Source organism: Hyla sarda, chromosome 2 (assembly GCF_029499605.1).
Source record: "Hyla sarda isolate aHylSar1 chromosome 2, aHylSar1.hap1, whole genome shotgun sequence".
Taxonomy (NCBI): Eukaryota; Metazoa; Chordata; class Amphibia; order Anura; family Hylidae; genus Hyla; species Hyla sarda.
In genome coordinates this window covers 38,783,530-38,909,543 of record NC_079190.1, presented here as the reverse complement: position 1 = coordinate 38,909,543, position 126,014 = coordinate 38,783,530, and the positions used below count along the sequence as shown (strand labels likewise).

Below are 126,014 nucleotides of genomic sequence, written 5' to 3'. Positions count from 1 at the left end.
CAGTGGGGTGTTATGGGGGTCATGAGAGATGCAGTGGGGTGTTATGGGGGTCATGAGAGATGCAGGAGGGGTGTTATGGGGGTCATGAGAGATGCAGGAGGGGTGTTATGGGGGTCATGAGAGATTCAGGGGGTGTTATGGGGGTCATGAGAGATGCAGGGGGTGTTATGGGGGTCATGAGAGATGCAGGGGGGTGTTATGGGGATCATGAGAGATGCAGGAGGAGTGTTATGGGGATCATGAGAGATGCAGGAGGAGTGTTATGGGGATCATGAGAGATGCAGGGGGGTGTTATGGGGGTCATGAGAGATGCAGGGGGTGTTATGGGGGTCATGAGAGATGCAGTGGGGTGTTATGGGGGTCATGAGAGATGCAGGGGGGTGTTATTGGGGTCATGAGAGATGCAGGGGGTGTTATGGGGATCATGAGAGATGCAGTGGGGTGTTATGGGGGTCGTGAGAGATGCAGGGGGTGTTATGGGGGTCGTGAGAGATGCAGGAGGGGTGTTATGGGGGTCGTGAGAGATGCAGGAGGGGTGTTATGGGGGTCGTGAGAGATGCAGGAGGGGTGTTATGGGGGTCATGAGAGATTCAGGGGGTGTTATGGGGGTCATGAGAGATGCAGGAGGGGTGTTATGGGGGTCATGAGAGATTCAGGGGGTGTTATGGGGGTCATGAAAATGCAGGGGGTGTTATGGGGGTCATGAGAGATGCAGGGGGGTGTTATGGGGGTCATGAGAGATGCAGGGGGGTGTTATGGGGGTCATGAGAGATGCAGGGGGGTGTTATGGGGGTCATGAGAGATGCAGGGGGGTGTTATGGGGGTCATGAGAGATGCAGGGGGGTGTTATGGGGGTCATGAGAGATGCAGGGGGGTGTTATGGGGGTCATGAGAGATGCAGGGGGGTGTTATGGGGGTCATGAGAGATGCAGGAGGGGTGTTATGGGGGTCATGAGAGATGCAGGAGGGGTGTTATGGGGGTCATGAGAGGTGCAGGGGGGTGTTATGGGGGTCATGAGAGGTGCAGGGGGGTGTTATGGGGGTCATGAGAGGTGCAGGGGGGTGTTATGGGGGTCATGAGAGGTGCAGGGGGGTGTTATGGGGGTCATGAGAGGTGCAGGGGGGTGTTATGGGGGTCATGAGAGGTGCAGGGGGGTGTTATGGGGGTCATGAGAGGTGCAGGGGGTGTTATGGGGGTCATGAGAGGTGCAGGGGGGTGTTATGGGGGTCATGAGAGGTGCAGGGGGGTGTTATGGGGGTCATGAGAGGTGCAGGGGGGTGTTATGGGGGTCATGAGAGGTGCAGGGGGGTGTTATGGGGGTCATGAGAGGTGCAGGGGGGTGTTATGGGGTCATGAGAGGTGCAGGGGGGTGTTATGGGGGTCATGAGAGGTGCAGGGGGGTGTTATGGGGGTCATGAGAGGTGCAGGGGGGTGTTATGGGGGTCATGAGAGGTGCAGGGGGGTGTTATGGGGGTCATGAGAGGTGCAGGGGGGTGTTATGGGGGTCATGAGAGGTGCAGGGGGGTGTTATGGGGGTCATGAGAGGTGCAGGGGGGTGTTATGGGGGTCATGAGAGGTGCAGGGGGGTGTTATGGGGGTCATGAGAGGTGCAGGGGGGTGTTATGGGGGTCATGAGAGGTGCAGGGGGGTGTATGGGGGTCATGAGAGATGCAGGGGGTGGTGTTAATGGGGGTCATGAGAGATGCAGGGGGTGGTGTTATGGGGGTCATGAGAGATGCAGGGGGTGGTGTTATGGGGGTCATGAGAGATGCAGGGGGTGGTGTTATGGGGGTCATGAGAGATGCAGGGGGTGGTGTTATGGGGGTCATGAGAGATGCAGGGGGTGGTGTTATGGGGGTCATGAGAGATGCAGGGGGTGGTGTTATGGGGGTCATGAGAGATGCAGGGGGTGGTGTTATGGGGGTCATGAGAGATGCAGGAGGGTGTTATGGGGGTCATGAGAGATGCGGGAGGGGTGTTATGGGGGTCATGAGAGATGCGGGAGGGGTGTTATGGGGGTCATGAGAGATGCGGGGGTGGTGTTATGGGGGTCATGAGAGATGCAGGGGGTGGTGTTATGGGGGTCATGAGAGATGCAGTGGGGTGTTATGGGGGTCATGAGAGATGCAGGAGGGGTGTTATGGGGGTCATGAGAGATGCAGGATGGGTGTTATGGGGGTCATGAGAGATGCAGGAGGGGTGTTATGGGGGTCATGAGAGATGCAGGAGGGGTGTTATGGGGGTCATGAGAGATGCAGGAGGGGTGTTATGGGGGTCATGAGAGATGCAGGGGGGGGTGTTATGGGGATCATGAGAGATGCAGGGGGGTGTTATGGGGGTCATGAGAGATGCAGGGGGGTGTTATGGGGGTCATGAGAGATGCAGGGGGGTGTTATGGGGGTCATGAGAGATGCAGTGGGGTGTTATGGGGGTCATGAGAGATGCAGTGGGGTGTTATGGGGGTCATGAGAGATGCAGGAGGGGTGTTATGGGGGTCATGAGAGATGCAGGAGGGGTGTTATGGGGGTCATGAGAGATTCAGGGGGTGTTATGGGGGTCATGAGAGATGCAGGGGGTGTTATGGGGGTCATGAGAGATGCAGGGGGGTGTTATGGGGATCATGAGAGATGCAGGAGGAGTGTTATGGGGATCATGAGAGATGCAGGAGGAGTGTTATGGGGATCATGAGAGATGCAGGGGGGTGTTATGGGGGTCATGAGAGATGCAGGGGGTGTTATGGGGGTCATGAGAGATGCAGTGGGGTGTTATGGGGGTCATGAGAGATGCAGGGGGGTGTTATTGGGGTCATGAGAGATGCAGGGGGTGTTATGGGGGTCGTGAGAGATGCAGGGGGTGTTATGGGGGTCGTGAGAGATGCAGGAGGGGTGTTATGGGGGTCGTGAGAGATGCAGGAGGGGTGTTATGGGGGTCGTGAGAGATGCAGGGGGTAGTGTTATGGAGGTCGTGAGAGATGCAGGAGGGGTGTTATGGGGGTCGTGAGAGATGCAGGAGGGGTGTTATGGGGGTCATGAGAGATGCAGGGGGGTGTTATGGGGGTCATGAAAGGTGCCCCCCCCTGCACCTCTCCTCATCACCCCCCCCCCCGGTTATAATAGTGATGAGGAGAGGTTTGGCGGGGGGTTATGGGGATGATGAGGACACAGAGGATAAGAGGGGGTGTATATGTATATATGATGTGTATGCATGTGTGGCAGTATTGTATTCAGTGGATACAGTGTGGAGCAGCATTATATTCAGGGTACAGTGTGTGGCAGCATTATATTCAGGGTACAGTGTGTGGCAGTATTATATTCAGGGGCACACTGTGTGGAAGCATTATATTCAGGGTACAGTGTGTGGCAGTATTATATTCAGGGTACAGTGTGTGGCAGTATTATATTCAGGGGTACAGTGTGTGGAAGCATTATATTCAGTGGATACAGTGTGTGGCAGCATTATAGTCAGGGTACAGTGTGTGGCAGCATTATAGTCAGGGTACAGTGTGTGGCAGCATTATATTCAGGGTACAGTGTGTGGCAGCATTATATTCAGGGTACAGTGTGTGGCAGCATTATATTCAGGGGTACAGTGTGTGGAAGCATTATATTCAGGGTACAGTGTGTGGCAGTATTATATTCAGGGTACAGTGTGTGGCAGCATTATAGTCAGGGTACAGTGTGTGGCAGGATTATATTCAGGGTACAGTGTGTGGCAGGATTATATTCAGGGTACAGTGTGGGGCAGTATTATATTCAGGGGTACAGTGTGTGGAAGCATTATATTCAGGGTACAGTGTGTGGCAGTATTATAGTCAGGGTACAGTGTGTGGCAGCATTATATTCAGGGTACAGTGTGTGGCAGTATTATATTCAAGGTACAGTGTGAGGCAGCATTATATTCAGGGTACAGTGTGTGGCAGCATTATATTCAGGGTACAGTGTGTGGCAGTATTATATTTAGGGGGTACAATGTGTGGCAGGATTATATTCAGGGTACAGTGTGGGGCAGTATTATATTCAGGGGTACAGTGTGTGGAAGCATTATATTCAGGGTACAGTGTGGCAGTATTATATTCAGTGGATACAGTGTGGAGTAGCATTATAGTCAGGGTACAGTGTGTGGAAGCATTATATTCAGGGTACAGTGTGTGGCAGCATTATAGTCAGGGTACAGTGTGTGGCAGCATTATAGTCAGGGTACAGTGTGTGGCAGTATTATATTCAAGGTACAGTGTGAGGCAGCATTATATTCAGGGTACAGTGTGTGGCAGTATTATATTCAGGGTACAGTGTGTGGCAGTATTATATTCAAGGTACAGTGTGAGGCAGCATTATATTCAGGGTACAGTGTGGGGCAGTATATTATTTAAAGTACACTTTCTGGCAAGGTTATAATGATTACTGTCTTCATGCAGAGGATGAGGATCTGCTGACAGTGAGGTGCCAATGATGCCTGGATGTCAGACTCTGCAGAGAAGATGGAGCTGGAGGAAGACCTGGTCTCTGGACCAGATGAAGAAGAAAAGATAACAGAGAAGATATCACTCAAGTCAGAAGACGTCACTCAGGTCACTGATATCATTGTGTTTTCTTCTGACTGTCCCATCAGAGCTGTAGTCACTTGTAAGTTCTGCAGTGATGAGGGGTAAAACTGTGTCCATTCTGTGTCTCTTCAGCTGTTACAAAACTACAACTCCCATTGCCAGAGGCTTTCCAGAATGATGGGAGTTTTAGCTTTCCAACAGCTGGAGAACCACTTTAACCGAGGTGATCGGTGGGGTTCTCAGCAGTCAAACCCCCACCAAAAAAAATGGCCCTGGGGGGGGGGGGGGGTCTGGACAGGGGGTATGGGTAGGGAACACTGCTGCACCTAATGTGGGGGGAACACTGCCTACCTAATGTGGGGGGAACACTGCCTACCTAATGTGGGGGAACTCTGCTGCACCTAATGTGGGGGGAACACTACGGCACCTAATGTGCGTCGTATTGATGTTCGCTCACGTTGCGCTTCCAGAAGCGCTTCCGTTACTATGTCCCAACGCCGGCCCTAGAGCGGGACGTGCGTCAACATCAAAGGGTGGGGGGGGGGGCTTCATGTCCATTTTGCTTGGGGCCCCCAAATTCCTTCAAATGGCCCTGATAGTCCCCCACATTAGGTGCAGTATAGTTCCCCCACATTAGGTGCAGTATAGTTCCCCCACATTAGGTGCAGTATAGTTCCCCACATTAGGTGCAGTATAGTCCCACACATTGGTGCATTATAGCTCTCCACATTAGGTGCAGTATAGTTCTCCACATTAGGTGCAGTATAGTTCTCCACATTAGGTTGGCAGTATATTTCCCCCACATTAGGTTGGCAGTATAGTTCCCCCACATTAGGTTGGCAGTATAGTTCCCCCACATTAGGTTGGCAGTATAGTTCACCATATTAGGTGCAGTATAATTCCCCACATTAGGTGCAGTATACAGTAGTTCCCCCCCACATTAGGTGCAGTATAATTCCCCACATTAGGTGCAGTATACAGTAGTTCCCCCACATTAGGTGCAGTATACAGTAGTTCCCCCACATTAGGTGCAGTATACAGTAGTTCCCCCTCATTAGGTGTAGTATAATTCCCCCCTTTAGGTGCAGTATACAGTAGTTCCCCACATTAGGTGCAGTATACAGTAGTTCCCCCACATTAGGTTCAGTATACAGTAGTTCCCCCACATTAGGTGCAGTGTAGTTCCCCCACATTAGGTGCAGTGTAGTTCCCCCACATTAGGTGCAGTGTAGTTCCCCCACATTAGGTGCAGTGTAGTTCCCCCACATTAGGTGCAGTGTAGTTCCCCCACATTAGGTGCAGTGTAGTTCCCCCACATTAGGTGCAGTGTAGTTCCCCCACATTAGGTGCAGTGTAGTTCCCCCACATTAGGTGCAGTGTAGTTCCCCCACATTAGGTGCAGTGTAGTTCCCCCACATTAGGTGCAGTGTAGTTCCCCCACATTAGGTGCAGTGTAGTTCCCCCACATTAGGTGCAGTATAGTTCCCCCACATTAGGTGCAGTATAGTTCCCCCACATTAGGTGCAGTGTAGTTCCCCACATTAGGTGCAGTGTAGTTCCCCCACATTAGGTGCAGTGTAGTTCCCCCACATTAGGTGCAGTATAGCTCTCCACATTAGGTGCAGTATAGCTCTCCACATTAGGTGCAGTATAGTTCTCCACATTAGGTGCAGTATAGTTCTCCACATTAGGTGCAGTATAGTTCCCCCACATTAGGTGCAGTATAGTTCCCCCACATTAGGTGCAGTATAGTTCCCCCACATTAGGTGCAGTATAGTTCCCCCACATTAGGTGCAGTATAGTTCCCCCACATTAGGTGCAGTATAGTTCCCCCACATTAGGTGCAGTGTAGTTCCCCCACATTAGGTGCAGTGTAGTTTCCCACATTAGGTGCAGTGTAGTTCCCCCACATTAGGTGCAGTGTAGTTCCCCCACATTAGGTGCAGTATAGCTCTCCACATTAGGTGCAGTATAGTTCTCCACATTAGGTGCAGTATAGTTCTCCACATTAGGTGCAGTATAGTTCCCCCACATAAGTTTGGCAGTATAGTTCCCCCACATTAGGTTGGCAGTATAGTTCCCCCACATTAGGTGCAGTATAGTTCACCACATTAGGTGCAGTATAGTCTCCCACATTAGGTGCAGTATACAGTAGTCCCTCCACATTAGGTGCAGTATACAGTAGTTTCCCACATTAGGTGCAGTATACAGTAGTTCCCCACATTAGGTGCAGTATACATTAGTTCCCCACATTAGGTGCAGTATACATTAGTTCCCCACATTAGGTGCAGTATACAGTAGTCCCCCCACATTAGGTGCAGTATACAGTAGTTCCCCACATTAGGTGCAGTATACAGTAGTTCCCCCACATTAGGTGCAGTATACAGTAGTTCCCCCACATTAGGTGCAGTATACAGTAGTTCCCCCACATTAGGTGCAGTATACAGTAGTTGCCCAACATTAGGTGCAGTATAATTCCCCACATTAGGTGCAGTATACAGTAGTTCCCCCACATTAGGTGCAGTATACAGTAGTTCCCCCACATTAGGTGCAGTATACAGTAGTTCCCCCACATTAGGTGGAGTATACAGTAGTTCCCCACATTAGGTGGAGTATACAGTAGTCCCCCCACATTAGGTGCAGTATACAGTAGTCCCCCCACATTAGGTGCAGTATACAGTAGTCCCCCCACATTAGGTGCAGTATACAGTAGTCCCCCCACATTAGGTGCAGTATACAGTAGTCTCCACACATTAGGTGCAGTATACAGTAGTCCCCCCCACATTAGGTGCAGTATACAGTAGTCCCCCCACATTAGGTGCAGTATACACTAGTCCCCCCACATTAGGTGCAGTATACAGTAGTCCCCCCACATTAGGTGCAGTATACAGTAGTTGCCCCACAGTAGGTGCAGTATAATTCCCCACATTAGGTGCAGTATACAGTAGTTCCCCCACATTAGGTGTGTAGTATACAGTAGTTCCCCCACATTAGGTGCAGTATAATTCCCCACATTAGGTGCAATATACAGTAGTTCCCCCACATTAGGTGCAGTATACAGTAGTTCCCCCACATTAGGTGCAGTATACAGTAGTTCCCCCGCATTAGGTGCAGTATAATTCCCCCCATTAGGTGCAGTATACAGTAGTTCCCCACATTAGGTGCAGTATACAGTAGTTCCCCCACATTAGGTGCAGTATACAGTAGTTCCCCCACATTAGGTGCAGTATAATTCCCCACATTAGGTGCAGTATACAGTAGTTCCCCCACATTAGGTGCAGTATACAGTAGTTCCCCCACATTAGGTGCAGTATACAGTAGTTCCCCCGCATTAGGTGCAGTATAATTCCCCCACATTAGGTGCAGTATAGTTCCCCCACATTAGGTGCAGTATAATTCCCCACATTAGGTGCAGTATACAGTAGTTCCCCCACATTAGGTGCAGTATACAGTAGTTCCCCCGCATTAGGTGCAGTATAATTCCCCCACATTAGGTGCAGTATAGTTCCCCCACATTAGGTGCAGTATAGTTCCCCCACATTAGGTGCAGTATAGTTCCCCCACATTAGGTGCAGTATAGTTCCCCCACATTAGGTGCAGTATAGTTCCCCCACATTAGGTGCAGTATAGTTCCCCCACATTAGGTGCAGTATAGTTCCCCCACATTAGGTGCAGTACAGTTCCCCCACATTAGGTGCACTATAATTCCACCACATTAGGTGCAGTATAATTCCCCACATTAGGTGCAGTATAGTTCCCCCACATTAGGTGCAGTATAGTTCCCCCACATTAGGTGCACTATAATTCCACCACATTAGGTGCAGTATAGTTCCACCACATTAGGTGCAGTATAGTTCCCCCACATTAAGTGCAGTATGTTCCCCTACAGACATACAGCCTTCAGCCATATACAGTGTATGGATGGAGGCTGTATGCCTGTTTACTGCCCCACTTGAGTATTCCGACCACCGCTCCTGGGTCACGATCTACTGCTATGGCCTATGGGCCATCCCGGTCACGATCTACTGCTATGGCCTATGGGCCATCCCGGGAGCAGCGGTCGGAACACTGAAGATGACCGCAGGTCACTTACCATACCCGCGCGTCCTCCTCACTGCTGCGCTCTGCTGTACTGTTGCTATGGGCGCACGCACGTGATGTCAGTGCCGTCACTGCGTGCGCTTCCTCCCAACGGCCCCAGCGTTTTTAAAGTTAACGCGGGGCCGCTATGAAGTAAACGGGGCATCCTTGTGTCCTGAAAAGATTTTTCGGGACACAGGGATGTCCCGAATGTGACGGGGCCCCCCTGCGGGCACGGGGGCCCGGAGCTGGTCACTGTTTTAAAGTGGCCACGGCCGGACTGCTAATCTTTAACAAGAAGCCAACGCTGCGGCCACTTTAAAAAAGTTGCCCCCCCCCCCTACTGAGCAGCCGGCAGTGGGCCCCCTGGGGGATGGGGGCCCTAGGCAATTGCCTGGTTTGCCCCGCCCTAACACCGGCCCTGCTTATAATGAAAAATGGCAGCAATGTTTTAAAAAGGTTATGTGTGAAAATCCGGTATATTGAGAGCAATATTACCAATAATGCCAGTATACAAGGAGGAAAATTATCACCATACATATTTCCATGATACTGTTACTGACCAAATCCTGTATTCTGAGAGTAATATTACCAATAATACCAGTATACAAGGAGGAATATTATCCCCATACATATTACCATCATACTGTTACTAGCCAAATCCTGTATACTGAGACCAATATTACCAGTATACAAGGAGGAATATTATGCCCATACATATTACCGTGATACTGTTACTGACCAAATCCTGTAAACTGAGATTGAAATGATCAATATCAGTATACAAGGGACAAGTAATACCGCCACATCATGACCAGTATCACCGCAGAATGACTAATATCCCCACACTGCTACTGAAAAAAATCCACTCGGCAAAGACCAAGGTTAACTCCATACAGTGATCATATACAGATAGATACCAACACTACAAAGGTGCCCCCCTTCCCTCTCCCCTTCTTAGCTAAGTAAATGTTCAGCCTTAATAAATTAGGTAGGTAGGCAGGCTTCTTCCCACTTCTACCTCCATTCCACATTAGGCTGTATTCACCCCACGATTGTTACATACGGGACCGGATCCGATAGGGATATTTGAAAACCAGGCACTCCCGTATCTCAGCCGGACCCGGCCCCCATCTCATCTCATTTGAATGAGCCGACCGGAGTCAAATAGTGACTCCGGTCGGCTTATTTTTGCCCCATATCCGGTTTTGTGACCAGACTTAAAACCTTGGTATACTACAGTTTTAAGTACGGTCACAAATCTGGATACGGGGCAAAACTGAGCCGACTGGAGTCATTATCTGACTCCGGTCGGCTCATTCAAACGAGATGTGGGCCGGGTCCGGCTGAGATACCGGAGCGCCTGGTTTTCACATCTCCCAGCCAGATCCGGTTTGTAACAATTGTGGTGTGAATGCAGCCTTAGCTAGATATATCTCTCTCCACCCAGGGCAGAACTGGGGCTAAAAACCAACCCTGAAAAAATGATCATACCAGCCCCACAGCATTGTGTCATTGTGGCAGCCGCCGGCAGCAGGGAAGGGACAGGGAAGCCTGACATTTGATTTGCCAGGCCTCCATAAGAAAGCTATGTTGTGGCAGAAATGTGGTATTAACGCTTGGGGAAGACAGTATAAAAAAACCCTCTCTTCCTTGCTCTTGCGCTACCGCCAGAATCACGAAATTCAGTTCCCAGTGTCCAGCGCTTCTGGGTTAGGTGACGTTACACAGCTGCTCATTCAGTTATGGGCCGAAGCAATGTCCAGCCTCAGCCTCTGATTGGATGGCTAGTTATATGACGTCACCTGACCCGGAAGTGCCAGATACCAGGAACACAATTCCAGTAGTAGTGCAGAAGCGAGGAATTTAACTGTATAGGGACTAGGGCTACAAACTGTGGACTGCTAGTTGTTCCAAAAATGGTCTGGGCATGCTGGGAGTTGTAGTTTTGCTGGGAGTTTAAGTTAAGCAACAGCTGGAGGTCCACAGTTTGGAGACCATTGGCATAGGGAGAGATGCGCCCACCCACCCCGCTGGAACCAGCCCCAGGGACTAATTTCCGGGGTTTCAGCAGGATTTTCAATCTAAGATGACTCTGAATGACCGAGTGTCTCAGTGTTTTTCCTGGTGTCCTGGGATCGTGATGCCTGCACCAGTTTTATGCTGCCCGATGTTTAGGCAGAATAACTGATAAAACATTCCCCTTAACTGTAGTTAAATATAAAAAAATATTTATTATTTTTCATTAACTAACAACTTAAATTGCAATAAAAGAAAACCAAAGTGCCCTCTCTTACAAAGTAGTAACAACAGGTCTTCTCTCTTTAGAGGCCACCCCCCACATGACAGGTCCCCCCCCCTCTCCAGCCCCCCCCCCCCCCCCACATCACAGGTCCCCCCACACATCACATGTCCCCCCTCTCAAGCTCCCCCCACTTCACAGGTCCCCCCCCTCCAGCCCCCCCCCCCCACATCACAGGTCCCCCCCACATCACATGTCCCCCCCCCCCCCCCCCACATCACAGGTCCCCCACACACACATCACACACTACATAACAGGACTCTCACCCCTTTCCCTTACATATTAATAGCATAAGGTCCCCTTTCCTCTCACCCTGCATAGTAGATCTTCCCCCGAGCAGCTGCAGTCACTGTGCCGACAGGAGGAGCAGGAGGAGGGGCCAGGAACAGTGAGGAGGCAGAGAGTAGAGGCCGAGGTGAGTGCCTGTCTGTACAGCTCCCAGTACAGACTCTGTAGCCCCCAGTCCTCCGGACCTCCGCTCACTGTATCAGCCTGTCAGGCGTCTCAGGATCTGTGTGTAATGCTGCAGATGCTGAGCACACAGGTCCTGACAGAATGATACAGTGATTTGTAGGGACTCAGGCAGCTTGTCCTCCAGACACTGCCGGCCCAGAGGACGCACGGCCGAGCGGGAATTTTCCCGGTATCCCGCTAGGCCAGTCCAGCCCTGCCTTGGGATAGGGGATGTTTTTCAACACTGGACTACCCCTTTAATGGCCTCCAAAATGAAGTTCCTCTGATGTATGGGCATCAAGGGATCTTCCACTAAAAAAGATCACACAGCTTCCACTCCTCTGTCATGTGGGATGTTACTATATAATGAAGCAACATCTAGTGTTGCCCACATATAGTCCTCTTCCCGTATGATATCTTTCAATAGGGTTGATAAACGCCCATTTATCTCTGAGGTATGCTGGTAAAGACACCACAGATTTCTGTAACTGATGGTCTATATATTCAGATAAACATCTAGCAACTATCGGACGACCAGGTGTTTTTTTTTTCGGTCTTTATGTACCTTAGGTAGAAAATAAAAATAAGGTACATTTGGGTTGGGGTTAAATATTTATCATGTTTTTCCCTCTTAAAGGGGTACTACGCACCAAGACATCTTATCCCCTCTCCAAAGGACCCCCGTGATCTCGGTTGCGGCACCCTGTTGTCATCACTGCACAGAGAAAACTTACTCTGTGCGTAATGATGGGTGATACAGGGGCCAGAACATCGGCATAGCCATTGACTGTCCTGGCACGCTGGGAGTTTTGCTACAGCTGGAGACACCCTATTTGGGAAGCACTGCCGTAGGGTCATTTGGTGTTGGATGCAAATCCCTAATTTAGGCCTCAAATGCACATGGTGCTGTTTCACTTTGGAGCCCTCTCATATTTCAAGGCAACAGTTTTGGGTTACAATTTTTTTTCCTCTTCTTTTACCCCTTAAGAAAAGGTAAATTTTGGGTCTACACCAGCATGTTAGTGTAAACAGAGTGTACCATATACATTTGAGGCCTAAATTGGTGATTTGCACAGGGGTGGCTGGTAGTTACAGCAGGTCTGACATAAACATAAAAAACACCCATATGTGACCCCCATTTAGAAAACTACACCCCTCATGTAAAGTAACAAGGGGTATAGTGAGCCTTAACATCCCACAGGTGTTTGACAAATTTTAGTTAAAGTTGGAGGTGAAAATAAAAAAATGCATATTTTTTTCCCCTAAAATGCTGTTGTTACCCCAATTTTATCATTTTCACAAGGGGAAATAGGAGAAAAAGCCCTGCAAAATTTGTAACCCCAATTCTTCTGAGTCAGAAAATACCCCTTATGTGGATGTAAAGTGCTCTGCGGGGGAACTACAGGGCTCAGAAGAGAAGGAGCACCATTGGGCTTTTGGAGAGAGAATCTGGCTGAAATTGAAGGCCATGTGCGTTTAGGCCTCCATGGTGCCAGAACAATGAACCCCCCCCCTACATGTGACCCCATTTTGGAAACTACACCCCTAGTAAGAGGTGCAGTGAGCATTTACATCTCACATGTTTTTGATAGATTTTTTTGAGCAGTGGTCTGTCAAAATGAAAAATGAAATTTTTTCATTTGCACAGCCCACTGTTCCAAAGATCTGTCAAATGCCAGTGGGGTTTAACCCCTTAAGGAATCAGCCCATTTTCACCTTAAGGACCCGGCCATTTTTTGCACATCTGACCACTGTCACTTTAAGTATTAATAACTCTGGGATGCTTTTACTTTTCATTCTGATTCTGAGATTGTTTTTTCGTGACATATTCTACTTCATGTTAGTGGTAAATTTTTGTCGAGGCTTGCATCATTTCTTGGTGAAAAATTCCAAAATTTGATGAAAAAATTTAAAATTTAGCATTTTTCTAACTTTGAAGCTCTCTGCTTGTAACAAAAACAGACATTCCAAATAAATTATATATTGATTCACAGATACAATATGTCTACTTTATATTTTCATCATAAAGTTGACAGGTTTTTACTTTTGCTTGATATGCAAAAAAATTGGAAACACAAAAGGGGAAGCACAACAATGTGCCGTAAATGTATTCAGATAAAAAGAAAAAAGAAGAGGTGAAAGAAACTTGCTCACCTTCTGGTGTTGTGCAGTGAGCACAACACCATATCGCGCTTGTATCCCGTTTCAAAGGGAATAGTGAGATCAGGGGTGCAGCTCACACCGTGGCGTCCTGGGATTCCTGGACGTCTGGAGGATGCAAGTGATGAAGATCCCCGGGGCTCCGGTTCACGTGGTAAAAAAGGTGTGTTAGAGCGCTCACTCCTGTGGATTAGCTTGACTGTATCGTAGCAGTATAGAGGTAGCCGGACACGGTTAAGTTTAAGAGATAATAACCGGATTTTATTAGGGTAGATCACAGATAACGCATTTCGAGGGATGGGACCCCCTCTTCGTCAGATCCAATGATGTGGCAGATGTGGGAGGCCACTGATTTATGCAAAAAAAAGCCCGCGAAATTTAACAGCAATTACCATGTACAGAATAAAATACATATATTCATCTGTGCAATACAGTTTGCACGGTGCTGAGGGTATCTCAAATCCAAAGCAAACATAAATTTAAAACAAATTACATTTAACCCCTTAACCCCTTAAGGACCGGGGTTTTTTCCATTTTTGCATTTTCGTTTTTTGCTCCTTACCTTAAAAAAATCATAACTCTTTCAATTTTGCACCTAAAAATCCATATGATGGCTTATTTTTTGCGCCACCAATTCTAATTTGTAATGACGTCAGTCATTTTGCCCAAAAATCTACGGTGAAACGGAAAAAAAAATCATTGTGCGACAAAATTGAAAAAAAAAACGCAGTTTTGTAACTTTTGGGGGCTTCCGTTTCTACGTAGTACATTTTTCGGTAAAAATGACACCTTATCATTATTCTGTAGGTCCATACGATTAAAATGATACCCTACTTATATAGATTTGATTTTTTCGGACTTCTGGAAAAAATCATAACTACATGCAGGAAAATTAATACGTTTAAAATTGTCATCTTCTGACCCCTATAACTTTTTTATTTTTCTGTGTATGGGGCGGTATGAGGGCTCATTTTTTGCGCCGTGATCTGAAGTTTTTAACGGTATAATTTTTGCATTGATAGGACTTATTGATCGCTTTTTATTCATTTTTAAATGATATAAAAAGTGACCAAAAATGCACTTTTTTGGACTTTGGAATTTTTTTGCGCGCACGCCATTGACCAAGCGGTTTAATTAATGATATATTTTTATAATTCGGACATTTCCGCACGCGGTGATACCATATATGTTCATTTTTCTTTTTATTTACACTGTGTTTTTTTTTTTATTGGAAAAGGGGGGTGATTCAAACTTTTAATAGGGGAGGAGTTAAATGATCTTTATTCACTTTTTTTTTTCACTTTTTTTTTGCAGTGTTATAGGTCCCATAGGGACCTATAACACTTCACACACTGATCTTCTATTCTGATCACTGGTTTCTCATAAGAAACCAGTGATCAACGATTCTGCCGCATGACTGCTCATGCCTGGATCTCAGGCACTGAGCAGTCATTCGGCGATCGGACAGCGAGGAGGCAGGTAGGGGCCCTCCCGCTGTCCTGTCAGCTGTTCGGGATGCCGCGATTAGCCGCGGCTATCCCGAACAGCCCGACTGAGCTAGCCGGCCACTTTCGGTTTCACTTTTAGCCGCGCGGCTCAGCTCTGAGCGCGCGGCTAAAGGGTTAATAGCGCGCGGTGCCGCGATCGGCGCTGCGCGTTATTAGAGGCGGGTCCCGGCTTCACTATGACGCCGGGCCCGCCGTGATATGACGCGGGGTTACTGTGTAACCCCGCGTTATATCAGGAGAGCAGGTCCAAGGGCGTACCTGTACGCCCTTGGTCCTTAAGGGGTTAAGGACCCGGCCATTTCACACCTTAGGACCAGAGCGTTTTTTGCACATCTGACCACTGTCACTTTAAACATTAATAACTCTGGAATGCTTTTAGTTATCATTCTGATTCCAAGATAGTTTTTTTCGTGACATATTCTACTTTAACATAGTGGTAAAATTTTATGGTAACTTGCATCCTTTCTTGGTGAAAAATCCCAAAATTTGATGAAAAATTTGAAAATTTTGCATTTTTCTAACTTTGAAGCTCTCTGCTTGTAAAGAAAATGGATATTCCAAATAAAAAAAATGTTGATTCACATATACAATATGTCTACTTTATGTTTGCATCATAACATTGAGGTGTTTTTACTTTTGGAAGACACCAGAGAGCTTCAAAGTTCAGCAGCAGTTTTCCAATTTTTCACAAAATTTTCAAACTCACTATTTTTCAGGGACCAGTTCAGGTTTGAAGTGGATTTGAAGGGTCTTCATATTAGAAATACCCCACAAATGACCCCATTATAAAAACTGCACCCCCCAAAGTATTCAAAATGACATTCAGTCAGTGTTTTAACCCTTTAGGTGTTTCACAGGAATAGCAGCAAAGTGAAGGAGAAAATTCACAATCTTCATTTTTTACACTCACATGTTCTTGTTAACCCAATTTTTGAATTTTTACAAGGGGTAAAAGGAGAAAATGTATACTTATATTTGTAGCCCAATTTCTCTCGAGTAAGCACATACCTCTTATGTCTATGTAAAGTGTTCGGTGGGCGCAGTAGAGGGCTCAGAAAGGAAGGAGCGACAAGGGGATTTTGGAGAGTACGTTTTTCTGAAATGGTTTTAGGGGGGCATGTAGCATTTAGGAAGCCCCTATGGTGCCAGAACAGCAAAAAAAAACACATGCCATACCATTTTGGAAACTAGACCCCTTGAGGAACATAACAAGGAATGAAGTGAGCCTTAATACCCCACAGGTTTTTCACGACTATTGCATATGTAAAAAATTTTTTTTTTCACTAAAATGTGTGTTTCCCCCCAAATTTCACATTTTTGCAAGGGTTAATAGCAGAAAAGACCCCCCAACATTTGTAACCCCATCTCTTCTGAGTATGGAGGTACACCATAAGTTGACCTGAAGTGCACTACGGGCGAACTACAATGCTCAGAAGAGAAGGCGTCATATTTGGCTTTTTGAGAGCAAATTTTGATCGGGGGGCATGTCGCATTTAGGATGCCCCTATGGTGCCAGAACAGCAGAAAAGAAACACATGCCATACCATTTTGGAAACTAGACCCCTTGAGGAACGTAACAAGGAATAAAGCGAGCCTTAATACCCCACAGTGGTTTCACGACTTTTGCATATGTAAAAAAAATAATAATTTTATCACTAAAATGTGTTTACCCCCAAATTTCACATTTTTGCAAGGGTTAATAGCAGAAAAGACCCCCCAAAATTTGTAACCCCATCTCTTCTGAGTGTGGAAATACCCCATGTGTGGACGTCAAGTGCTCTGCTGGCGCACTACAATGCTCAGAAGAGAAGGAGCGCAATTGAGCTTTTGGGGAAAAAATTGTTTGGAATGGAAGTTGTTACGCCGGTCCCTGCTCCTCCCTGGAGCACTCGTGGCGTTCGTCTCTGTGCAGCGCCCCGGACAGACCCGCTGACCGGGAGCGCTGCACTGGTGTCACCAGCGGGGATGCGATCCGCGTAGCGGGACGCGCCCGCCCGCGGGTTGCATCCCAATCTCCTCAACTGCCCCGTCCTCTGGCTGTTCAGTCCCGGCGCGCGCGGCCCCGCTCTCTAGGGCGCGCGCTCCGACTCTCTGAAATTTAAAGGGCCACTGCACCATTAATTGGTGGCTGGCCCAATCAGTACCTGCACCTGTGCTATGTATATATAAACCCACTTCCCCTACCTGTCCTTTCTGGATCTTGTTGCCTTGTGCCCTGTGAAAGCGTTTAGTGTGTTCCCAGGCCTGTGTAACCAGACCTTCTGCTGTTGCCCCTGACTACAACTCTTGCTGCCTGCCCTGACCTTCTGCTACGACCGACCTTGCTTTTGCCTTGTCCCTGTGTACCGCGCCTGTCTCAGCTGTCAGCTGGGGTTGAGTCGCTATCGGGTGGAACGACCTGGGGGTTACCTGCTGCTGCAAGTCCATCTCGCTTTGCGGCGGGCTCTGGTGAAAACCAGTAACCTCTGGTACGGCCCACGCCATCACCCCACTGACACAGAGGATCCACCACCAGTGTCCTCTCTGCATACCAGTCCGGATCCTGACAGTAGATCCGGCCATGGATCCCGCTGAGGTCCTGCTTAGTGTCGCTGACCTAACCACGGTGGTCGCCCAGCAATCCCAACAGATCGCGCAACAAGGACAGCAGCTGACTCAACTGACTGTCATGCTGCAACAGCTTCTGCCGCAACTTCAGCAATCATCTCCTCCGCCAGCTCCTGCATCTCCTCCGCAGCGAGTGGCTGCTCCCAGCTGCCGCCTGTCTCTCCCGGACAAGTTTGATTGGGACTCTAAACAGTGCCGTGTATTCCTGTCCCAGTGTTCCCTAAACTTGGAGATGATGTCGGATCAATTCCCCACTGAACGGTCTAAGGTGGCTTTTGTGGTCAGTCTCCTGTCTGGAAAGGCCTTGTCATGGGCCACACCGCTCTGGGACCGCAACGATCCTGCCACTGCTACAATCCAGTCCTTCTTCTCAGAAATACGTAGTGTCTTTGAGGAGCCAGCCCGGGCCTCCTCAGCCGAGACTGCTTTGCTGAACTTCGTCCAAGGGAGTTCTTCCGTAGGCGAATACGCCATCCAGTTTCGTACCCTCGCCTCAGAGCTATCCTGGAACAATGAGGCCCTCTGCGCGACCTTCAAGAAAGGCTTCTCCAGTAACATCAAAGATGTCCTGGCCGCACGAGAAATTCCTGCAAATTTGTCTGAACTTATCCATTTGGCCACCTGCATCGACATGCGTTTCTCTGAAAGACGCCAGGAACTTCGACAGGAAAAGGATCTTGTTCGCACCAGGCGATTTCTCTCCACGGCTCCTCTCTTCCAAAGTCCTTTGCAATCTGTTCCTGTGCCTTCCGCCGAGGAGGCTATGCAAGTGGATCGGTCCCGCCTGACCTTGCAAGAGAGGACTCGCCGCCATAACGAGAATCTGTGCCTGTACTGTGCTAGTACCGAACACTTCCTAAAAGACTGTCCTATCCGCCCTCCGCGTCAGGAGAAACGCACTCCATTACCTCACAAAGGTGAGACGACTCTTGGTGTGAGTTCTGCTTCTCCACGTCTGACTTTGCCTGTGCGGATTTCTCCTTCCGCCAATTCCTCCTTCTCAGCTGTGGCCTTCTTGGACTCTGGTTCTGGAGGAAATTTTATTTTGGCTTCTTTTGTTAATAGGTTCAGCATCCCAGTGACCTGTCTCGTCAAACCGCTCTATATTTATTCTGTCAACGGAGAAAAGTTGGACTGAACTGTGCGCTACCGCACAGAACCCCTGCCTATGAGCATTGGACTGCAGCATGAAAAAATTGAGTTTTTTGTTCTGCCCAACTGCACCTCTGAAGTTCTTCTCGGCCTGCCGTGGCTCCAACGTCATGCTCCTACCCTTGACTGGACCACCGGGGAGATCAAAAGTTGGGGTCCTTCTTTTCTCAAACGATGACTCACATCTGCTTCCACTTGTCAAACCCCTGTGGCTCCACCTATACCGGGCCTTCCCAAGGCCTACCAGGACTTTTCTGATGTTTTCTGCAAAAAGCAAGCAGAGATCTTACCACCTCATAGGCCTTATGATTGTCCCATTGACCTCCTTCCTGGTACCACTCCGCCCCGGGGCAGGATCTACCCTCTGTCTGCCCCAGAGACTCAAGCCATGTCTGAGTATATCCAAGAGAACCTAAAGAGAGGTTTTATTCGGAAGTCCTCATCCCCTGCTGGAGCGGGGTTCTTCTTTGTCTCTAAAAAGGATGGATCCTTACGACCATGCATTGATTACCGCGGTTTAAATAAAATTACCATCAAAAACCGCTATCCCCTGCCTCTCTCTCTCTGAACTCTTTGACCGTCTTCGCGGAGCTAATATATTCACTAAATTGGACTTAAAGGGCGCATATAATCTTATTTGCATCAGGAAAGGTGATGAGTGGAAAACCGCGTTCAATACTAGAGATGGACATTTAAAAAATCTAGTTATGCCCTTTGGGCACTGCAACGCCCCTGCAGTCTTCCAGGACTTCGTTAATTAGATATTTTGGGACTTATTATATACCTGTGTTGTGGTTTACCTGGACGACATCTTGATTTTTTTCCTCTAACTTGGAGGAACACCGTCGTCATGTCCATCTAGTGCTCCAAAGACTTAGTGAAAACCACTGTATGCTAAAATTGAAAAATGTATCTTTGAATGCAACAGTCTTCCTTTCCTAGGTTACCTAGTCTCCGGCCAAGGGCTTCAAATGGATCCAGAGAAACTGTCAGCGGTTTTGGATTGGCCACGCCCTTCTGGACTCCGCGCTATCCAACGCTTCCTAGGATTTGCCAACTATTACCGACAGTTTATTCCCTACTTCTATTGTGGCCCTGACCAGGAAGAATGCTAATCCTAAGTCATGGCCTCCTCAAACAGATGAGGCCTTCAATCGTCTCAAAACTGCCTTCGCTTCTGCACCAGTGCTGTCCAGACCTGATCCATTGAAACCTTTCTTCCTGGAAGTTGACGCTTCCTCAGACGGAGACGGAGCCATACTTCTTAAAAAAAAAACTCTACCGGACGTAACATTACTTGTGGTTTTTTCTCTAAAACGTTCTATCCGGCAGAAAAGAATTACTCTATTGGAGATCGTGAACTTCTGGCCATCAAGTTGGCACTCGAGGAGTGGAGGCATCTATTGGAGGGTTCCAAACACCCTATTGTCATTTACACTGACCACAAGAATCTCTCGTACCTCCAGTCTGCTCAGCGTCTGAATCCTTGCCAGGCTAGATGGTCGTTGTTTTTTGCCCGCTTTAACTTCGAGATACACTTCCGTCCCGCAGACAAAAATGTCAGAGCTGACGCCCTTTCTTGTTCTTCTGATGCCACCAAATCTGAAGCCCCTCTGCAGCATATCGTACTGCCTGAGTGCCTAGTCTCCTCTGCTCCAGCATCACTGGGACAAACCCCCCCTGGAAAGACTTTTGTTCCTCCACGCCTTCGCCTCAAGATCCTCAAATCGGGACATTCCTCTCACCTAGCTGGCCATGCTGGCATTAAAAAGTCCTTCCAGCTCATTTCCCATTTGCATTGGTGGCCTACTCTAGAGGGTGACGTTACTGATTTCCTTCCTTTCCCCGTCCCTGAGCAACCATGGTCCCAAATTGCCATGGATTTCATTACTGATCTGCCCGTATCCCATGGCAACGCGATCATCTGGGTGGTCGTTGATCGTTTTTCCAAAATGGCACACTTCATTCCGCTTCCAGGTCTCCCTTCTGTGCCACAGTTGTCGAAGCTATTTTTTCTGCATATTTTTCGGATAGAGGCGTTCAATTTCTGTCGAAATTTTGGAGAGCTCTCTGTAACCAATTAAAAATCAAATTAAATTTCTCGTCCTCCTATCACCCGCAATCCAATGGACAAGTAGAGAGAGTAAACCAGATTCTTGGTGACTACTTGCGACATTTTGTCTCCTCCCGCCAAGATGATTGGGTCGACCTTCTGCCTTGGGCTGAATTCTCGTACAATTTCAAAAATTCGGAACCCTCTGCCAAATCCCCATTCTTTGTGGTGTATGGCCGTCACCCTCTGCCCCCCCCCCCTCCCCATTCCCACTTCTTCTGGACTTCCTGCTGTAGATGAAGTAACCCGGGATTTCTCTGTTATCTGGAAGGAGACTCAAAAGTCGCTCCTACTGGCCTCGTCTCGTATGAAGAGACATGCAGATAAGAAGAGAACTCCTCCTGTCTTTGCTCCTGGGGACAAAGTGTGGCTCTCTGCCAAATATATCCAGTTTCGTGTTCCTAGCTACAAGCTGGGTCCATGTAACCTTGGACCATTTAAAGTCAAGAGTCAAATCAATTCTGTCTCCTACAAACTTCTTCTTCCTCCTTCTCTTCGTATTCCTAACTCCTTTCATGTTTCCCTTCTCAAACCTCTCGTTCTTAACCGCTTCTCCCCCAAGGTAACCGCTCCTGCTCCTGTCTCTGGCTCCTCTGATGTCTTCATGCTAAAAGAAATCCTCGCCTCCAAGGTAGTCAGAGGTAAAAAAAAAAATTCTCGTTGACTGGGGGAATTGTGGCCCCGAAGAGGGGTCTTGGGAGACCGAGGACAATATCCTCGACAAGGAACTCATCCATAGGTTCCTGGGCTCCAAAAAGAGGGGGAGACCAAAGGGGGGTACTGTTACGCCGAGCGCTCCGGGTCCGACCTTGCTCTTGCCTTGTCCCTGTGTACTGCGCCTGTCTCAGCTGTCAGTTGGGGTTGAGTCGCTATCGGGTGGAACGACCTGGGGGATACCTGCGGCTGCAAGTCCATCCCGCTTTGTGGCGGGCTCTGGTGAAAACCAGTAACCCCTTAGACTCCGTTCCCCTGGTACGGCCCATGCCATCACCCCACTGACACAGAGGATCCACCACCAGTGTCCTCGCTGCATACCAGTCCGGATCCTGACAGAAGTCAGGGGCCATGTGGGTTTACAAAGCCCCCCGTGGTGCCTGAACAGTGGACCCCCCACATGTGACCCTATTTTGGAAACTACACCCCTTGCAGAATTTAATAAGGGGTGCAGTGAGTATTTACACCCCACTGGCGTTTGACAGATCTTTGGAACAGTGGGCTGTGCAAATGAAAAATAAAATTTTTCATTTTCATGGACCACTGTTCCAAAAATCTGTCAGACACCTGTGGGGCGTAAATGCTCACTGTACCCCTTATTACATTACGTGAGTGGTGTTGTTTCCAAAATGGGATCACATGTGGGTATTTATTTTTTTGCGTTTACCGTATATACTCGAGTATAAGCCGAGTTTTTCAGCACGATTTTTCGTGCTGAAAACACCCCCCTCAGCTTATACTCGAGTGAACTCCCCCACCCGCAGTGGTCTTCAACCTGCGGACTTCCAGAGGTTTCAAAACTACAACTCCCAGCAAGCCAGGGCAGCCATCGGCTGTCCGGGCTTGTTGGGAGTTGTAGTTTTGAAACCTCCGGAGGTCCGCAGGTTGAAGACCACTGCGGCCTTCAACATCATCCAGCCCCCTCTCACCCCCTTTAGTTCTGAGTACTCACCTCCGCTCGGCGCTGGTCCGGTCCTGCAGGGTTGTCCGGTGAGGAGGTGGTCCGGTGGGATAGTGGTTCCGGGCTGCTATCTTCACTGGGGAGGCCTCTTCTAAGCGCTTCGGGCCCGGCCTCAGAATAGTCACGTTGCCTTGACAACGACGCAGAGGTGCGTTCATTGCCAACGTACTTCTGCGTCATTGTCAAGGCAACGCCTCTATTCCGGGCCGGAAGCGCGGAGAAGAGGCGCCCCCGGTGAAGATAGCAGCCCGGAACCACTATCCCACCGGACCACCTCCTCACCGGACAGCCCTGCAGGACCGGACCAGCGCCGAGCGGAGGTGAGTACTCAGAACTAAAGGGGGTGAGAGGGGGCTGGATGATGTTGAAGGCCGCAGTGGTCTTCAACCTGCGGACCTCCGGAGGTTTCAAAACTACAACTCCCAGCAAGCCCGGACAGCCGATGGCTGCCCGGGCTTGCTGGGAGTTGTAGTTTTGAAACCTCTGGAGGTCCGCAGGTTGAAGACCACTGAGGGCGAATGATGAGAAGAGGATGATGAAGGGGGGGGTGTGGGGATGATGAAGGGGGTGGGGATGATGACAAGGGGATGATGAAGGTGGGATGTGTGGGATGATAAGGGGATGATGAAGGGGGGATGTGCGGGATGATTACAAGGGGATGATGAAGGGGGGTGGGGATGATGACAAGGGGATGATGAAGGGGGGATGTGTGGGATGATAAGGGGATGATGAAGGGGGGATGTGTGGGATGATGACAAGGGGATGATGATGATGATGATGAGGATGTTAATGACGGGTCTGGATGATGACAGGGGGGGGATGAGGTATTTCCCACCCTAGGCTTATACTCGAGTCAATAACTTTTCCTGGGATTTTGGGTTGAAATTAGGGGTCTCGGCTTATACTCGGGTCGGCTTATACTCGAGTATATACGGTATGTCAGAACCGCTGTAAAATCAGCCACCCCTGTGCAAAGCACCAATTTAGGCCTCAAATGTACATAGTGCGCTCTCACTCCTGAGCCTTGTTGTGTGCCCGCAGAGCATTTTACGCCCACATATGGGGTATTTCTGTACTCAGGAGAAATTGCGTTACAAATTTTGGGGGGTCTTTTTTTCCTTTTAACGCTTGTGAAAATAAAAAGTAAAGGGCAACACCATCATGTTAGTGAAAAATGTTTTATTTTTTTACATTATCAAGCTGGTGTAGCCCCAACTTTTCCTTTTCATAAGGGGTAAAAGGAGAAAAAGCCCTCCAAAATTTGTTGTGAAATTTCTCCCGAGTACGGAGATACCCCATATGTGGCCCTAAACTGTTTCCTTGAAATACGACAGGGCTCCGAAGTGAGAGAGCTCCATGCGCATTTGAGGACTAAATTAGGGATTGCATAGGGGTGGACATAGGGGTATTCTACGCCAGTGATTCCCAAACAGGGTGCCTCCAGTTGTTGCTAAATTCCCAGCATGCCTGGATAGTCAGTGGCTGTCCGGAAATGCTGGGAGTTGTTGTTTTGCAACAGCTAGAGGCTCCGTTTTGAAAACACTGCCATACAATACATTTTTCATTTTTATTGGGGGGGGGGGGGGACAGTGTAAGTGGTGTATAAGTAGTGTTTTACTCTTTATTATGTGTTAGTGTAGTGTTTTTTAGGGTACATTCGCACTGACGTGTTACGGTGAGTTTCTCGCTAGGAGTTTGAGCTGCGGCGAAAAATTTGCCGCAGCCCAAACTTGAAGCAGGAAACTTACTGTAGACCTGCCTGTGTAAATGTACCCTGTACGTTCACATGGGGGGGCAAAACTACAACTCCCAGCATGTACTGACAGACCGTGCATGCTGGGAGTTGTACTTTTGCAACAGCTGGAGACACACTGGTTGGAAAACCTTCAGTTAGGTTCTGTTACCTAACTCAGTATTTTCTAACCAGTGTGCCTCCAGCTGTTGCAAAACTACAACTCCCAGCATGTACTGATCGCCGAAGGGCATGCTGGGAGATGTAGTTATGCAATAGCTAGAGGTACGCAACTACAACTCCCAGCATGCCGAGACAGCTGATTGCTGTTTGGACATGCTGGGATTTGCAGTTTTGCAACATCTGGAGGGCTACAGTTTTAGAGAACACTGCAAAGTGATCTCCAAACTGTGGTCCTCCAGCTATTGCAAAACTACAGTTCCCAGCATGCCCTGACAGCAAACAGTTGTTTGGGCATGCTAGGAGTTGTAGTTTTGCAAGATCTGGAGGGCTACAGTTAGAGACCACTGTATAATGGTCTCAAACTGTACCCTCCAGATGTTGCTAGGCAACTCACCGGCTTCCGTCGGATCCAGCCGCACGTCATCGCCGCCCGCCGATCTCCGTCGCCCGCAGCCTCCGTCGCCCGCCCGGATCGGTAAGTGGATTTTCGGCGCCGGTCCCCGTCGTTTCCCCGTCCTGCCCCACCTATTGTGGTAGGGCAGGACGGGGAAAACAAAAGTAAACCCCCCCCGCCCCCCAATCTGCTATTGGTGGTCGCGTCTAGACCACCAATAGCAGGGATAGGAGGTGTGGCAACCCTGCCACCTCACTCCTATAGCTTCAGGGGGATCCTGGGTGTCTTAGACACCCGCGATCCCCATTACATTCCGGTTCACCGGGTCACTATAGACCCGTAATGACCCGGAATCGCGCAAATCGCAAGTGTGAATTCACTTGCGATTTGCCGTGATCGCCGACATGGTAGGGTCTGATGACCCCCCCCTGGACATTTGCACGGGATGCTTGCTGAATGATTTCTGCAGGCATCTCGCTCCGATCCCCGCCCGGCGCACGGCGGGGACCAGAACTGCCCATGACGTAAATGTACGTCCCTGGTCCTTAACCTCTTCAGGACGCAGGGCGTATGGATACGCCCTGCATTCCGAGTCCTTAAGGACGCAGGGCGTATTCACTGCTAGCCGGTCCCCACCGCTAGCCGGTTGGGAACCGGAGCCGGATGCCTGCTGAAATCGTTCAGCAGGCATCTCGGCATATCGCCCAGGGGGGTCATCAGGACCCCCCATGTCAGCGATCGCAGCACATTGCTCATGAATTCAGATGAGCGATGTGCTGCGATTCTGTTCCCCGCCGCTCGCCGGGCGGGGATCGGAGCCGGATGTCTACTGATTTCAATCAGCAGACATCCCGGCAGTGTGTCGGAGGAGGTCCGGAGGACCTCCTATACCGGCGATCGCTGCAGGACGCCGGTAACTACTTACCGGCGTTCTGCAGCGGTTCCGGGTCATCAGGGTCATGTGTGACCCTGTGACCCGGATATAGATGGTGACTGGTGGTGTAGTATACACCACCAATCACCATCCATGCTATCTTATCTTTTTTATTTCTTCCCCCTAAAAAATGGGTCCTGGGACACAGAGTCAACAGTATTGGAGGTTTTCAGTTGCCTCAAATGTGCAACGCTCTCTCCCCACCTGAGCGGGTTGCGCATTTGAGGTAACAGAATAGGGACGGCCCCACACATCCCCTTCCCAGAATGATGATTCAGAGTATAGGGTTTGGGGCGGGCATCCTTTTTACTTTTTTCTGTACTCTGGGTCATCATTCTGGGAAAATAATTGGCATATCAGTTCTAAAATTGCAATTTTCTTCCCCCCATAGTACACTTCATCCATTCCTGGAAAATAAATGAAGGGAACACACGTCTGTTCCAAATCTCCACTTCACCCTATACACCTTCCCTAGGGGGTGAACTGTTTGTAGTATTCTCACATGTGGGTGTTCCTTTCTTGTATTTTCCTCTGAATGTATGTAACTGTTAGGTCCGTAACAAACATCCGCCTCAAATGTGAAGAGTTCTCGCTGAGCTCTGTCGTATTTCCAGGCGACAATTCGGAGTCACATGTTAGTTGTTTCCAGAAAAATGAAGCAGAGCATAGGTTGAAAATTGCAATTTTCAAAAGCTACCCTTCATTCATTCCTGGAAAATAAATTTAGGAAACACCTGTGCATTAAAAATGTCCTCTTTACCCCTATACCCATTCCTCAGGGTGGGTACTTTCTGTAATGGTGTCACATGTGGGTGTTTCATTTTAGTATTTTCCTCAGAATGTATGTAACCGTCAGCTACTGATATGCCCTGGGTCACAAATACAAAGTGACCTCTATGACTTCTGAGCCTTGTTGTTTCTAAAATGGTGTCACATGTGGTTTCTTTTTTTCTGTTGGGGGCTTTATAAATGCACATGACCCCCGACTTCAATTTCAACAAAATTTTCACTCCTTCTATTCTGAGCATTGTAGTGCGTCCACAGAGCAATTTACATCCACATATGGGGTATTTTTTTTCTCAGACAAAATTGTTCTTCAAATTTTGGGGGGCTCTTGCCCTATTACCCAATGTGAAAATGAAACATTTGGGGTAACACTATCAATATAGTTAAAAAAATCAAATGTTTCACTTTTATGGCCCACTGTTCAAAAAACCTGTGAGGTGTAAGTACTCACTGTAACACTGTTACATTACCCGAGGGGTCTAGTTTCCAAAATGGTATGCCATGTGGTTTTTTTTTTTTTTTTTTGCTGTCCTGGCACCATAGGGGCTTCCTATATGCGGCATGCACCCAGAGCAAAATTTCTAACTCCTTCTCTTCTGAGACCTGTAGTGCGCCAGCAGAGCACTTTTCAACCGCAACTGGGGTGTTTTCTGAATCAGGAGAAATTGGGCTTCAAATTTTGGGGGATATTTTCTGCTTTAACCCTTTGTAAAAATGTAAAATTTTTGAGAAACCAAGCATTTTAGGTAAAAAATATATATATTTTTTTACATATGCAAAAGTCGTGAAACCCCTGTGGGGTATTAAGGTTCACTTTACCCCTTGTTACGTTCCCCAAGGGGTCTAGTTTCCAAAATGGTATGCCATGTGTTTTTTTTTCTGTCCTGGCACCATAGGGGCTTCCTAAATGCGGCATGCCCCCAGAGCAAAATTTGCTTCCAAAAAGCCAAATGTGACTCCTTCTCTTCTGAGACCTGTAGTGCGCCAGCAGAGCACTTTTAAACATCCATATGGGTGTTTTCTGAATCGGGAGAAATTGGGCTTCAAATTTTGGGGGGTATTTTCTGCTTTAACCCTTTGTAAAAATGTAAAATTTTTGAGAAACCAAGCATTTTAGGTAAAAAATATATATATATATTTTTTTACATATGCAAAAGTCGTGAAACCCCTGTGGGGTATTAAGGTTCACTTTACCCCTTGTTACGTTCCCCAAGGAGTCTAGTGTCCAAAATGGTATGTCATGTGTTTTTTTTTTGCTGTTTTGACACCCCCCCTCAAAACCGTTTCAGAAAAATGTTCTCTCCAAAATCCCCTTGTCGCTCTTTCCCTTCTGAGCCCTCTACTGCGCCCGCCGAACAATTAACATAGACATATGAGGTATGTGCTTACTCGAGAGAAATTGGGCTACAAATATAAGTATACATTTTCTCCTTTTACCCCTTGAAAAAATTCAAAAATTGGGTCTACAAGAACATGCGAGTGTAAAAAATGAAGATTTTGAATTTTCTCCTTCACTTTGCTGCTATTCCTTTGAAACACCTAAAGGGTTAAAACGCTGAATGAATGTCATTTTGAATACTTTGGGGGTGCAGTTTTTATAATGGGGTCATTTATGGGGTATTTCTAATATGAAGACCCTTCAAATCCACTTCAAAACTGAACTGGTCCCTGAAAAAAATCGAGTTTGAAAATTTTGTGAAAAATTTGAAAATTGCTGCTGAACTTTGAAGCCCTCTGGTGTCTTCCAAAAGTAAAAACACATAAATTTTATGATGCAAACATAAAGTAGACATATTGCATATGTGATCCAAAAAAATATATATTTTGAATATCCATTTTCCTTACAAGCAGAGAGCTTCAAAGTTAGAAAAATGCAAAATTTTCATTTTTTTCATAACATTTTGGGATTTTTCACCAAGAAAGGATGCAAGTTACACCTAAATTAGAGCACTATGTTAAAGTAGAATTTGTCACGAAAAAACAATCTCTGAATCAGATCGATGACTAAAAGCATCCCAGAGTTATTCATGTTTAATGTGACAGTGGTCAGAATTGCAAAAAAGGGCTGTCCATAAGGTGAAAAAGGGCTCAGTCCTTAAGGGGTTAAGACCCAGGGTGTCGGGACGTACCGTTATGTCATGGGTCCTGTAGGGGTTAACACGAATAGTATTTAGGTTGCAGATCAAATGAGGTGTTACTACTATTAGCCTGGCCTTCCGTTCGGGGAGCAGAGCAATTAAAAAAATTCAAAGCGCCACTCTCCGTGTTACGGCGGCATTTCAAAGATAGAGGTACAGCAGGATCGCGGTCCTCTCATGTATGGGATACCCCTCTTCTGGGTGTCCGGGAGAAAACATCCTAAATTACAATGAAGTTGATAGTGGAAGCGCATCTCCTCTGTTTGGATGAAATTGATATAAACAGACATCGGCATTACAGTAGAGCATATTTAATGCAATAGTGTTGTGGTATATTGTGATGCCAATGATCCGGTTACAGGAGACAACAGGAACAAACAGGAACCATAGCTGGGATTTAATTGTACATGGGGTGATATAGTGTTATCATATGCCATCCATGTTTTACTTTTTCAGTGATAGATGCTGTTGTTAGGGAATTGGTGCAGGAACTAGAATCATATTTCTGGGATGTCATAATATTCAGCCATATTTTCGGTCTAGATTTAACATTGTGATGTTAACATCTGTTGTCTCCTGTAACCGGATCAATGGCATCACAATATACCACAACACTATTGCATAAAATATGCTCTACTGTAATGCCGATGTCTGTATATATCAATTTCATCCAAACAGAGGAGATGCGCTTCCACTATCAACTTCATTGTAATTTAGGACGTTTTCTCCCGGACACCCAGTAGAGGGGTATCCCATACATGAGGACCGCGATCCTGCTGTACCTCTATCTTTGAAATGCCGCCATAACACAGAGAGCGGCGCTTTGAATTCTTTTTAATTGCTCCGCTCCCCGAACGGAAGGCCAGGCTAATAGTAGTAACACCTCATTTGATCTGCAACCTAAATACTATTCGTGTTAAATGTAATTTGTTTTAAATTTGTTTGCTTTGGATTTGAGATACCCTCAGCACCGTGCAAACTGTATTGCACAGATGCATGTATGTATTTTATTCTGTACCCGGAAATTGCTGTTAAATTTTGCGGGCTTTTTTTTGCATAAATCAGTGGCATCCCACATCTGCCACATCATTGGATCTGACGAAGAGGGGGTCCCACCCCTCGAAACGCGTTATCTGTGATCTACCCTAATAAAATCCCGTTATTATCTCTTAAACTAAAAAAAATCAATGTGCGACAAAATTAATGAAAAAACACTATTTTGTAAGTTTTGGGGGCTTCCGTTTTTACGCAGTACATTTTTCGGCAAAAATGATACCTTATCTTTATTCTGTACGTCCATACGGTTAAAATGATACCCTACTTGCATAGGTTTGATCTTGTATCACTTCAGAAGAAAATCATGAATACATGCCGGAAAATGTATACATTTAAAATTGTCATATTCTGACCCCTATAACTTTTTTATTTTTCTGTGTTCAGGGTGCTATGAGGGCTCATTATTTGCGCCGTGATCTGAAGTTTTTGTCGGTACCATTTTTGTTCTGATCAGACTTTTTGATCACTTTTTATTCCCTTTTTTGTGGTATAAAAGTGATAAAAAATGCGCTATTTTGGAATTTTTTTGCGCGTACACCATTGAACATGCGGTTTAAAAAGCGGTATGTTTTTATAATTCGGACATTTCCGCACGCGGCGAAACCACATATGTTTATTTTTGTTTTTATTTACACTGTTTTTTTTTATTCTTGGAAATGCTGGGTGATTCAAACTTTTATTAGGGGAAGGGATCATTGAAAGGGTTAATGATTTTTTTACACTTTTCTTATGCAATATTATAGCTCCTATAGGGGGGGCTATAACATTGCATTAACTCATCTTTTACACTGATTGATCCATCTCCATAGGAATGGATCAATCAGTGTTTTCGGCGATTGAATGCTCAAGCCTGGATCTCAGGCTTGAAGCATTCAATCGGCGATCGGACTGCAGGAAGGAAGGTAAGAAGACCTCCTCCTGTAGTACAGCTGTTCGGGATGCTGCGATTATACCGCGGCGATCCCGAACAGCTCCCTGAGCTAACCGGCAACTTTCACTTTCGTTTTTAGCCGCGCGGCACAGCTTTGAGCGCACGGCTAAAGGGTTAATAGCTATTAGAGGCGGGTCCCGGCTTCATTATGACGCCGGGCCCGCCGCGATATAATGCGGGGTCACCGTGTGACCCAGCGTTATATCGCAGGACCGGGACCCAGGACGTACCCATACGTCCTGGGTCCTTAAGAGGTTAAGGACCAAGGCCATTTTGGCCTTAAGGACCAGAGTGTTTTTTGCACATCTGACCACTGTCACTTTAAACATTAATAACTCTGGAATGCTTTGTTATCACTCTGATTCCGAGATTGTTTTTTCGTGACATATTCTACTTTAACATAGTAGTAAATTTTTGTGGTAACTTGCATCCTTTCTTGGTGAAAAATCAGTAAATTTGATGAAAAATTTGAAAATTTTGCATTTTACTAACTAATATTACGAATACATTTTTTTTGATTCACATATACAATATGTCTACTTTATGTCTGCTGTTACGCCGTGCGCTCCGGGTCTCTGCTCCTCCCAGGAGCGCTCGCGGCGTTCTCCTCTCTGCAGCGCCCCGGTCAGACCCGTTGACCGGGAGCGCTGCACTGTCACTGCCGGCGGGGATGCGATCCGCGTAGCGGGACGCGCCCGCTCGCGGGTCGCATCCCAATCTACTCACCTGTCCCGTTCCCGCTGTCACATCCTGGTGCACGTGGCTCCGCTCTCTAGGGTGCGCGCGCGCCGGTTCTCTAAGATTTAAAGGGCCAGTGCACCGCTAATTGGTGCCTCGTCCAATCAGTGTTAATTAACTCCTACCTGCTCCTTGCTTACAAAAACCCACTTCCCCTTCCTGTCCTTGCCGGATCTTGTTGCCTCAGTGCCTAGTGAAAGCGTTTTTGTGTATGCCCTTACCAGTGTTACCAGACCTTCTGCCGTTACCCTTGACTACGAACCTTGCCGCCTGCCCTGACCTTCTGCTTCGCCTGACCTCGCCTCTGTCTAGTCCTCCTGTCCCACGCCACTCTCAGCAGTCAGTGAGGTAGAGCCGTTACCGGTGGACACGACCTGGTTGCTACCGCCGCAGCAAGACCATCCCGCTTTGCGGCGGGCTCTGGTGAAAATAGTGTTGAGCGGCATAGGCCATATTCGAATTCGCGAATATTCGCGAATATATGGAGGAATATTCGTCATATATTCGCGAATATTCGCATATTCGTTATATTCTAGTTTTATTTTCGCGTACGCGAAAATACGCGCATGCGAAATTAACATATGTGAAAATGCGCATATGCGAAAATTAGCATATACTAATTTTCGGCATATTCGAATTTTCGCACGCCAGTCTCACACAGTAGTATTAGAGCCTTCTTTACACCACACAAGCTGGAAGCAGAGAGGGGTGATCACTGTGATGTGTACTGTGAAGAAAAAAAAAAAGAAAAAACGAATATTCGTAATTACGAATATATAGCGCGAAATTCGCGAATTCGCGAATATGCGATATTCGCGAATAATATTCGAGTTGCGAATATTCGCGAGCAACACTAGGTGAAAACCAGTAGCAAATTAGAACCGGTCCACCGGTACGGTCCACGCAAATTCCTCTCTGACACAGAGGATCCACCTCCAGCCTGCCGAATCCTGACAGTAGATCCGGCCATGGATCCCGCTGAGGTGCCACTGCCAAGTCTCGCTGACCTCGCCACCGTGGTCGCCCAACAAGGACAACAGCTGTCGCAGTTGACAGCCATGCTACAGCAGCTTCTGCCTCTACAGCAGCAACCATCTCCGCCGCCTGCTCCTGCTTCTCCTCCGCAGCAAGTTGCCACTTCCAGACTCCGCTTGTCCCTACCTGACAAGTTCGATGGGAACTCTAAATTGTGCCGTGGGTTCCTGTCCCAGTGTTCTTTGCACTTGGAGATGATGTCGGACCAATTCCCCACTGAACGGTCTAAGGTGGCTTTCGTGGTCAGTCTCCTGTCTGGAAAGGCCTTGGCATGGGCCACACCGCTATGGGACCGCAACGATCCTGCCACTGCTACAATCCAGTCCTTCTTTGCTGAAGTTCGTAGTGTCTATGAGGAGCCAGCCCGGGCCTCCTCAGCCGAGACTGCTTTGCTGAACCTCTTCCAAGCAGTGGCGGATCCGGGGGGGGGGGGGGCTTTGAGGGGGGCAACGAGGCAATTGCCCCCCCGAGATTGCTGCCCCCTAGAATGGTGGAGCCAAAGCTGTAAGCTTCCGCTCCACCATTCACTAACCTTGGCTGTCACACGCTGTGAGCAGTGGCGTTGTTAGGGGGGTGACACCCTGTCCCAGCGTTCATCCCTGTCACAAGCTATTTTTGTATACTCAGTCTGCAGTGCAGAGGGAGCGTGCACACAACGAGTCTGTGGAGTTATCGAGCACTTACTCGGCTTCTCTTCCCCCTGATTGGCAGCTTTCTACTGCTCTGCTTGGGTCATGTGACACCAAAACATCACATGACCCCAGCAAGCAGGAAGTGCCTGGAGGATACAGGAGCCCAGCAGTGTTCTAAGGCAGGTAAGATAAACTACCCCCCACCATCCATGCCCACCCTTTTCCAGCATCATCCCTCCCCCCTTCCCAGCACAATCCCTGCTCACCCCCCCCCCCCCCCCCACCCCTTTCTCACCAGGGGTGCCCCCAGCTGTTGCAAAACTACAACTCCTAGCATGCTGGGAGTTGTAGTTTTGCAACAGCTGGAGGGTTGGGAAACACTGACATAAATAAGTGTTTCCCAACCAAGGTGTCTCCAAAGCAAAGCTACAATGCTGTCCATGCATGCTGGGAGTTGTAGTTTTGTAACAGCTGGAGGCACTCTGGTTTGGAAACACTGAGATAGGACATAGATCAGTGTTTCCTTAACAAGGTGTCTCCAGCTGTTCAAAACTACAATTCCCAGCATACTAAGTTTTGTAGTTTTGCAACAACTGGAGTCCCCCTGGTTAGGAAACATTGATCTATGTCCTATATCAGGGGTACTGAACTGGCAGACCACGGTCCAGATCCGGACTGCGTCCACCAGTCATTCGGACCATCCGCTGGATCTCCCCTTATTCATTTGTAGCTGTGTCTTTGAGACGCCAATACAAATGAATAGCCGCGGCCCGGAGCAAAGGAGCGATGTGTCCCTGCCCGGCGCTTCTCCTATGATGCAGGTAGCACGATTAGCTGCCTGCATCATCTGCTCTGGCCAGGCCTGACTAGAAGAGGCCAGAGCAGCGGAGCAGTGCAGGACCTGGGAGGGTGAGCCAAAGCTCTCAGGTAAAAGTTTGTGTTCCCCCATCTGTGACTCTCCAGTTATTGTAGAACTACAGCTAACATCATGACCTTTTGTCTGTGCATGATGGGAGTTGTAGTTTTACAACAGATGGAGAGTTACAGTGGCAAAGTTCATATGGGGGCACAGTGGCATTAATTCTGCGGCACAGTGGCATCATTAATTCTGTGGGTACAGTGGCATCATTAATTTTGTGGAACACAGTGGCATCCTTAATTTTGTGGAACACAGTGGCATCATTAATTCTGTGGGTACAGTGGCATCCTTAATTCTGTGGAACACAGTGGCATCATTAATTCTGTGGGTACAGTGGCATCCTTAATTTTGTGGAACACAGTGGCATCATTAATTCTGTGGGTACAGTGGCATCCTTAATTCTGTGGAACACAGTGGCATCATTAATTCTGTGGGTACAGTGGCATCCTTAATTTTGTGGAACACAGTGGCATCATTAATTCTGTGGGTACAGTGGCATCATTAATTTTGTTAAACACAGTGGCATCCTTAATTCTGTGGGTACAGTGGCATCATAAATTTTGTGGAACACAGTGGCAGCCTTAATTCTGTGGATATAGTGGCATCCTTAATTATGTGGGCACAGTGGCATCATAAATTCTGTGGTCACAGTGGCATCCTTAATTCTGTAGGCACAGTGGCATCATTACTTCTGGAGGCACAGTGGCATCATAATTTCTGTGGGTACTGTGGCATAATTAATTCTGTGGTCACAGGGGCATCATTACTTCTGGAGGAACAGTAGCATCAATACTTCTGTGGGCACAATGGCATCATAAATTCTGTAGGCACAGTGGCATCATTAATTCTGGGGATACAGTTGTGTCATTAATTCTGTGGGTACAGTGGCATCACTTATTCAGTGGTCACAGGGGCATCACTTATTCTGTGGTCCCAGTGGCATAATTAATTCTGTGGTCACAGAGGCATCATTAATTCTGTGGGCACAGTGGAATCCTTAATTATGTGGTCACAGTGGCATCATAAATTCTGTGGGGCACAGTGGCATCATTAATTCTGGGGATACAGTTGTGTCATTATGTCTGTGGTACACAGTGGCATCATTAATTCTGTGGGTACAGTGGCATCATTAATTCTGTGGTCACAGTGGCATCATTAATTCTGTGGGTACAGTGGCATCATTAATTCTGTGGGTACAGTGGCATCATTAATTCTGTGGTCACAGTGGAATCATCAATTCTGTGGTCACAGTGGCATCATTAATTCTGTGGGTACAGTGGCATCATTAATTCTGTGGTCACAGTGGCATCATCAATTCTGTGGTCACAGTGGCATCATCAATTCTGTGGTCACAGTGGCATCATTAATTCTGTGGGTACAGTGGCATCATTAATTCTGTGGGTACAGTGGCATCATCAATTCTGTGGTCACAGTGGCATTAATTCTGTGGTCACAGTGGCATCATTAATTCTGGGGTCACTGGCATCATTAATTCTGGGGTCACAGTGGCGTCATTCATTCTACAGGCACAGTGGCTTCATTTTATTGTTTTAAGAGACACAGAGGTACAATTAGTCAGCGTTGCAGGGGAATAGTGTGTGGCAGTAATATAACAGGGGCCCAGTGTGTGGCAGAATTATTTTCAGGGGCACAGTGAATGGCAGTATTATTTTAAGGGGCACAGTGGGTAGCAGTAATATACCAGGGGCCCAGTGTGTGGCAGTATTATATTCAGGGGTACAGTGTGTGGCAGTAATATACCAGAGGCACAGTGTGTGGCAGTATTATATTCAGGGGCCCAGAGTGTGGCAGTAATATATTCAGAGAGCACAGTGTGTGGCATCATTATATTCAGGGGCCCAGTGTGTGGCAGTATTATATTCAGGGGTACAGTGTGTGGCAGTATTATATTCAGGGGTACAGTGTGTGGCAGTATTATATTCAGGGGGTACAGTGTGTGGCAGTATTATATTCAGGGGCCCAGTGTGTGGCAATATTATATTCAGGGGTACAGTGTGTGGCAGTATTATATTCAGGGGTACAGTGTGTGGCAGTATTATATTCAGGGGTACAGTGTGTGGCAGTATTATATTCAGGGGCCCAGTTTGTGGCAGAAATATATTCAGGGGGTACAGTGTGTGGCAATATTATATTCAGGGGGTACAGTGTGTGGCAGTATTATATTCAGTGGGTACAGTGTGTGGCAGTAATATACCAGAGGCACAGTGTGTGGCTGTATTATATTCAGGGGCCCAGTGTGTGGCAGTAATATATTCAGGGGGTACAGTGTGTGGCAATATTATATTCAGGGGGTACAGTGTGTGGCAGTATTATATTCAGCGGGTACAGTGTGTGGCAGTATTATATTCAGTGGGTACAGTGTGTGGCAGTATTATATCCAGTGGTTACAGTGTACAGCAGTATTCAGGTTATACATCCTCCACACTTCAGTTGTTAGTTTGCTATTGCCTTCATGGCACTGAGGCCGCTAGGTGTGCACCAAGCATTAGCATACAGCTTGGACCTTTACCGCATGGCAGACCTGGATAAGCGGACCCTCACTAAAAATAGATGAGAACCCCTGGTCTATATATATTCCCTATCTATCTATGTCAGTGTTTCCCAACCAGGGTGCCTCCAGCTATTGCAAAACTACAACTCCCAGCATGTTGGGGTGACACCATTTTCTACCGCAACGGGTAACACAAACCCTAGCAACGCCACTGGCTGTGAGTACACAACGTGTGAGCTGCGGGGTCGCGATCCACTGCAGGTCGACGCAATGACGTCACATCATGGCGCCGGCGCCCGGAAATCTCGTCCCCACTGCCAGCACATACAGTAAGTACTAAGAGTATGCTCAGGGCCCAGGGGATTTGGGGGACAGAATATGTGCCACTGTTAAGGGCACTATATAGTACAGGAGGAGGGGGGGGGGGATTTAAAAACTTAGGGGAATTTTTAATGTGAGGGGCTGCAAGGCAAAGCACTGGGGGCACTATATGTGAAGAGCACATGACAGGGGGGCCCCCTGTGCTGTGCACCTCACATATAATGCCCCCTGTGCTGTTACCACACATATAAATTATATGTGGGGGGGGGGGCAAAGCACATGGGGTATTATATGTGAGGGGCACAGCACAGGGGGCATTATATGTATGGGGCACAGCACAGGGGGCATTATATGATATAATTCAACCTGTGCTGTGCCCCACACATATAATGCCCCCTGTGCTGTGCCCCTCACATATATTGCCCCCATCATGCGCCCCTCATATATAATGCCCCCATCCTGTGCCCCTCATATATAATGCGCCATCATGCGCCCCTCACATATAATGCCCCCTGTGCTGTGCCCCTCACATATAATGCTCCTGTCATGTGCCCCAAACATATAATGCCCCCTGTGCTGTGCCCCTCACATATAATGCTCCCTGAGGGGACAGGATAGGGGGCATTATATGTGAGGGGCGCATGATGGGGGCATTATATGTGAGGGGCAAAGAACAGGGCATTATATGTGAAGGGCACAGCACGGGGCATTATCTGTGAGGGGCGCATGATGGGGGCATTATATGTGAGGGGTGCATGATGGGGGCATTATATGTGAGGGGCAAAGAACGGGGGCATTATATGTGAAGGGCACAGCACGGGGCATTATATGTGAGGGGCGCATGATGGGGGCATTATATGTGAGGGGTGCATGATGGGGGCATTATATATGAGGGGCACATGATCGGGGCATTATATGTGAGGGGCAAAGAACGGGGCATTATATGTGAAGGGCACAGCACAGGGTGCAATATAAGTTAGGGGCACAGGGCATTATTATGTGGGGGAAACAGGACGGGTCATAATTATTATATGTAGGGGCACAAGATGGGGCATTATTACTATATGTGAGGGCACAGAATGTTCTGCATTTCAGAAGTATATTGTAGATTATGAGGAATTTCTGGGTTGGTACATTTATTTTATCGGCAACAATACATTTGGGTATTTTATTCAGAGGGTGCACTGCACAGCAAGTTATATTCAGAGAGTGCAGTGTGTGGTAGTATTATATTCAGAGAGTGCAGTGTGTGGTAGTATTATATTCAGAGAGTGCAGTGTGTGGTAGTATTATATTCAGAGAGTGCAGTGTGTGGTAGTATTATATTCAGAGAACGCAGTGTGTGGTAGTATTATATTCAGAGAGTGCAGTGTGTGGTAGTATTATATTCAGAGAGTGCAGTGTGTGGTAGTATTATATTCAGAGAGTGCAGTGTGTGGTAGTATTATATTCAGAGAGTGCAGTGTTTGGTAGTATTATATTCAGAGGGCACAGTGTGTGGTAGTATTATATTCAGAGATTAAATCCTAAAGTCCTGGGGTACCAATTTAAAATATAACTTTTAATAATACTTGATAAAATGTATAGACACAAGTAATAAATCATAAACACCTCTAAAGTTCATAGATCACCATAATAGATAAACTTTATCTATCATGGTGATCTATGCACTTTAGACGTGTTTATGATTTATTACTTGTGTCTATACATTTTATCAAGTATTATTAAAAGTTATATTTTAAATTGGTACCCCAGGACTTTAGGATTTGATTTATGAAACAGTGGGGCTCTTACACAGGCTTCTAATGCCATTATCTCATAGACTATGAGCCATTGTGTCTAGTTTTTTTTTATATTATATTCAGAGGGTGCAGTGTGTGGTAGTATTATATTCAGAGGGTGCAGTGTATGATAGTATTATATTCAGAGGGTACAGTGTGTGGTAGTATTATTATATTCAGAGAGTGCAGTGTTTGGTAGTATTCAATTTAGAGGGCACAGTGTGGTAGTATTATATTCAGAGGGCACAGTGTGGTAGTATTATATTCAGAGAGTGCAGTGTATGATAGTATTATATTCAGAGGGTGCAGTGTATGATAGTATTATATCCAGAGGGTGCAGTGTGTGGTAGTATTACATTCAGAGGGTGCAGTGTATGATAGTATTATATTCAGAGGGTGCAGTGTGTGATAGTATTATATTCAGAGGGTGCAGTGTGTGATAGTATTATATTCAGAGGTTGCAGTGTGTGGTAGTATTATATTCAGAGGGTGCAGTGTATGATAGTATCATATTCAGAGGGTGCAGTGTGTGGTAGTATTATATTCAGAGAGTGCAGTGTATGATAGTATTATATTCAGAGGGTGCAGTGTGTGATAGTATTATATTCAGGGGTACAGTGTGTGGCAGTATTATATTCAGGGGTACAGTGTGTGGCAGTATTATATTCAGGGGTACAGTGTGTGGCAGTATTATATTCAGGGGGTACAGTGTGTGGCAGTATTATATTCAGGGGCCCAGTGTGTGGCAATATTATATTCAGGGGTACAGTGTGTGGCAGTATTATATTCAGGGGTACAGTGTGTGGCAGTATTATATTCAGGGGTACAGTGTGTGGCAGTAATATATTCAGGGGGTACAGTGTGTGGCAATATTATATTCAGGGGGTACAGTGTGTGGCAGTATTATATCCAGTGGTTACAGTGTGCAGCAGTATTCAGGTTATACATCCTCCACACTTCAGTTGTTAGTTTGCTATTGCCTTCATGGCGCTGAGGCCGCTAGGTGTGCACCAAGCATTAGCATACAGCTTGGACCTTTACCGCATGGCAGACCTGGATAAGCGGACCCTCATTAAAAATAGGTGAGAACCCCTGGTCTATATATATTCCCTATCTATCTATGTCAGTGTTTCCCAACCAGGGTGCCTCCAGCTATTGCAAAACTACAACTCCCAGCATGTTGGGGTGACACCATTTTCTACCGCAACGGGTGACACAAACCCTAGCAACGCCACTGGCTGTGAGTACACAACGTGTGAGCTGCGGGGTCGCGATCCACTGCAGGTCGGCACGATGACGTCACATCATGGCGCCGGCGCCCGGAAATCCCGTCCCCACTGGCAGCACATACAGTAAGTACTAAAAGTATGCTCAGGGCCCAGGGGATTTGGGGGACAGAATATGTGCCACTGTTAAGGGCACTATATAGTACAGGAGGAGGGGGGGGGGGATTAAAAAACTTAGGGGAATTTTTAATGTGAGGGGCTGCAAGGCAAAGCACTGGGGGCACTATATGTGAAGAGCACATGACAGGGGGGCCCCCTGTGCTGTGCACCTCACATATAATGCCCCCTGTGCTGTTACCACACATATAAATTATATGTGGGGGGGGGGGGGCAAAGCACATGGGGTATTATATGTGAGGGGCACAGCACAGGGGGCATTATATATATGGGGCACAGCACAGGGGGCATTATATGATATAATTCAACCTGTGCTGTGCCCCACACATATAATGCCCCCTGTGCTGTGCCCCTCACATATAATGCCCCCATCATGTGCCCCTCATATATAATGCCCCCATCCTGTGCCCCTCATATATAATGCGCCATCATGCGCCCCTCACATATAATGCCCCCTGTGCTGTGCCCCTCACATATAATGCTCCTGTCATGTGCCCCAAACATATAATGCCCCCTGTGCTGTGCCCCTCACATATAATGCCCCCTGAGGGGACAGGACAGGGGGCATTATATGTGAGGGGCGCATGGTGGGGGCATTATATGTGAGGGGCAAAGAACGGGGGCATTATATGTGAAGGGCACAGCACGGGGCATTATATGTGAGGGGTGCATGATGGGGGCATTATATGTGAGGGGTGCATGATGGGGGCATTATATGTGAGGGGTGCATGATGGGGCATTATATGTCAGGGGTGCATGATGGGGGCATTATATATGAGGGGCACATGATCAGGGCATTATATGTGAGGGGCAAAGAACGGGGCATTATATGTGAAGGGCACAGCACAGGGGGCAATATATGTTAGGGGCACAGGGCATTATTATGTGGGGGAAACAGGACGGGTCATAATTATTATATGTAGCGGCACAAGATGGGGCATTTTTACTATATGTGAGGGCACAGAATGTTCTGCATTTCAGAAGTATATTGTAGATTATGAGGAATTTCTGGGTTGGTACATTTATTTTATCGGCAACAATACATTTGTGTATTTTATTCAGAGGGTGCACTGCACAGCAAGTTATATTCAGAGAGTGCAGTGTGTGGTACTATTATATTCAGAGAGTGCAGTGTGTGGTAGTATTATATTCAGAGAGTGCAGTGTGTGGTAGTATTATATTCAGAGAGTGCAGTGTATGATAGTATTATATTCAGAGAGTGCAGTGTATGATAGTATTATATTCAGACAGTGCAGTGTATGATAGTATCATATTCAGAGAGTGCAGTGTGTGGTAGTATTATATTCAGAGAACGCAGTGTGATAGTATTATATTCAGAGAGTGCAGTGTGTGGTAGTATTATATTCAGAGAGTGCAGTGTGTGGTAGTATTATATTCAGAGAGTGCAGTGTGTGGTAGTATTATATTCAGAGAGTGCAGTGTGTGTTGTAGTATTATATTCAGAGAGTCCAGTGTTTGGTAGTATTATATTCAGAGAGTCCAGTGTTTGGTAGTATTATATTCAGAGGGCACAGTGTGTGGTAGTATTATATTCAGAGGGTGCAGTGTGTGGTAGTATTATATTCAGAGGGTGCAGTGTGTGGTAGTATTATATTCAGAGGGTGCAGTGTATGATAGTATTATATTCAGAGGGTACAGTGTGTGGTAGTATTATATTCAGAGAGTGCAGTGTGTGGTAGTATTATATTCAGAGAGTGCAGTGTGTGGTAGTATTATATTCAGAATGCAATGTGTGGTAGTATTATATTCAGAGGGTGCAGTGTGTGGTAGTATTATATTCAGAGAGTGCAGTGTATGATAGTATTATATTCAGAGGGTGCAGTGTGTGATAGTATTATATTCAGAGGGTGCAGTGTGTGGTAGTATTATATTCAGAGAGTGCAGTGTGTGTTGTAGTATTATATTCAGAGAGTCCAGTGTTTGGTAGTATTATATTCAGAGGGCACAGTGTGTGGTAGTATTATATTCAGAGGGTGCAGTGTGTGGTAGTATTATATTCAGAGGGTGCAGTGTATGATAGTATTATATTCAGAGGGTACAGTGTGTGGTAGTATTATATTCAGAGAGTGCAGTGTGTGGTAGTATTATATTCAGAGAGTGCAGTGTGTGGTAGTATTATATTCAGAATGCAGTGTGTGGTAGTATTATATTCAGAGGGTGCAGTGTGTGGTAGTATTATATTCAGAGGGTGCAGTGTGTGGTAGTATTATATTCAGAGGGTGCAGTGTGTGGTAGTATTATATTCAGAGAGTGCAGTGTATGATAGTATTATATTCAGAGGGTGCAGTGTGTGATAGTATTATATTCAGAGGGTGCAGTGTGTGGTAGTATTATATTCAGAGAGTGCAGTGTGTGGTAGTATTATATTCAGAGAATGCAGTGTGTGGTAGTATTATATTCAGAGTGCAGTGTGTGGTAGTATTATATTCAGAGAGTGCAGTGTATGGTAGTATTATATTCAGAGGGTGCAGTGTATGATAGTATTATATCCAGAGGGTGCAGTGTGTGATAGTATTACATTCAGAGGGTGCAGTGTGTGGTAGTATTATATTCAGAGAGTGCAGTGTATGATAGTATTATATTCAGAGGGTGCAGTGTGTGATAGTATTATATTCAGAGGGTGCAGTGTGTGGTAGTATTATATTCAGAGGGTGCAGTGTATGATAGTATTATATTCAGACGGTACAGTGTGTTGTTTATTCAGGGGATACAGTGTGTCAGAATTATATTCAGAAGGTATGTGCCAGTATTATATTCGAAGAATACAGTGTCTGGCAGGTTTATAATAATTATTGTTTTCATATAGAGGATCAGAATCGTAGTGAGGAGCCATCTGGGCGTCAAGTTCTGCTGAGTGAACATTTAGCTGGAACAAGTCCCGTGGTAAGTACATCTGAATTAGATATGGAAAGACTATAGAGAAGACGTCACCTGTAATCACTAATATCATTCTGTATCCTCCTGTGTGTGTCCCATCAGAGCTGGAGTCACTTGTAAGTTCTGCAGTAATGATGGGTGAAACAACAACTCCCAGCATCCCCTCACCACTGCTTAGGTCATACTGGGAGCTGTAGTTTTAAATGGTAAAAACTTCTTTAGCACTTTCCCATTCTGTGGCAATTGGTATATTTGATAATTATTCTGACATGTGAACATGGCCAAAAAGTCTTAAACAAGGTTAGGACTGTATGATACATTTAATAATATTGTAAGTTCCGTAAGCAACATCTTATTTTCTGTCCGCCAACACAAAATACTCTAATAGTGCCCCTCCCGAGACTCGACTCTGGATCCGCCCCTGCGTCCAAGGGAGTTCTTCCGTCGGCAAATACCCCATCCAGTTTCGTACCCTCGCCTCTGAGCTATCCTGGAACAATGAGGCCCTCTGCGTGACCTTCAAGAAAGGCTTATCCAGTCACATCAAAAAAATTCCTGCTACCCTATCTGAACTAATCCAGTTGGCCACCCGCATTGATATGCGTTTTTCTGAAAGTCGCCAGGAGCTCCGCCAGGAAAAGGACCTTGATCTCTGGGTACCTCTCTCCCAGAATCCTCTGCAATCTACCCCTGTGCCTCCCGCCGAGGAGGCTATGCAAGTGGATCGGTCTCGCCTGACCCAAGAAGAGAGGTCTCGTCGCAGAGATGAAAATTTGTGCCTGTACTGCGCTAGTACCGAACTTTTCCTAGTGGACTGCCCTATTTGTCCTCCGCGTCTGGGAAACTCACGCACGCACCCTGTTCACGTGGGAGTGGCGTCTCTTGGCATAAATTCTGCCCCTCCACGTCTGACTGTACCTGTGCGGATTTCTCCTTATGCCAACTCCTCCTTCTCTGCTGTGGTCTTCTTGGACTCCGGTTCTGCAGGAAACTTTATTTTGGCCTCTTTCGTTAATAGGTTCAGTATCCCAGTAACCCGTCTCGTCAAGCCGCTCTACATTTCTTCTGTCAACGGAGAAAAATTGGACTGCACTGTGCGCTACTGCACAGAACCCCTGCTTATGAGCATTGGACTGCATCACGAGAAAATTGAATTTCTTGTCCTACTCAACTGCACCTCTGAAATCCTCCTCGGTCTGCCATGGCTCCAACGTCATTCTCCCACCCTTGACTGGACCACCGGGGAGATCAAGAGTTGGGGTTCATCTTGTCTCAAACAATGCCTCACCTCTGCTCCCACTTGTCTAACTCCTGAGGTTCCACCCTTACCGGTCCCTCCCAAGGCTTACCAGGACTTTTCTGATATTTTCTGCAAAAAGCAAGCAGAGATCTTACTTCCTCATAGCCTCCTTCCTTGTACCACTCTGCCCCGTGGCAAGCTTCACCCTCTGCCCCCCCTCCCCATTCCCACTTCTTCTGAAGTTCCTGCCGTAGATGAAATAACCCAGGACTTCTCCGTTATCTGGAAGGAGGCTCAAGAGTCGCTCCCACTGGCCTTGTCTCGTATGAAGGGACGAGCAGATAAAAAGAGGGGGAGACCTAAGGGGGGGGGTACTGTTACTGGGACCCGGAGCACTCGTGGCGTTCTCCTCTCTGCAGCACCCCGATCAGACCCGCTGACCGGGAGCGCTGCACTGTCACTGCCGGCGGGGATGTGATCCGCGTAGCGGGATGCGCCCGCTCACGGGTCGCATCCCAATCTACTCACCTGTCCCGTTCCCCGGCTGTCACGTCCTGGCGCGCGCGGCTCCGCTCTCTAGGGGGAGCGCACCGGCTCTCTAAGATTTAAAGGGCCAGTACACCACTAATTGGTGCCTGGTCCAATCAGTGTTAATTAACTCCTACCTGCTCCTTGCTTATAAAAACCCACTTCCCCTTCCTGTCCTTGCCGGATCTTGTTGCCTCAGTGCCTAGTGAAAGCGTTTTGTGTGTATGCCCTTACCAGTGTTACCAGACCTTCTGCTGTTACCCTTGACTACGAACCTTGCCGCCTGCCCTGACCTTCTGCTACGCCTGACCTCGCCTCTGTCTAGTCCTCCTGTCCCACGCCACTCTCATTAGTCAGTGAGGTAGAGCCGTTACCGGTGGACACGACCTGGTTGCTACCGCCGCAGCAAGACCATCCCGCTTTGCGGCGGGCTCTGGTGAAAACCAGTAGAAACTTAGAACCGGTCCACCGGTACGGTCCACGCCAATCCCTCTCTGACACAGAGGATCCACCTCCAGCCTGCCGAATCCTGACATCTGCATTATAAAATTGACGTGTTTTTACTTTTGGAAGACACCAGAGGGCTTCAAAGTTCAGCAGCAATTTTCCAATTTTTCACAAAATTTTCAAACTCAATATTTTTCAGGGACCAGTTCAGTTTTGAAGTGGATTTGAAGGGTCTTCATATTAGAAATACCCCATAAATGACTCCATTATAAAAACTACCCCCCCCCCCCCCCCAAAGTATTCAAAATGATATTCAGTCAGCATTTTAACCCTTTAGGTGTTTCACAGGAATAGCAGCAAAGTGAAGGAGAAAATTCAAAATCTTCATTTTTTACACTCACATGTTCTTGTAGACCCAATTTTTGAATTTTTGAAAGTAAGCACATACGTCATATGTCTATGTAAATTGTTCGGCGGGCGCAGTAGAGGGCTCAGCAGTGAAGGAGCGACAAGGGGATTTTGGAGAGTACGTTTTTCTGAAATGGTTTTTGGGGGGCATGTTGCATTTAGGAAGCCCCTATGGTGCCAGAACAGCAAAAAAAAAACACATGGCATACCATTTTGGAAACTAGACCACTCGGGGAATGTAACATGGGATAAAGTGAGCCTTAATACCCCACAGGTGTTTCATGATTTTTGCAAATGTAAAAAAAAAAATAATAATAATTTTTACCTAAAATGCTTGTTTTCCCAAAAATTTAAAATTTTTAAAAAGGGTAATGGCAGAAAATACCCCTCAAAATTTGAAGCCCAATATCTCCCGAATCAAAAAATGCCCCATATGTGGGTGAAAAGTGCTCTGCTGGCGCACTACAATTCTCAGAAGAGGAGTAGTCACATTTGGCTTTTTGGAAGCAAATTTTGCTCTGGGGGCATGCAACATTTAGGAAGCCCCTATGGTGCCAGGACAGCAAAAAAAAAAAAAAAAAAAAAACACATGGCATACTATTTTGGAAACTAGACCCCTCAGGGAACATAACAAGGGGTTAAGTGAACCTTTATACCCTACAGGTGTTTCACGACTTTTGCATAGGTTAAAAAAAAAAACATATGTTTTACCTAAAATGCTTGTTTTCCCAAAAATGTTACATTTTTAAAGGGTAAAAGCAGAAAATAGCCCCCAAAATTTGTAGCACAATTTTTCCCGAGAACAGCAATACCCCATATGTGACCCTAAACTGTTGAAATAATGCCTTGAAATACGACAGGGCTCCAAAGTGAGAGTGCCATTAGCATTTGAGGCCTAAATTAGGGACTTGCATAGGGGTGGACATAGGGGAATTCTACGCCAGTGATTCCCAAACAGGGTGCCTCCAGCTGTTGTAAAACTCCCAGCATGCCTGGACAGTCAGTGGCTGTCTGGTAATACTGGGAGTAGTTGTTTTGCAACAGCTGGAGGCTCCGTTTTGGAAACAGTGGCGTACCAGACGTTTTTCATTTTTATTGGGGAGGGGAGGGGGGCTGTGTAGGGGTATGTGTATATGTAGTGTTTTTTACTTTTTATTTTATTTTGTGTTAGTGTAGTGTTTTTAGGGTACAGTCACACGGGCGGGGGTTCACAGTAGTTTCTCGCTGGCAGTTTGAGCTGCGGCAGAAAATTTGCCGCAGCTCAAACTTGCAGCCGGATACTTACTGTAAACCTTCACCCATTTGAGTGTATCCTGTACGTTCACATTCGGGATGATCATCCAGCTGTTGCAAAACTACAACTCCCAGCATGCGCTGACAGACTGTACATGCTGAGAGTTTGTTTTGCAACAGCTGTAGGCACACTGGTTATGTATCACTGAGTTTGTGACCTAACTCAGTGTTTCACAACCAGTGTGCCTCCAGCTGTTGCAAAACTACAACTCCCAGCATGTACGGTGCATGGTGCACGGTGACTGCTGAGAGTTGTAGTTTGCAACAGCTGGAGGCACACTGGTCGTGAAACACTGAGTTAGGTAAAAAAAAAAACTCTGAGTTTCACAACCATTGTGCCTTCAGCTGTTGCAAAACTACAACTCTCAGCAGTCACCGACAGCCAACGGGCATGCTGGGAGTTGTAGTTATGCAACCAGCAGATGCACCACTACAACTCCCAGCATGCACTTTAGCTGTTTGTGCAAGCTGGGAGTTGTAGTTATACAACAGCTGAAGGTACACTTTTCCATAGAAAAAATGTGCCTCCAGCTGTTGCAAAACTATAAGTCCCAGCATGTCCATAAGGGAATGCAGGGAGTTGTGGTTGTCTGCCTCCTGCTGTTGCATAACTACAGCTCCCAGCATGCCCTTTTTGCATGCTGGGAGCTGTTGCTAAGCAACAGCAGGAGGCTGTCACTCACCTCCTACTGCTGCTCCGGTACACAGGTCAGTCCCTCGCCGCCGCCGCTCCTGGAGCCCCGATCCCAACATTGACGCGGGGATCGGGGTCCCCAGCTCCCGGGGCCGACGAATCAGTGCCACCTCACCCCTGCTGGCTATGGCTGTTCTAGGCCGTCAGAGACGGCCCCGATCAGCCAGTAATTCCGGGTTACCGGGTCACTGGAGACCCGATTGACCCGGAATCGCCGCAGATCGCTGGGCTGAATTGTCCAGCGATCTGCGGACATAATGACCTCCCTGGGCGATATGCCGCGATGCCTGCTGAATGATTTCGGCAGGCATCCGACTCCGGTCCCCAACCGGCTAGCGGTGGGGACCGGAATTCCCACGGGCGTATGGATACGCCCTCGGTCCTTAAGGACTCGGAATGCAGGGCGTATCCATACGCCCTATGTCCTGAAGAGGTTAATGGTATAGAGAACTGTGTCTAGTGCATTAACTCTGTGATTTTTTGCCCATTGAAACCAGTAGGCCCATTGTGGTCTATGGGGAAAAGCTGCTGAGTTGCCCATAGCAACCAATCAGATCACTTCTTTCATTTTTGAAAAAGCCTCTGAAAAATGAAGGAAGCAATTTGATTGGTTGCTATGGGCAACTCAACAGCTTTTCCAGGAAAGTAAAGTTTAACCACAACACTGTAACACTGTCCACCCTGGGACTCGAACCAGTGACGGTCTCCCATCCCACTGTACTGCCGAGACTGTCCTGCTTATCTTACATGCAGTGAGATCCCTATAGACCACAATTAGCCTATTGGTTTTAATGGACAAAAAAATCACAGAGTTGATGCACTAGTCACAGTTCTCTATACCATTAATGAAGGGAGGGCTCAATATTCGCAAATATGCGCATATGTGCATAAATTTGCGCATATGCGCGCAAATTTTCACATATGTGCAAACAAAATAAGCGAATATTCGTAATTACGAATATATAGTGCTATAGTCGCAATATTCGCAATTAAAATTCGAATTGCGAATATTCGTGAGCAACACTAGTCTCTGCAAATACAGTGAAGGAGTTTAAACATGCATGGGATAGGCATAAGGCTATCCTTCATATAAGATAGGGCCAGGGACTATTGATAGGATTCAGATTATTGGGCAGACTAGATGGGCCAATTGGTTCTTATCTGCCGACACATTCTATGCTTCTATACTGTATGGATATTAGAAAAATGGTTCCAAGCTCTTATTTCTTTATTAAATTCACTACTTTGGGGCAGGAAAGCACGTTAGCTGAGCACGATGGGGGTTGGGCACTTTTTTTTTTTTTAGGTACTTTTTAGCACTAAAATTGCAGACTATTATGAGAAGGAGGGAAAACGTAGTCCTATTTTTTCTCTCTAAGGGTATGTTCACACTACGGAATTCCCGCGGAATTCCACGGGCGTAATTCCGCGAGCCGAATTCCGCGGTGTGAACTTAACATTAGTGTGAATGGGTCTCCGCGAGACCCGTTCACACTGCGGAATTTCAGCGGCGGACAATTCCGCCGCTGAAATTGTTCCGCGCAAAGAAAGAACATGTTCATTCTTTGCACGGAAGTCCGCGAGCACTGCATAGCTGTCAATGGTGACAGCTCAGTGCCGCCCGGTCCTACCGCCGCCGCCGGCTGCCAGTCTGAATCTCCGCTCACTGAATTCAGCGAGCGGAGATTCCGTTCACACACTGTAGTGTGAACATACCCTAATGGGTCGTTATAAGGATATTTTTGAGATTTTGGAAGCTGGGATACTCACTACACCCATGCATATATATATAATAAAGTATGGGAGGAACTTCAAATTTTTTTTAAATCACATGGAGTTTTGACTTTACTTCATTATGGTCGAATAAAGCACTTAAAGAATTCCTTAAAATTAAAGATTCACTCTTTTGGATGAAAAGGAGCTTATTTATGTAAATCAATTATACGCTTTAGGTCAAATAAAGTCGTTTGAAGAGATAGCCCATAAGTGTGTGGGGGGAAGACAATCAGAAACATTGTTTTTTACAAATAAGTAACACAGATCATAAACCAATAAAAGGAGAGTTGAGGAGAGTACATTCACATCCCCTTGTTGAATTAATGAGAGGGCCCCCTGTCCCTAAACCCATGACAAAAATGTATGAAATGTTGATGCTATCAAGGGTAGATGGGAAAGGGACTTGGGGGGGGGGGGGGGGGTTAGGTTCAGATTCATGGGGCAGAGCCTTTGTAAACTTGAACTTTACATCATATAATAAGGCCCATGTAATGGTACAGTCTGAGATTTTGTATAGGATGTATTATACTCCATGGGGATTGAAGCGTATGGGCCTCAGACAAGATGCAAACTGTCCAAAATGTCAGATAGAGGATGCTAACTTTTTTTGTATCTTATATGGAATTATTCCTATATTCATACATTTTGCAATCATCGATGTTATTGAAAAAAGGTATAACATTAAGATCGAACAAGACCCTTAGAGGCTTATCCTTGGAGCAAGTTTAATTAGACTATTTCCTTATGCGAAGTTGCTGTCTGGGCATGCTGGGAGTTGTGGTTCTGCATCGGTTGGGGGTACACAGCTTGAAGACCACTGCTATAGAGGGTGCAAATGTATTTGAGCCCTGGAACTCAAATAATGTGAAATATGAGATGATCAAAATGGAGCCCCTGCACTAATTACTTGGGTTCTGAGGTCTGTAAGGTCCATAGTAAAAACATCAGGTTCTGTCTATAGAAGATACTAAATCATGGCAGCTCAAAGAAACAAGCAGTCATTCTGACATGTCACATGTGATGTCATAGACAGCTGGAGTCCTGATATTCCACTGACAGCCGCCCGAGCCTTCAGTCTGTAATTGTTCCAGTGAAATTAGTGAGAATAGTGAGATTAGCGTCTTCTTCTTCTACTTGTCTGAAATGGAGCTAAAAGGACTGGGGTTCGTCCCCCTCCTGTTGGCGTTTTGGTGTGCGGCCTGGCTTGCCACCAGCTACATCATGACGGTCGTCCTCGGCCATGCAGCCTCGCCACTGATGAGCATCAGGTAAGATAAACAAACACATGATTCTTATTTCTTGGGTTGGGAGTGAGGAAATATCCATAATAACATTGGTTTCTTTTCCTTCACAGTGACGTGGGAAATTTCTTTCCCGAAAGCATATTATTCAGAATTGGATTCATAGGGACGTCCATTGGCACTTTGGTACTAACCTTTCTTATTTATAAGTATATGGTTATGCATACTGAAGAGTTCAGGGGTCATCAGGTCCTGATCCAGAGGATCCTGCTGGCCATTGTGTGGGCCTCCTGTTTTGCCACAGCTGTTATGCATGTATTGTCCCCCGAAGAATACCCCAGGATACACTTTGTCAGCACGATAATTTCCATTACATGTGAAGCCTTATACTACCTTGGGCAGTCCATCCAAATGTATAAATTACCAGGAGCAAAAAAAGTCATCCACCATAGTAGATGCACCTGCTGTGGCCTGACTTTTGTCTGTGTAGTTTTCTATTTTGGATATGAAACATTAAAGGAATTATTCCATAATGATGAAGACTGGGACGAGATCCGTGAAATCCCCATCATAATCATCGAGTGGGTGATGCTTCTACTGATCCTGATAAACATCGTGACCTATTATTCCACCATGCAGAGGTTATTGTTGACCGTCTCCAGAAACAGCTGCACACTCTCTCTTAGAGTAAAAATTGATGACTTCGGGGTGTAGACCACCACGGGGGCCATCAAGTGGACTTCTGGGAGAGATACTGCACAGGACACGGAAAACATCTAAAGAAGAATAACTGGGGGACTATAAAAAATAAAAAAAAATTATAAAAAAATATTGGTGTGTGAAGTGTAATACCTAGTTAGAAAAACAGAATCAAATTCATCATTATAACCCCCTCTGCATTACCCTGTTTATTATTTTTCAAGCAAGCATTTTGTTTTAATTCGTCCACTCTCTGGCGTGCTCCTTGTATAAGGGGTTTGGGATACCCTTTCTGTTTAAAACGATCCTCCAGGTTATCTAGTTGTTGCTGGCATTTTTGTGTGGAAGAACAATTCCTTCGGATTCTTTTCATTTGACCGAATGGAATGTTCTTCTTCCATTATTTAAGATGGCAACTGTTAAAGTCGAGGTATCTGTTTGCATCCACCTCCTTAAAATAGGTGGCAGTATGCGAACAGCCATCCTAAATATAGTACAGGAGATCACGGGGCCCCCCAGCGGTCGGACCCCCCTGCAATCTGAAACTTATGCCCTATCCTTGGGACAGGGCCGGACTGGGGATGAAAACCAGCCCTGGAAATTACTGTATACCAGCCCCACAGCATTGTGTCATTGTGCCGGCAAACGGCCACCGAGCACAGGCGTATCACTTTGCGTGGCTATACATATATATATATATATATATATCACAGAAGGAATACACCAGTACTTTGCCAAATGTTTCAATAAAGTGGTGTCAGCGACCAAGACCTGATCATAGTCCACCACAAATTCAAAAACTAAAATGGCACAACACTCCCTTATAATCAGGACCGGTTTTAGGCTTAGCATGGCCTTAGGCAAAATCAAAAGTGGGGCCCCAAAAGTTGTAGTAGTGCACTAACTAGATTTGAACATTTTTGGTCACTTCAAATACTATGAAAAAAATATCTAAAAAGCTATTGAAAAGTCCCATCAAAACAAAAATGGTACCGATAAAAGCTACAAATCACAGCGCAAAAAATGACCCTCACATCCCTATATACAGAAAAATAAGAGTTATAGGGATCAAAATAGTACAATTTTATATTTTTGTATAGTTCCCCCCACATTAGGTAAAGAGTATAGCTCCCCCACATTAGGTGTGCAGTATAGTTCCCCCACATTAGGTGCAGTATAGTTCCCCCACATTAGGTGAAGTATAGTCCCCCACATTAGGGGCAGTATAGTTCCCCCCACATTAGGTAAAGAGTATAGCTCCCCCACATTAGGTGTGCAGTATAGTTCCCCCACATTAGGTGCAGTATAGTTCCCCCACATAAGGTGCAGTATAGTCCCCCACATTAGGTGCAGTATAGTTCCCCCACATAAGGTGCAGTATAGTCCCCCACATTAGGGGCAGTATAGTTCCCCCACATTAGGTGCAGTATAGTTCCCCACATTAGGTAAAGAGTATAGCTCCCCCACATTAGGTGCAGTATAGTTCCCCCACATTAGGTGCAGTATAGTTCCCCCACATTAGGTGTAGTATGTTCTCCTACAGACATACAGCCTTCAGCCATATACAATGTATGGCTGGAGGCTGTATGCCTGTTTACTGCCCCACTTGAGTATTCCGACCACCGCTCCTGGGTCACGATCTACTGCTATGGCCTATGGGCCATCCCGGTCACGATCTACTGCTATGGCCTATGGGCCATCCCGGGAGCAGCGGTCGGAACACTGAAGATGACCGCAGGTCACTTACCATACCCGCGCGTCCTCCTCACTGCTGCGCTCTGCTGTACTGTTGCTATGGGCGCACGCACGTGATGTCAGTGCCGTCACTGCGTGCACTTCCTCCCAACGGCCCCAGCGTTTTTAAAGTTAATGCGGGGCCACTATGAAGTAAACGGGGCATCCTTGTGTCCTGAAAAGATTTTTCGGGACACAGGGATGTCCCGAATGTGACGGGGCCCCCCTGCGGGCACGGGGCCCGGAGCTGGTCACTGTTTTAAAGTGGCAACGGCCGGACTGCTAATCTTTAACAAGAAGCCAATGCTGCGGCCACTTTAAAACAGTTGCGCCCCCCCCCCCCCCCTACTGAGCAGCCGGCAGTGGGCCCCCTAGCCAAACCCTTGATCTATCTTTACATTAGCCATAATGGAGAAGGGGGCTGGCTGTGTGGTTCAGACCAATAACTAAGCCAATCCCCTTGATCTATCTTTACATTAGCCATAATGGAGAAGGGGGCTGGCTGTGTGGTACGGACCAATAACTAAGCCAAACGCTTTATCTATCTTTACATTAGCCATAATGGAGAAGGGGGCTGGCTGTGTTGTTCGGACCAATAACTAAGCCAATCCCCTGATCTATCTTTACATTAGCCATAATGGAGAAGGGGGCTGGCTGTGTTGTTTGGACCAATAGCTTAGCCAAACCATTGATCTATCTTTACATTAGCCATAATGGAGAAGGGGGCTGGCTGTGTGGTTCGGACCAATAACTAAGCCAATCCCCTGATCTATCTTTGCATCAGTCATAATGGAGAAGGGGACCGGCTTCACTATTGAACTGAGCAAACAGCCTTTAAGCATATCACTTGTCACCTGCTGCTATAGAAAAGGGATTTTTGGATAAGCTTCTTTTCTGTATCTAAACAAACTTTGGAATGCAACAGGACTGGCAATGATAGTGGGATAACAGGGAGGCTTTAATATGGAAAGTATATTAGTGAGCGTAATTTTAATGAAAAAAATATTTGAATTATTTTTATCTGGCTCAGTACAATGCAAATATCTCATGGGATGTGTGGGGATGCAGCTTAAAGGGGTACTCCGCTGCTCAGCGTTTGGTACAAACTGTTCCGAACGCTGGAGCCGGTGTGAGGTGAGATTTCCGAACCAATGCAAAAGTCGGACCACTCCTCCCCTCAGCTCTCGGAAGTTTTCCCAAGCTAGAGCGAGGAGGAGCGAGGGCAGAGCTCAAGGTCGCACGTCTGCAGGAGATAATTAAGCCACGCCCCTTAGGTTCGGTAATCTCACCTCACACCCCTCCTGGAGGATGCAGCTCTGCAATACACACTTCCTGCTGTGGCTTATTTTGACCGTGCAAACTTGCGACCTCACCGTGCTTATGTCCTCCCAAGACAGAGCAGGGGGAGGTGAGGAGCTGTGCATGCACGTCCTCTCTCCGCTCCCCCTGCTCTGTGTTTTCCCCGTGCAAACTTGCAACCTCCCGTGATAGATTAGGTCCTCTGGAGACAGAGCAGGGGGAGGGCTACGTCCTCCATCCTCGGGGAGTGGTGTGAGGGGAGATTTCCAAACTAAGGGGCGTGGCTTAATTATCTCCTGCAGACGTGCGACCTTGGGCTCTGCCCTCGCTCCTCCACGCTCTAGCTTCGAAAAACTCCGGAGAGCTGAGGGGAGGAGCGGTCCGACTTTTGCATGGGTTCGGAAATCTCACCTCACTCCGGTGCCGGGAGCTTGTGATGTCATAGCCCCCTCATGACATCACGCCCCGACCCCTCAATGCAAGTCTATGGGAGGGGGCGTGACAGTCGTTACACCCCCTCCCACAGACTTGTATTGAGGGGGCGGGGTATGACATCATGGGGGGGGGGGGCTATGACATCATAGCTCCCGGCGCCGGCTCCAGCGTTCGGAACAGTTTGTTCCAAACACTGAGCAGCAGAGTACCCCTTTAACTCCAATTTTTTGAACAGGACTGATTTGACTATGGCAGTGTTTTCCAACAAGGGTGCCTCCAGCTGATGCAAAACTACAATTTCCAGCATGCCTGACCAGCCTGTGTATGCTGGGAGTAGCTTTGCAATAGCTGGAGGCACCCTGGTTGGGTAACACTGGCCAATTGACCATTTATGAGACCTTATACAACTTTCTAAAGGGTGCAGAATTGTACAGAACCATAAGAACCATAAAATGTCACTGACTGAAGTTTGCGGGACCGTACTCTACCTCTATATGCCTCCAGTTTCATATGGCAGAATATAGATACTGTATGAACCTGATAAAGAACATGATGTGTGGTGTCCCAGCACAGGATGCCTTCCTGTGGGCTAAAGTTTGCCTCGGGCATCCTTGCAGCTACTGTGCTGGACCCACTAGTCCATCTTGTATTTTGTTGTATTGCACTGTGTTGTGATAAATTATGTAACTGTCGTTTTATGGGATTGCTACAAAGTGAACCAGGGGACCCTGACCCCGTAATGGGAGCCCCCCCCCCCCCCAACATTGGCCTTTATGTAGTGTAGAGGGGGAGGAGCTGTTTAGTGTTTAGTCCAGTCAGAGAGGAGCTGTAGTTCAGTCCAGAGGAGTATATAAATCCTACTAAAAATACCACCACTATGGTATGCTGCCCATGCAAATGAACATAAATCCTACAAAATGATGGCAGACTAAACAATTGTAGGCAAAATCATAATCTTTATTAACCCCTTAAGGACCCTGACCATTTTCACCTTAAGGACCCGGGCATTTTTTGCAATTCTGACCACTGTCACTTTAAGCATTAATAACTCTGGAATGCTTTTACTTTTCCTTCTGATTCCAAGATAGTTTTTTTCGTGAAATATTCTACTTTATGTTAGTGGTAAATTTTTGTCGATACTTGCATCATTTCTTGGTGAAAAGTTCCAAAATTTGATGAAAAATTTGGAAATGTTGAATTTTTTAAAACTTTGAAACTCTGAAATAAATAAAATAAATTATACATTGATCCACATACACAATATGTCTACTTTATATTTGCATCATAAAGTTGACATGTTTGTACTTTTGGAAGACATCAGAGGGCTTCAAAGTTCAGCAGCAATTTTCCAATTTTTCACAACATTTTCATAATCTAAGTTTTTCAGGGACCAGTTCAGGTTTGAAGTGGATTTGAAGGGCCTTCATATTAGAAATACCCCATAAATGACCCCATTATAAAAACTGCACCCCTCAAAGTATTCAAAGTGACATTCAGTAAGTGTGTTAACCCTTTAGGTGTTTCACAGGAATAGCAGCAAAGGGAAGGAGAAAATTCAAAATCTTCATTTTTTTACACTCACATGTTCTTGTGTTTTTGAATTTTTACAAGGGGTAAAAGGAGAGAAATCACCCTAAAATTTGTAACCCAATTTCTCTTGACTAAGGAAATACCTAATATATGGATGTTAAGTGCTCTGTGGGTGCACTTGAGGGCTCAGAAGGGAAGGAACGACAATGGGATTTTAGAGAGTGAGTTTTTCTGAAATTGGATTTGGGGGGCATGTCACATTTAGGAAGCCCCACATGGCATACTATTTTGGAAACTACACCCCTCAAGGCACGTAACAGTGAGCCTTAACACCCAACAGGTGTTTGACGACTTTTTGTTAAAGTTTCAACTAAAATGCAGTCTTTTCCCCAAATTTTACAGCTGGAGGCATACTACTACATCGCCCAGCATGCCCTTTGGCTGTTTGTGCATGCTGGTTGTTGCAGTAATGCAACAACTGGAGGCACACTTTTTCATAGAAAAAAAGGGCCTCCAGCTGTTGCATAACTACAAGCCCCAGCATGCACAAACAGCCAAAGGGCATGCTGGAAGTTGTAGTTTTGCCACCAGCTGTTGCAAAACCACAACTCCCAGCATGCCCTTTGGCTGTGCATTCTGTATGCTGCCGCCACCACTGAGGACACTGCTGACACCGCCGCCCAGGGACCTCCGCCAACGCCACCGACTCCAGGGACCCTCCACGTCGATGCCAGGGAACCCTGCCTGCCCCGATGGACAGGTAAGGGACCCCCGACTTGCCCGATCGCCGCCGGATCACCTACCAGCAGGCTCGGTGATTGATCAGGCGTCCGGACCGATCAATCACACGATCGTGAGGTGGCACCCGTGCCACCTCACTCCTGCTGGTAAAGGGTGATAGGTGGCGTCTTGGAAGCCACCTATTACCCTTTTTTTTTCTAGGTCACCGGGTCACCAGAGACCTGCTTGACCCGGAATCGCCACTAATCGCCGGTCCAACATGGGGAGGGATTTGCATGGGGTGCCTGCTGAATGATTTCAGGTACAAGTACGCCCTGGGTCCTTAAAGGGTTAACATATAAACATACAATATAAAACGTTAAAACACACAAGTGGGGTACCACAGGGGTCCGTCTTGGGTCCTGTTCTATTTAATATATTTATTAATGACCTTGTAGAGGGGTTGAATAGTAAAGTAGTAATCTTTGCAGATGATACTAAACCCTGTAAAGCGGTAAACACTATAGAGGACAGTGCACTGTTACAAATGGATCTGGATAGGTTGGAGGTTTGGGCTGAGAAGTGGCAGATGAGATTCAACAATGATAAATGTAAGGTAATGCACATGGGGAAGAAAATTCCGGGCTGGGATTATGTATTAAATGGGTGAACACTTGGGATGACTGACTTGGAAAAGGACTTAGCAGCTTTAGTTAACAGTAAATTTAGCTGTAGTGACCAGTGTCGGGCAGCTGCTGCCAAGGCAAATAAAATCATGGTGGTGCATCAATAGGGGCATAGATGCCCATGACAAGGAAATAATTCTACCGCTGTACAGATCACTAGTCAGACCTCACATAGAATACTGTGTACAGTACTGGTCAGACCACACATAGAATACTGTGTACTGTACTGGTCAGACCACACATAGAATACTGTGTACAGTACTGTTCAGACCACACATAGAATACTGTGTACAGTACTGGTCAGACCACACATAGAATACTGTGCACAGTACTGGTCAGACCGCACATAGAATACTGTGTACAGTACTGGGCACCAATACACAAGAAAGATATAGTGGAGCTGGAGAGGGTTCAAAGACGGGCAACCAGAATAATATGGGGAATCGGAGGACTACAGTACCCAGAAAGATTATCAGAATTAGGGTTATTTAGTTTAGAAAAAAGAAAACTTAGGGGAGACCTAATAACTATGTATAAATATATCAGGGGGCAGTACAGAGATCTCTCCCATGATCTATTTATACCCAGGACTGTATCTATAACAAGGGGGCATCCTCTACGTTTAGAGGAAAGAAGGTTTCTACACCAGCACAGATGGGGGTTCTTTACTGTAAGAGCAGTGAGACTGTGGAATTCTCTGCCTGAGGAGGTGGTCATGGGGAACTCTGTAAAAGAATTTAAAAGGGGTCTGGATGCATTTTTGGAGAGTAATAACATTACAGCTTATGGATACTAGATTTATAGGGACAGAACGTTGATCCAGGAATTTATTCTGATGACATATTTGGAGTCGGGAAGGAATTTTTACCTCTAGTATGAGGGTTTTTTGCCTTCCTCTGGATCAACTCAATAGGGACTAATTAGGGTTATAGGTTGAACTTGATGGACTCTGGTCTTTTTTCAACCGTATGAACTATGTTACTAAATAGTGACTATACATATTATATGGAAAAGACATCTATGAAACATAAAATTCATAATGGTGAAAAAAAAAATATATTGTTATGTTTTTGCATTTTCTGATACAATATAAGAGTTCGATTCCATTGAAAGCAGTACAGAAATATCACTTGCGAATCATCCGATCAGCATATTCAGACAAACACTATCAATTATCCAGTGGACCTCCAGCTGGGCCAATTTCTTTCTCCAATCTCCACCTCTCTTATCGATGTAAACCTTGTGAATTCCCCTGATTTTTAACAAACTGGAATTACAATTATGTTTTTCCTTGAAGTGTCTTGGGATTGGTTTCAAACATGCTGGATCCGACTCTTCTTGTGCACGTCATGAATGTGTTCCCTGACACGTACTTTAAACTTTTGGGATGTAAGGCCCATATATATCTAACTACATGGACATGTCGCATAGTATATAACTCCTTCCGAATTGCAAGCAATGTGTTAGGTAATCTTAAATTCTTTTTCTCCATCACTAGACCGGAAGTAGGTTGCACTTTCAATCGAGGGGCATGTCAAGCACCCTCCACACAGATAGCAGACCCATTTCGGTCCCCTGGATCCCAAAATATTCCTCACATTTGAGGTGGCCCAGTACAGGAGTTATACCCCATACCCTTGCTGTCCTGTCAGGTAGCCTCCTTACAGTGTCCCCTGGGCCCCTGTATCTGTTCCCCTTGTATATTCATTTGTATATATGTTATCCAGTGTATTATACCTGTAAAGTGTTATAGCTTTAAGACCAGTTGTCATGTGATTGAACAGTTGTCATGTGATTGTAACCCAGTGAGGTATCAGTGACCATGTGACTTAAGGGTGACCTATGGGACCCCTCCTAGTCTCCCCCATATAAGCCCTGGGAGGAGCTAGCTCACTCTCTTGAGTTCCAGTTAAGTCTTTTCTGTGGTTCAGTGCAGTCAAGTCCTGAGAGTGTGTTTGGAGTCCATAGGAGGCCTCAAGTCAACCACTCAGCCACAAGTCTACAAGTCCAGGTCCCAGTCAGAGCCTGGTAAGCAACAAACAGGGTATAGTCAGTCTCAGTCAAGTCAGTCAAAGTCAACCTGTCTTCAGTCAGCTTGACCTACATCAAAATTGTCCCAGTCCACTGCAAGTCCCTGCAAGCCCTCAGGTCTCTGAAGTTACTGGTCACCTCAGTGGGCCTGGCTAAGCTGTACAGACTATTCCACCTGTCTAACTCAGTAAAGCTGCCGTTGTTCCGTAACTTGGCGTTGGAGTCATTATTGGCCCGTGCCTAGCCCAGGATCCAGCGGTATACCTCCGGGTGGTATTGAGGATAAACCACACCCTGGCGTCATGAATACAAGAGGTTAATGCCATCTGCCCCTAGGGTAATTCCATCTGCCCTGCATCACACCCTTTACCACACATTTGTCCCTTCATGATAACTGTGTGCCAAGATGATATTAAGATTCTTAGCTCTCTTATAAGTGATGGAGGGGGCCATAGATATACATTTCTTGATAGTGACAGCAGTCTGTAACATAGGCCAATATTTGGTCAGAATCTCCCTCACATCCTGCCAGTTGTCATTAAAAGGGGTTATGAATCTCACCTGTTCAGGGTCTTCAAATTCTTCATCTTGGGCTGCAGCTATTCCTAGTCTTGTCTGGTTTGTTCAATCCAGGCCCCTTTTTTTTATCCTCCTTTTACTGTATCCACGTTCCACAGATCATTTTGTTAAGTCCGTTGCCTGCTTGGAAAAAGAAGTGTCATCAGAATAAATTCTTCTGACCCTTAAAAATTGTCCAACTGGGATGCCTTTTAAGCAGGAAGAGGATGAAAAGAGATCGCCACCTTATTCCTATTTTTCAAGAAAATGAAGTATTTCTCACAGAAAAGGATTGCAGTAACACATGTTTTGCTATACACATGTTTATTCCCTTTGTGTTTATTGGAACTAAACCAAAAAAGGGAGGGAAAAAATAAAATTGGACGTAATGTCACCAAACTCCAAAAATGGGCAGGACAAAATTATTGGCACCCTTTCAAAATTGTGGAAAAATGAGATTGTTTCAAGCATGTGATGCTCCTTTAAACTCACCTGGGGCAAGTAACAGGTGTGGGCAATATAAAAATCACACCTGAAAGCAGATAAAAAGGAGAGAAGTTCACTTAGTCTTTGCATTGTGTGTCTGTGTGTGCCACACTAAGCATGAACAACAGAAAGAGGAGAAGAGAACTGTCTGAGGACTTGAGAACCAAAACTGTGGAAAAATATCAACAATTTCAAGGTCACAAGTCCATCTCCAGAGATCTAGATTTGCCTTTGTCCAAAGTACGCAACATCCTCAAGAAGTTTGTGACCCATGGCACTGTAGCTAATCTCCCTGGGCGGGGATGGAAGAAAAAATTGATGAAAGGTGTCAACGCAGAATAGTCCGGATGGTGGATAAGCAGCCCCAAACAAGTTCCAAAGATATTCAAGCTGTGTCAGCATTAGTGTCGGCGTGAACTATCCGTCGACATTTAAATGAAATGAAAAGCTATGGAAGGAGACCCAGGGGAACCCCACTGCTGACACAAAGACATAAAAAAGCAAGACTGCATTTTGCCATAATGAACTTGAGTAAGCCAAAATCCTTCTGGGAAAACGTCTTGTGGACAGATGAGACCAAGATAGAGCTTTTTGGTAAAGCCCATCATTCTACTGTTTACTGTTCCTAAAATGGACAGCAGAGGTCAGCAGAGAGCACTGTGGTCATGACAGAAGAAAAATGTGTCCTGAGACCCCCCATTTCGGCGATCCCCACAAATCGCCGATCAATTCAGATAGGCGATTTGTGGCGATTCCCGGTCAATTGGGTCCCTGGTGACCCGGAAAAAAAGGGTGAAAGGTGCCGTCCGAGACGGCACCTATCACCCTTTAGCAGCAGGAGTGAGGTGGCACTGGTGCCACCTCACAATCGTCCTGATTTGTTGGCCGTTACCGGCTGACGAATCTGGACGCCTGCTGTGTAGGCGTCCCTAACGGCACCCACTCCGCCCCTATTCCAGATGACAAGAGCGGGTGCCAGGAGTCCTCACCTGATGTGTGGACCCCGACCTCCAGCATCGGCGGTGGGATCAGGGCCCCCGGAGCGGAGATGGCGGCAGCAAGGAGGGACAGAGCGCAGCAGCAGGAGGTAAGGATGGCTTCCTCCTGTTACTTAGCAACAACTGCCAGCATGCACAAATGGACATACTGGGAGTTGTTGTTATGCAACAGCAGAAGACACAACTACAACTCCCAGCATGCCCTTTGGTAGTTTGTGCATGCTGGGGGTTGTAGTTATTTAACAGCTGGATGCACATTTTTTTCTATGAAAACGTGTGACTAAACGTGTGCCTAAAGCATAACTACAACCCCCAGCATGCACGGACAGCCAAAGGGCATGCAAGAATTTGTAGTAGTATGCCTCCAGCTGTTGCATACAACTACAAGCCACAGCATGCCTTTCGGCTGTCACTGCATGCTGACAGTTGTAGTTTTTGCAACAGCTGAAGGCACACTGGTTGCGAAACACTGAGAGTTTGTTACCTAACTCAGTGTTTCACAACCAGTGTGCCACCAGCTGTTGCAAACTACACTCCCAGCATGCACTGATAGACCGTACATGCTGGGAGTTGAAGTTTTGCACACTGGTTGCGAAACACTGAGTTAAGAAACAAACTCTCAGTGTTTTGCAACCAGTGTGCCTCCAGCTGTTGCATAACTATAACCCCCAGCATGCACGGACAGCCAAAGGGCATGCTGTGAGTTGTAGTTTTTCAGCAGCTGGAGGTTCCCCCCCATGTGAATATACAGGATACATTCACAAATTTTTCATTTTCACAAGGGGTAATAGGAAAAAAGCCCCCCATAATTTGTAACACCATTTCATCTGAGTATATAAATACCCCATGTGTGGACGTAAAGTGCTCTGCTGGTGAACTACAGGGCTCAGAAGAGAAGGAGCGCCAATGGGCTTTTGGTGAGAGAATGTGTCTGGAATTGAAGGCCATGTGCTTTTACAAAGCCCCCATGGTGGCAGAACAGTGGACCCCCCCCCCCCCACATGTGACCCCATTTTGGAAACTACACCACTCATGGAAAGTAACAAGGGGTGCAGTGAGAATTTACACCCCACTGGTGTCTGACAGATTTTTTTGAACAGTGGTCCATGAAAATTAAAAATGTAATTATTCATTTGCAAAGCCCACTGTTCCAAAGATCTGTCAAACGCCAATGGGGTATAAATGTTCAATGCACCCCTTACTACATTCCGTGAGGGGTGTAGTTTCCGAAATAGGGTCACATGTGGGGGTCCATTGTTCTGGTAGCATGGAGGGGCTTTGTAAACGCACATGGCCCCCGACTTCCATTCCAAACAAATTCTCTCTCCAAAAGCCCAATGGCGCTCCTCCTCTTCTGAGCATTGTAGTGCGCCAGCAGAGCACTTGACTTCCACACATTGGGTATTTTCATACTCAGAAGAAATCGGGTTAAAAATTTTGAGAGGCTTTTTCTCCTATTACCCCTTGAGAAAATGAAAAATTTGTGGTAACACCAGCATTTTAGTGAAAAAAATTTAATTTTTCATTTTCACAACCGAAATTAGCGGAAATTTGTCAAACACCTGTAGGGTGTAAAGGCTCACTGTACCCCTTGTTACATTCCTTGAGGGGTGTTGTTTCCCAAATAGTGTGCCATGTGGGGCTTTTTTTCTATAGGGGCTTCCTAAATGCGACATGCCCCCCAAAAACAATTTCAGCAAAATTTGCTTTCAAAAAGCCAAATGTGACTTTTCTGAGCATTGTAGTGCGCCCGCAGAGCACTTTACCTCCACACATGGGGTATTTCCATACTCAGAAGAAATGGGGTTACAAATTTTGGGGGGGCATTTTCTCCTTTTACCTCTTGTAAAAATGGTAAATTTGGGGAAAAAACTGCATTTTAGTGAAACATTGTTTTTCATTTACACATCCGACTTTAACAAAAAGTTGTCAAACACCTGTGGGGTGTTAAGGCTCACTGTGCCCCTTGTTACGTGCCATGAGGGGTGTGGTTTCCAAAATAGTATGCCATGTGTTTTTTTTTGTTTTTTTTTACTGTTATGGCACCATAGGGGCTTCCAAATGCGACATGCCCACCAAAAACCATTTCAGCAAACTTCACTCTCCAAAATGCCATTGTCAATCCTTCCCTTCTGAGCCCTCTAGTGCACTCACAGAGCACTTTACGTCCACATATGAGGCATTTCCTTACTCGAGAGAAATTGGGTTATACAATTTGGGGGGCTTTTAGTCTTTTTAACCCTTGTAAAAATCCAAAAACTGGGTCTACATGAACATGTTAGTGTAAAAAAATGGAGATTTAGAATTTTCTCCTTCTCTTTCTGCTATTCCTGTGAAAAACCTAAACGGTTTATAAATTTTCTGAATGTCATTTTGAATACTTTGAGGGGTGCAGTTTTTATAATGGGGTCAATTATGGGGTATTTTTAATATGAAGGCTCCTCAAATCCACTTCAAACCTGAACTGGTCCCTGAAAAATTCCGATTTTGAAACTTTTTTAAAAATTGGAAAATTGCTTCTGAACTTTGAAGCCCTCTGATGTCTTCCGAAAGTAAAAACATGTCAACTTAATGATGCCAACATAAAGTAGACAAATTCTATATGTGAATCAATAATGTAATTTATTTGGTATGTCCATTTTCCTTACAGGCAGAGAGCTTCAAAGTTAGAAAAATGCTAAATTTTCACATTTTTCATGAAATTTTTTACCAAGAAATGATGCAAGCATCGCCGAAAATTTACCCCTATGTTAAAGTAGAATCAAATTCATAAGAACCCCAGAGTTATTAATGCTTAAAATGACAGATGTGCAAAAAATGCTCTGGTCCTTAAGGTGAAAATGGGCTGGGTCCTTAAGGGGTTAACGTTTTATGTTGTATGTTTATATGTTAATAAAGTTTATGATTTTGCATATAATTGTTTAGTCTGCCATTATTTTGTAGGATTTATGTTCAGTTCAGAGGAGTGTGGAGAAGTCAGAGGAGGCATATGGAGGAGAAAACTCTCAAATCTGCAGCCACGCCAGTCTCTGGACTGCCCCGCGCTCAGGTGAAAGTCAGTCAGTCTAAAATCTTCAAGTAAGTGCAGGCTGCTATTTGATCTCAAGTCTGCAGCAACAGCAACTACAAATCCCAGCAAGGCGACAGGCTATCCTAGATCACTCTGCACTTCCCACTGCACCAAAGTCTGTACTGTGACAGATTTAACAATTCCTGCTTCAGTATAGATAGTTATCCGTAACCTTGCATCAGTGTCATCATTGTCTCCGCGCTTGGCCCAGGAGAAACCTTCATCCTTGAAACGTCTAGGTTAACGTTTCCCTGACGTCACAAACTGATCTATACACCCTGCACAGAGATAGTAGTCACATGTGCTTTATTGGTTTTCATATTACTATGGGTTGTAATATTGCTTTTAGGTGAAGATGTCTCTGTAATATGGTACACTATAGAGGCACCACACTCTGCATCCTGGCCCAACCTTGGCACGCATGGCTCTGCCATGGAAATGAGACCTAGCATATATTGCCAATAAATTATATAATGGTCAGATATAGTGTCTGCCTGAAATGTATTCTCAGCTGCCGATGGACCTTTATTGCTCTTATCTTAGCTTGTGAACTGGGGTTAAATGTCTGGATGTGATACTGACTGGAAATGCTGTAATAATATGTAGACTTTATCACATCCGATAAGTGAAAGGGTTTTCTCTGAAGAGGTTTGTGTTTACTCATGCTGTGTATACAAAAGAAAATAATAATTCACCTATTTACAATGTGTACAGAGCGAAGAGCCATATCAGTAACTGCAGCCAAACCTACTTCCTATGTGAATCACAAAACGCCATAAATTCTGAAAGCCAAAAAGATTAGACAATAGGCTTCGCACTTGAAGTATTATCCGGTTGTCTGGTTTAGAAAACCTATTCACATGAACCTTGTTAGGCTAGGATGAGATATATCCGGTGTCTGGCATTTTTTCCTGTGAAAAAAGGCGGCGGAGGGAAACTGATGCTAGAACTGATTTGAATGGGACAGTTCACATTCATCCGGCGTCTCAGTTTGGACACCAGATGGTTTGACATGCTGGACTGGCACTGGACAAGAGAATGCATTTTGCTGCGTTCCCCCATCCGGCGCTCAAAAACAATGGACGCTGGATACTACACAACTGATGACAACTGATGCAGTTGTAGCATCAGTTGCGTCAAGATTAGAGTTCACGTATGCCAGACACCAGACATATGTAATTCCAGCCTTAAGGATTTCTGATTAAATAGTGGTTGTCTCTGGTTCACAAGCCTTATCTACTAAAAGGGTGGTCTGATGCCTCCAAATTGTATTGTATGGGCTCGGACCGTGTGGAGTCTCCTTAAGAACTGTCTCCAGTCGACGATGAAGGGGTAAATGTTTCTACATTCGTGCTTTTCTCCAAGAGGGCGAATCATTCCTAAGCCAGAAGAGATCAAAGCTGTACAACAGCTCTTTTGGTACCACTGGACATCGCACTGACTCTGGTTTCTAGTCAGAGTCAGTGCGATGACCTTTTGGCCCTACAATTGGGAATCGTAACGCAACTAACCATAAGTAAGGGCCCATTCACACTATGTGTTTTTTGAGCAAAGTTTCATTTGGAAATCCCAATGCAGTAGGATCTGTGGTGACCCAGTACAGAATATAGCATACTGCCCATCCTGTGTGTGGCAGATATTGCCTTCAGTGTCCGTCTTGGGCCCACATTACTCAGGACTCAATAAATACTAATGTTATGCTATGGTTAATGTATTGGTATTTTCTGTGTACCTGTTGCTTTAAGCCTGTAAGCAACCTGTTGTTAGGGGAGTGTGTAGGAGGTGAACCATGTGACTTGTCAGCTCAATAGGAATCCTCCAAATCTGCCCCTTATAAAGTGTGGTAGGAGTTCAGTGTTAGCTGAGGTACAGTTTGGAGAGAGTCTGAAGAGAAGGCCTAAAGTCTAATCCTGCAACCACGCCTCTTCTAAAGCAAATCCCCTGCGTCAGGTGAACGTCAAGCCTAGTGGTAACTCTAAAGTCCTGGGGATTCTAGTCAGTCAAGTCAGTCATACAAGTCAGTCATTCAAGTCACTAAAGTCAAGAGTGGGTTGCCATACAGAAAGTCAGTCATATACAGCACAATCAACTACAAGTCCCAGCAAGCCGATAAGCTTCCAAGGTTTACCCTGCACCTCCCTGTATACCAATCTGAGCTGTAACGGATTTTACCATCTATGCTACCATCCAGTAAAGTCAGTTTATCCGTAACATTGCGACAGAGTACTTATTGCCCCGTGTCTGGCCCAGGAGAAGCTGGCTCAACCTCAGATGGTGTGTAGGCTAACCGTTCCCTGGCATCACGAAAAGGTTAATTTGCACATTACCCTCACCCGACACCACACCTCCTCTTGTTTTCAATAAAATTTTGCTGCAACATTCACACTACAAGCTTCTACCGAAAGAATCTTGTTGTGTGGAGACAATCTAAAGTGCATTTCGGAGCGGTCCTGTGGTCTCTGTCTTGTAGTGTGGGGTCTGCACGGTAAAGGAAGTCATTGATCCAGGGGTGCACTGTGGTGCAGGTATCTGGGAGGTAATGTACCCATGATGGTTGGTGTCAATGACTTGAGCCTAAAACAGGTGTAAACCGATTCAGCCAGTACCCTACAGATGGAATCTCTGCCCAGAATATGTCCATATAGAAGACTTAACTACTGGACTGTGCATATCCCAAATCTCCTTAGAAAGCTGCTATGGGGATTTTACCCACATCATATACACTGAAGCTCAACCTGTGTAAACTTATCATCACCCTGTGCTGCAAGGAGAAAGTATATTGTATTGGAGTGCTGTCATTAGTGAGCCCTAATGCTGTCCCTAAGACCACTCTTCCTGCCTACTTGCCTAGACACCCTAGCGGTGAAAGACAACTGGGCGCCAGTCCCTTTCTGCGCTAAAGTGCATGGGCATAAGAGTCAAACAAAACAAACTGTATATGTCAGGAAACAAGTCAGGAACATAACGGGAATAAGTTACAAACAGATATACAAGGCAGTATACAGAATACTAACATACAGTACAAGAACTAGGAACAAGATTAACGGCAGATATTATAATATGAACAAGACTCCATATGAGGATAAGTTTACAGCAGACAAAACCAGGAGATGCAGGGGATGAACAGGTTAACTGAATGTCAGAACACTAAACGGGTGTTACAGCAGAGGTGAAGTGGATCCGGTGAACCTGTATGGATAATGGTGTGGGCCGTACTAGGGACAGCCGGACAGCCGTTGGCTGTCCGGGCATGCTGGGAGTTGTAGTTTTGCAACATCTGGAGGTCCGCAAGTTGAAGACCACTGGTATAGCAGGTAATACTCACGTGTCCCCGCCTCTCCGTACCCATCACCGCTGCCCTGGATGTCGCTCCATCGCTGTCGCTGCGTCCCTGTGGTATCCCCGACGCTCCGGACTTCTTCCCCGGGATCCACGCTCTCCGTCGCCATCATCACGTCGCTCCTATTGGATGACGGTGTGCGCGACGACGTGATGAAGTCGAAGGAGAGCGCAGGGGATCCCAGCACGGAGAAGACACCGAGGAGGCAGGTAAGGTCCCTCCAGGTGTCCTGTAAGCTGTTCGGGATGCCATGATTTCACCGCGGTGGTCCCGAACAGCCCGACTGAGCAGCCAGGTTAGTGTCATTTTCGCTTCAGACGCAGCGGTCAGCTTTGATCGCCGCGTCTGAAGGGTTAATACAGGGCATCACCGCGATTGGTGATGTCCTGTATTAGCCGCGGGTCCCGGACATTGATGGCCGCAGATATTCGCCATATAAGACGCACCAACTTTTCCCCCCCAGTTTTGGGGAAGAAAAAGGGCGTCTTATATGGCGAAAAATACGGTATGTATTGATATGTGTTTGTTTTTTTTTTTTTGTTTTTTTTTGCCTTTTATTTGTTTAACCTGTATTGTAATAACTTAATCATGCCAATTTGTTTTACCAACCAGTTTTATTTAAACTCTGATCACATTCACAATGAGAATCATTATTTAGTGTAATTTAGGATAATCTACCAATTGTACTATTCCACATTTAAAATCTGTATATCTATAGATCTAGTATCCATAACCTGCAATGTTATTACTCCACAAAAGTGTCCAGGCCCCTCCTGATCTCTTATATTGTGTTCCCCATGACCACCTCCTCTGAGAATTCCACAGTCTCACTGCTCTTACAGTAAAGAACCCTTATCTGTGCTGGTGTAGAAACCTTCTTTTCTCTAGACCTAGAGGGATGCCCCCTTGTTATAGATACAGTCCTGGGTATACATTCACACATCATTTTTGGATCATTTTTTTTTAACCATAAACAGAAGTTAAATTGTCCAAAAGAAAAAAAACAACTGAAAAAACTATGTATGAACAGAAAAAAACTAGCTGACAAATAAGGCTTAAAAACTGTATATAGTCTAAAACAGCTGTTTTGTCATTAAATAAAACAGCCCAAAATACTGTTTGGGAACATAGCCTTTTACCTATACATACATATTTTTATCGACTGGCTTAGCCCAGTGTTTCTCAACCAGGGCGCCTTTGGCTGTCTGGGCATGCTGGGAGTTGTAGTTTTGCAACGGCTGGAGGCACCCTGGTTGGGAAACCCTGGACTAAGCATTTATTTTCAAGTTCAACATGTAACTGTCCAAAAACGCTAATTATAGGTAAAATGCAAATAAATGCTGCAATTCTGCCACCTAGTGGACAGTTTTATAATGACTTAAGTTATTATTATAATTTTTTTTCTGTTTTGAATTAATCAATTCTGGAAAATCTTCGAACTCTCCATTGTGCAATTCCTCCGTTATTCCTCCTGGAAATAAAATATTTGACTAAGCTGACAGTGTGTGTTAACATTTTCCTTGTCAGTGCTCAGTTTAAGGTTATGCTCACACCTAGTATATTAGATATTACATTATAACCATGCTGTATAATGTACGTCAATACTGATTTATCACATTAGATCACCAAAGGTATTACAGCCACTAAACTACTCTAAACTATCCTAATCTATTTTAAGACTATCACTAACCCAAAAAACACCTCAATGTTTACGTTTACAATGCAATTTACATAGAAAGGTCTATATTGGGGGCATTTTGCTGCCTTGGTTGTGAGTACCAAGATATGTGCCCCCCCCCCCCCCCCCTTTTAATAATCTCGTACATATTGAATAAAAGGCTTACCTCAATATTCAAGTGGTACCCCTGAGGGTGCCAGGAAGTTATACAGATTTGTAAATTACTTTTATATAAAAATCTTCATCCTTCCAGTACTTATCAGTTGCTGTATGCTCCAGAGGAAGTTGTGTAGTGTTCTCTGCTGACACCTCTGTCCATGTCAGGAACTGTCTGGAGCAGCAGAGGCTTGCTTTTGGGATGTTTTCCTGCTCTGGACAGTTCCTGACACGGACAGAGGTGTCAGCAGAGAGCACTGTGGTCAGACTGAAAAGAACTACACAACTTCCTCCCTAGCATACAGCAGCTGATAAGTACTGGAAGATTTTTACATAGAAGTAATTAACAAATCTGTTTAACCAGTTGGCTGGAAAAAAATGTTTTCCTCCGGAGCAACCCCATAAATCCATAAAGCTCCTTCTAGTGATAGTTGCAGGTAGCAAGACTAGACCCATACCTCCATAATTGGAGCAACCCCCCAGATGTTGAAAAAGAGATATTATATTAGGATTGGAAGAAAATAAAGTTCCATGCCCTTAAAGGGTTGGCATGATATATGTAGGATTCTATTGTGGCACTTGTAGTCCGCTGCAGGCATCCTCCATTGTATGCATTTTTATGCTGGGGATCACCTTTAGCAACGGACTACAAGGGCACGATCTGCTCCCCCAGTATAAATGCACAACCGCATTTGGGGTTGAGCACCTCCAGCCATTTGAGACCACGTTCTTTGTTGTTGTTTAAATTTTATACTTGGAGGTGTATAAACTCCATATGTAATGCGCCTTGTACAGCTTCCAGGCAGCATTAGGGTAGCACCTGTGAGGCCATGCACCTATATCAGCCAACTCAGGTGGGGCTTGTAGCCTCTCTCCCTCCTCCCATTGTATGTGTGCGCTTGTAGCCACGCTGGAGGGTACCTGGGAGGACGCTGTGAGTCGACCAAATGCTGCCGTAATTGCCCACTGGCCCCTGTTTTGCTTATCACACACAGGTAGGTTTAGCGTTATGTCCCGTGCCATTTGAGAAACCTTGGCGTTGGTGTGCAGGCTCTGGTATGTCCTTCATATAAGGATATACTGGCTAATGTCTCGATTTTAAAGGGGTTATCCAGGAAAAAAAAACTTTTTTATATATATCAACTGGCTCCAGAAAGTCAAACAGATTTATAAATTACTTCTATTAATTTTTTTTTAATCCTTTCAGTACTTATGAGCTTCTGAAGTTAAAGGGTGCCTCTCATCAAAAAAACTTTTGATATATTCTAGATTAATGTATACAGAATAACTTCACAATTGCATGTTATTAAAAAAATGTGCTTCTTTCTATTTAATTTTCCACTTTGAAGAAATAACCACTAGGGGTCTCTCTACCAGTCCTGGCAGCAAGCATTTCAGACTCATGCTGGAGTCCTAAACACTACGAGCTGCCAGTCTGCTTTGTTCACAAAGGAGAACATTCAGAGCTGCCAGCCTGCTTTGTTCACAGCCTGTTTGGCTGTGAACAAAGCAGGCTGGCAGCTCTGAGTGTTTAGGACTCCAGCATGAGTCTGAAATGCTTGCTGACAGGACTGATCGGGAAAAATACTATAGAAAGAAGCATATTTTTCATTAAAATGCTATTGGAAAGTTATTCAACATTCATTAATCTAAAATATATCAAAAGTTTATTTGATGAGAGGTACCCTTTAAGGTTGTTCTTTTCTGTCTAAGTGCTCTCTGATGACACCTGTCTCGGGAAACGCCCAGTTTAGAAGCAAATACCCATAGCAAACCTCTTCCAAACTGGGCGTTTCCCGAGACAGGTGTCAGAAAAGAACAACCTTAACTTCAGAAGCTCATAAGTACTGATAGGATTAAGATTTTTTAATAGAAGTAATTTACAAATCTGTTTAACTTTCTGGAGCCAGTTGATATTAGGGCTGGGCGGTATACCAGTTCATACCGGATACCGTTTTTTTTTCTCCGACGGTATGAATTTTGCCCCATTCCGCTATACCGGTAGGGCCCCTCCCCCCACCCATGAATGAATTACAGAGCCCACGGCTCGGCTCTGTCAGGGGAGAGCAGGATGAGACTCCTCATCCCCGCTCCTCCTGCAGTTTCAGGCCGGCTCCTCTCTGCAATCAGAGCCAGGGGAAAGCGCAGAAACTGCATCCCCTGGCTCTGATGTTTCCTGGAGCCCCGAGCCGGCTCCCTGCTCCAGTCCACCTCTCCCTTCTCTTCGCCTACTTCAGGGAGTGTTCATAACAAACGCCCGCTCCCCTTGGTCCTGCGGCGTAAGGCAGAGCATTGCGCCGCATTTCTTCTAGTTCCGGCGCCCACTCCTGAGGCCCCTAGTGCACACCGCAGGACCGAGGGGAGCGAGCGCTTAAGGGGCGGACAGACCGCCTGTGAGGGGGCCCACTGATCTTAGAAAGAGCGGCGGGCCCCCTCACACAACGCACGTGAGCTGCGCCGCTGCTGCTCACTGTTCTAAAGTGGCCGTGGCGCATAATAGCGCAGTGGGCACTTTAGATCTAAATTTCAAATTCCCTCCTGGCAGAAGCGTCCGCATCCTGCGCTGAAAGCTTCCGCCAGAGAGGATCCTGTGTCCGGGCGGGAAGTGCCCACGTTACTGCACTGATGACAGCGCACAGGTGAGGAGGAGAGGGGGTTAATGGAAGCAGAGGGGGTAACGGAATAAGGGGCAGGATAGGATAAATGAAAGGATCAGGGGGTTAATGGGTGCAGGGGGGTAATGGAAGCAGGGGGGTAATGGAAGCAGGGGGGTTAATGGAATGAGGGACAGGATGGGGTTAATGGGTGTAGGGGGGTTAATGGGTGCAGGGGAGTGAATGGAAAGAGGGGCAGGATGGGGTGAATGGAGAGATTTTCGCTGCCCTGACTCCTCATCGCCTGTAGTGCAGAGCTGTGATAGACAGCAGTGGGGGAGTATACAGTACAATGCTGTTTCCCCAACCAGGGTGCCTCCAGCTGTTGCAAAACTACAACTCCCAGCATGCCTGGACAGCCGCAGGCTGTCCAGGCATGCTGGGAGTTGCAGTTTTGCTACAGCTGGAGGCACACTGGTTGGGGAAACCCTGATGTTCTGACACTTTAACAAGCCCCCCCCCCCCCAAATACCGTTGAATACCGTGATACCGCCATAATTGTAAAAAAATACCGTGATACACATTTTTGGTACAGATGAGCGAACTTACAATAAATTTGATTCGTCACGAACTTCTCGGCTCGGCAGTTGCTGACTTTTCCTGCATAAATTAGTTCAGCCTTCAGGTGCTCCGGTAGGCTGGAAAAGGTGGATACAGTTCTAGGAAAGAGTCTCCTAGGACTGTATCCACCTTTTCCAGCCCATCGGAGCACCGGAAAGCTGAACTAATTTATGTAGGAAAAGTCATTAACTGCCGAGCCGAGAAGTTCGTGACGAATCAAATTTACTGTAAGTTCGCTCATCTTTAATTTTTGGTCATACCGCCCAGCTCTAGTTGATATATATATATATAAAAGAGTTTTTTCCTGGAATACCCCTTTAACATCAGTGTTGAGGGATAGCCAATGTCATTGTATACATCTACCACAGTAGTACACCCATATTCCTGTAATAATAAATATATATATATATATATATATATATATATGCTACTTTCAACAGCGCCTCTGTTCTCTATAGGTCAGTTGTGATATTGCAGCTTAACTCAATTTACTGGAATTAAATTGAGCTTTAATAGCAGACACAACCCTTGGCAATGGGAATGTTTCATGTAGGAAGGTATTTATATATTGGTCTGATTTGGGCTGAAATGTGTGATCTGAAGAGTTTAAAGCGCAAATCCAACATTGTTGTTGTGGCGGCAGGATACACTTTTAAAACTGACTTTAAAAAAAAAAAAAGTCTAAGGGACTACTGGCAATTCTATAGATAGACCGCTCGCTTTAAAAAAAAAAAAACAGCTACGCTTTAAGATTTATGAGCTAATGAACAAAAGCTGTAAGAATATGTTCACACACGGCAGATTTTGTTGCAACAAAATAGATAAGTTCCAAATGTGCATGTTTTTCTGTAAGTCAGATTTACGTTAATGGGACAGTGAGATCAATTTCTGCTATGAATCTGCAGCCTGTAAGTCAGTATTGCAAAACTACTACTCCCAGCATGCCCAGACAGCCTTTGGCGCATGCTGGGAGTTGTAGTTTTGCAACAGCTGGAGGCACGCTATTCGGAAAACACTGCTGTAAGTACAACCTAATGCTGTCATTTCAATTAATTTCAGATTGATTTTAGTGCACTAGTGCCATCTAGTGTTACAGAAATGGTAATACTCTTAATAGGTCAAAATGTTGTGATGACTGACCTCACCACAGGGAACACTATTCGTACAGTATATTCTGTCTGGTGTTCTGTTATCTACGGCATAAAAACTATACAGTATAGTGCCTTTAATATACACTGTCAGATTCAAAAACTTTTTATATGTTGTAACCTTTCTAATACACTTCTAACCTTTCTAATACACTTCATAAGAAAATGGATCTCCTTTTTTATAGAAATCGTGGCTTGTATAAAAAAGACCACTAGGGGTCCCCATACCATCCGGAACATAATCCTGTCCGGATGCAACATCATCTTTGTCCTAGCTGTAGCACAGGCTAGCACAAAGTCCAGGAAGTGAGGACATGACTAGCACTCCTCTGTGCTCACTCCTGTCCTATCAGACTGCAGGAGGGGATTACAGAGCAGCCTGCAGTGAATGGATGAAAAGACACAGCACAGCAGACCCAGGGAGGAAGTGACTGCATGGTGAGTGAGTGCAGGCTGATTGCTCACTTTGGACACACCCCTTCCTGAGCAGAAGGTGTCAGAATGAGTGAGCAGCAGAACAGAGGGATTTGTGAGTCAAATACAGAAACTAGACACATGGAAAGCATCGGCATGACATAGTGAGTAACATATAGAAGCATTACTATTTGTCTGTGGTATGTCGGGTACGCTTTAAGGTAATATTTTGATGACATTGAGACTTGTCAAAAGTTTTCATTGGTGGAGGTCCATGTGCTAACACCCCGCCGGTCATTAGAACGAGCCAGGGGAAGCCCAGCTGAGTACTGCTTCTTTCCGCTGTCCTTGTGCTACCAAAGATGGGCTCCATAGCAGGTCCCTTTAAGTGAGGAGGAACAGAGCTTCTGCAGTGCCTATTTATTACTTTCGTGCTTCCACATCTGTATATATGGATGTGATACTTAAATGGGTACTCTAATTAAACATAACTGTTTTAATTAAAGATTATTCATAAATAAAAACATTTCTAATATATGTCATAAAAAAAAATCTCTCTTTCACACTTTTATTTACAGTTGAAATCCTGGCCACTAGGGGTCACCCTACATGGTCCAGAAATCATTCCCCCCACGTCGGGCATATACAGACCACTGCTGGCTGGACAGCGTGGTCTGGAATGCGCGTCCCCAGTTCGCTATCTGCCTGTATATGAAAAACAGGCAGAGAGCGAGCACAGTGCTCGTGCACGCGTGGCGCGCGTAATTTCGATGTCCCCGCTCCCTGCATCTCCCTCTTCTCATTGCAGGGCACGGCAGCTCAGTCCTCCGACGTTCCTCCTCTCTGTATGGCCCGTGTATAGCCAAACAGAGAGGAGGAGACTGAGAGGCTGCCGTCCCTGCCCTTTACTTCGCCTGTATGTGTGCTCCCGAGAGGGAGTGCAGCATACAGGAAGAAGGGCAGAAGCGAGCCCCGGCCAGGCTTCAAATGAGTCGTGCCTGCCGGGCCACACCCACTTCCTCCCCTCCGCGCATAGCTCAACACTGAGCTGCCGAAGAGGATATTACAAAGGTATTTAAATGAAATTTTACATAAAAAATAAATACAGGTATAGATATAGTTAGTGTCAGGGACAGATGGGGAGGGGGATTGGGGAAAGTTTAGTTAATGATAATTACTCTTTAAACGGCCACATAAATAAACCAAAACAGCCATAATATAGTGTATATTATAAGTGAAAGTGTGAAAAGCTGCAATGTGCTATATAGCAAGTCCACTGGTATAATTACAGAGCTCTGCACCTGTGCCGTCAGCTCTTTCAGCCGTATCATCATGTACCGCTATACCCATATTTGTACCGCACTTTATAATTAAAGTCCAATTTAATATTTAGGTGCAGTAATGTGAGCTGTAATAATGAGTGCCAACGTAGGAACGAGTGACTGAGGTTATACCATGCCAATGCTTGTTTATATATCCAAAGGGGGCAAGGGGTAGATTATAATGGTCGTGTATGATGAAGAGAGATAGATAGATAGATAGATAGATATGAGATAGATAGATATGAGATAGATAGATATGAGATAGATATGAGATAGATAGATAGAGAGATATGAGATAGATAGATAGATAGATATGGGATAGATAGATATGGGATAGATAGATATGGGATAGATAGATATGGGATAGATAGATATGGGATAGATAGATATGAGATAGATAGATATGAGATAGATAGATATGAGATAGATAGATAGATAATAGATAGATAGATAATAGATAGATAGATAATAGATAGATAAATAGATAGATATGAGATAGATAAATATGAGATAGATAGATAAATAGGAGATAGATAGGAGACAGATAGACAGATATGGATGGTGGCGATACATAGACGACGTCTTCCTCGTATGGTCAGGCGACACAGACCAACTTGAGGCCTTTCATGAATACTTGAATTCCATTCATACAACCATTAAATTCACGTTATCCTACTCTACCAGTAGTGTACATTTTCTAGACACTACAGTTGAGATACAGGAAAACATCTGCGGACAGATTTGTTTGTCAAACCTACAGATAGCAATGCTATTCTTAGGTATGATAGCCAACATCCAAAGCATATGCTCAATTCCTTACCCACAAGCCAGATGCTTAGAGCAAAAAGGATTGTCAGTTCTGACGACAGGTTGGAAATAGCCCTCAACAAAATGGCATCAAATTTCACAAAACGGGGCTATCCCCAAAAATTGATAGAACTAAGTAGGCAAAAGATTGTGCAGACATGACCAAACCAAAGAAGTCCCCATCCAGGGTCGCATTCATCTCCACTTTCTCCGATGTTTCGGGGAGGGTATCGGGAATATTGCGACGACACTGGCATATCTTAAGAGATGGTTATGACATGGTGGAGGAATTTTCATCCCCTCCACTCATGTCATACCGGAGAACAGGTAATCTCAGAGACCGCCTCGTTAAGGCAGATGTAAGTGGGAAACGCTCCAAACAAAGCTACATCACTAGTGCCAATCTGGGGTCCTTTCCCTGTAGATCGTGCGTGAACTGTTCCCTTATGCACAAGGGTAACAAGTTCACGCACCCCACTACAGGTGAGGAATTCCAGATTAAGCACTACTTGACATGTAACTCCACCTACGTGGTTTACGTACTATGGTGCCCATGTAAACTCCTGTATATAGGAGAAACTACATGGGACTTTAAAACTAGAATAAACCATCACAGATATACAATCCGGAAAAAACGGCAAGATCTCCCAGTAGCGAAACACTTTGATGAACTTGGTCATACTGAACGTGAACTACGGTTCATGTTGTTGGACCATGTCCCCCCATTGAAGAAGGGAGGGGACCAGACCAGCAAACTGAAGCGGTGTGAATTAAAGTGGATTTACACTTTAAACACTCTTAGACCGGCAGGTCTAAATATGAAATATAAAATTAGTCACAAAATATGTAACCCTTAATACCTCCATAAGTGTTATCTATGCCATAGAATGCTTTCAATTGAACCTGGTGTATGTGTGATATTATTTATTAATCATTTTGTTTCTTTTCCTTCCATAGATGTGAGAGGAGTACCATTCACACGCAACCACACCTGAAACAGAGGACATCCGCGTCATTTTCTTTTTCCTTTTTTACTTTATTTCAATTTTTTAACCACTTGGACACCTGAGCACCCTAATCCCATGAGGAATGTGCACATTCGCAAAGATGGGGACGTGGACGCCCGGATGTCCTCTACACTACTGTGAGCGGACCAGAAGACCGACACCCGGATGGATCTCCACTCGTGGTGGCGGAGGACCGGTATGTCTGTTGGAACGGATTCCCCGTTCTAAGACAGCGCTCCAGAGTTAAGTGACATCCCCACCCCCACGATGCGCTGGTATATCCAGCAAGTTGCACTATAAAGTAGCGAGAGGCTAGGAATCAGGGATGCCAGGATCCAAGATGGCGCATATGGCAACAAGTGAGTGCACGCAAGCGCGGACTCACACACGTGCATTTGTTTACACGGAGGTCGTTTCCGGCTCAGATCGGAGCCAAGACGGAAGTGATAACCTTAGGATGTGGCGTCCTCGTGTGTTTGGGCTGTGAGTGGCGCGCGCAATGGAACTCCTCCTACAAGGAAGGTACACTTATGACACATGGACACTTATATTTATGATAACTTTTCTGTGCATTTATGGATACGGATATGTTTTTCTTTTTTTGCGTGTCTGCACATATTCTTCATTACTACCAGGCGCCTTGTGTTAAGATATGGTGTGTATATCGCCCTGTATAGTATGATCATCCTCACATTATACCGTTTTCCTTGTATTTTGTAAATAATCACGTGATTTACTTGCTGTCACCTGTACACTATTTAAACCCCACAATGTATATCAGTCACTGCTTGACAATGCCTGTGTGAGACAGGCGAAACGTCGCTCCTATAGATGTTTGGTTGAAATAAAAGCCATCCATTCTTTTTCACTTGGAAATTGGTGTGCCGCCGCTTCTTTGCACAGATAGACAGATAGATATGAGCTAGATATATATGAGAAAGATAGATAGATAGATAGATATGAGATATATAGATATTAGATAGATAGAGAGATAGATATGAGATAGATAGATAGATATGAGATAGATAGATAGATATGAGATAGATAGATAGATATGAGATAAATAGATAAATATGAGATAGATATGAGATAGATAGATAGATATGAGATAAATAGATAGATATGAGATAAATAGATAAATATGAGATAGATATGAGATAGATAGATAGATATGAGATAAATAGATAGATATGAGATAAATAGATAAATATGAGATAGATATGAGATAGATAGATATGAGATAGATAGATAAATATGAGATAGATATGAGATAGATAGATAGATAAATAGGAGATAAATAGGAGACAGATAGATAGACAGATAGATATGAGCTAGATATATATGAGATAGATAGATAGATAGATAGATATGAGATATATAGATATTAGATAGATAGATATGAGATAGATAGATATGAGATAGATAGATAGATATGAGATAGATAGAAATGAGATAGATAGATATGAGATAGATAGATAGATAGATAGATATGAGATAGATAGATACATATGAGATAGATAGATAGACAGATAGATATGAGATAGATAGATAGACAGATAGATATGAGATAGATAGATAGATAGATATGAGATAGATAGATACATATGAGATAGATAGATAGACAGATAGATATGAGATAGATAGATAGATAGATACCGTATATACTCGAGTATAAGCCGAGTTTTTCAGCACGATTTTTCGTGCTGAAAACACCCCCCTCGGCTTATACTCGAGTGAACTCCCCCACCCGCAGTGGTCTTCAACCTGCGGACTTCCAGAGGTTTCAAAACTACATCTCCCAGCAAGCCCGGGCAGCCATCGGCTGTCCGGGCTTGCTGGGAGTTGTAGTTTTGAAACCTCCGGAGGTCCGCAGGTTGAAGACCACTGCGGCCTTCAACATCATCCAGCCCCCTCTCACCCCCTTTAGTTCTGAATACTCACCTCCGCTCGGCGCTGGTCCGGTCCTGCAGGGCTGTCCGGTGAGGAGGTGGTCCGGTGGCATAGTGGTTCCGGGCTGCTATCTTCACCGGGGAGGCCTCTTCTAAGCGCTTCGGGCCCGGCCTCAGAATAGTCACGTTGCCGTGACAACGACGCAGAGGTGCGTTCATTGCCAACGTACTTCTGCGTCATTGTCAAGGCAACGCCTCTATTCCGGGCCGGAAGCGCGGAGAAGAGGCGCCCCCAGTGAAGATAGCAGCCCGGACCACCTCCTCACCTGACCACCTCCTCTCCGGACAGCCCTGCAGGACCGGACCAGCGCCGAGCGGAGGTAAGTACTCAGAACTAAAGGGGGTGAGAGGGGGCTGGATGATGTTGAAGGCCGCAGTGGTCTTCAACCTGCGGACCTCCGGAGGTTTCAAAACTACAACTCCCAGCAAGCCCGGACAGCCGATGGCTGCCCGGGCTTGCTGGGAGTTGTAGTTTTGAAACCTCTGGAGGTCCGCAGGTTGAAGACCACTGAGGGCGAATGATGAGAAGAGGATGATGAAGGGGGGGGGTGTGGGGATGATGAAGGGGGGTGGGGATGATGAAGGGGGGGTGTGGGATGATTACAAGGGGATGATGAAGGGGGGTGTGGGATGATTACAAGGGGATGATGAAGGGGGGATGTGTGGGATGATGACAAGGGGATGATGAAGGGGGGATGTGTGGGATGATAAGGGGATGATGAAGGGGGGATGTGTGGGATGATAAGGGGATGATGAAGGGGGGATGTGTGGGATGATGACAAGGGGATGATGATGATGATGAGGATGTTAATGACGGGTCTGGATGATGACGGGGGGATGAGGTATTTCCCACCCTAGGCTTATACTCGAGTCAATAACTTTTCCTGGGATTTTGGGTTGAAATTAGGGGTCTCGGCTTATACTCGGGTCGGCTTATACTCGAGTATATACGGTAGATAGATATGAGATAGATAGATAGATAGATAGATAGATAGCATAAGGATCTTACTGCAGCACACAGTCCGTGGTAAAGTGTAAAAAAGTGAATTTTTAAAAAAAAAAATAATTTTTTTTATAGATAGATAAATAGTAGAAAGATAGATTTGAGATACATATGTGGTGGCCCAGTACGGGAGTTGCACCCCTGTACCCTTGCTGTCCTGTCTGGCAGACTCTATTGCAGTGTCCCCTGAGTCCCCCTTAAATTTTGGTATCATAAATGGTTAACAAGTGCTTCATGTTATGTGTTGGTTAATCTTTTGAGGCATGTGTGTCTATAAATATTGTTGCTAAGCCTATGTAACCAGTAGTGTTGCTCGCGAATATTCGCAATGCGAATTTTATTCGCGAATATCGCACTATATATTCGTAATGACGAATATTCGTTTATTTATTTATTTATTTATTTATTTTTATACTTTATTTTTTTTTTTTACAGTTTACATCACAGTGATCATCCCTTCCTGCTTCCAGCTTATGTGGTGTAACGAAGGCTCTAATACTACTGTGTGAGACCGGTGTGCGGATTTTCGCATATGCAAAAATTTGCATATGCTAATGTTCGCATATGCGAATTTTCGAATATGTTAATGTATATGCTAATTTTCGCATATGTCAATTTTCGCATATGCAAATTTACGCATATGCGAAAATAAGTCACGAATATTACGAATATGCGAATATTCGCGAATATATGATGAATATTCGTCCATATATTCGCGAATATTCGCGAATTCGAATATGGCCTATGCCGCTCAACACTAGTAATCAGGGAAGGTGTCAATGACCAGGTGACTTTTGGGTGACCTATAGGACCCCTCCAAAGTCTGCCCCATATAAACCAAGGGAGGAGCTTGCCAGAGCAGAGCAGTTTAGAGCATGCTGAGGAACAGTCAAGACCGGAGAGTGTCTGGTGTCCTGAGGAGACCCAAGGCCTAACCACGCAGCCACGTTTCCACCAACCAAGTGCCCCACAGGTGACCGTCAAAGCCTGGTAAGCTACACAAGTCTAGTCAGTCCTAGTCAAGTCAGTCAAATCTGTCTAAATTCAGCGTGGGTCTGCAGCATTCTGTCCAAGTCCACTACAAGTCCCAGCGAGCCCACAAGTCTCCTAAGTCACTGGTCATCTCCTTGGGCCTAACTGAGCTGTAAAGACTATTCCATCTGTCTGCCTCAGTAAAGCTGCCGTTGTTATGTAACATGGTGTCGGAGTCACTATTTTCACCATACCTAGTCCAGGATTCAGCGGCCATACCTCGGGTGGTGCAGAGGTTAACCACACCCTGGCATCACGAAGACAAGGAGTTAATGCCATCTGCCCCTAGGGTAATAACATCTGCCCTCACCACACCCTCACCACAACTGTTGGCATCCTACAAACAGGATACGGGTGTGCGCCTTATGCAAAAAGTGCCAGAGCATCTAGTGGCACGACAGCGTGCAGCTCAAGTTACCGGTGCATCCAGCACTAATCCCCCAGAGCCCTGGTGGGCACAGCTCCAGGTTGGGAATGACACTATCCCACGGGACCAGGTCAATGGAGTTATCAATGTCGCCAAAAGGTGTCAGGAAGCTTTCAGTCCACAGACTTTGGAAAAACGTCAATGATCCAGCACCGTATCCTCACAGGCGACAGCCCGCCTATCAAGGAGAGACACCGTCCGGTCGTGCCAGGCATGTACCAGACTGTCAAGAAAAGGCTGGCCGACATGAAAGAAGCTGATGTGATACAAGAAAGTCAGAGTCCTGGGCGGCGCCACTCATCCTGGTCAAGAAAAAAGATGGAACCATCCGCTTCTGTGTCGACTACAGGGAACTGAACAATGTCACACATATCCTTTGCCAAGGATTGAGGAATCGCTTTCTGCCCTTGGGTCTGCTGCTTACTTCTCCACCCTGGATTTAACCAGTGGGTACTGGCAAGTGCCCATAGCCGCGGAGGATCAGGGGAAGACCGTCTTTGTGACACCCATGAGGTTGTTCAAGTTTAAAAGTATGCTGTTTGGGCTTTGCAATGCCCCACACGGGCGGGGGTTCACAGTAGTTTCCCGCTGGCAGTTTGAGCTCAAACTTGCAGCCGGATACTTACTGTAAACCTCCGCCCATGTGAGTGTACCCTGTACGTTCACATTGGGGGGGGGGGGGGAGAAACATCCAGCTGTTGCAAAACTACAACTCCCAGCATGTACGGTCTATCAGTGCATGCCGGGAGTTGTAGTTTTGCAACAGCTGGAGGCACACTGGTTGTGAAACACCAAGTTTGGTAACAAACTCAGTGTTTGGCAACCAGTGTGCCTTCAGCTGTTGCAAAAGCTACAACCCCCAGCATGTACGGACAGCGGAAGGGCATGCTGGGTCTTGTAGTTATGCAACAGCCGGAGGCATACTACTTTGGCTGGGGATGCTGGGGATTGTAGTTATGCAACAGCTGGAGACACACTGGTTTGCTACTTAACTCAGTGTGCCTTCAGCTGTTGCAAAACTACAACTCTCAGCAGTCACCGACAGCCAACGGGCATGCTGGGAGTTGTAGTTATGCAACCAGCAGATGCACCACTACAACTCCCAGCATGCACTTTAACTGATTGTGCAAGCTGGGAGTTGTAGTTATACAACAGCTGAAGGTACACTTTCCCATAGAAAAAATGTGCCTCCAGCTGTTGGAAAACTATAAGTCCCAGCATGCCCATAAGGGAAAGCTGGGAGTTGAGGTGGTCTGCCTCCTGCTGTTGCATAACTACAGCTCCCAGCATGCCCTTTTTGCATGCTGGGAGCTGTTGCTAAGCAACAGCAGGAGGCTGTCACTCACCTCCAACTGCAGATCCACGCCGCCGCGCAGGTCAGTCCCTCGCCGCCGCTCCTGGGGCCCCGATCCCAACAGGGACGCCGGGGATCGGGGTCTTCTTCCCGCTCACGTCCTCCGGAAGAGGGGCGGAGCGGGTTGCGGGAGTGACACCCGCAGCAGGCCCCCTGATTGGTTGGCCGGCCGACGAATCAGGGCGATCGTGAGGTGGCACCAGTGCCACCTCACCCCTGCTGGCTATGGTTGTTCGGGGCCGTCTCTGACTGGAGACCCGATTGACCCGGAATCCACCGCAGATCGCTGGACTGACCCCCCTGGGCGAAATGCCGGGATGCCTGCTGAACGATTTCAGCAGGCATCCGGCACCGGCTCCGCTCCAGCTAGCGGCTGGGGAAGGAAATGCGCGGGGCGTATCCATACGCCCTGTGTCCTTAAGGACTTGGAAACGGGGGCGTATGGATACGCCCTGTGTCCTTAAAGGGTTAAAGGGGTACTCCGGTGGAAAACAATTTTTCTTTTTAAAATCAACTGGTGCCAGGAAGTTAAACAGATTTGTAAATTACTTCTATTTAAAAAATCATAATCCTTCCAGTATTCATCAGCTTCTGTATGCTCCAGAGGAAGTTCTTTTTGGTTAGACCACAGTGCTTTCTGCTGACACCTCTATCCATGTCAGGAACTGTACAGAGCAGGAGAGGTTTTCGATGGGCATTTGTTCCTGCTCTGGAAAGTTCCTGACATAGACAAAGGTGTCATCAGAGAGCACTGTGGTCAGACTGAAAATAACGAAACAACTTCCTCTGGAGCATACAGCAGCTGATAAGTACTGTAAGGATTAAGATTCTTAAATAGAAGTCATTTACAAATCTGTTTAACTTTTTGGCACCAGTTAATTTTTTTTAAAGATTTTTCCACAGGAGTATCCCTTTAAGTACTTGTAGAAGAGCTGAGTAAAAAAGTTGAGTGCTTGACATGGTGAGCAGTACTCCAGTCCATCCTTACGGCTGTTGCCATTGCCGTCCATTAGCATCGGAGGACCTATATCATCCCATATGTTCATGCCATAGGGTGCCTAGTTATGACAGGTCCTCTCTAACATCCATTGAGACTAGAATTGCGCATAAGAACATGTTATCGCGTTACACGCTGCAATTACTGTTTTCGTATTTCCATCGCAATCGCAGTCCGATAATTACACCGTCCTATCAGACATGAATCATCCCGGCTGCGTCTCCATAGACATGTCTGCTGTATAAAAGATGCCCTGGATTTTTTTTTCCCACTTCTACAGCTAAGATCCCAGAATCGTTCTATGGGAAATATTATTCCCTCTGTACAGAGATGGAGGGCTCTGCTCATTTTTGGATATTTTGTTCTTGGATCATTTTATGGAAGTGTTCATCGGCTGCCCCAGCTTTGTATGCCTTATACAGGACCAGGAACTGGAGGGACGTGTACACAGCAAAGGTCTGTTGTGTGTATTTATGCTGTATATTTCAGCAAGTATGTGAAATTTAGCATAAAAGACACTTTTATTTATATATATATAATCAACTGGCTCCAGAAAGTTAAACAGATTTGTAAATTACTTCTATTAAAAAATCTTAATCCTTCCAATAATTATCAGCTGCTGAAGTTGAGTTCTTCAGTTCTTCTTTCCTGTCTGGCAACAGTGCTCTCTGCTGACATCTCTGCTTGTCTCGGGAACTGCACAGAGTAGGAGGGGTTTGCTATGGGGATTTGCTTCTACTCTGTACAGTTCCCGAGACAGGTGTCATCAGAGAGCACTTAGACAGAAAAGAACGACTCAACTTCAGCAGCTCATAAGTACTGAAAGGATTAAGATTTTTAATAGAAGTAATTTACAAATCTGTTTAACTTCCTGGAGCCAGTTGATATATGAAAAAAAGTTTTGTTTTTTTCCTGGATAACCCCTTTAAGTCAGTTGTATCCAACAGATGGCTCTCCAGCTGTTGCAAGACTACAACTCCCAATATATCTGAAGTTGTAGTTTCGGCAACAGCTACTGAGCCAAAGACTGGGGACCACTGCTTTGAGTAAGGCAAATATATCCAAAATTAGTGGTAAAATACTATAATATTACACGCTGGGGGTTGTAGTTTTGCAACATCTGGAGTTTCACAGTTTAGAGACCACTGGTATAGAGGGTTTAGAGGTGGAAGGCCCTGGTGTCTATTCACGTGGCAATTTCTGAGCGGAAGCACCAAAAAGAGCACACGTAAAAAAAACTTTTTCCCCATGTTTTTTCCATGCCTGGTTTTCTCTAGTGCTCACTGTGAAACACTGGGTCATAGGTATAGGGCAGTGGTCTCCAAACAGCGGACCTCCAGCTGTTGCAAAACTACAACTCCCAGTATGCCCGGACAGCCGTTGGCTGTCCGGGCATTCTGGGAGTTGTAGTTTTGCAACAGCTGGAGGTCCACAATTTTGAGACCACTGGTATAGGGGGTTAGAGGAAGAAGATGCACACAGACCCTGCTGCCTGAGGCCCCATTCACACAGTAAAATCCACTCATAAATTTCGTTGCAGCAGAGCCCCATTGTTTTCCGTGCACATGACAGAATCTCCGTCGTGAAAACATCTGCCGTGAAAATTTGAATTCCGGACTCCGCAGAAAGAATGAACTCGTCAATTCTTCCTGCAGAATCCGCAGGGAAATGCATTGCCGTCTATGGAGACTTTTATGAAGAACACATGGTAGGTGATTTCGGTACTTTTTCATTGGTATCCAGGAGATTCTTTTGATGCCATTTGCCTAAAATTTGGCTTCCTGTACCAAAAAGGAGCACTGAATTATTAAGAAACCTTTGGCATCGCTTGGAGATTTCTAGCATTTTCAGTTTTTTGCAGAATCCTTTGTGATGTCATCACTGTTGCAATTTATGGTGTAATCGTGCTTGATGTGACAATAGCAAACCGCAGGGATTCTACTTCTCATGATGATATTTATGGGCGAAGCTGTGGCCAGTGGATATGATTTAGTATGTAAGGTAGTCTGTCAGATAGTTAAAGGGGTACTGCAGCCGAAATTAATTTATAAGTATAAGTAGCTGATCACGGGGTGTCCAACTGCTGGGACCACCCGCCATCTCCAGGACGAGACCCCGTGAGGATCGAGTGTCGTCACTGCACGCACTTCATCCATTCATTTCTATGGGAGCGCCGATGATTGTCGAGTCGGACCCCCTGTGATCAGCTACTTATCCCCTATCCTGTGGATAGCGGGAAAGTTAATTTCGGCTGCAGTACCCCTTTAAAGCGGTACTCCGGTGGAAAACAATTTTATTTATTTATTTTTTCTAATCAACTGGTGCCAGAAAGTTAAACAGATTTGTAAATTACTTCTATTAAAAAAATCTTCAAGGGGTACTCCTCTGGAAAACATTATTTTTTAAATCAACTGGTGCCAGAAAGTTAAACAGATTTGTACGCGACTTCTATTTAAAAATCTTAATCCTTCCAGTACTTATCACCTGCTGTATACTCCACAGGAAGTTCTTTTCTTTTTGAATTTCCTTTCTGTCTGCGCACACTGCTCTCTGCTGACACCTCTGTCCATTTCAGGAACTGTCCAGAGCAGGAGAGGTTTGCTATGGGGATTTTCTCCTACTCTGGACAGTTCCTAAAATGGACAGAGGTGTCAGCAGAGAGCACTGTGCACAGACAGAAAGGAAATTCAAAAAGAAAAGAACTTCCTCTGTAGTATACAGCAGCTGATAAGTACTGGAAGGATTAAGATTTTTAAATAGAAGTAATTTACAAATCTGTTTAACTTTCTGGCACCAGTTGATTTAAAAAATAATGTTTTCCAGAGGAGTACCCCTTGAAGATTTTTTAAATAGAAGGAATTTACAAATCTGTTTAACTTTCTGGCACCAGTTAATCTGAAAAAAAAAAATATTGTTTTCCACCAAAGTACCCCTTTAAAGGGGTACTGCAGCCGAAATTAACTTTCCCCCTATCCACAGAAACCATAGAAAACCTCTCCTGCTCTGAACAGTTCCACCAGAGTACCCTTTTAAGTCAGCCTGTCATCACTTTTATACAGCCTGAACCATGGGCAGCATGAAACGGGGTCAGGCTTCCATATTTAGGCCCATTCATTTCTGGGTGGATTACGCTAAAAGAATGAACATTCTTTCAGCAATTAGAATTTTTACGGCAGTTTACGGAATTTTTACAGAGTTTTCCTCCATGGAATTTCTGCTGTCCATCCCAATGAATAAAATGGTAGCTGCTGCCACGGAATTTTCTGAGTGGATGTTTTCGTCTGGATCGCGCTCACAAATTCGGTTGTGTGAATGGGCCCTAAGGCTAGGTTTACACTACAAAATTTTTAATTAGAATTTTGGTCGGAAATTCCAGTGCATCAGAATCCCATTGCCGGCTATGGTATTCCTCTGCAAAGTGCACAATACGGAATTGCAGCAGTAGACGTTCTGCTGCTTAAATTCCGCTGCCAAAACAATGGCCATTTTTCAGGCGGAATCCGCGCCGCAGACAATGCCGTCTATGGGGACAGCAATGTCTGCGAAGTACTAGTAGACATTGCTGACCAGCTTTACAGTAGAGACTCGATTAATAGATTTCTCCCTGTACCCAAATAGAGAGAGAGAATGCGAAAATAAAATGGGAATATTACGTATATGCAAATTTAGGGAATATATGATGAATATTCGTCCATATATTCGTGAAATATTGCGAATTCGAATATGGCCTATGCTGCTCAACACTATTGCTTATGTGACATCTTGAAGACACCATGGGGGAGATTTATTAAAACCTGTCCGGAGGTCCGAGTGGGAAGTGAGTTTTTTTTTTTTTTTTGGGGGGGGGGGGAGGGGGGAAGTTAAGGGTTTGCTGTTGGAGTATTATTATACTGTATTTGTATTTATATGCTAATTAAATAATAAAAATACTTTAAAATAAAAAAAATTTAAAAAAAACTGTCCGGAGGAAAAGTTGCTGAGTTGCCCATAGCAACCAATCAGATTTCAAAAATTTCAAAAATGAAAGAAGCGATCTGATTGGTTGCTATGTGTAACTCAGCAACTTTTCCTCTGGACGGGTTTTGATAAATCTCCCCCATTACAATAGACCCCTGGGTTTGCGGAAACCCCTTACCGGTGTCCTGGTAAAGGTGGTGGAGACCCCTGCTAGTCCTGAGCCTCATGTGGCAGGGGGCCCGGTCTCAACTGCAATTGCTGCGATCCCTATAGTTACCCCACTGATACAAACTAAGTAGTATTTCGGTTGTATAGGGCTGAACTAGAATACCAACCACAACCCATGGCTAAGAGTAGAGTTGTTCATCTTTTTTTATAGTCTATTGCAGTGGTCGCCAACCTGCGGACCTCCAGCTGTTGCAAAACTACAACTTCCAGCATGCCCGGACAGCCAACGGCTGTCCGGGCATGCTGGGAGTTGTAGTTTTGCTACATCTGGAGGTCCGCAGGTTGAAGACCACTGGTCTATTGTCTATTGCAATCCTGTTAATCAAATATATGAGGCAACCTTTGGGATTTGGAGAAGCTAAAGCGGAACTGAAAATGCAAAAATCCCTCATTAGTCATTGTCTGGATCTATATATACAACACTAGACTATCCGTTTATTGAATACAATCTATTCTTAGTTACATTAATTGACGTCAATGAGATCAGAAGGTGAAGTGAATTGAAGCTGAGTCTGACTTATCTTGACTCTGTGATTCGGTGACTTCCGAATTAAATCAACTTACTTTGAGCTAGTTTGCAATGTTTTGTGTGGTTATGTTCGGGGCCCCAACAACTAAATCATAGTGATGATCGGGCCACATTTGTGGTCAATATACACCTCAAAAGAACCTTCGTGTGGGCCTGTCTGGCCATTTACCTGGAATGTTTTTTCTCTATATGTATTGGAAATGTTTCTGGGTATCCTCTGACCTTTGAAGAGGTCATTCTATAGGGAGAGGGAGGATGAGCTCCCATTGTCTTCTCTATCTACTGGGGTCACCTGTCACTGTAATGCTGTACACGCAGTGTCCCAGTATTGTCTTCCAGATACGTCTAACTTTAATTTTTTTATATCCTACTGCTGATTCCAAATAGTCTCTTATATTAGGAGTGCATGGGTTAAAGGGGTACTCGCCCCTAGACATCTTATCTCCTATCCAAAGGATAAGGGGATAAGGTCCCCTGCGATCTCCCTCCTACACCAGGCATTCGTTTAGAGTGTTGGGTACACCTACAGAGGCTCGTGACGTCACAGCCATACCCCACATGTGACGTCATGGCCACGCCCCCTCAATGCAAGTCCATGGGAGGGGGCGTGATGGATGTCACGCCCCCTCCCATAGACTTGCTTTGAGGGGGCATGGCCGTGATGTCACGTGCGGAGTGTGACCATGACGTCATGAGCCTCCGCCTTGCATCGCCAGTCATCCGGCACACAGCAAAGTTCACTCCATGCACCGAATGTCTGGGGTGCCGCAGCCGAGAACACTGGGGTCCCCAACGGCGGGACCCCCGCGATCAGACATCTTATCCCCCATCCTTTGGATAGGGGATAAGCCGGAGTAGCCCTTTAAACATTCTGCTACCACTGGTGTATGGTGTCTGTAAGGATGCATGGAACATTGGTCACATGGCTCCCTCAGATTAGCAGAAACTGCTAAAATGTCTGAAGAAGGATTCAAATCCTCTCTCCCCAGAGGGTTGGAACTAACCAGTTTAGTCAGAGATAACTTAGGCTACAGAGCAGACACAACCCGTTTGTCTTCTACTAGGTCTCGTGAAAAGAACGAGCATTAGGCCTAGTACGGTTTCCTCAGTTTGAAGCTAAAGTCCCCTATGAATCAAGTAACCAAGCCTTTGTTTTTCAGCTCCAGTGCCTGTTGTGTATGTCCACCTATGGGTTGGTCATGGTGATTGTGGCACCGTCTGGTGTTCAGGAGGTTTTATCCCTGACTGTCTCCAGTCCACGCCAAGAGGGTTATCCAAGGTTTAAAGTTTGGGTTATAGCAGGGCACAGTCATTTACTGCCGATGGAAAAATAAATATTTATCCTTCGGAATTTGGTTTCCAAGTATATTAAAGGGGTACTCCGCCCCTAGACATCTTATCTCCTATCCAAAGGATAGGGGATAAGATGTCTGATTGCCGGGGTCCCGCTGCTGGGGACCCCGGGGATCGCTGCTGCAGCACCCCGCTATCATTACTGCGCAGAGAGAGATCGCTCTGCACGTAATGACGGGCAATACAGGGGCCGGAGCATCGTTACGTCACGGCTCCGCCCCTCGTGACGTCACGGCCCGCCCCCATCAATACAAGTCTATGGGAGGGGGCGTGGCGGACGTCACGCCCCCTGCCATAGACTTGCATTAAGGGGACGGGCCGTGATGTCATGAGGGGCGGAGCCATGATGTCACGCTGCTCCGGCCCCTGTATCGCCCGTCATTACGCACAGAGCGAACTCGCTCTGCGCAGTAAAGATAGCGGGGTGCCGCAGCGGCGAACCCCGGGGTCCCCAGCAGCGGGACCAGGGCGATCTAACATCTTATCCCCTATCCTGTGGATAGGGGATAAGATGCCAGGGGCGGAGTACAACTTTAAACAGGTCTGAGGGTAAAATTAAAGGAAGCCATATTGAGCCAAATTTACTATGACAAATGCACCAAAATGTTGGTGTAATCTGCGTAAAAATCATGACTTGGGGGAGATTTATCAAAACCTGTCCAGAGAAAAAGTTTCCCAGTTGCCCATAGCAACCAATCAGCTCGCTTCTTTCATTTTGAACAAGGCCTCTGCAAAATGAAAGAAGAGATCTGATTGGTTGCTATGGGCAACTGGGCAACTTTTCCTGTGGACAGGTTTTGATAAAACTCCCCCTATGTGTTTTGATACTTTATCCACTTTTGGCCTCATTCAATAGCAGTGTGGCATACCGAAAACGTGGCATGGCCTAAAGGTTCCTCTATGCTGCACCTGAAAGTTTGCCTTTGGGTTTCCAGTAATCACCCCTCATCCATCTTATTCTGTGTCTTCTCCAGTCATACATTCCTGTTAGCAGTTCTTTTCATCTTTAGGAATTTGCCAGATGTAGCTTATATGGTTAACAAAGTAGGGTATAGAATAAGGTTTAATAGACACATAGGGGGGTAATTATCAATTTTGCCTGTTGACCGTTTCTTTTTACCCTTTTTTTTCACTTTGGTTTTCGTGGACATGCGCCAAATTTATCACTTGGTGCAAGTTGTTAGTAATTTTGGCTCAAATGTTGAAATCAGCCGTTCACAGCGCCTTTTACACAGAACTTACCGCCACAGAGGACGCGTATTTTACCCTGTAGAGCAGCCATTTCGGAGTCCCTCCTGCAGTATATCAGCAAGCGACAGGAGTTATTTTCTTTTGTGGGGTTTATAGTCATCATGTGAAATGGATTTTATTTTCAACTTGAGTATTTTTTATATATATATATATATTTTTTTTTTACTTTAGTGCAGTGGTCTTCAACCTGCGGACCTCCAGATGTTGCAAAACTACAATTCCCAGCATGCCCGGACAGCCGTTGGCTGTCCGGGCATGCTGGGAGTTGTAGTTTTGCAACATCTGGAGGTCCGCAGATTGGAGACCACTGCTTTAGTGCTTACCTTTCCTGAACCTGTGTGGCCATGTCCAATGCTGGCTTAAAGGGGTACTCCGGTGAAAACCCTTTTTCTTTTAAATCAACTGGCTCCAGAAAGATAAACATATTTGTAAATTACTTCTATTAAAAAAATCTTAATCCTTCCTGTACTTATTAGCTGCTGAATACTACAGAGGAAATTCTTTTCTTTTTGGAATGCTCTCTGATGACATCACGAGCACAGTTCTCTCTGCTGACGTTATTATAATAATTACACTTTATTTATTGTTGTCCTTAGTGGGATTTGAACCCAAGTCCCCAGCACTGCAAGGCAGCAGTGCTAACCACTGATCCGCCATGCTGCCCTTAGCATACATCTGCTATGCATGGTTGCTAAAATGGACAGAGATGTCAGCAGAGAGCACTGTGCTCGTGATGTCATCAGTGTTCCAAAAAGAAAGGAATTTCCTCTGTAGCATTCAGCAGCTAATAAGTACTCGAAGGATTAAGATTTTTTAATAGAAGTAATTTACAAATATGTTTATCTCTCTGCCACCAGTTGATTTAAAAGAAAAAAAGTTTTCACCGGAGTACCCCTTTAACGGAGGGTGAAGGTTCCTCAGAGACAACTATGTCACAGGATAGTATTGAGCAGCCCTGGAGGCGTCGCTGCTTTCACAAACAAAAATGTTTTATGTATTTTGACGCCTTTACATTTTCTGACATTGCTAAGTGTGTTTTCCATGTGCAAAATTTCTTGGCGGAGATTTGCGCCAAAATTGCGCCAAAGATCGATTGGCGCAAATGATGAATTACTGACTAAAGTTAAAAACACACACAGGACCATGTGATTTTGGGAAAGCGGTAAAAATGACAGTGGAGAAGATGCGCCAAACTTTGGCGCAAAAAGACACTGCGCCAAAGTATTGCGCCAAAGTTACGTGAAAAAAAACACATAAATCCTTAAATAAATACCACCCATAGTACCTCCAAACTCTATGGAGAAAGACCAAAATGATGAGGTCTGTACTCAGGAATCACCGTCCCTCTCACACACAGTGAAGGGAGTGCATGCCAACCCACCAATCCATTCAGCAGAGAAAGTTTGGTCTTCCTTCTAGAGATTGTAGAGGTTCCTGAGGTCGGACCCTGTACCGGAACCCACCAGGACCAGACACTTCTCCTGTGAATAGGAGACATGGGGGTACTCCCTTGGGAAACATTTTTTTTAATCAACTGGTGCCAGAAAGTTAAAAAGATTTGTAAATTACTTCTATTTAAAAATCTTAACCCTTACAGTACTTATCAGCTGCTGTATGTACCACAGGAAGCTCTTTTCTTTTTGAATTTCCTTTCTGCCTGACCACAGTGCCCTCTGCTGACACCTCTGTCCATTTTAGGAACTGTCCAGAGCAGGAGAGGTTTGCTATGGGGATTTGCTCCTACTCTGGATGGTTCCTAAAATGGACAGAGGCAGAGAGCACTGTGGTCGGGCAGAAAGGAAATTCAAAACAAAAAGGACTTCCTGTGGAACATACAGCAGCTGATAAGTACTGGAAGGGTTAAGACTTCTAAATAGAAGTAGTTTACAAATCTGTTTAACTTTCTGGCACCAGTTGATTTAAAATTTTTTATTACAGTGGAGTACCCCTTTTAAGAATGAAGATGGCTTTTCTAAAGCAGAACACCTCATTATCATGGGCCGCAGACGACAAAAGGAAGGCCACCTAATGCATAAGCATATACAAAATGCAAATTGAGGCATGGGACTTTTTTACTTCCCTTTAATACTAATGTAGTGTGCTGTTGTTGGAAGACAACTTTTATTGACTTCTATGACTGCAACTTTTCCTTTGCCAACTTATTGCTTCATTGGGTCATAGACATTGTTGGAAATAGTATAGCCACACAATAGTCTTCTTTATAGCACAGGTCTAAGAAGGTCAATTGACTATTTAACATAAATGTCTTCTTTTTTTTCATTCCATTCTTTTGGAGCAGCGGGATGGTACAGATAGACGCTGATGGGGCGCTCAAAGGCTACAGCCGTTTCATGCGTAATATGCGTAGGGAAGAACAGCATAATTATGCATGAAACGGCTGTTGCCTCTCAGCTTCTATCCGTGCTATCTCACAGCTCCAAAACAATGGAATGAAGCAAAAGAAGACATTTATGTGGTTAGTGCTCTCCCTTTATCTTTCTTTCTTTTGTTGTATATGCTATTGGCTTGTGCTTAGGGAATGGAGCACCCGCTATGTCTAGTATAAACAGTTTGCCTCGACCACAGCTCCGCTCCACCCAATTGACTAAGTGTCCGTATTTATCGGCGTATAACATGCATTTTTTAGGCTATAATTTTTAGCCTAAAGTCTATATGCGATAAGCCGCTGCAGTTCAATGATTTAAAGCGGGTACTTTAAATCAATGAACTGCAGCGGCTTTTGCAGGTCCAGAGACCAGCCGTCGCTGCCCGCTTCTGTGCCCCTGCCTATCCTGGGGTCCAGAGACTGCCAGCGCCGCTGTCTCATTACCTCCCCCATCCCCCTGTTTTTCTGAACCCGCAGAAGCCCCCAGGAAAGGCAGGGGGAGAGAGGCCATCGCTGCCCGCTTCTCTCCCCCTGCCTTTCCTGGGATCTAGAGCCCTGCTGCCGCCGCTTCTCTCCCCCTGGCTGTCGGCGCCGCTGCCCCACTGCCTCCCCCATCCCCGGTTTTATGATTACCTGTTGCCGGGGTCGGGTCCGTGCTGCTTCTGGCTCCGGTGTGGTGTCTATGTGTCGTTGCTATGCGCTGCGAGGCGCAATGACGAGTGAAGCTACGTCACTCGTCATTGCGTAGCGCAGCGCATAGCAACGATGCATAGACGCCACACCGGAGCCAGAAGCAGCGCGGACCGGAGCCAGAAGCAGCGCGGACCCGACCCCGGCAACAGGTTATCATAAAGGCAATGGGGCAGCGGTGCCGATAGCCAGGGGGAGAGAAGCGGCGGCAGCAGGGCTCTAGACCCCAGGAAAGGCAGGGGGAGTGAAGCGGGCAGCGATGGACTCTCTCCCCCGCCTTTCCTGGGGGCTTCTGCGGGGTCAGAAACAGTGTATCGGGGTATACACATGCACACACACGCACCCTCATTTTACCAAGGATATTTGGGTAAAAAACTTTTTTTACCCAAATATCCTTGGTAAAATGAGGGTGCGTGTTATAGGCCGGTGCGTGGTATACCCCGATAAATACGGTATCTACTATGTGTCCTTAGTGTCCTCCTCTCTATTTTTCTATTACATGCTACTGACTGAGGTTGAAATTATCTGATGGTGACGTATTTGTATTTATCTTATAATAGCCAACATTTCTATAATGCCTAAAGAATACGCTTTGGTCATCTTGTCATGTATAGGAATATCTAGATAAATATTACAGTAATGAAGGACAGACGAACATGGCTGAAATGACGGCAGGCGGTACACCGTTTTCGCGAAAAATAAAAAAAATGCAAGAGTTCTTTGGCCTACAAGTTACTGGGAAACTGGATTACTCAACCCTGGCCGTGATGAAGAAACCACGCTGTGGGATGCCAGATGTGGCCTACTACCACGTCTTCCCAGGAGAGCCAAAGTGGAAAAAGACTACATTAACTTACAGGTGACTATTTTAAGTGAGTGCAAGCTTATATACTGTTCATATTGTCCTGCCATCAGTTCCTAACCGTTGTCTTTTTCTGCACATGCTAATCCCATTGCCTGGGCAAGCCTAGTCTACAAACACAACACCTTCACCATTGTCCAAATACTATCTGCCAAGAAAACCAATGTATCACCACCAAATTCTCTAGGCAGAAGAGACAATTCAAAAACATGAGCAAGTGCAAAATCAGATCTAAAATAAGGCAAAGTCAACCACCACCCAACCAACATGCCCCGCTGGGCACCCAACGGGTGCCCAGTGGGGCATGTTGGTTGGGTGGTGGTTGACTTTGCCTTATTTTAGATGTGATTTCGCACTTTTCTTCCATTTTACCTTGTTCTAAATTGTTTTGTAATACAGATCTGCTATTCTTACATGGGTATCACCTCTGACTGAGAGTACGAAACTTGGGTAACCTCTGCACCCCATCTATTCCGATACAATTGCGCAGGGAACATTCTTAATGGGGAGGGGCTTACTTTAGGCCCAGCCCCTTCTACTGAGGGGAGGGAAGTTGAGTTTAGTCTGGGTCAGTTTCCCTAGCTGAAAGTTAAGTATGGAATCCAGTGCAACCTCTCCTTTTAGAAAGCCCAGGACCGCTTATGGCTAAAGACCTCCTGCTGAAAAGCTGTCTCATCCTGGGGATTCATCCTAGTCCCCTGTGAAAAAAACACACAAAAAAAAATGGAACAAAAATTTCTGCAAAAATCACAGAAAAGAGAGCATGCTTAATGGTTACTTGTACAAGGGCAGGTTAAACACCTATTCCCACCATAACGTAGACCACTCACATTGCTCCCCTTTATAGCATTGTTGGTCTGCATCATAGAGGGAATAGGTGTTTAAAGGGGTACTCCTGTGGAAAAAAAAAATTTTTAATAAACCAACTGGACAGATTTGTAAATTACTTCTATTTAAAAATCTTAATCCTTCCAGCACTTATCAGCTACTGTATACTACAGAGGAAGTTCTTTTCTTTTTGAATTTCTTTTCTGTCTGACCACAGTGCTCTCTGCTGACACCTCTGTCCATGTCAGGAACTGTCCAGCGTACAAGCAAGTCCTCATAGCAAATCTCTCCTGCTCTGGACAGTTCCTGATACGGACAGAGGTGGCAGCAGAGAGCACTGTGGTCAGATAGAAAAGAACAACACAACTTCCTCTGGAGCATGCAGCAGACGATAAGTACTGGAAGGATTAAGATTTTTAAATAGAAGTAATTTACAAATCTGTATAACTTTCTGGCACCAGTTGGTTTTAAAAATTTTCCACCGGAGTACCCCTTTAACTTGCCTTGGTATCAGTAACGAGTAAGTATAGTCTCCTTCTAAGTAAAAAAAAAAAAAAGAGATAAAAAGTGGATTATTCAGAGAGCCTGTGAACTGCAGAGAAGTGGGACCAGTGACCATAGCGTTCCCTGGGACCTTTCTGGGCATCAGGCGAGCCTAGGAGCCATGTGAGGAGCTGCACCCTACAGTTGGCACTGCAGCTCCAGAGGGAGTAGATGACTTTTGGGATTCACTGGAAGTCAACAAGTTGCACAATACATCTTAGAAGAGATACGTAGGAATCGTATTCTACTTTAGTTCAAAAAGTGTGACCCGTGACGCAGCCATACCTGTTTGTAAAGAGACTGTGCAAATTTACTTTTCGGAAATTTGGGACTTTCATGCAAAAATGTTATTGCTGCAATTGCTGCTATTTTGCAACTGAGGTTCTTGTACAAGCATTTCTGAGAAAACCTGCAAAAAAGGAACTTATTTTCTACAGAAATACATTGCCAATATATTCAAACACAAGGATAAGCTGAACGAGTTTTACTATAAAGAAGCTCTATTCTACATGTGGTGTATAAAATGGTGGTTGACCTTCAGTTGTCTTTGATGACCACTAATTGTTCCCTTCCTTTTTTAGGATTGAGAAGTATACAAACACCATGAGCAAGCTAGATGTGGATAGAGCCATAGATATGGGTCTGAAAGCTTGGAGTGATGCCGCACCTCTATCCTTTGTGAAAACAAACCAGGGAGAGGCGGACATTATGATTTCCTTTGAGTCTGGAGGTACTGGAGATGTTGGGCTAAATCTTTGGGTTGCAATAATGTCTTAATACTATATATTTGTCTGGAAAAATTTACATGGAGGTTAAAGTACAATTAGCAGTACTTGAGACTTGACTTGACTTGAGACTTTTGACTTGAGATAAAGAACTACACATTTTAAGAAATAGGTTAGCGCCACACTTGTCTAACAGGTTGCATCCAGGATCGGCTCTGCCTATAGGCAAAATAGGCAGCAGCCTAGAGCGTACTTTTAATGGGTGTGCCCCTAAAGTTAGCCAACAGCTGAAGCACCGCCCATCCAGCAAAACCCCGTCACCCAAATAGTAAGGAGATTACATGAGGAGGAGGTTTGTTACAGTGTGTCACCCCAGTAGTAAGGAGATTACATTAGGAGTAGGTTTGTTACAGTGTCACCCCAGTAGTAAGGAGATTACATGAGGAGGAGGTTTGTTACAGTGTGTCACCCCAGTAGTAAGGTGATTACATGAGGAGGAGGTTTGTTACAGTGTCACCCCAGTAGTAAGGAGATTACATGAGGAGAGGTTTGTTACAGTGTGTCACCTAAGTAGTAAGGAGATTACAAGAGGAGGGGGTTTGTTACAGTGTGTCACCCAGGTAGTAAGGTAATTACGTGAGTAAGAGGTTTGTTACAATGTGTCACCCCAGTAGTAAGGTGGGGCGTGTCAAAGGGGCGGAGCCAATGGGCGGCAAAATTAGCTTTCGCCTAGGGTGGCAAAATATCCTTGCACCAGGCCTGGTTGCATCTGACATGGCAGCTCAGCTCTGCTTGCTTTGATGGAGCTGAGCTGCAAAATATTAAAAAAAAGACCATAAAAAAGGCCATTACTCACTTCAAAATAAAGCTCCAAAATATAGATAATAATCATGTTACCTCATGTTTCATAAATTATAAAAAAATAAATAAAAAAAATCCATGACCTATCACTAGGGTAGCCTTCGAAATCATGTTCACTTGAATGGTCTGAGCCTCTGTACTAGACATAACCACTTATGCATGGCCCTCACTATATAAGGCAGTGTTCTCCAACCAGGGTGCCTCCAGCTGTTGCAAAACTACAATTCCCAGCATGCCTGGACAGCCAAAGGCTGTCCAGGCATGCTGGGAATTGTAGTTATGCAACAGCTGGAGGGACCCTGGTTGGGGAACATTGGTATAAGGTAATGCAGTCTAACATTTGCACAATGACATATTAGGTCTAGGTATTACATAACATACCATAATATAATCACCCTTTGCGTTGTTCTTGTCTAAGCATTAGACAAATTAGTAGCATCACCCTAAATTGGGAGGTCTCATCCTATTGTACCTTGTGAGTAATGGTCGGGAGCCAAAAATGGAAAAGATATGCACTTTATAGGCCACTTTATTAGGTACACCTATCGTATTGATTGTTAACACAAATAGCGACTCAGCCAATCACATGACAGCAACGCATGTAGACATGGTCAAGACAACTTGCCGAGGTTAAAACCGAGACTCAGAATGGAGAACGGAAGGGGATTTAGGTGACTTTGAATGTGGCATGGTTGTTGGTGCCAGACGAGCTCGGCCGAGCGTTTTCACACATAACCATCTCTAGGATTTACAGAGAATGGTCCAAAAAAGAGAAAATATCAAACGAGTGGCAGTTGTGTGGATAAAGAATGCATTGTTAATGCCAGAGGTCAGAGGAAAATATGGAGACTGGTTTGAGAGGACAGAAATGCAACAGTAACTCCAATAACCACTCGTTAAAATTAGGCTGGAATTCCACTCGTTTTTTTGGGGGGGGAAGCGCGAAGAAAAATGCCAATTCTGCCGCATGGCGTTTTTTTCGGCCAAAAAACGCTGCGGACAGATATTAGCTTTAAATCAATGTGAAATGGCAAAATTCTTTTTCCACTTTGCGTTTTTCTGTTTGACGTTTTTATTTATTTATTTATTTTTTTTTTTTAGCTCCTTGTGGTTTTGCAAACTCGCAGCATGTTGAACCTATGGCGTTTTTTCCCCTGAAATCGTGGTGTTTTTCTCCTATAGAAGCCTATGGGAGTAAAAAAAACACCAAGTAAAACACCATGTGGGTTTTAACTTTTTTGCAGGCGGTTTTTATTTATTTATTGATTTTACGTTAGCGATCCAAAAAAGATACTTTTTTTTTTAATAACATTTCGTAGGGTGCCATTAAAACAATAATAATAAAAAAGGTACAGTAGCGATGGAAAAAATTGTATTTAACGAAATTTATCATTTTTATAACGAAATTTTTATACATTTTCAAACAGGGATCAATTTATGTGGGCAGGCAGGGCACTAAAAATGTAGCCGACAATAATTAATAATGTAGTGTGTGTATGTTTTTCACTTTTTATTCTTTATTTTTTACATTTCTTAGGTAGTGCTACTACTCCCAGCACGGAACACAGTGTTCCATGATGAGAGTAGTAGTACCTGTACTAAATGACAGATCGCCCTGGGTCCGTTGCGATCCTTCTGTATAATTTATAGATGCAGCCGGCCGCTCTTCTATGGTCCCCTGCACTGCCGTATATACACACCTATTCATATTTCCCGCAGAGAGCTGTGATTGGCCAGATGGTTCAGCCAATCACAGCTCTCTGTGGGATATATGAATATGTGTATATATATGTCAGTGCAGGGGACCATAGAAGAGCGGACGGCCGCATCTATTCATTATACAGGAGGATCACAGTGGGTGTCAGGAGTGACATCTGCTGTGATCTTTCCTTAACTGCAGGTACTACTACTCCCAACATGGAGCACACCCTGCTCCATGCTGGGAGCTGTAGTACCTGCATTAATAGACAGATCGCAACAGGTGTCAGAAGTTACACTCGCTGCGATCTGTCTATTAATGCAGGTACTACAGCTCCCAGCATGGAGCAGAGTGAACTCCATGTTGGGAGTAGTAGTACCTGCAGTAATGGACAGATCACAGCGGGTGTCACTCCTGACACCCGATGCAATCATCCTTTCTATTGCTGAGATGCAGAGCGGCTCTGTACAGAGCTCACATCTCTGCACTATACTCCGGCCAGTGATGTGAATAAAACATCACTCATTCATATTTCCCGCTGAGAGCTGTGATTGGCTGCAACCATCCGGCCAATCCCCACTCTGGGCGGAAAATATGAATGAGTGATGTCCTATTCATATCACTGGCCGGAGTATAGTGCAGAGATGTGAACGCTGTACAGAACCACTCTGTATCTCTGCAATAGATAGGACGATCTCTGTCAGGAGTGACACAGCAGGGCGATATGTCTATTAGTACAGGAACTACTACTCCCATCATGGAACAGTCGGTTCCATGCTTGGATTAGTAGTACTACCTAAAACATGTAATAAATAGAGAAAAAAAGTGAAACACACACTTTATAAAAAATTTATAAAAATTTTGTTACAAAAAACTAAAATTTTGTTAAATACATTTTTTTTTTGGAACCCAAAAAAAAAAATTAAAAAAAAAAATGCCAAAGGGGCCAAAAATGCAATTTCCATTCAAATGCAAAAACGCCAGCAAAAATGCCAGAAAAAAACGTCAGAAGCAAGAAATTGCACTGGTGTTTTTTCTGGCGTTTTTTTCCAAGTGAAATCCTATCCTTAAAGTATACAGAATACCATCTCTGAGCACCCAACATGTTCAGCCTTAAAGCAGATGGGTTACAGCAGCTTAAGACCACACCAGGTGCCACTCCTGTCAGCTAAGAACAGGAAAGTGAGGCAACAATTCACACAGGCACCAAAGTTAGACAATGGAAGAATGGAAGAACGTTGTCTGGTCTGATGAGTCTCAATTTCAGCTGTGACATTCAGACGACAGGGTCAAAAGTTGGCATAAACAACATGAACGCCTGGATCCATCCTGCCTTGTATCAGCGGTTCAGGCTGGTAGTGGTGTAATGGTGTGGGGTACATTTTCTTGGCAGACTTTGGGACCCTTTGAGAAACATCATCTCATACAGGAAATGAGGTTACTGGACTCCAATGGCCTCCACGATCACCAGATCTCATCCTATAGATCACCGCTAGGATGGGGTGGAACGGGAGATTCTCATCATGGATGTGCAGCCGACGAATCTACAGGAACTGTGTGATGTCATCATGTCCTTATGGAGGAACTGTGTGATGTCATCATGTCCTTATGGAGGAACTGTGTGATGTCATCATGTCCATATGAAGTAACTGTGTGATGTCATCATGTCCATATGGAGGAACTGTGTGATGTCATCATGTCCATATGGAGGAACTGTGTGATGTCATCATGTCCATGTGGAGGAACTGTGTGATGTCATCATGTCCATATGAAGTAACTGTGTGATGTCATCATGTCCATATGAAGTAACTGTGTAATGTCATCATGTCCATATGGAGGAACTGTGTGATGTCATCATGTCCATGTGGAGGAACTGTGTGATGTCATCATGTCCATATGAAGGAAGTGTGTGATGTCATCATGTCCATATGGAGGAACTGTGTGATGTCATCATGTCCATATGGAGGAACTGTGTGATGTCATCATGTCCATATGGAGGAACTGTGTGATGTCATCATGTCCATATGGAGGAACTGTGTGATGTCATCATGTCCATATGGAGGAACTGTGTGATGTCATCATGTCTATATAGAGGAACTGTGTGATGTCATCATGTCCATATGGGCCCAAACATTTTCAGCACCTTGTAGAAAGTATGCCACAAAAAGGGAAGTCATGAGTCAGTCCAATCTGGTACTAACAAGGTGTATCTAATAAAGTGGCCAGTGAGTGTTTATGATATTTTAAACAAGAAGAGAGAAAAAAATGAGTACGCTGGGGTGTTATGAAATCTAAATTGCCATTGTTTATTATGGACAAACTGGAAAACCACAATGAATCAAGTACAGACAAATAATATGTGTCTATAGCCCGAATGACTGATAGAAACTGATAACTAGTGTTTTCCTATATCTGTAAAATAATAATAATTACATTCACAACAACTTCAAAAAAAATCACAGATATGTATTTTCACATGAAAAAAGTCCCCTATTGTTCCAGATGGTTGGCAACCCTGGATATGTCAATGTCCCGCTGAGACCTTCTGGTGTATGTAAACTTATTTTCAGGTAAATGCTCCATAGAAAAAGTTAGCTCTTCTAAAACTATCTCATATAAGCCATGCCAGAGGGGCAAAAACCCCAAAACAGCTGTCTACAGATAGGTGTCTCATCTTGTTGGAGAAGACTTTGGTTTGGCTAGTACAGTGACCCCTCGACCTACGATGGTCCCGACATACGATCATTTCAACATACGATGCTTTTGTATGTTGGGGCCATCGCATAAACGGCTATCCGGCAGTACAGACTGCTTCAGCTGCCGTTTACGGTGCCCCGTGTGGTCCGCTGACGATCACTTACCTGTCCTCGGGGCTCCGGCACGTCCTCTTCGGGATCCCCTGCATCGTCGGCGCTCTCCATCGACGTCATCACGTCACCGCGCATGCCGTCCCGTCATCCAATAGGAGCGGCGTGCGTAGAGAGAGAGGATGCCGTGGCGGCGACAGAGAGAGAGGATGCCGGGGAAGCAGAGGCCTTGCCGGAGCGTCGGGGACACCCCGGGGACGCGGTGACAGCGATGGACGGCGACATCCAGGGCAGCGGTGACGAGCGGTGACGTGTGAGTATAACTTCCTATACCAGTGGTCTTCAATCTGCAATCCTCCAGATGTTGCAAAACTACAACTCCCAGCATGCCCGGACAGCCGTTGGCTGTCCGGGCATGCTGGGTGTTGTAGTTTTGCAGCATCTAGAGGTCCGCAGGTTGTAGACCACTGTCCTATACTTTCCATTGCACGGATCCCTCAACAAACAATGGTCCATTTGGAACGGATTACCATCGTATGTTGAGGGACCACTGTATTAGTTTTCTTCTAGGAGCGCTAATTTGCATATCTTTCCCATGAAGCATTGCTTAAAAATGCATTTTTGTACACCACTCTCTCTTCTATAGTCTTCTCTAGGAGCATTGATCTGCATATTTTATTTTCCCCTGGAGCATTGCCTAAAAAAAATGATTTCTATATACTACTGTATCTCTTCATTCTTCTCCAGAGCTTTATATAAAAGCTGTAAATAGGTGCTGGAAGCTGTAAATCCCTTTCTGTGTTGAGGGCAGGAATTTCTTCTTGTTGGTCCTTTCTGAGATTTGGTGAACGGAGACTTAGATTGTGGACCCTTGCAGGTGCACTGTGGCCCAGAGGGGAAGGAAAACTTTGGGGGGGCTTCTCTCCTTTCGAAGACCGCATCCTTGTGCACTTTTCGTGTGACATGTTTGCCCTTTTTCGTACTGCGATGAATGAATACGCTCCTTGTAGATAAAAATATAAAAAAAATAGAATGGAGCCTGACCCGGTGTCCAAACGAATAGCTCATCCTGGCACAGATAAAGAGCAGTACAGAACATGTAGTACCTACTTGTATAGAAGAGAGGCGCTATCAGAGCATGCACTGCAGTAATACGGGTGTTTTCTCATGCTGATGACTGGATCACACATGCCGCAGATCAGCATTGTCTGTGACGTCGTCTACGTAATTGTGGCGTCAAGATACAATGTTGTAACATTTCTATGATGTTCACTGGGGTAGATTATGTCATATACAGCCATTGGGTGGGTACAGTTCTGGTAATAATTGATTGGTAATTACAAATAATATTGGGAATTTTTTCAGACCATGGGGACTCTTATCCATTTGATGGACCTCGGGGTACTTTGGCCCATGCGTTTGCACCAGGTGAGGGTCTAGGAGGAGATACTCACTTTGACAATGCTGAAAGGTGGACAACAGGAACAAACGGTAAGTGTATGTCGTGTTAGGTAACATCACTATACACTGTGTATGCTAGTTATAACATCAGTTTTGATGTCATTATAGGATTTAACCTCTTCACGGTAGCTGCTCATGAATTTGGGCATGCTCTAGGGCTTGGACATTCCAATGACCCATCAGCTTTGATGTACCCAACATACAAATATCAGCATCCTTATGGATTCCGCCTGCCCAAGGATGATGTCAAAGGGATCCAATCACTATATGGTAGAGTAGACATTGCTTGGCTTGTTATACATGAATTAATGCTGTCTTATCGTTAATAATAAGTACTGTATGTAGTAACCAAAGAGTCTCAAGAAAAACAGAAAACACAAGGGTACATGTATTAAATGGATACTCCACCCCTAGACATCTTGTCCTCTATCCAAAGGATAGGGGATAAGATGTCTGATTGCGGGGATCCTGTCACTTGGAACCTCGCAATCTCTGTGCAGCACCCAGCGTTTGTTTAGAAGGCTGGGTGCCGGCAGCGGGGGTCGTTATGTCATGACCACGCCCCCTTGTAACGTCACACCACGCTCCCTAAATGCCAGACTATGGGAGTTCCATAGACTTGCATTGAGGGGGGCGTGATGTGACATCATGAGGGGCGTGGTCAAGATGTCACGACCCTTGCCGCTCGCTCCAAGCGCTTGTAACAAAATGTTCCGAACGATGGGGCATCGTTTTGGACTTAAAATAATATACATAGGTGACATTTGCTGTTGCTATGGCCAATACCAGTGGCATAACTATAGCAGGCACAGAGGCCCAGGTACCTGAGGAGCCCAAAACACTATAAACCCACAGGTAGACCCTAGAAAGGTCACTGGCCTATCACAGGATCCCTGTTACAGATGTTGCAATGGGGCCCTGCAGCAGGGTAACATAATAGGCATGTTCAATATTTTTGCAAACTACATACAAACACACACAGATTTATATTTTCCAATTTTTTTCTATTTTTACTATAGGTCCCTATAAATTTGGTTATGTACACCCCAGCAAAATATTGCTATGAATGATCTATTTTCTCTTTCTTTCAGGGACCAAAGGCACCGGACAAAAACATTCTGTAGTACCTGATTCACCGAGCCCAGATCACTGCCATCCAAATCTATCTTTTGATGCTGTTACAGCTATAGGGAACGAACTTCTGTTTTTTAAAGACAGGTGGGCGGAGCTTGGTGTGAAGTGGCGTGAAAGCAGCAACCCGGATTTAATAGAGTTTATGCTACAGAGCCTAAATTGTTGCTGAAATTTATGGGAGCTCCAAGCTAGCGTAGGTTTCAGAAGCACAGCCCACTTAAAGGGGTGCTCCCCTGGAAAATATTTTTTTTTAAATCAACTGGTGCCAGAAAGTTAAACAGATCTGAAAATTACTTCTATTTAAAGTACTTATCAGCTGCTGTTTGTTACAGAGGAAGTTCTTTTCTTTTTGAATCTCCTTGAATTTCCTTTATGTCTGACCACAATGTTCTCTGCTGACACCTCTGACCATTTAAGGAGCTGTCCAGAGTAGGAGCAAATCCCCATAGCAAACCTCTCCTGCTCCGGACAGTCCCTGATGTGGACAGAGATGTCAGCAGAGAGCACTGTGGTAAGACAGAAAGGAAATTCAAAAAGAAAAAAACTTCCTCTGGAACAAACAGCAGCTAATAAGTACCTGCCTGCCTGATTTATTAGGAGGCATGCGTCTCTTAATAAAACATGTAAAGCAAAAGCTAGTGATATTAAAGGGGTAGTCCAGTGGTGAAAAACTTATCCCCTATCCTAAGGATAGGGGATAAGTTTGAGATCGCGGGGGGGTCCGACCGCTGGGGCCCCCTGCGATCTCTCTGTACGGGGGCCAGGCTCTCCGGCCAGAGAGAGCGGCCGACACGCCCCCTCAATACATCTCTATGACAGAGCCGGAGATTGCCGAAGGCAGCGCTTCGCTCTGCCATAGAGTTGTATTGAGGGGGCGTGTCGGCCGCCGCTTCGTGCGGAGGTCGACACAACCCCTTCCCGCGGGCTGTCGGGGCTCCGTACAGGAGATCGCAGGGGGCCCCAGCGGTCGGACCCCCGCGATCTCAAACTTATCCCCTATCCTTAGGATAGGGGATAAGTTGTTCCCCACTGGGTTACCACTGGACTACTCGTTTAAACAGTCATGTAAAACACTTGTCCTGATATATTCCCCCATAGTATTATGCTCAGTATTTTTAACCAAAACCAGGAGGGCATCCAAAACATATTTAAAATCTTTCCATTATAGTTTTCTGTTGTTTCCACTTGTGTTTTTTGCTAAAAAAATACTGGTCAAAATACTATATGTGAAGGCTTAAAGTGGTTCTCCGCCCCTAGACATCTTATCCCTTATCCAAAGCATAGGGGATAATATGTCTAATCGCGGAGCAGCTAACAACTGCTCAGACCCACCGCAATGTCCGGCCCGGCACACCAATAATCCGCTAAGATTTTGTAGTATTATAATCAGGTGTATGATTTAACTATTATACCAAACAGGTGAAAATGATCATCATATGTAGGTTGAAACACAGTCATTAAATGAAGCAGAAACAGCTGTGTAGGAGGCTTTAAACTGCGTGAGGAACAGCCAAACTCTGCAAAGGTAAGGTTGTGAAAGACATTGCTATGTCACAGGTCACACACAAGGAACATCACCTACACTAACCTGTTACAGAGGGTAATAGTGCAGACGGTAATACTGATTCCAATGTCAGTTACCTTTTTGAAATCCATTGTGCCCTTTCCGAGTTCATGAATATGCATGTCCCTCTCCTTAACACATTACTGATACGTATCAGCAATGTGCTGCAGACACACATATTTATGAAGGGAGTGTATCACAGGGCTGGTGTGGGCTCGCAGAACGGTGCTCCAAGAAGCCTGGGAATGCCCATGGTACACCAAGAAGACCATTTTACAAAGTTTCCAGTTAAAGATGTCAACCTATTTTCTTTTAAAGATCTTTCTGGAGAAGACAGACCCAACTTGCCGCTATAAGACCCAACTCCATTGCAGCTTCCTTCCCACAGCTTATGTCGAATGTGGATGCTGCCTATGAGATAGCTGAAAGAGGGACTGCATATTTTTTTAAAGGTAATACAAAAAAATATTTTAAAAAGTATAAACATTGTAGAAATACATTTTCATTTATTTTTTGCAAAGCTGCTTTTACGTACCCATCTGTAGTCTTGGTGATGCAGAAACCGTCAACTTGTTACCATCCTTTAAATTTAAAATCAAGTCCAATTTAATGTATCTTATATCTAATAATCCATTATCTGATACACCATTTCAACCCCTTATTGCCCCTAATGTACTCTGGTCCTTAAAGGGGTATTCCGGGCAAAAAAAAGGTGTCTGATCGCGGGGGGGCCTGGTGCTGAGACCCCCCGCAATCTCCCTGTAGCACCCGCCTTCTATGCGGATGCTGAATCTCCAGTTTCAGAAACCTCCAGGTTTCCGGGACTGGGGACATGACATCACGCCATGCCCCCTCCATTCATGTCTATGGGAGGGGGCCTGACGCCCCCTCCCATAGACATGAATGGAGGGGGCGTGGCTTGACATCACGTCCCCAGTTCAGGAAACCCGGAGGTTTACGAAACTGGAGACTCAGCACCCGAATAGAATGCGGGTGCTGCAGGGAGATCGCGGGGGGGGGGGGGGGACTCAGCAGCGGGCCCCCGCGATCAGACATCTTATCCCCTATCCTTTGGATAGGGGAAAAACATTTTTTGCCCGGAATACCCGTTTAATTCCCAAACAATACTGTTTTGTTTTTCCATTATTGCCTTGTTGCCTTTGCTGTTTTCCGTTGACATTAATTTTTCCGGGACAGCCTGTAATTTTTTTTAAAGGAAATTTTGAGCTTTATATATCTTATCAGTTAATGTTTATTAACAATTTAAACAATTTTAGCAATTCAGCAAATTTCATTTTTGTAACAGGTCCCCATTATTGGGCAACAAGAGGACTCCAGATTCAGGGACCTCCCCGTCTTATTTATGATTTTGGATTTCCCGGTACTGTACAGAAGATCGATGCCGCTGTTCACCTGAAGAATTCGAGGAAGACTTTGTTCTTTGTCGGGGAAGATTTCTACAGGTAGTCCAAAAGGAAAATGGCAACCAAAAATGAAAAAATGTTTTATGGTTCTATACAGTAGATTTCTTTGAATTGTATAGATTTTATGCTCCGTATTTGCATGTTTCCTACATTGTTACAACAAATGACTATTATTTTTTATTTAGAAGCCAGGAAATGTGTCATCTACCGTATTTTTCGCCGTATAAGACGCACTTTTTCTTCCCCAAAACTGAAAAAAAATGGTCCGTCTTATACGGCAAATACACATTAAAACCTGTCCTATCGCGGCGGTCCCTGCGGCCATCAACAGCCGGGACCCGCTGCTAATACAGGACATCACCGATCGCGGTGATGCCCTGTATTAACCCTTCAGACGTGGCGATCAAAGCTGACCTCCGCGTCTGAAGCGAAAGTGACACTACCCCAGCTGCTCCGGGAGGGACCTTACCCGCCTCCTCGGTGTCTGCTCCGTGTCGGGATCCCCTGCATGGCCGGCGCTCTCCGTCGTCATCATGTCGTCGCACACGCCACCCCGTCATCCAATAGAAGCGGTGACGGGTCCGGAGCGGCGGGGACACGTGAATATTACCTCCTATACCAGTGGTCTTCAACCTGCAGACCTCCAGATGTTGCAAAACTACAACTCCTGGCATGCCCGGACAGCCAATGGCTGTCCGGGCCTGCTGGGAGTTGTAGTTTTGCAACATCTGGAGGTCTGCTGGTTGAAAATCACTGTGACCTATACTTTACATTGTATTCTAGATTTTCCCCCTAAAGGGGGACATACTGCACAGGCTAAAGGGGGACATTTAGCCTGAACAGTATGTCCCCCTTTAGCCCATACAGTATGTCCTCCTTTACACATAGAGCTCATTGGGAGCACTGCTCTACGTCCTCAGCTCGGGGAGATGAGGGAGGGGACCTGCCGTGGAGATTTACGTCCTCAGGGAGGGGGCGTGCCGTAGAGATCTGCGTCCAGCCGAGCTCAGGGAGGGGAGATGAGGGAGGGGGCGTGAACCTCCTCCCTCCCCTTGCTCTGCCCTCCCCCAGTTCTAGCTTCGGAAATGTTCGGAGAGCTGGGGGAGGAGCGGACGCATGGATCTACGGGGGCGCAAAAAAACACCTCACACTGGTAATCAGACCCGGAGTGAACACGCTCCGGTGACTGATTATAAACGGGGTGTAGCGTGCAAGATCCCGGGGGTCCCCAGCGGCGGGACCCCCGCAATCAGGCATCTTATCCCCTATCCTTTGGATAGGGGATAAGATGTCTAAGTGCTGGAGTACCCCTTTAAGGAAGAACTTCACCAATTCTGAGAAGTAAGACTTGTTTTCCTGTAATACTGAGGGATATTATCAAACATGCCAATGTTACTGAAGAAAGGATTGGCCATTTTTTGCTTTGCCACAGGTCCCCAATGTTAATTGTTGCACCTTTGGTCCAGTTTGCAAAGTACAAGTAGGATATCATGAATGTGTCACTGTATTCTACCCACAGCTATGATGAGGCACAACTACTAATGGACAGAGGATACCCAAAAAGCATTGATGATGAGTTTTCTGGGGTGGAAGGGAATGTAGATGCAGCAGTTGAAGTAAATGGTAAGTGGCCCATATTCAGTATGTGTCAGGGTGGAAAGTATCACAGAGAATAGGAATGCATTTGATATTTAGGAACTGGAATAATAGTATGGTAACCTATAGTAAACATTCATTGTGTGAAATGTATCAATGTGTTTTACTGCATTGACTATTGTCCATGCTAAGGCTGTGTTCAAACCACAATTTGTTAAAAAGGTCACTGGATATGGCTTGGGTACAGGAGCGCCCGGTGTTCACATCCCCCAGCCGGATCTGGTGACCGTTTTAACAAATTGTGGTTTGAATGCAGCCTTAGCATGGACAATAGTCAATGCAGTGGAATACATTCACACATTTCACACAATGAATGTTTACTATAGTTACCCGGCTTGCATCATATAGCCGACCGGAGTCAGATAGTGGCCGCTCACTTTTGCCCCATATCCGGTTTTGTGACCGCACCAAAAACTGTGCTATACTACGGTTTTCAGTCCGGTTACAAAACCGGATACGGGGATGGTTTTGTAAACATGATGAGCATCAACAACTCCTCGTGTGCGGCTGTCCGAAATCTACTTTGGTTGGTCCATGATACACTTTCACAAACATGTATTGTGAAGACCAGACTTTATTAGATCCTTGCTATTTAAAAAAAAAAATCACCCACTCACACCTGATTCTCATTCTATTAATTGAAAACACTTTAATTTCACTTAAAATTATCTGCAAATTATCCAATGGATAGAGAATAAGAGTTAGATTGCAGGGGGTACGACTGCTGGGATAAATGTATGATCACGGGGGGGGGCTGATACCCTGCACAGCGCTCTTGCTCTCCACGTGCAGGGTATCCCGAGTGGGGGTTGGCATGTGCCCTCCATGCATCTCTATGGGAGAGCCAAAGCATTGTACAGTGGTCCCTCAGCTTACAATGGCCTCAACATACAATAGTTTCAACATACAATGGTCTTTTTTGGACCATTGTAACTTGAAACCAGACTCAACATACAATGTTATGGAATCTGCAAAACATGTCAATGGCTGGAATATCTGACATGGACATTCACTGGTAAAACCCCTGTATTACTGAAGTGCATGCACTGACTGGTGTCTGGTAGTGCCCCCTACAGTACAGGGAGGTATTACATGTTCTTTACTACTTTTAACCCCTGAAGAAGCTTCTGTCCTCTACATAGACCAGTGTTTCCCAACAAGGGCACCTCCAGCTATTGCAAAACTACAACTCCCAGCATGCCCGGACAACCACTGAAAGACAATGGTCGTCCTGGAACCAATTAATATTGTAACTTGAGGGACCACTGTACTCGTGTATCTCCGGCTCACCAATAAAGATGCATGGCGAGAGCCTGGGCGTCGTGCAGGAGATCGTCAGGGGTCCCAGCAGTCAAATCCCCTGCCATCTGACACTTATTCTTCATCCTTTGGATAGGGGATAAATATGACTAAATTGGACCACTACTTTTAAGTTGTGAACACATGTTCACCTTTGTAATTGCAATTTTTTAATATGAAGCCAGTAATGGAAATCTCTGTTTCCTCCATTTATTGTCTGTTCCTGATTTTGATTTAAATAATTGCATAAAATTTATAAATAAATGACCAAGTCTAATATTTGTGGCTAATATGGTTTACGGTATCTATTTTTTGGAAACTCTAATGTAGTTCCGTGTCTTATTTATGTGGAAACATAGAGAATTCTGTAGTTTAAAGGGGTTCTTCGAGTCCCGCAGCTGGAGACGCCCGTGATCATGCACGCGGCACCCCGTTTGTAATCAGTCCCCGAAGCGTGTTCGCTCTGGGTCTGATTACGGGCGACCAGTCCTCCGCCCCGTGTGATGTCACGCTCCGCCCCTCAATGCAAGCCTACGGGAGGGGGCGTGATAGCTACACGCTGCTGGCCCTGCGGTCGACCGTAATCAGACCCGGATCGAACACGCTCCGGGGACTGATTACAAGCGGGGTGCCGCGCGCATGATCACGGGCGTCTCCAGCGGTGGGACTCCCGCGATCAGGCATCTTATCCCCCTATCCTTTGGATAGGGGATAAGATGTGTAAGCACCGAAGAACCCCTTTAAAGGCGTACTCCAATCCTAGATATCTTATCCCCATCTAAAGGATAGATTAGATGTCTGATCATGGAGAGTCCAACCACTTGGACCCCTGCAATCCCTGACCCGGGACCTCAGCGTTCTGAACATTTATGTTCAGAACGCCGGCAGTGCTGGGCTTTAGAGGGTTCACGTCTATAGGAGAGACGGAAATACAGCGTTTCCCAGAGAGTTATGTCATGGGGGCGTTTCGGCCACAGCCTCGGGCTGTGGTTGTCCGAAATCCGGCACAGAGCCGAGATTGCTCCATGCATGTGGATTACCGGGGTGCTGGGCAGGAGATTTCGGGGGGTCCCAGCGGCCAGACCTCCGCGATCAGACACTTATCCCCTATCCTGTAGATAGGGAATAAAATGTCTAGGAACTTGGTATCCCTTTAAGGTTAAATTTATGCGGACATATAGAAAATGTATCTATCATCTACCCATCTATTATCTTGTCTTTATCCGTTCAACTAAATGGCATAAACAAAATACAATGTTTCCTAACTCCTGTGTTATTTCTATTCTTTTTAGGATACATTTACTTCTTTTCAGGACCAATGGCTTACAAATACGACCAAGAGAAAGAAGATGTGGTCAGTGTTGTGAAATCCGGATCCTGGATCGGCTGTTGAAAATGAAAAAACGTTGGATTCTTTTTGAAAGCTAAAAATGTGGTCCTGGAGATTATGTAAACATACCATATTGCAACTACTAATGTCTGAACAAATGTTAAGCAAAGCCCCCAGTTTGTAAATACCTAAAACATTGCAGCAATGACTTTGTTGTTTTTAAAGATTACTAAATATTCTGGAAATGTTTTTGAATATGTTGTAATAAATGTCTATGACAAACCATTTCCTAAAAGTCTCATCTTGACTTTGGGGCCTCTGACATAATTCTGTTTTTGACATATTGACGTAATTAAACCCCCAAAAACCACCATTTATGATCAATTTCATGGATAAATGATACATGTTAATGGAAGGCATATGTATTGAATAATGCATGAACATTTATCAAAGGAAATGCATTGTTGTCACAGCGAGCGCTCCGGTCATCACCTCTGGACCGGAGCGCCCGCTGCCGCAACTCTCCGTCCCGGGGTCCCGACGTCTCTCGGTCAGACGCACTGACCAGGAGCACAGGTCCCACAGTGGCAGAGACGCGGCTGGCGTGGTGGCTGGTCCCCGCTCACGCGCCGCGTCCCTGTTCAGCTTACCTGCTCCTCGCACGGCTCTCTGCACTCCTGCATCCCGGCGCGCGGCCCCGCTCTCTAGAGCACGCGCCGGCTTCAGTAAATTTAAAGGGCCAGCGCACCGGTAATTGGTGCGCTGGTTCCTCACCTCCCACTGTGTCCTTCCAATAAAAGGCACCTGCCCCTTCCTGCCCTTGCCGGATCTTTGTGCCTTGTGCCTCTGAGAAAGCGTTCCCTTCTGTGATAGTTGCCTTGCCAGTTGCCGAACCCGTTGCTAACGTATTCTTGCCTGTGAACCCTTGCCGCCTGTCCTGACCTCTGCTACGTCCGACTACGCCTTTGCCTGCTCCCTATGTACTTCGCTATATCAGCTGCCAGAGAGGTCGAGCCGCTATTGGGGGAACGACCTGGGGACTACCAGCCGCAGCAAGTCCATCCCGCTTTGCGGCGGGCCCTGGTGAAGACCAGTAGTCCCTTAGACTCCGTTCCCCTGGTACGGCCCGTGCCATCGCCTCTCTGGTCTGGAGGATCCACTACCAGCCCTGCCGGTTCGTGACAATTGTTTAGCTATAACAAAAAAACACCAGCATAATGTGAAGGTCCCTCTTATGCTGCCAAAAAAATCTCAGATTCACAGATGCATGAACTCCACAAGACCTCTGAAGGTGTCCTGTGGTATCTGGTACCAAGATGTTAGCACCAGATCCTTTAAAGGGGTACTCTACTGGCCAGTGTTTGGAAGTAAATGTTCGGAATGCTGTTTTGACGCTGCGGGGGTCGACCATGCCGCTCGTGACATCATGGACACGCCCATCAATGCAAGTCTATGGAAGGGGGTGTGACAGTGGTCAAACCCCCTCCCATAGACTTGCATTGAGGGGGCGTGGCTGTGATGTCACGAGGGGCATGGCCGACCCCCGCAGCATGAAAACAGCGTTCAGAACATTTACTTCCAAATGCTGGACAGTGGAGTACCCCTTTATAGGATCTGGTGCTAACATCTTGGTAATCCATGGATTAGGTTAGGTTTTCAGAACATCCCACAGATGCCTGATCAGATTGAAATATAGGGAATTTGGTGGCCCAGTTGACACTTGGACCTGATCTCTTCATTGTGTTCCTCAAACCATTCCTGGACAATTTTGGCACTGTGGTCAGGGCATTATCCCACTGCCCTGATAGGTTATAACAGCTGCCATGAAGGGGTCTATACAATGTTTAGGTAGGTTGTTCTTTTCATTGTAACATCCTGATGAATTCCTAGACACAAAGTCTCCCAGTAGAACATTGCCTAGGGCTTCACACCGCCTCCTTCGGCTTATCATCTTTTCACAGTGTATCCTGGTAGAATCTTTTATCCTGATAAGTGACACACATGCACTCAACCTTTCACATAATATGCATTAAAATATGATTTATCAGACCAAGTGCCTTTCTCATTTGCTCCATATTGCAGTTCTGAGGCTCGTGGGCTTGTTTTAGGCACTTTTGGAAGTGAACAGGAGTCAGCATGTCAAGTCAACTTACATGTTGAGTTTCGGAGGGATATTAAGTGAGCACAACCTTTACAGAGAGGAAAGCTAAATATTTCATAAAATATTAAAGTATTATTGCTGACATCAGGGCTGCCATCAGACATTTCAGGGCCCCTTGGATAGGGGATGAGTTATTTTTCACCAGACTACTCCTTTAACAGAGGGGCCTACCCAAACTATATGGAAGCAACTATTAACAGAGGAGCCTACCCAAACTATATAGAGTGCTCCATATAGTTTGGGTATGCTCCTCTGTTAATAGTTGCCCCCAAAGTTGTGGTAGGCCTCTCTGTTAATAGTTGCCCCCATAGTTGTGGTAGGCCTCTCTGTTAATAGTTGCCCCCATAGTTGTGGTAGGCCTCTCTGTTAATAGTTGCAAAGAGGGGCCTACAACAATTATATGGGCAGGGGCACAATTTGCCACTATATAGTTGTGCCGCGCGCAGGGGTGTGGCTAGAAACCACAGGGCCCCGATGCACAAATTTTTTTTCAACAGTTTTTAGTTTTGTAACCCCTGCAGAGACACAGATTGAACACAGTTTTACCCATCTTCACTGCAGAACTTACAAGTGACTACAGCTCTGATGGGACAGTCAGGAGAACACACAATGATATCAGTGACCTAAGTGACGTCTTCTGACTTGAGTGATATCTTCTCTGTTATCTTTTCTTCTTCATCTGGTCCAGAGACCAGGTCTTCCTCCAGCTCCATCTTCTCTGCAGTGTCTGACATCCAGACATCATTGGCTCCTCACTTTGTCAGCAGATCCTCCTCCTCCGCATGAAGACAGTGATCATTATAACCTTGCCAGAAAGTGTACCCTAAATAAAATACTGCCCCACACTGTACCCTAAATAAAATACTGCCCCACACTGTATCCTAAATATAATACTGCCATACACTGTAACCTGAATATAATACTGCCCCACACTACCCTGATGAATATAATACTGCTATACACTGTACCCACTAAATATAATCCTGCCACACACTGTACCCTGAATATAATACTGCCCCACACTGTACCCTGAATATAATACTGCCACACACCCTATCCACTGAATATAATACTGCCCCACCCTGTACCCACTAAATATAATCCTGCCACATACTGTACCCTGAATAAAATGCTGCCCCACACTGTATCCACTGAATATAATACTGCCACACACTGTACACTGAATATAATGCTGCCCCACACTGTACCCTCTGAATATAATACTGCCACACACTGTACCCTGAATATAATACTGCCACACACTGTACCCAGAATATAATACTACCACACACTGTACCCTGAATATAATACTGCCAAACACTGTACCCTCTGAATATAATACTGCCCCATTCTGTACCCTGAATTTAATACTGCCACACACCGTACTCTCTGAATATAATCCTGACACACACTGTACCCTTAATATAATCCTGACACACACTATACCCTCTGAATATAATACTGCCACACACTGTACCCTGAATATAATACTGCCACACACTGTACCGAGAATATAATACTACCACACACTGTACCCTGAATATAATACTGCCAAACACTGTACCTCTGAATATAATACTGCCCCATTCTGTACCCTGAATTTAATACTGCCACACACCGTACTCTCTGAATATAATCCTGACACACACTGTACCCTTAATATAATCCTGACACACACTGTACCCTGAATATAATACTGCCGCACACTGTACCCTCTGAATATAATACTGGCACACACTGTATCCACTGAATATAATCCTGCCCCACACTGTATCCACTGAATATAATACTGCCACACACTGTACCCTGAATATAATGCTGCCACACATTGTACCCACTGAATAATACTGCCACACACTGTACCCTGAATATGATACTGCCACACACTGTACCCTGAATATGATACTGCCACACATGCATACACATCATACATACATATACACCCCCTCTTATCCTCTGTGTCCTCATCACTCCTCATCATCCCCATAACCCCCTGCCAAACCACTCCTCATCACTACTATAACCCCCCCACACACACCTCTCCCCATCACCCCATAATAACCCCCCTGCACCTCTCATCATCCCCATAACCCCCCTGCACCTCTCATCACCTCCATAACCCCCCTGCACCTCTTATCACCCCCATAACCCCCTTGCACCTCTCATCACCCCCATACCCCCCCCGCACCTCTTGCCACCCCCATCACCCCCTGCACTCACCCCCTGCACCTCTCATGACCTCCATAACCCCCCTGCACCTCTTATCACCCCCATAACCTCCTTGCACCTCTCATCACCCCCATAACCCCCCCCCCTTCCAATTGTCACCCCCATCACCCCCCTGCACCTCTTATCACCCCCACAACCCCCCTGCACTTCTCATCACCTCCATAATTCCCCCACCTGGCACCTCTTACACAACCCTTCCCCCCCCCCCTGCACTCATCACCCCCCCCCCCCCCGGCACCTCTCATCACCCCCATAACCCCCCCCCCTGCACCTCTTGTCACCCCCATAACCCCCCCTGCACCTCTCATCACCTCCATAACTCCCCTACACCTCTTATCACCCCCCTAACCCCCTGGACCTCTTATCACCCCCCCTAACCCCCTGGACCTCTTATCACCCCCCATAACACCCCCCTGCACTTCTTATCACCCCCATTACCCCCCCCTGCACCTCTCATCACCTCCATAACCCCCCGCACCTCTTATCACCCCCATAAACCCCCCCTGCACCTCTTATCCCCCCATAACCCCCTGCACCTCTTATCACCTCCATAAAAAAAACCTGCACCTCTCATCACCATTGTAGTCTCCTAACCACCAAACAACCACAAATCCCCCCCCCCCACCCCACCCCCACACACAAACCCGCGCAAGTTGACCTGGGGATCGGTGCAACGGCGTGAGGCTGCTGCTGCTCCTGTCACTGCACATGGGAGGATGCTGGAGATTGTGCGGGGACGTAGGCAGGGACAGGTCAGGTGATTAGAGTAGACGTGCGTGCCTGCGCGGGGCACATCTCTACTCCCATCAGTTCCTGGCCTGTCTGGCCTTGCCATGATTCTTAAGGGGCCCGCACCCTAGAAATAGGTAATTTAATAGAAATATGTGGGGGCCCCCGGACTATGAGGCCCGGTCATAGTCCTGGCGGGTACCCAGCAGTCAGTGAGTGACAGTCGCAGTCACTCACTGACAAGCCAATAAAAAATAATAAAATGGTCCAGGGACGTCCTGGCCCCCTGAAGCTCCGGGCCCCATACAGGTGTATGGGCTGTACCCCCCTGATGGCGGCCCTGGCTGATGTAAATGTTTGTAACAGATTAGGGGTCCCATCAGTCAATGACTGTTATTGTTATTATTCTCCTTGGGAGTGTCTACACACAGTCTGGCACTGTCAGCATGGATTGGACAGTCATACCTATAGAAAATATGGTGCAGCAGAAGTAGCAAAAAATTAAATCTTTATTACATGAAATTAGAAAGCAACAACTAAAAAAGGAGACACTCTGCAAGCTTCATGCAAACAGTTAACCAAAGATCACATGTTATTAATACTGAACTGCCCGGGCTAAACAGATAGTAAAAGCATCAGGCAGTAGCTGGTAAACATATTACATACAGCCCTGTATGGCTCAGAAGTAGTTTACTAGAGATGCACAGCATCGCTAGTTAACCCCAGTAGTGTGTATCGGTGCAGAACGCTTAGCATAGCAGTGGGGTATACTACCCAGTATGGACATCGCTAGATAGTGTTTGTCTCCAAAGAGTTAAGGAGCGATGCACAGCATTCCTACGTAACTCTTTCCAGACTGTGCTGGATGTATACAATTAATACCTCCTGCTCAGTCAAGCTGTACCCATGGCTGTATAGCTGTGGATACAGCTTGTATACAGTGATGTACCACCATCGGGACCTGCTCAGAGCAGAGACTCTCAACATTAGTGACAAGAGTCCCACTCTGCTGCTGTATACAGCCATATGCTATGTATGGCTGTATACAGCACAACAACGGAATTTCTAATTCTGTGTGCCATGCATGGAATGATAAATTCAGCTCATGCCAGCAGGATGCTTGTGAACTAGGTCATGACTGGAATGGGATGTGAGTAACTAATACGCTGAAAAATCCCACTCCCTATCCACTACAGCCCTTTACGTTTATACATGACCCCCTCATTCCCTTATTATAGGGGATCATTTTAATAACCCCTAAATGACAAAAGTGAAAATGCATTACCAAAGAGTAAAATGCTGCAACAGAGGACCGCAGGAGCACTTATCCTTTTTTCAGTTACTTTATTTGTTCATTACATCAAGTGTTTTTAATGTTATGTAATAAAGAATAATGATTCTATTTTTGCTACTTCTGCTTTTGCTTCTATATGTCTACAGGTATATCTATTCGGTGATTGCATATAGCAGCACTGTACTATTTTTTTCATTAGGTATATATATATATATATATATATATATATATATATATATATATATATATATATACTCTCTGTGCAGCCGTCTCTTGAGGGTAAACAAAACTTGGACCTAATTTAATCTCTTTTGTCTCTCCCTGGCTCTGCACTTGCACCTTGAGTTGGTGTTGTTCTGAGACCTATGTCATACTTAGCCACTGGCTCAGAACCTGCAGACAATGCTGATGCTGTCCCAGGTCTTGAACACACTATGACACAGAGGACGTCCTCTCTGGCTTGACTGCACTGGAATTCTGTCTTTCTCTTTCAGCAAGGCACCACTGGAGCTTCTTCTTCACTTTGTGCCAACTCTAGATTTCCTCTTCCTTAGTACAAACTCTGGACCCCACCTTGTGGCACTCAACCTCATGCTCAGCTTCTCCCCTTGTACCTTCTTAAATAAACTAATACCCTGTCAAACTGAAAACAACACTAACTATGCGCTTTCTGGGATGGGAAGAAAACATTATCTGTGATGGGGAGAAAACGTTATCTGTGATGGGGAGAAAACGTTATCTGTGATGGGGAGAGAGCGTTATCTGTGATGGGGAGAACATTATCTGTGATGGGGAGAAAACGATATCTGTGATGGGGAGAAAACATTATCTGTGATGGGGAGAACATTATCTGTGATGGGGAGAAAACGTTATCTGTGACGGAGAGAAAACATTAACTGTGATGGGGAGAAAATATTATCTGTGATGGGGAGAAAGCGTTATCTGTGATGGGGAGAAAACGTTATCTGTGATGGGGAGAAAACCTTATCTGTGATGGGGAGAAGATTATCTGTGATGGAGGAGAGCATTATCTTTGATAGGGGAGAACATTATCTATGATGGAGGAGAGAACAGTATCTGTGATGGGGGAGAGAACAGTATCTGTGATGGGGGAACATTATCTGTGATGGGAGAGAACAGTATCTGTGATGGGGGAGAGAACAGTATCTGTGATGGGGGAACATTATCTGTGATGGGAGAGAACATTATCTGTGATGGGGAGAAAACGTTATCTGTGATGGGGAGAAAACGTTATCTGTGATGGGGAGAAGATTATCTGTGATGGGGAGAGCATTATCTTTGATGGGGGAGAACATTATCTATGATGGAGGAGAGAACAGTATCTGTGATGGGGGAGAGAACATTATCTGTGATGGGGAGACATTATCTGTGATGGGAGAGAACATTATCTGTGATGGGGAGAACATTATCTGTGATGGGGAGAACATTATCTGTGATGGGGAGAAAACGTTATCTGTGATGGGAAGAGAACATTATCTGTGATGGGAGAGAACATTATCTGTGATGGGGAGAAAAAGTTATCTGTGATGGGGAGAAAACATTATCTGTGATGGGGAGAAAACATCTGTGATGTAAGGAGAAAACATTATCTGTGATGGGGAGAAAACGTTATCTGTGATGGGGAGAAAACATTATCTGTGATGGGGAGAAAACATTATCTGTGATGGGGAGAAAACGTTATCTGTGATGGGGAGAAAACATTATCTGTGATGGGGAGAAAACATTATCTGTGATGGGAAGAAAACATTATCTGTGATGGGGAGAAAACGTTATCTGTGATGGGGAGAAAACGTTATCTGTGATGGGGAGAAAACGTTATCTGTGATGGGGAGAAGATTATCTGTGATGGGGAGAGCATTATCTTTGATGGGGGAGAACATTATCTATGATGGAGGAAAGAACAGTATCTGTGATGGGGGAGAGAACATTATCTGTAATGGGGAGACATTAACTGTGATGGGAGAGAACATTATCTGTGATGGGGAGAACATTATCTGTGATGGGGAGAACATTATCTGTGATGGGGAGAAAACGTTATCTGTGATGGGGAGAAAACGTTATCTGTGATGGGGAGAAGATTATCTGTGATGGGGAGAGCATTATCTTTGATGGGGGAGAACATTATCTATGATGGAGGGGAGAACATTATCTATGATGGAGGAGAGAACAGTATCTGTGATGGGGGAGAGAACATTATCTGTGATGGGGAGACATTATCTGTGATGGGAGAAAACATTATCTGTGATGGGGAGAAAACATTTTCTGTGATGGGGAGAAGATTATCTGTGATGGGGAGAGCATTATCTGTGATGGGAGAGAACATTATCTTTGATGGGAGAGAACATTATCTTTGATGGGGGAGAACATTATCTTTGATGGGGAGAACATTATCTGTGATAGGAAAGAACATTGTCTGTGATGGGGGAGAGAACATTATTTGTGATGGGGGAGAGAACAGTATCTGTGATGGGGGGACATTATCTGTGATGGGGGAGAGAACATTATCTATGATGGAAGAGAGAACAGTATCTGTGATGTGGAGAACATTATCTGTGATAGGAAAGAACATTGTCTGTGATGGGGAGAGAACATTATCTGTGATGGGGGAGAGAACAGTATCTGTGATGGGGAGAAAACATTATCTGTGATGGGGAGAAAACGTTATCTGTGATGGGGAGAAAACGTTATCTGTGATGGGGAGAAGATTATCTGTGATGGGGAGAGCATTATCTTTGATGGGGGAGAACATTATCTATGATGGAGGAGAGAACAGTATCTGTGATGGGGGAGAGAACATTATCTGTGATGGGGAGACATTATCTGTGATGGGAGAGAACATTATCTGTGATGGGGAGAACATTATCTGTGATGGGGAGAACATTATCTGTGATGGGGAGAGCATTATCTGTGATGGGGAGAGCATTATCTTTGATGGGGGAGAACATTATCTATGATGGAGGAGAGAACAGTATCTGTGATGGGGGAGAGAACATTATCTGTGATGGGGAGACATTATCTGTGATGGGAGAGAACATTATCTGTGATGGGGAGAAAACATTTTCTGTGATGGGGAGAAGATTATCTGTGATGGGGAGAGCATTATCTGTGATGGGAGAGAACATTATCTTTGATGGGAGAGAACATTATCTTTGATGGGGAGAACATTATCTTTGATGAGGGAGAACATTATCTGTGATAGGAAAGAACATTGTCTGTGATGGGGAGAGAACATTATCTGTGATGGGGGAGAGAACAGTATCTGTGATGGGGGGACATTATCTGTGATGGGAGAGAACATTATCTGTGATGGGGGAGAGAACATTGTCCATGATGGAGGAGAGAACAGTATCTGTGATGTGGAGAACATTATCTGTGATAGGAAAGAACATTGTCTGTGATGGGGGAGAGAACATTATCTGTGATGGGGGAGAGAACAGTATCTGTGATGGGGGACATTATCTGTGATGGGAGAGAGCATTATCTGTGATTGGTAGGTAGAGCATTATCTGTGATGGGGGAGAACATTATCTGTGATGGGGGAGAGAACATTATCTGTGATGGAGGAGAGAACATTATCTGTGATGGGGAGAACATTATCTGTGATGGGGGGACATTATCTGTGATGGGGGAGAACATTATCTGTGATGGGGGAGAGAACATTATCTGTGATGGGGAAGAGAACATTATCTGTGATGGGGAGAACATTATCTGTGATGGGGAGAACATTATCTGTGATGGGGGAGAGAACATTATCTGTGATGGGGGAGAGAACATTATCTGTGATGGAGGAGAGAACATTATCTGTGATGGGGGAGATAACGTTATCTGTGATGGGGAAGAGAACATTATCTGTGATGGGGAGAGAACATTATCTGTGATGGGGAGAACATTATCTGTGATGGGGAGAGAACATTATCTGTGATGGGGAGAAAACATTATCTGTGATGGGGAAAACATTAAAGAAACATCAACTACTGTAATACTTTCATGATGGAGCCCAGCTTCATCAGGTGACATTGGAGAACTTGCATGAAGGTCTTCATGTTATATAGTTTGAATATCATGTTATCAATATATTATTTATCATTATGAAAGAACAAATTCCATACTCTAGAACAAAATTGTCTTCGGGAAAAAGAAATGGGAATTTTTTTCCCCAATGTTTCCTTTTTTTTTTCCAGGCCTTTTCATCTCTATGTCCCCCACACTGAAAAGACCATATTTACTGCTCTACTGCCTTAGGCTATAAGACTTACTATATACCTCCACCATATGGCCAGAAATTATCGCCACATCGAGACCAAACCATATCACCATAGAATGGGTCATACCACTATACAGAGATTAAATGATGCCATATGTAGATTAAATTGTATCACCATACTGAAACTAAATAATGCCGCTATGCAGTGACAGGATAATATCACCATACGATTACTGAATAATAACACTATACAACCACTGAATAATATAACTATACATCTTAGTATGTATACAAGTGAACAGTAATATAAAAATACTACCATTTGGTGACTACAGAACATGTATTTGGCTGTAGTATCTGACAACAGTTTGGTGGTATATTCAGAATATTACAATATGGTCCTGATCAGTAGTTACTGGCAGAATAGCAACAAATGAACCCAATAATTCACAGCTGACGTCTTCTTTCATTTAAGTGACTTTTTTCTCAATCTTCTCCGTCTGACTCAGATCAGCACTAAATTCCGGTAACTGGGGGAAAAAGATGACCGCACTGAGGATGCTTTATATGTGATCACAGGAAATAAATATTTTATGATGCACTGTCAACAAAACTGTGTAAAAACCAGCGTGCGGCTAACACCTCTGTGTCATGTACATTGTGTGCATGCTGCCGTATGGCCTAAAGTTTACTGAGAAATAGGGGGGGGGGGTTCAAGGACAGTTTTTCTTAGTTTAAATGGGTATTCCGGGAATTATTTTTATTTGACTATGCTACAGGGGCTGTAAAGTTAGTGTAGTTCATTATATAGTGTCTGTACCTGTGTGTGACGGTTTTCTCACAATTCTTCTGTGATTTTAACCCCAATATTAATTTTTAACAGCATACAAAATGACTGTTGTGTCAGATTTTTCCCAGGTTGCAATGCGGCTAAGACCTGACCTCACTAGTCAGCTGATGAAAAAAATCATAACTACATGCAGGAAAATGTATACGTTTAAAATTGTCATCTTCTGACCCCTATAACTTTTTTATTTTTCCTTGTATGGGGCGGTATGAGTTCTCATTTTTTGTGCCGTGATTTGAAGCTTTTAGCGCTACCATATTTGTACTGATTGGACTTTTTGATCGCTTTTTATTCATTTTTTCATTATATAAAAAGTGACTAAAAATATGCTATTTTGGACTTTGGAATTTTTTTGGCGCGTACGCCATTAACCGTGCAGTTTAATAAATTATATATTTTTAGAATTTGGACATTTCTGCACACGGCGATACCGCATATGTTTTATTTTTATTTACACGTTTTTTTTGTTTTTTTTATGGGAAAAGGGGGGTGATTCAAACTTTTATTAGGGAAGGGGTTAAATGATCTTTATTAACTTTTTTTCCACTTTTTTTTTTTTGCAGTGTTATAGCTCCCATATGGGGCTATAACACTGCACACACTGATCTTTTACATTGATCAATGGTTTCTCATAGGAAACCATTGATCGATGATTCTGCCGCTTGACTGCTCATGCCTGGATCTCAGGCCCTGAGCAGTCATTCGGCGATCGGACACAGGAGGCAGGTAACTATCCTTGTGTCATACAGCTGTTCAGGATGCTGCGATTTCACCGCGGTGGTCCCAAACAGCCCACTGAGCTAGCCAGGGGTAGTTTAGTTTCACTTTTGACGCGGCGATCGACTTTTAACGCTGCGTCTAAGGGGTTAATAGCGTGTGGCACTGCGATCAGTGCCGCGCGCTATTAGCCACAGGTCTCAGACATTGCTAGGTGCCGAATCCAACCCGCTATGACATGGGGCCACGCCGTGGCCCCGTGTTATAGAAAGGGAGCGGACTCAGGGTGTACAGGTACGCCCTGTGTCGTTAAAGGGGTATTGCAGGATTTACAGAAGCTGTAAAGTTAGTGCAGTGTATAATATAATGTCTGTTCCTGTGTTTGATGGTAGTCTCACAATTCCTGTGTGATCTTTTCCCCGATGTTTATATTAAACAGCATACAAAATGAGTGTCATTTCAGGTTTTCCCAGGTTGCAGTGCAGGCCGAGACATTACATCACTAGTCAGGTAGTG

The 126,014-nt window shown here is 45.5% G+C and overlaps 1 protein-coding gene across 15 annotated transcripts; it reads left to right on the top strand.

Annotated features, from left to right (window-relative positions):
• The first annotated feature begins 4,430 nt into the window (after positions 1-4,430).
• Positions 4,431-113,591, top strand: MMP20 (matrix metallopeptidase 20). 15 transcript variants are annotated; one of them, XM_056561558.1, is made up of 12 exons: positions 4,464-4,568; positions 11,251-11,341; positions 42,917-42,993; positions 95,718-95,962; positions 97,918-98,066; positions 104,794-104,919; positions 104,998-105,159; positions 105,981-106,107; positions 107,906-108,039; positions 108,894-109,050; positions 110,531-110,634; positions 113,259-113,591. In XM_056561558.1, the coding sequence occupies exons 1-12, from the start codon at positions 4,479-4,481 to the stop codon at positions 113,357-113,359; spliced, it is 1,563 nt and encodes a 520-aa protein (XP_056417533.1). In that variant the 5' UTR covers positions 4,464-4,478; the 3' UTR covers positions 113,360-113,591. The 15 variants fall into 15 exon arrangements, with proteins under 15 accessions (XP_056417537.1, XP_056417542.1, XP_056417538.1 ...); XM_056561562.1 differs by lacking the exons at positions 11,251-11,341; positions 42,917-42,993 and adding an exon at positions 77,898-78,143 and having other exon boundaries at positions 4,431-4,568; XM_056561567.1 differs by lacking the exons at positions 11,251-11,341; positions 42,917-42,993 and adding an exon at positions 77,898-78,469 and having other exon boundaries at positions 4,431-4,568.
• The last annotated feature ends 12,423 nt before the right edge of the window (positions 113,592-126,014 follow it).

Coding starts and splice junctions, on each gene's coding strand:
- MMP20 (XM_056561558.1), top strand. CDS start 4,479: ATGGAGCTGGAGGAAGACCTGGTCTCTGGACCAGATGAAGAAGAAAAG. Junction 11,342..42,916: donor GGCAGAGAGTAGAGGCCGAG/GTGAGTGCCTGT, acceptor GTTTTCATATAG/AGGATCAGAATCGTAGTGAG. Junction 42,994..95,717: donor TAGCTGGAACAAGTCCCGTG/GTAAGTACATCT, acceptor TGTCATGTATAG/GAATATCTAGATAAATATTA.